At 46.1% G+C, this 142,667-nt stretch overlaps 4 protein-coding genes across 10 annotated transcripts in view; 2 read left to right on the top strand and 2 right to left on the bottom strand.

Moving 5' to 3' along the window:
* Nucleotides 1–27,713, bottom strand: part of LTF (lactotransferrin) — a 28,770-nt gene extending 1,057 nt beyond the window's left edge. The window contains exons 1-16 of the mRNA XM_044754916.2: nucleotides 27,564–27,713; nucleotides 23,642–23,805; nucleotides 21,055–21,163; nucleotides 20,539–20,721; nucleotides 20,031–20,178; nucleotides 19,011–19,066; nucleotides 15,641–15,819; nucleotides 14,983–15,157; nucleotides 13,900–14,054; nucleotides 12,641–12,731; nucleotides 11,766–11,813; nucleotides 10,640–10,795; nucleotides 8,720–8,861; nucleotides 3,890–3,957; nucleotides 1,932–2,116; nucleotides 555–744 (exon numbers count right to left, since the gene is read on the bottom strand). Of these exons, the coding sequence (XP_044610851.2) occupies nucleotides 555–744; nucleotides 1,932–2,116; nucleotides 3,890–3,957; nucleotides 8,720–8,861; nucleotides 10,640–10,795; nucleotides 11,766–11,813; nucleotides 12,641–12,731; nucleotides 13,900–14,054; nucleotides 14,983–15,157; nucleotides 15,641–15,819; nucleotides 19,011–19,066; nucleotides 20,031–20,178; nucleotides 20,539–20,721; nucleotides 21,055–21,163; nucleotides 23,642–23,805; nucleotides 27,564–27,606 (2,092 nt within the window). The 5' untranslated portion in view covers nucleotides 27,607–27,713. The remainder of the gene's footprint in view (nucleotides 1–554; nucleotides 745–1,931; nucleotides 2,117–3,889; nucleotides 3,958–8,719; nucleotides 8,862–10,639; nucleotides 10,796–11,765; nucleotides 11,814–12,640; nucleotides 12,732–13,899; nucleotides 14,055–14,982; nucleotides 15,158–15,640; nucleotides 15,820–19,010; nucleotides 19,067–20,030; nucleotides 20,179–20,538; nucleotides 20,722–21,054; nucleotides 21,164–23,641; nucleotides 23,806–27,563) is intronic.
* Nucleotides 27,714–65,577: 37,864 nt separating this feature from the next.
* On the top strand, nucleotides 65,578–72,057 carry RTP3 (receptor transporter protein 3). 5 transcript variants are annotated; one of them, XM_044754436.2, is made up of 5 exons: nucleotides 65,626–66,009; nucleotides 66,192–66,250; nucleotides 67,461–67,640; nucleotides 67,911–68,118; nucleotides 70,653–72,057. In XM_044754436.2, exons 4-5 carry the CDS (start codon nucleotides 67,964–67,966, stop codon nucleotides 71,380–71,382), a joined length of 885 nt encoding a protein of 294 aa, XP_044610371.1. In that variant the 5' UTR covers nucleotides 65,626–66,009; nucleotides 66,192–66,250; nucleotides 67,461–67,640; nucleotides 67,911–67,963; the 3' UTR covers nucleotides 71,383–72,057. The 5 variants fall into 5 exon arrangements, with proteins under 5 accessions (XP_044610372.1, XP_014707898.1, XP_044610371.1 ...); XM_044754435.2 differs by having other exon boundaries at nucleotides 66,123–66,250; XM_014852412.3 differs by lacking the exon at nucleotides 66,192–66,250 and having other exon boundaries at nucleotides 65,594–66,009.
* A 5,445-nt stretch (nucleotides 72,058–77,502) lies between these two features.
* On the bottom strand, nucleotides 77,503–112,490 carry LRRC2 (leucine rich repeat containing 2). Of its 2 annotated transcripts, none has more exons than XM_014852406.3 (9): nucleotides 112,277–112,490; nucleotides 100,853–100,996; nucleotides 97,942–98,149; nucleotides 93,371–93,527; nucleotides 91,313–91,449; nucleotides 87,714–87,859; nucleotides 86,157–86,309; nucleotides 81,909–82,045; nucleotides 77,503–79,400 (listed from the first exon to the last, which is right to left on the bottom strand). In XM_014852406.3, the coding sequence occupies exons 2-9, from the start codon at nucleotides 100,975–100,977 to the stop codon at nucleotides 79,351–79,353; spliced, it is 1,113 nt and encodes a 370-aa protein (XP_014707892.3). In that variant the 5' UTR covers nucleotides 100,978–100,996; nucleotides 112,277–112,490; the 3' UTR covers nucleotides 77,503–79,350. The 2 variants fall into 2 exon arrangements, with proteins under 2 accessions (XP_014707892.3, XP_070348346.1); XM_070492245.1 differs by lacking the exon at nucleotides 112,277–112,490 and adding an exon at nucleotides 112,063–112,168.
* CRIPTO (cripto, EGF-CFC family member) lies at nucleotides 109,576–133,024 on the top strand. 2 transcript variants are annotated; one of them, XM_044754439.2, is made up of 8 exons: nucleotides 127,530–127,768; nucleotides 128,263–128,437; nucleotides 129,238–129,277; nucleotides 130,427–130,479; nucleotides 130,564–130,701; nucleotides 131,155–131,269; nucleotides 131,362–131,471; nucleotides 132,699–133,024. In XM_044754439.2, exons 1-8 carry the CDS (start codon nucleotides 127,706–127,708, stop codon nucleotides 132,812–132,814), a joined length of 810 nt encoding a protein of 269 aa, XP_044610374.2. In that variant the 5' UTR covers nucleotides 127,530–127,705; the 3' UTR covers nucleotides 132,815–133,024. The 2 variants fall into 2 exon arrangements, with proteins under 2 accessions (XP_014707893.2, XP_044610374.2); XM_014852407.3 differs by lacking the exons at nucleotides 127,530–127,768; nucleotides 128,263–128,437 and adding an exon at nucleotides 109,576–109,714.
* The last annotated feature ends 9,643 nt before the right edge of the window (nucleotides 133,025–142,667 follow it).

Below are 142,667 nucleotides of genomic sequence, written 5' to 3'. Positions count from 1 at the left end.
ACGGGGAAAAAGGAATCTGGATGAACCCAGTGCATGCTGAAATTCGAGAATCATCGCCTGGAGCCTGACAATACTTTGCGATGTCTTCTAAATGTTTTAAAGGATTAAATTATTGTCAATACATTTTCCTGGCTAAAATGTCTTTTGAGAATTTATGTTCTCAAATATAGCTGGTATTTATGGTAACTGTCTAGAAACCAGAATTTATCATTTCTCATTACATATGTATATATATTTATGTACATGTGTGTATACACACACACACTTCATTTTACTGAATAAAGTTAATAAATAAAATAAAATGAATGATCAGTTTCTAAAAACTCCGTGACAGTCACTATCAGCATTATAAAAATCTAGCATATTATCTACTACTTTAGTTTATTCTCTTAATTCTTTCACCTTATCAATGAGACTGCCATTTCCTGAGGCACAGAAACGCTATATTGCCTTAACATTTTATACCCATCTTCATTCCTAGAATGCTGTCTGGCCCTCCAATCTTGACCTTCCCCCATGGTGGTTTCTCAGTGACACTATCTATGTCCACTTACGGGAGCTCGAGCAGCGTCTCAGATTAGTGATGGCCGTGACATACTCTGATCCCAAATATTGCTCATATGTTGTTTTGCCTTGGAGTTCAGCCAGACATTCAGTGTTGTCGCTGAACAGAAGGTTTTTGGTTTCAGACTTGAATAAGCAAAACTTGCCCGGGCAGTCAGGTCCATTTCCTCCAAACTGATCCTGTGTCCAAAAGGCCAACAGTCAGTGAGCAGCCAAGGAAAACAGGAGAGTTTACGGATTGGAGAAGGCCAAGGACATTTCTTCCATCCAGGATCAGCCCTGGGAAAATGGTGGGGCAAAAGGACCTGAGTCCTAGAGCTGTTCCACTGCCTTGGCTGGGTCTTCCACTGCCTGTGTCCTCTTGCTGCCCATGCCCCAGGTGGGAGACGCACCCTGAGCAGCGTCCAGGCCCCTCACACTTTCTGATCTCACCTCCTGCCATCTCTCCTGTCTTCTTAGTTTGTGGCCTCTTCCCTTAGAACTTCTTATAAGTGACTAGATGACGGCTGAAGATTTTTGAGATCTGCCCCCAAAGCTGGTCACCTATAGAATTCTAATAGGCCAGCTCTCCCAGAGAGGCAGTCTGCACGGGAAATCGTCTCTGCCACTGACCAGATCGTTGCCTTGGGCAAGTCACTTAGCCAACTTGGCCACAGTTCCTTCTCCATGCCCAGGGCTCCTGCAGGGGTGAACTATGAGAACCAAGCACCTCAGTGACAGCAGACCAAGGGAGTGTGCCACAGTGAGGGCTCCGTGAATGCCAGTTTGAGACCTATTATTACCATTCCAGGGCCACCGTCTTTAAAGCACACTTAGAGATCTGATGTTTTAACACAAGACTAGAAGCTCTAATAGAGAATCACAGACTTGAAGGAAATTGCAGGATTTCCTTCAAACCACTTCACATAGAGAGCCTTAAATCTATAGGAGCTCTGGGTTTGCTGTTTTTCAGAGATTACACATGCAGGGCCTTGTCTAGAACATTGCTCAGTTGGCCCAGGCTCAGGAAACATCACCAGAGTAAATCACGCTCCACGTTGGCATGAGGGAGGAAGGCTCAATCGCCTGCCTCATTTGCCTGAAGAACAGAAGTAAGGACAAGGAGAGAAAGCATCTCCAAGCCAGGCAGTGAGCACAAGTTCAGGTGCATGAGACTCCGGGCAGAAGTCAGGTTAGTTCCAGAAAGCCCAGCATCGGAAGCCTCTGTTGTCCTCATCGAGGCTCTGTGCAGTGCCACAGCATGAAGCAAATACTGTCATCAGCAGCTTCAAGCAGAGGGACTAGAAAGAATCACCGGGCATTGTGATTGTCCCCCTAACAGGAGCCCACGCAGTTAAGAAAGGGCAGGAGGCCCTGGTGGTCCATACCTGTTGGAGGAACAGCACCTTTTTCAGGTGTTGTGCCCTATCACTCTGAGATACCACAGCATGATTTGGGGCCCTGGCCAGGTGGCAGCTCTCAGCCTCAGCCACAGGTTTCCGGGTGCCATCAAGGCACAGTAGCTCAAAGTCCTCCTGCTTCAAATCCTTAGCCCACGGTTCACTGTTCTTTCCTGGGGAGAGAATGAAGGCAGCATCAGCCACGGTTGCCCAGTATAGTTAAAGGGTCCTTTCTGGGTGTATGTGACCATCCAAAGGCCTCTTAAGATGCACACACTGAGGTTGCAGTGATATAAAGGAGACAGAAGGCAGCCTCATCCTGCACGAGCGAGCCGAACTCCAAACATAGCAAAGTTAGTGCTGCGTCCATGCAATGGAATGGAATTCAGCCATAAAAAGGAGTGAAGGACTGAATCATGCTACAACCTGGATGAACCCTGAAAACATGATGCTAAGTGAAAGAAGCTAGTCACAAAAGGCCAGATATTGTAGGATTCCATTTACGTGAAATGTCTAGAATAGGCAAATCTACAGAGACAGAAAGTGGATTGATGATTGCAGCTCTGGGGAAGTGACCACTAATAGGTGCAGGGTTTCTTTATGGGGTTATGTAAGTGTTCTAGAATCAGATTGTGCTGGTGGTTGCACAACTCTGTGGTTGTGCTGGAGACCACTGAACTGTACACTCTGAATGGGTGGATTTTACAGTATGTGAATTGTATCTCAATAAAGCTGTTAAACATTTTTTTAATTTTTAAAAAGGAAATTCTCCACCTGTGCCATATTTTCCAGTGAGTTCCAGAAAAAGAATAGCTGGTCTAAGTTTAAGAAGAAATTATTTTCTTTCCTTTCATATTCAAACACTCTTAGTGTAACCAGAGAAAGGACAGGAACAACTATGGGTTTATCAAATATATTTAGTCAATTCCAATAAAATACAGTTGTAAAATCCCAGAGAAGCTTAAAATTAAATTTGACATCAATCTGATCCATGGAGGTCACTTAGATTAATGGTTCATAAATTCAAAATGTAATCGTATGCATGTTCGTGTGTGTGTAAATACAGGTTCATCGTTCAGGTCCCTGCTTCTCTCCTTCTGTCCTCTCCCCTCAAGAAAACACTTCATCCATTCTCTTAGCTTTGTCTATTTGATATTGAGATCATTCCACATTTATATGTCCATTATGTGTCCTCAATGCCTCTCCCGAGAGACGTGAGGAGGGAGGAGCGGCCGTGACTGTTGGTGCCTTCAAAGGAGGGAGGCAGACAGTTGAGGCACTTCTTTCTCAGGGGACGAAGTGGCAAGTCATCTGCTGAGGAGGAGGGGTGGGGAGGCTGAGTGGGGACTAAGGAAAGAGGTGCAGGTCAGAAGGCAGCAAATGGCTAGGAGTCTTGAATTTGGTCATTCATATTTTCATCTAGAGATCAGAAGGGAGAGTGCTTATTCAACACTGCCTGGTAGGTTGGCTATCTTTCGTCATCTGCCTCTGCCTGTGTTCTGTCCCTGTTCACTCCTAAGGAGTTTTGAGACGAGGGCTCACGTGGGGCTGAATGAAGGCCACTACTTCCTTTTGTAAACGGGAAATCTTATTCACATATGCTCAAATTTTTTTTAGTATCATCCACATTCAGTGTCCCTTACGTGGGGACAGGCAGATGCTGCGCTTCTGTGGCTGACGAGACAAAGCCGGGGAGACAGTTACTACTGAGTATGGCTGGCGTGTGTGTGTGTGGCAAGTGGGATGGGGGAAGAGTTCGCTTCCAAAATCAAGGCGACCCTTGTAGATGTTACCATGTTGCATGCTGAGGTACAAAACTTCGGCATGAACTCGATCAAAAGTCTGGCAAAGGGCATATAGCTTCCCATCTGCAGATGTGAACACTAGCATGTGTTGTGAGGCCAAAGACTCTGCTCTGAAGGGGAAAGAGAAACATCTTCACTCACCATCTGTGTTCTGCAGGACAGTGACATCTTTCACAAATGCAACGTCTCCAGCCTTCTCAGCCAGGCACCTAAAATATTCCAGAAAACAAACTCAGTGCCAGAGAAGAGAAACTATTAGAGTTTTCATAAATATCTATAATATATATTCCAAAATCTGAAACTTGAAAGTAAACATAGAAAAGATAAAGATGAAGATTTTCAGGAACTTATGGTTTAAAATGGAAGATTGAACATACACGTATACTTTCCTGCCTTCTAAAATCCCAATAAAATGACATTAATGAGATTTTTTAAAAAGCCATAAGCCATGAGGGGTGGAGGGTGGGGAGAGAGAAGATGATAGTGATAATGTTTGAAAGTTAAGAGAGCAAACGGATGAGCAGTAATTGACCCAGCAGACCAAAGAAAGCTGTCACATAGGGTGGAGTGGGGGAAGCCTAGAAGAAAGCTGCTGTGCACAGCAGAGCTCCAGAAAGACTCAGCAGTTACAAGGGCTAGGTCTCACTGAAAGTGGCTGACAACGGGACCCGAAAGAGCCTGCAGAGATGCAGTCTGGGTGCCCTCCCGTTCCACACAGCTGGGAGACGGCTCCCCACTCGCCTGGCGGAAGGCTGAAGGTTTGTTCATGGGGAAGTTGAACCTGAATAACACTATGAACTAGACAACCAAACACAGCTGAGAGCAGAGGCCCAACTCGGAAATCAGAGAGTGGAGCGAAACTATAGCCAGAAGGTTGAACCACAGCCCCTCGCCGCAGCTCAGCCTCCCAAGAAGCAGACAGAGGATTCCTTGTCTGGAGAATCTGATCAACTCAAGGAAAACATCTATAGATTCTGAGATTTGGATGCCCCACAGTGAAGTGACACAAACCAAGTGCCCTACAGTGAGACCTACACTCGCCAAGACGTGGCAACTGATGCAGAACTAACAGTCAGCTCTGGTGCTTCACTCTTAAATATGGGAAACAGCCAGAGGCCATTGGTCTTTGAAGAAAGACAAGAAAAGATGGAAATCAAAGCAATTATACTCAGAGGATACAGTGACAACATAGGAGGGAGAGTAAAACTTTTTAAAAATACTACAATTGATGTCATTAAAGAGATGAAAGAAAGGCAGCACTCATAAAAGAAGAACAGGAGGTCTAAAAAAGCAGCAGTCAGAACACAAAAAGAATTCTCAGGAAGTAAAAACTAATAATCAAAAAAATTCTTAAAAATGATATAATGATTAGAAGCTTAAACTGAGCAAATATCCCAGAAACTAGAAGATACAGAGCAGATAATAAAAAAGAAAGAAAAAGAAAATGAGATGATAATCTAGGAGAGTCTATAATTTAAGAATTAAAGTTTAAAGAAATATTGCAGATCCAGCCCTGACGGCCTAGAGGTTAAAGTTCGGCGCACTCTGCTTTGGCAGCCTGGGTTCTGTTCCCAGGTGTGGAACCACACCACTCGTCTGTCAGTAGCCATGCTGTGGCAGCAGCTCACAGAGAACTGGAAGGACCTACAATTAGAATATACAACTATGTACTGAGGCTTTGGGGAGGGAAACAAAAGAGAGGCAAATTAGAGAAAACAGGAGGGAACTTATCAAGTAAATAATGAAGTAAAATTTCCCAGAACTGAACAACTTGAGTTTCCAGATGAAAAGGGTCCACCAAGTGCCCAATCTAATGAATTGAAAGAAGACTTACATAAATAGCATTATGAAGTTTCAGAACATTGGAGATAAAAAAAAAATAGTTTTTAAAACTAGTATTTATTTTTTTATTTTTAAACCCAAAAAGTTTTCAAGAAACTGGTTTTAAAAGCATTTTACCTTTGATGAAACCCAAAACTCATTTTTCCTAAAGAATAGTTTTCATTCGTTGTTAAATCTCTGTACACTTAGAGAGAAATATAAATCCTATGTGTCTGATTTATTTATTCTTCACAAAATATTCTTTGTGAGACTTGTTTGTCTAAGACATTTCATAAACTTTAAAAGCTTATTCTCTCAGAATCAGGAAGCCAAAAGTAAATTGCTGAAAACTCAAACAAAAATTTTTTTCAAAAAGAAAGAAAGTCATACGCAAAGAATCAGGAATCAAAAATGGCATCAGATTTCTTAACAGAAACTCTAGGTTCAGAAGACAATGGATTAATGCTTTTAAAATTTTGTGTTTGCTATATTTTCTGACTTTCTATGTTACATTCTGGATTAATTTTTTCACATATCTTCCACTGCATTACTTCTCTTTTTAGCTATGTCTAATCTGTTAGACTGGTCAATTGGACAGCTAATTGCAATTGCTTCCCCCGCCCCCCTTCTAGAAGTTCTATTTCTTCCTTTTTAAAAATATTGACTTGTTTTTTCCTGCTGGATTTTGCTTCTGGTGACTTTTTTCGCTGTGTGTCTGGTTAATATTATACTTAATTATAATTATTATTATATTTAAATATAATTTTCACCATGTACTTCTCATTGTTATTGAAAGAGTATTTTTGAGCAGTCTTTGAGGCCTAACCTGAAGGTTCCGGACAGGTTCCTAAGGGGACCACTAGCCTGAGACCACTTAGATAGAAATGTGAGTTGAGAATGTCCAGACCATCCTATGGCACACAAGTTTGAGCTGCAAATCCATGCAAGAGCTGGCTCATGGTTTCAATTTCTCAAGGATGGTGTGTATTTTCCTCTCTGTATTCCTCAGCATCCAGGCAACCTGAAGGCCCTGGGAGAAGGCATGGAAGTCACTTCTCATTCACTCTTACCTTAAAGGCGCATGTAACATCTAGGTTCAAATTTGTCAGAATAGGTAAATGCCCTCAGGACAAAGTGCCTCCACTTAGCTCTCTGAATTCCTATTTTCCCTTAGATTTTAGCCTAACAATCCCTTATTACTTTGTCAGTTATTCAATGTTCTTAAGAACGTGTGTATGTGTGTACTTAATCTGGCATTTTTGCTTACTTTTAGTGTGAGAGTTGGTCAAAATAGCCTAATGCTACCATTTCCCAGATACAAAAATTCTGTCAAAATTCCTTAGGAAAATGCTCTCCAATCTACACTTAGTAACCCAGCCAAACAATACGTCATTTGAAGGGTAGAATAAAGATAAATTTTCAGACATGTAAATGCTGAAAAAACAGCAACTCAAGAAGACGTGTTCTGTTCCAACAAAACCAAGAGAGCTAAAGATCTAAGACCCAAGGCATAGGCAATTTAACATGAAGTAAGTCAAAGGGAAATCCCAGAACGATGGTCAACGGGACTCCTCGGACCACAGATGTGCAGAAGGCCTAGACGGCACCGGTCCAGAGGAGGGCAAGAGGATGGCAGTCTTCAGAAGCCACGCTCCCAAGTAAATGACGAAACTGAGACGGCACCTGCTCTACTTGCGTCTGCATCGTCAGGGGATTTAGACTACTGATAGAGGGTTTTGAGATGAATTAGTCATTTTTTTAGAAAGCACAGAAAACTAAACAAATAAATAGTAAGACGCCTATTAACTCCAGAGTAAACAAACACTTTGTACAGTAAGGGAGATACAATCTTACATCACATATTTAATATGAGAATAATATTTACACACTCAAAATAATGTAAGCCCTGAATATGACATCATCTTCTTGGGTAGTAAAAGGAGGTGAAGTTTGTGGCTGAGGGGTAGAAGAGGCGTAGGGCAGTAGGAGGCTACGTCTGCTTCCATAACAGAGAGTCAGCAGAAGACAGCCGACAGCTAAAAATTTAAAACCAGCAATATAAGGATCTTAGTTAGAAATAGAAAGGTAAATAGGACTTCTGGTTCCAGCTTTCAATTTGAAGAAAAGACAAAGCATTTTCTTCTAGTATAAATAGAAATACAAAAGTGTAGGTGCTTCTAGTGAAATAATGCCTTGCCGTAGGTTTGAAAAAAACCCAAAACATGATTCTTTGGGGTTTTTATCAGACATGCCTACTCTATATTTCTGAGTGGAATCACATCACAAATATTCCATTTGAAAATCCTTAGTCTATTAGAGATATGTTTGTATAGTCACAGAATACTTTTTTTATGAGTCACTTAGAGTACCGTAAAAGCTACCTTTATATCATCCCATCACTGGAGAGGCGGCTACTAAATTTATACTAAAAAGTTCAAAGACCAGCTTGGCCACCATCCTTCTTGGATACATGACGCCATCTGGTGGTGAAATATATTCGTGGAGAAAAGCGACTGGGGAGGACTCAGTGCCCTTCAAGCACTGATAGCACCGCTGAGAAGCAACCTCCAGACGAATGGGATTGTAAAACACAGGTTGGACAGTTACTGTGGATCACCAAGTGGTTATAAGCGGTGAATTCTGAAAATTTATTTTTCAGTTACTTTCCACTTCACTAGAGAAGAATAACACTGCAATACTACCTTCTCTGCCATTTCTAAGGCCAAAATCAAAGAGAAAAGTGAAAAGTAAGACATAATGATGACCTAGATGAGAGGAGAGTGGTGGCTATGGGAAAGAGAATTCTTCCCTATAAAACTGAACTGCAGGAAGGACTTAACATAACACATACTCTACCCATTTGACTTTTAAGCTGAGGACCTTGAGGCCCAACAAGGTTGACTTTGGCTCCAGGCCATAGGAAGGAGCCCAGCAGAGCTGAGGTCAGAGAGCCCTGGTGCCGGCCTCCACTCTCCAGAGTGGTGGATGTGGTGAGAGGAGCCCTCACTGGTGCTGCCCATTAGCCAACCCCCAGGCTGACCCTGGCTCTGCTGTGACAGGCCACTTCTGGCCCCTTGGAAATGCAGTGCCAAGATGCTGGAGGACAAGGGACACAGCCCTATCCTCGTGAAGTCTGGCCGCAGCACTCACCTGAAAGCCCCAGTGTAGCCATAGTATCTCTCCTTGCTGTTGGGCATGCACTTGTTCTCATTCTCGTTGTTGCCAACACATAGTGCACAGAGACTGGATTGTGGGTCAGCTCCAGGGGCACAGCTTTGACTAAAGAATTTATCTGGAGAGAAGAAACATGGGAAGTCAGCTCTTCCTACCTGAGTCAACGTAAACAACCTCTACTTAACAGGTGACACAGCTTGATTTCAGTTCATTGTATTGCCCAGGACAGATAGAACACAGTCACTATCACAAGTAGTGGCTTGTTACCACCAACCCAGGACCCACCAGAAACCAGAAAAGCTTCAGACTATATGCACTGACAAGAAGCCTGACTGGGGATTGGGAAGAGAGTCTGTGACTTCTACCCAGAGGGTCCCGTCATCACAGCCTCAAGCTGGGGACTCAAGTGATGAACTTGATGGCCATCTGCAGCAGACCCTACTGGTTACCTACTCCAGGATCTGATTTCCCCTTTTCCTCAGTAATGGCAACCCTTTTTACCTGGTCATCTGGTCCCTTAGAATAAAGACTAGCCTTATCAGATGCCCTATGGCTAGCACAGCCATGTGGCTACATCCTGGTCAGTGAAATATGAGCAGGAGTGCTGGGGGCCAGTGTCTTGGAAACATCCTTAAAGGACAGCTGGCACATGCCTTTTGCCCCTTCTCCTTCCCTTCCTTCATCCTGCATATGGAATGGATAAGCTGGGACTGGACCTCCAGTTGTGACATGGGCCATGTGAGGACCTTGAGCATGGAAGCCACCTGTGTCAGAGTAGCCAGAAGTCTGAAGCCTGGGTCCCTGACACTATGTTGTCATCATACTAGCTCTGGACAATCCACCTCTGGGCTTCCCCTACATGAAAGAGAAATAAACTTCTGTCTTGTTTAAGCCTCTAATACTACTTGGGGTTTCCTGTCCTTGCAGCTGAACCTAACCTGAACGAACTCATCGTATGATTTAACTCACATGAAGGAGTTAATATGGATTAATATAGGTTAAGAAGAGAGGAAACAAAGGTGACAAGCAAGCCCTGCCCCCATGAGCAAGTAGCACCCATGGCCAGCCTCGTGCAGCCCCTGAACTGGAAGAGCCACACCATGTGCCAATCTCAGGAAAAGGCTGGGGAGCACCTCATTGAAGTCCTGGCAGCTTCCCCACAGCTCAGAGGCAGCCAAGGGGGCTGGAGAGAGCGACAACAGTGTGCACTGCTGGTGAGGAACAGAGCCACTTGCAAGCCTGCCCGAGCCAGGATCACAAATCCATTTAAAGGGTAGCAGGACCCCACCTGAAGAGATGCCTGCACAAGAGGTGAGCCACCACAAGAACATGCCACACGCCATGTCACCGGGCCCATAGCAGGCAGGGCACGGCTTATGAACGCAGTGTGAGCATGGGGTACAGCAGGTAGAGAGGCCCCAGAAGCAGGCTGGGTCAGAATCCCTGAGGTCTTATTTGGTTTCCTTTGCAGTGTGAAGTAAGAAGTCAGTTCTGTCTAGGAACAGAAGTCACCTATCATGAGGTAGGCAGGGGCCTTTGCCCAAATTAGCAAGCCAGCACCCGTGAGGAATTTAGATCTGGAGCTCTAAGAGGCAAAAAATAACATTTGGACATCTCAGAATCTGCATCCATTCTTAGGGTGCAGAGAGACAGACTGATATTCCAGTGTTTGACCTTGGGGTAGGGTGGATGGGGCATGGGGTGTGCTGTGGGGAGAACCGCTCAGTGCATCCATCCATGACTGAAGGAGGCAGCCACAGGGACAGCCTGCTTACACCAAAAGGGGCTGCGGGCCACAGTCAGCCTACAAATCCCCGCACCCCCCCCAAACTTTCTACAGCTCCATGTGTCTACCCCTCAGGATGACCCACCCACCACTACCTCAGGAATCCTTACCAAACTTGCAGGAGCCTGTCTGGTTGAAGAGCAGGCCCATGGGGATGTTCCAGCCTGCGGTCCTGCCCACGCCAGTATGGCAGGACTTCTTGCCACTCAGAGAATTCCAAGTGAGGTCAGCATCTGATTTCCTGACAACCGCCACTGCCAGATACCCTTGGACGACAGAAGAGCAAGTCTTAACCTCCAGAGGGCCTGGCACATGGGCTCTATAGTGCAACTGTCTTTGGCAACCCAGGCCAAAACAGGCCAAGAAGCATCACCAGCAATGATTCCCCCAGACAACTGGCCATTGTCAGGTAGACCAAAAAGGCTTAAGCTGCTGCTCTATGTTAAGGTGAGATTGATCTGAAATAGGAGGAAAAGTTGATCCTTTAGGTGATTGCTGGGGACTGTCATCGACCAGCGACACACTGTCCCTGAGTTACAAACCAGGAGTTCACCTTTAGATAAAGGCCACTAAAGCATCAAATGCTGAACAAGTGCGACCCCAAGAGTACATAAATCACCGACTGCAATATGCATCGGGCCAGAGCAATGACAACCACCAGACCAAGTGCCCCGTGGATGCAGGGGGTGTGTCTCCCTGTGCTGAGTGTGAACCAGCCCCGCACTGTGAGAGGGTCAATGTGGTGGCAATCCTCCTCCTGATTGAGTGCACCTGACACACCCCTGCTGGGGGCAGGTGGGGAGCTCTCGTGAAGCTGAGTAAGCACCAGCTCTGGCAGGCAGGTGGGTGTGGTGCACAGAGCATGGTATTTAGCAACAGAGCCCCTGGTGCAAGGCCAGGATCTGCCACAGTATCATCGATGGCTGTGAGTGAGATCCGGCGCACTTCAGGAGACTACTTGGGCCAGTGTCCCCTCATCCATCTGAGATGGGGATGTAACACCCCTCCTTCCATGTGGCCAGGACACAATGAGAAACTCTGAAAGTTCTCTGTCATGTGTGAACATCGACATAAATGTTAATTATGATTACTTATCTACAAATTATTTGCATCTTCAAAAGAACTTATGGCTTCTATGGCTACTTCTCTTTCCATGAGGTTTTAAAGTTGCTGCCACCTCCTCCTCCAGCAGCAAGAACTTACCCTTCAGCCTGAAAACCACCAATTCCCACTCACCTTCTGGTGGTCTGTGCACACAATCTGGGGCATTGCTGTTCTGGGATTCTAAAAGAATAAAGGCAAGCACAAGATCATTAAACACTCAATTTTATTGAGAAGTCACAAACTTCTCAATCTCAACAATACAGAATCAGATCCGAAGAGACTGTCTGAGCAGTTCCGTGTAGCAGAGATGCATATACGTGCTCACCAAAAGACACGGACACAGATGTTCATAGCAGCGCTATTCACAACAGCCACCAACTAGAAATTGCCTAAATGCCCATGCACGGCAGAACGGATAATAATTGCAGCGGAGTCACATAATAGAACACTAATGAGACTGAAGATTCTACAGCTACACACTTATATGGATGAATAACACCAATGTAATGCTGAGCAAGAGACATTAAAAAAGCACACGCTGTGCCACTCCTTTGACGTAAAGTTCAAGAACAGGCAGAATTGATCTAAACCGTTTGAAGTCAGGAGTCATTAGCCTTACTGGAGTATGAGAGCTGGGGACAGGAGGCACAAGGAGACTTGAGAAACTTGCTGTATCTTGATCTGGGCACTAGTGCCCAGGGCCGTACCAGTTTGAGAAATGTCATTGAGTTGTACGTTTCTGTGCACTTTTCCTCATGTATATTTTACTTTACTAAAATCTTTTTAAAAATTAAGAAGAGGAAACCAATCTGTGCTTTGTCAGTTCTCAATACCATAGGCTCTGTAGGTAATACAGCCCCTTTCATTTATTCTTTCCCAATTCTTCTGTTTGAATGTATCCTTCCATCTTAATATGTCCCCTGGACCCATGAGTAGGGTCGCTTGTCCCTACCCCCACCCCCATAGCCCAGAAGAAATAAACCTGAGAGGACCCTGCCCCCACTTACTTTGGTTCTCTGCCAGGACAGGCACCAAACCACACTTGCCCGCAACGTAGATAAATCCTCCATCCAAGTTCAGCGCATCCGCTTCTCCTTTCTGCAGAAGCAAAGCAGGTTGCCAGCCTCACAGTGACACTGTTTCCTGTCCCACCTGTCTTTACATCTCTCCGAGAGAATGGCTTTATGTCAGAAGTCCCAATGAAGCAGCAAAAACAAGCAGGGGTTGTTTGAACTGAGCACCCAAAGGAAACCCCACGTGCACTACTAATTCTCTACTTAGCCCCACATGCCTTTCATGCGGTCACTTCATTGGAAAGACCAGGAGCAGCTTTCACCAACTCTCTGTCCTCTGAACGAAACCCTTTCTATACTCGGAGCCCTCTTGGGACACACCCTCCTGGACCAGCCTCATTCACCGGAGAAACAGATGGGAACAGCTAGCTTCATCAAGTCTCAGCTCACTGGCATTACATTCAAAGTGCAGCGCAGAATTTGTCCAACAAATGAGCACAAATCATTAAACGGGCTCACCATCAGAATGCATGAGCCCACACTCCATCACTGGAAGATGGATCCATCAAGATGGCAAAACTCCCTCTTTGGCCCATTAATAATTTTTTTACCACTATACTAATTAGAGATGTGGATGAAGATTTCTATTCAAGGATGGGCATCACAGGGCTACTGATAAAAAAATCTAAGGGGACAAGGAGGAATAGGGTCATGGCTAAACTGAGCCACATACACACAAAAGATACTCTGAAATCATTTTTTAAAAAGTGTTTTCAAAGAATATGTATTCACTTGGCAAAATGGCCTTGATACACTGTAAAGAGAAAAGAACTAAACCCCACAAAACTCGTGTGATCTAGTATTGTTGCGAGCCTATGCACAGATGTACCGAGAAATCCTGGAGAGGGTAATTATCAAAACTTGAACCCTGGTGTCTGTCTGTGTGAGGTCACAAGTGGTTGTTACCTATTTATTGCTCTTACATCATACTTTTCTCTATTTTCCAAGTTACCTACCAGCATCGTGAGTTGCTCTTACAATCAGAGGAGTGAAAAGCCCACAATACACAGTTTTTAACAGACAGCTGCGCCTGTTTGCACACCGCGCGCTGCCCGCGCAGACCCCCCGCGGCAGACCCTGCCTCAGCCGCGGGCAGCGCCTCCGAGCCCGAGCCGGGACCTGCGGGCCGCTAAGGAGCGCGCGGCCCCACCTGCAAGTGCCGCATGCTCCCACTGCGTGGAGTCATCACCTACCAGGACCAGGGCGATGCACTCCTCGGTGGTGGACGCCGAGGCGCAGGCCACTTTCCGGTTGCTCACGTCGCTCCACTGCTTGCACTTGCGCTCCTCCTCGGGGCCCACGGCGCACCATACAACCCGCTCGCGCCGCGCCGCCACCTCCGCCGCCGCTGCGCAGAGGGACACAGCCGGTCGGCAGGGGCCCTGAGCCTTGCGGGGGACGCCCAGACGCCGCGGACCTCCCTGGGGCCCGGGATCCACTCGGAGCGCCCTTCCTGCCTGGACCCTCCACGGGAGCTACTCCCTCCATGGAAGAGTTGGCCACCTGCTCCTCTCCCCCTCCACTCTCAGCTCCACAACCCTTTCTTCAGGCAGGCGCAGCGCCCTTGTTTCTCATTTCCGTTCCTTTGGAGACTTCCCCTGGCTTCTAATCCACCCTTCAGTCCTTACTGTAATGATTTGCCTGATAGCTCCGTCCCATGGGATAAAAGCTCCAGGACGCAGTGGCAGCCCCAAGAGATGGCCTAGGGGAAATTGAGCCCATCTCTGACCTCCCCTAAGGCCAGCAGTCACCACCATTAACTACAGTGCAGCCTCCTGGTTCACCTAGACTCTACCCCAAGCCCCCCAGGATTGGAAGACCCAAGGCTGAGCTGGCCCACTGCAGTGTCCCCAGCCAAGTACAGGGCCCAGGCACAGGAGGACGTTCTACCAGGCCTCTGGGTTCATCTCAGGAGGGGCCCTGGCTCTCTTGCTTCATGTTCATATTTCTCACTTCATAGGAGGCAAACTGATTTTTCTGGCAGAGCTGGAGAGCTTGATGCACAAAGGGACATATGGCAGCATTAATCCCGTGGCCGACACATTCGTTTGGAGACACTCCCTCATGTTAAATGCCGTGACTTGGTCGACAGAAGGCACTCACACCTGCATTAAACCTACCACAGTGAAGACTTCCAGTGGCTGGGAGATGCAGAAGTGACCACTACCGAGCAGGGCCGTGCTGCCCACGAGGGCCTGGGAAGTGCTTCCTGGAAGGCCTCACCCATGCCTCACTGGCCACACCCCGCCCTCGGGGCCTGCCTGGTCCTCACTCACTTTCCCGCAGGTTCTGGATGGCAGTGAGGTAGTTGGCACCGAGGTACAGCCCAGAATCTATCTGTGAGGGGATCCTCACAAACCCAAGGGCAGAGTCTTTGAACAGCAGGTCCTTGTTCTCAGGAGTGGACTTAAAGAGCTGGAACGCCGATGACTTGTTTCTTCCAAACTCCTCCTAATTAAGGAAAAATAGAATTATGATGTCAGTGATAAATAAGGAGGAAACAAAAAAATGATGTTGACGAAGAGTATCTGGAATCGGGATGATTCTGAGAGCAGGAACCTTGGCGGACTTCCTCCTGCAGAGGGACCCGTGCCGTCCCTGTGACACAAGGTCAGCTATGGCTTCTTCTTTAGAAGGTTGCTGGGGTCCAAGCACCTAAGAGTCCTGAGAATATTGCGTCATCCTCCCCCTGCTTCTACTCCAGCCCATACTGTCAGTTGAGTTGACAATTTGCTAGAGGGGCTCCGTTGTTTCTGCTGTCCAGGGTACAGCCTAAGCAAGCAGTCCACTGACGTCATAAACATCTGTGCAGTGAGGCTACAGAAGGACTTCTAGAGTGGCAGGAAGTTAGGGAAGGAAGAAATCTCCCCCCTACCTAATCCAAGTGAGTCAAGAGGACTGGGCGGGGGGGGGGGGGGGGGGGGGGGGAGGTACCTGTGCCCGGTGGAGGAGCCTCCAGATCAGGTCTTCCCTGCCATCCACACTTCGGGCCACAACAGCATGAGAAGGAACCCGGGCCAGGTGGCACTCCTTGAATGCATCCACTGGCTTCCGAGTATTGTCTGGGCAGAGCAGCTCATACTTATCCCTGTCAGCCTCATCTGGCAGGTTCTCTAGGGGAAAGGGAAGAGGTGGAAGGAATCCCAGATGAGCCGACTCCAGGAGTAACCATGAGCTGCAGTCCCCCTTCCCCCATAGAAATTGAGCTGGAGGAGACATCTTACACAGTTGACAGAACTTGGGGTCAGAAAGGCAGTGGATTGCTCCAGAGCACTCAGAAAGATAAAGACAGTGTCCAGAAAGCCTTGGGGGCTGGCCCAGTGTTCCTCTAACTGGGATCATATAGGCTACCCTGGTATTGTTGCAACTGTTGCCTGGCAAGACCAAGGCGGCTGAACCAACCTCATCTGTTTCCATGGCAACCCTGCCTAGAAAAGAGCCACATAGTGGAGAGAAGCCCAGGGGCCAGCCTGGGGGTGCTGCCTTACCCACATCTCTAGAAAGAATAAAAATGACAGTTGAGTCATTTCCCAACTCTGGGTATATCACAAGAAGGGAAAAGACTGTTTTTATGAGTGAGTTCAGCCCAATTTGGAACTATCTATATCATATGTAAGTTACTTTAGAATATATTTAGTGACAGAAACCTGCCCAAGTCATTTTATGAGATTAGTACAACCTTGATGTCAAAAACAGAGAAAGAATTACGAGCTTATTTTACTTATGAACATAAATACAAAAATCTCAAATAATGTATTAGCTAACTCAATCTAACGGAGTATTTAAAAAACTAACAGATCAGGATTAAGGTTTATCAGTTCATTCCCTCAACAAAAGAATGGTTGAATGTCAAAAAAGCTAAAGTAATCCATAGCATTAATGGATTAAAGGAGGGAAATCATGAGATTGTCTTAATTTTAATAAGAAAAAGAAAAGTCGAAAAAGCAAAGTCGAAAAAGCATTTATATGTTCAACATCTGTTTGTGATTTTTTTTTTTAGTTTCAGAAAACTGGTAATATAGAGAACTTGGTAAAGTTACTGAACTTGATAAATGCCATTTATCAAAATATCTACAGCAAAAATCATACTATGAGAAGAAAACTATGAGAAGAAAAAGGGAATGTTTATTCCCTTCAAAATCGGGAATGAGGCAAAGATGCCAGCTATCACATTGCCAACAGATACCAGGCAGCCTGTAATACACAGTCTACAAAAGAAATAAGAGAAATAAACGCGGGAAGGAAAAAGACAAACTCTAATTATTTAAACATGATGTGATCATCTACATAGAAAAGCCAACAAAACCAAGAAAGAACTAATAGAACTAACAAGAGAGCTCAGAAGGGCAACACTACAGAAATCCTGTTATTCTCATCAGCAATTACCAAACAGAAACTAATACGAAATATAAGATATTGTAGAAGCAACTAAAACCATTAAATGCTAGTAATTAGCCTCACAAAAATATGCATGAGACCAACAAAGAGAAAATTTTTAAGTTCTGTTAAAGGATATAAAAAGAGCTGTGATCAAATGGGGGAGATATATTATGACAATTTAACATTATAACTATGTGTTTTTCATGGATCAATTTAAATTCAAAACAATTCTAGTTAAAATTAAAGTATGATGCCTTTGGAAATTCAACAAAACAATTCTAAAATTTTAGTTAAAAAAATTTGAAAATGAAGAGCAAAATGTAGGGTGAGAAGGCTCTCTCTGTCTCTCTCTCTCCCCCTCTCCCCCCCCCCCCAGGATATTAAGACCCACTACAAGCTAGGGTAATAAAAGCAGGAAAAAACAAATGCACGAGTGAAACAAAGTAGCCCAGAAACTGATCCATGGATATATACAAACTTGCTGTAGAAGTGGCTCCACATATTGGTAGGAAAAATGTTGAATTTTATATAGTTGCTATTGTGAGGGCGATGGTCTTCCTATAAAAGGAAAATGCTGAGGCCAAAGCCATACCTAATTTCCAAGGTGTGGAGAATACACAACAAACGTGTGCTGGGGAGGGTGGTCTTTAAATCTTATTGTGGGAAATCTTTATGATTTGGGAGTGAAGAGGGGATCTTTAAAAAAAACCCCAAAAGCACAGACCAACAGGGCAAAATTGATGAATTGGACCCTATCAGTGTCAAGGACTTCTGGTCAACAAAGGGTGCTATTGACAGATTTTTTGACTGAGAAAAGATCTTCCTAAAATCTAGAACCAACAATAGCTTGATAACTGTATGAATGTGGTGGGCCTGTCTCCAGTGGTCCTAGGTGAATGTGGTGGGCCTGTCTCCAATGGTCCTGGGTGAATGTGGTGGGCCTGTCTCCAATGGTCCTGGGTGAATGTGGCAGGCCTGTCTCTGGTGGTCCTGGGTGAATATGGTGGGCCTGTCTCCAGTGGTCCTGGGTGAATGTGGAGGACCTGTCTCCAGTGGTCCTGGGTGAATGTGGTGAGCCTGTCTCTGGGGTCCTGGGTGAATGGGGAGGACCTGTCTCCAGTGGTCCTGGATGAATGTGGAGGACCTGTCTCAGTGGTCCTGGGTGAATGTGGAGGACCTGTCTCCAGTGGTCCTGGGTGAATGTGGTGAGCCTGTCTCTGGGGTCCTGGGTGAATGGGGAGGACCTGTCTCCAGTGGTCCTGGGTGAATGTGGCGGGCCTGTCTCCGGTGGTCCTGGGTAGAGTGTGTTCACTTGTGCACACTGAGCAATTGTGCTTCAGTGAGTAGTCCCCCAGGGACATTCTCCTGAAGGACAGTAAGAGGATATGTATAAGGGCATGAGTCACGGAGCCCTGTTTGTGGTAGAGGGAAGGACAGAAGGAGCTAGTCCATCGCTAGGGTGATAGATAAGTAAAATCTGGTGGACGTGTTCCATGGAACATTCCTCAACTGTTAGAACCACTGAACTAGACATATACAACAACATGGATAAATCTCTAAAACAAAATGCTAAGTGGAAAACCTTGGCAGCAGCATGGTTTCTAATGATCAGTGAAACTTCTGTGGGCTGAGGGAAACAAACCAGCACTATACCTGTTGCCAGACCACACATATCTCAGAGGATGCATGTCAAGTACCTTGGCAGGGGTGTCTATGAGGGGAAGAGAAGGGCAGTGGGCCTGGAAGATTAAAGAAAACTGACCACTTAAACTATGAAATAACATCAAATAAGAGCTGTGTGCCCTGTGGGGAACCTTGATAATAGTGTGCCAAGAAGTGAGAAATCTAATTATCACAATACTCAGAATTACGATAAAATAAAATAATAGGAGGCAGTCCCCGTGGCTCTTCCCACTCCTCTTACCAAATACTGTACTATCCTTGACAAAAGCCACGTCTCCAGCCCCATTTTCCAGACACCTGTGAAATAAGAAAGCACCAGAAGCATCAGCAGGGAGCGGCCCCCCAACTCGGTCCTCAGGCTTCCTGTGGAACAGGCCCTGGGGCTTGTCTCCTGTGGGCGGCTGATCCCAGAAGGGCAGGGCTCTGAGGTTTGGGGGCACCTCGCTTGGACAGGTGGCAGGGGCCACCTCCAGGTAGACCCTGAGGAAGGACTCAAGTGCTGACCAGAGACCCCCACCTTCCGTTTTGAGGGCTGAGAGGGCAAAACTTGTCTTTCTATGTAGCAGAGAGTTTTGAAGGCTCTACACCAGAGGGTGAAGGCTTGGCATTCTTGGCCATGTGGTTCTTTCTCCAGGACTGAGTGAAGGAATGTGCCCTGCGGGCGAGAAGCAGGGAGGCCTCCCTCTGCAAAAGTGCCTGAACCCAGGGGGCAGATGGGGGCAGAGCAGTAGCATCAGCCTCAGCATGGAGGCAGATGGGGTACAGGGGTAAATCCGGCAGAGCGCACTGTCTCCCAGGTCGGGCAGAGGCCCAGGTGGGGCAGACCGACGTCAGCCTGGACACTCCAGCTGTCCTACCTGGCCAGGAGACTGGGACTGGTCGTCTCATGACAAGACTCCTTCAGTCCCTCTATGGTTAGGGAGGGGGCAGAAGTCAACCCAGGACAACACAGGGGCAATGCCAGATTCAAGGTTCTCTGGGGAGACAGAAGGGGCCACTGCCAAGGTGACTGCTCATCATCAGGCTGATGCAGAGGTGAGAGGGCACATGTGGGGCTCGGGGTTGGAGGGGACCATGCACTGGGTAAAGTCAGCACCCTCTTTGGACTCGGTTTCTCTATGTGCACAGCAGTAGAAGGACTGAACCTCCTCTATGGTCCCTAGTAGCAGGCTGAGCTCTATTTGGAGCCAGAGAGAAGGCCTTCTGGCCTGAGGACATGTGGCCCTCAGGCCACTGGGGAGAAGAGGACAATCTCACTCACTTGAAGGCACCAGAGTAGCCAAAGTATGGTTCCTGGGAGGAGCAGGCACATTTATCTGCCTCTGTCCCCGCACACAGGCGACACAGGTTGGGGTACTGTTTTCCATCTGCGCAGGGAACACAGCTGGCAGAGAAGAAGTGGGCCACAGCTGTTGAACACAGAGAAATGGACCAGGGAGTGTGAGCCAGCCCCGGCCACAGTCGGTTACACCTCACAGTGTGCACTCCCTGTGGGCAGAGAGGGGCTTCCTCCACCCCTGCCAGACAGCTTCCTTGTGAGCCCGAGACTCAGAGAGGTGCACCTCGGCTGAGAGCAGACTCAGCTGCCACCTCCGGAGGGCTGCTGGTGCAGCCAAGCCTCCCAGTGCATGTTTCCAGCTGCTTCACCTCACCCCCACCTTGGATTCATCACACGTGTTCACCTGTGTGATCCCAAAGTGGTGGCTTGTGTGTGCAACTGGAGTGGAGACCCCTGCCTGAGATTACCCACAATCCCCCAGCCATCTTACCTTTCTGAAGGGGCTCAGGTGGCCCTGTCCAGTTCAAGTATGGACGAAGTGTCCCAATAGGGATGTTCCACCCAGCGGACCTGCCAAGGCCTGTGTGGCAGGACTTCACGCCTTGCAGTTGGTTCAGCTGAAAGCCGCTGCCCTTCTTCACTACGGCCACAGCATAATAGTGGGTTTGTGGCTCTGCAGAGGGTCAGAGAGAATTGAAAGCTCTTAGCCTGAACCAGAGGGAGATGAACAGCCCACCCCAAGCAAGCCGCTGGTGGGTGGCTGGACTGCACGCCACAGTTTCATGTGGGGCAGGGCAGCCCAGAGCCTGCTCTGTTTCCCCAGGGAGCACATCGTGTCCTCCCTTATTGGGTCAGCATCTGCGCAAAGAGCCCAGGGACTCCACTCCCTGTAAGTGGGATATCGTCTGAGACCCCACCTCTGCAACCCATCCACTCTGACTCCACAGAGGCCAAGGCCAGGGCCAGGGCCAAGGCCCCAGCTTCCAGGTCCCCAGGGAGAACTCACTCCCTCTGGTCTGGTAGACCTCCGCTGCCACAGGTCGCAGTTTGTAGGGGTGCAAGCCTGCCTCATACACCAAACCGCCATCGAGGGTCACAGCATCTGCCTTGTTTGCCTGAAAGCAAAGAGGCCAGAACGACCGACGTCAGGAGAAAACCGCCCTAACCCAGGCACAGGGATTTCAGGACATCAGCAGGCTCCATGGCTGGAACAATCTTCAAAAGGGTCAGCTTTCCATCATGTCCATTCACATCCTGTGAGAGGCAGCACAAGCTGAGGCTCCCTCTTTTTGGGCAATGAGCACCAGCCCAACTGCTGTAACTCCTGAGGTTGGCATGTTGCCGCAGAAGTGCCCACCCACCTATGCGGCTCCGTTGATCGTACCCTTCACAGTTGTTTATATTTCATGTTGTTTGTTCTAGACCCTTTCTCCCCTGTTTTTGCTTTGTATTTATTTCTTTTAAGTTCTTTTTTATTGAATAGAGAATATAACTATTATGATATCTTAAAATTATCGTAGTAAACCATGTTCGTCCTCCTTGGCATGTCACTTCTCCTATGCTTACATAATTCTCATATTTGCAATCTGGTAAAGATAATATTTTGCGGACTGCTGTACTTATCGAAAACTGCCTACATTTCCTTACTTCTGTAGAGCTTTTATTGATTTTATTGACTTCATAATATTTTCTTATAATGTGGTTCTTCCATAATGTATTAAGTAATTCCCCAAATGTTCAGCACTTGGGTTCTTTCTAACTTTTTGCTGTTAAAACTCTGCTCTCATGGATACCTTTGTCCTCGTAGCTTTTTTCCTCCTGATGAACTGTTGCCGTGGGATAGGCGTCTGAGTGTGGAGTCACCCAGACAATGAGCATGTTTGGCTTCACAGGCCTGGCTGCTGTTGCTATTCTGCTTTCCAGAAGATTCATAATGCCAATTTGGAATGCCACCAACCGTGAGGATAAGTTACACTATAGAATCCCCAGCAGGACAGGCTTTCATTTCATTAAGTGTTACTACTTTAGAAAATGCAAGTTCTGACAAATTACATAGGTTTGTATTTCTCTGATTATTAAGGGGAACCTTCCTAAGTATTTTAATTAATTATGAATGCTCTCTTACGAATACTCTACTCCTATTATTTTTCTTACTTGATCCTATATTTCCTACCAGTTTGAGTTAGTTCTTTATAGACTGTAAATAGTAATCACTTGCAGAGCCGGTGCATATTCACTCTGGCACTTTCTAAATTTTTTGTTTAAATGTTTATAATGGCTATGAATTAAATTTCTTATATTTTGAAATCTGTCAGTTTACTTCATGATTTGGTTCACGGCTTAAAAGCTAAGAGATTTGGGGGCTGGCCTTGTGGTGTAGTGGTTGGGTTCGTGCGCTCTGCTTTGGCAGCCCAGAGTTCATGAGTTGGGATCCCCAGTATGGACCTACACACCACTCATCAAGCTATGCTGTGGCAGGGTCCCACATACAAAAATAGAGGAAGATTGGCAGAGATGTTAGCTCAGAGACAATCCTCCTCAAGCAAAAAGAGGAAGTTTGGCAACAGATGTTAGCTCAGGGCCAATCTTCCTCACACACACACACAAACAAGCTAAGAGATTTCTCTCCCCTCTACAGTTCTACTAATTAATCTGTCCTCCAGTTTTTCAATAATACACAGTTTATTTTTAACCACTTAATCTATCTCAACTTTATTTTGATGCATGGTATGTAGTACTGATTTAAAATGGGGCTCTTATTAGAAAGGCATGTTTTGTGACCTCATTCACAGATATTTTTGGGTTCACTATGTTAGAACAAGACCTAGAGAGCTGTATTTTTAAACCCGCAGGAAATGCTGGTGCTGCTTGCCCACAGGCCACAGCTGTAAAATAATAGCCTAAAACACTGCTCAAACTAATTTTTTTCCCTAAGTATTTTCCCATAACCCTAGATATTATGGGAAACTTTTGCACAAAGTACCCAGTCTGTGCTGGAGCGGAGGACACACAACCAGGGCACGCGGCGGGCACACAGAACAAATTTGTTGAGTGAATGAGTAAAAATTATTTTGGTAGATCTTACATCTCAAAAGGCAAAAGGAATCTGAAATCATCCACAAGTCACGATTCCCTTTCCTCTTTCCCTGCAAACGTCTTGGACAAATGTCTTTCCGATGCCTGGTGCCCGCCAGGCCCTGCCCCAGCCGTGCCATGTGGTGACCATGACCAACTGCGCTTGTGTCTCTCAGGGTTTAGGGGTGAAGATGTTCTGGAGGTTTCACCTTTCAGAGCAACCTTGACTTTTGCCAGTGGTACATATTCTTCCAATAGGACTGCTTCTCTGTCATTTTTGCACAGTTGTTATTAACAATTTATGCTGAGATCCCAATTTCCCTACACTGTCTCTCCACTTTAGAATGTTAGTTTCTGCTTTCAAAACAGCCTTGTGTCCTAGGAGAGTGGACTGCTCCCAACTTACAGGCGTCCAGGAAGAAAAGCAGAGGGAGAAGGGGAGAGCACATTTTCTATTTTACTCCACTCCTTTCCCTTCCATGCAGTTTGGTCCCACCCGAAATACGATGCTGACTTACCGCGATGGCCTGGATGCACTCAAAGCTGGAGGTTTTCCTTATGCAGGAGACAGAGGGGCCTCTCACTTTTTTCATATTCCTTTGGAATTTGGCGCATTTTGCTGCCTCTGCTGGTGATATGGTGCACCATCGAACGCTTTTCCTAGGGGCAGCCAGACACAGCCCTGGGAGAAAGAGGCCAAGGAGTAAGGGCTCCACCACTGTCCATGGAAGAGACTGCCTCACCCTGGGACGGAGTTTTCCAGACTCCTCCCTCTCTCAGCTCCTCCCCGTCCCTCTCCATCCTGCGGCCAAGTCAGGCGCTCTCCTCAAGTGGAGGTGTCTTGCTGGCCTAATGAGAACTCTGTGCTGACCAGAGGGCAGTGAGGCTCAATAAATTAGAGGAGACAGTCAGACCCTCCTAATTCTTTTCCTTCCTATGACTGACACAGTTCCTACCCCTAAAAAATGATGACAATCCTTGCATCAGTTTATGGAGTTCTTCTCCGTGCTTTGTCCCACTTGAACCCAGGAGGTAGGGAGGAAAGGGATTATTGCTCTTGGCTTTTTGGTGTGAAAACTGGCTCTTGAGGAGACTGAGTGACGGCTGCTCAGCAGGGGCAAAGTCCAGCCTGGAATCCAGATCCCTCTAGACTGTTGTTTCTACAGCATCTCCCTAGAGGATGCCAAGGGAACTAAGGAAAATACGCCTGAGTCTTTGTCAGTAGCCGCAAATGGCAGTCAGCGGTGTCCCACATGGGGCAGGGCGCCTGAGCTACCACCACTCACCTCCGTACCGGAAGAGGAATCTTAGTGGGGGGGGGGGGTGGAAATGTCTAAAACTGATATACGATGGCTGCACCACTTGGTAAAGTTATTAAAAATCATTGAATTGTATGTTTGAAATAGGTAAATTTTATTATATGTAATCTATACCTATATGTAAAGCTGTTACAAATGAAAACCAAACACTTGGTTGCAAAAAGCCCACTTCCCCTTTGGATGTGCTTTGGGGAGAACACTCAGCCCTCTGCCACCTCCTATTCATGAGCCATCCCCTGCACAGGCAGACCTGCCAAGTGTGGGAGGGTGTGGGGAGACCTGTGGCTCTCAGGCTGGTCGGCAGGGCCTCAGGGGCACCTGGCTGTCACAGACCTCCTCCACCAGCCGTCATCCTAGGAAATCCCAGGGGATGTAATCCATCCTTGGAAGCCCTCATGGAATGAAGTGAGAATTAACTCTGTAAGATTCAGCCATTTGTGACCCAATAGCATTTGCTGGATCCCCTCTGTATACACAGGACTGCATGATATGCAGAGAAACACGTAAGCAGACTGGACCAGGTCTCACGTCTCGTCTGGAAAGGCAAAAGCCCAAAAGAGAGGAAGCTAAGTATGGTGAATGCTCTAGAAGAGAACAAATACCAAACCAGGAGTGAGGTCCCCACAACCTGAGCCAGTCATTAGGACGAGGGCCTTCCAGGAGGAGGCAACAAAGGGCCCACATGCACAGCCACCATGACAGGCACGTTCCATGCAGGGGCTTTACTCTCTCACCTCACAACTTCTCTCTCCATCCATTCCCCCAGCCTCTCTTTATTGTGAGTTTGGCCAACATCCCCATTTCCTAGGTGAGGAAATTGTGGCTGTAAGTTATGTGACTTGCCTAAGTCCCACAACTAGTAAGTACTGGATCTAAGATTTGAAGCTAGGCAGTCAGACACCAAGCCCCCAGCCCCCTGCTCTTACGGCTAGGCAGCCGGCCTATTGAGGTTGGCTGGGTTAGAGACAGGCTCTGTGGACATCAGGTTGGTAAAGGGTTTGGGGTTAGATCTTGGAAAGCCTCCAGTGCAGGTCCAAGGGGGTCTTATTCCAGAGGTGGTGGAACTGTGACTCATGGCAGAGAGCAGAGGTCAGAGCTGCTCTGCCTAGGACAGGGGGCAGAGTGGACTGAAACCTGGGAACCAGGCAGAGATGCCCTGGGAAATGGAGAAGGGGGCTGGAATAGGAACTTGGTGTCAGAAATTAGCCTGGTAATGGATGGAACCTGGGGGTGAAGGGAGAGAGCAAAACGAAGACCACGCCTCAAAGCTGGGTTGGGGGGTACAAGCAGTGGCAGGAATAGGGGACCTGGGGCAGAGCTCCCTTCCTCCTCCCCTGGGTGGCGTGACGAGGAGAGTAAAGGACCACTGAGGGGTTTTCCAAGACCCAAACCCCAGGGCCTGGGTGCAGAAGACATCACTCTCTTCATCCCCTCCCACAGCCCTCACCATCCAGCTCCAAAGCTATGCCTCCCCCTCAAGACCAAGTGCTCCCTGAAGCAGTTCTGAGTGTGGTCCTTCCTATATCACCAACCCAGCAACTGAACTGTGTCAGCCACTCAGATGCTGCCCATCTGAGCCTGGATGGAATCTTCCTGAAAGGACACGTCCTCAGATTCCTTCTGTGCAGACACGCAGTGCCCTAGCCTCAAAGGCAAGGGCTGGCATGGAGTCGCTCTTCTCACTCCACCCAACCCTGCAGGCCAGGACACCCACGGGGAGCAGGGCAGGAATCCCCTCGGGCAGCCAACCTTCCTCAGGGTCGGACGAGATTTCAGGACACTTTGGGATGCTGGCCACCATCCTACTGGCTGCAGGATTTAAACTGCAGGCCTCTGTGGGGGCCGACACCCCAAGGTACAAGAGAAAATGGAACCCAGGGGTACAGCTCTGAGTCAGGGTCCTGGACCCCGGCACGTGACCCCCTCCAGGAAAGCAAGGCTTCCTACCTCTCAGGCCACTCCCAGGTGACCCCAACCCTGTGCTGTGGGCCCGGGAGGCCAGATGTCAGGGAGCAGAAGGTCCTGGCCAGGCCTGATCCTGCCTTAGGGAAGAGAGGAGTGGCCAACACCCCTGGGAAGGAATTTGGAGAAGGGGACCAGAAGGCAGGCACAGGTTTGGGGGCACAAGCTCACTGCTGCTCTCTGACCACCCCCTTCCATACAGGAAGCCCTGAGCCCCGAGTAGATGCCCCGAGACAGTGGAGGCTGCACTGGCAGAGGGGGAGGGGACACCGGGGCTTTCATTCTGACCACCCACTGCCCAGGTGCTGGTGCCCATCAGCCCCTTCTGCTGCTGCCCAGCCCCTCACCCTCCACTGCAGGAGGCCCTGCCCTCACACCTTTACACCACCACCGTCCATACTGGCCAGTGCCCTCTGAGCACCGCAGAAATTATTTCAGACACTCGGATACAAAATTAACAATTGTTCCGTCCCTTCTATTTAGTCCCTTCTAGTCTGGGCACACTTAAAACCAGAAGTCAATCATCTCACTCTCACACCCTCTGACAGAGGGGTCCCTTCAGGAGGGTCTGTGCCAGCCCCACTGCCCCTCTGCGGGCGGAGCCTGGTGTACACCTTCGCCTACCACTGAGCATATGGGACCCGCCTCCTCCTCACAGCTCTGTGGGAAGATGTTGGGGCCGTTTTTTGAATGAAGAAACTAAGGTTCAGAAAGGCTCTGTCTTGTCCAAGTTACACAGTCCTTGCAGGAGCTGGGACCTGGTCTCCGGTCTCCTGTGTGTCTCGGGCAGGTCACTCACCCTCTCTGAGACTCATTTTCCTCCCATGTAAATTAACGCATACAGTACTAAGGGTACCAAAGATCCCAATAGGACAAAAGGGGACAGGCCCTTTGAAAAGCTCTGCGGAGCTCCAGGCGCGCCAGGAGCCCTGACCTGGCACCTCCCCCCAGGCGGCAGGCGGCGGGCGGGACTCGGCCCCGGGGCCGCCCCACCCACGGCCGCCTCCTCGGCTGCAGGCGCTGGAGGCCAGCCCGACGTGGCGCTGCGACCCGGACGCCCACCTGGTGGGGCGCAGGGACTGGGACCCTCACCCACCGGCGGGGTGCAGAGAGAAGGACGCCCACAGGACCGGGCGCGTCCCCAGGTACCTGCACTCACCAAGGGCCCCGAGGGACAGCAGAACTGGGAAGAGGAGCTTCATGTCTGGGGTCCTGAGGCGACTCCAGCGAAGGAAGCCTCTGCCACCTGCGCCGGCTCTGCACCCTTTTATCTAGGGCTTGGTGACCTCACCGGGTTTGCCCTGCCCTGTGACCCAATAGGCACCTGCTTCTCAACCCAGTTCCCCTCCCCCTACTATTTCCTTGAGGCCAAAGAACCCTGGGGGGAGGGAATGGAGGGAAGAGGGGAGAAGGAATGGTGCCTGGGCAAGGCTTGGCAACTCGAGAGAGAAAACCCAGCCCCACACCCCACCTCCCAAGTCTGCCCTGGTGCTGCCTAGATGTTGGGATGTTCTTTCTCTCCCACTAGTCTGTAAGCCCCTGCTGAGTCACAAGCGCAGTCCCTGAATTTTGTCCTCCTTCTGGTCTCCGTGTGTCCTAGAGGGTTGGACAGAGTGGGGGTCCTAAGGTGAATGTTTGTGGATCATCTTGACTGTGAGACTGCCCTTTCCTTGAGCAGATGATGTCTAGAGTGCCCAGGAGCCAGTCAGGGCAGGTGCATCCGCCTCCATCCTGAGGCAGCAGGCAGCCTGGAGCTCTAAAGAGGACCCAACTGCCTTGGTCTGAGGTCAGCAGCAGCCTGGGACGGCTGGCAGAGAGAACAGAGGCTGCCCAGAGTCTGGCCCAGGCTGCCCGTGTGGTCCCTCTCAGAAGAACACAGTACAGCTCCCAGAAAACAGAGCCCGAGGTTTCAGAGGGAACGACCACCACCCGGTGCCCAACGGCTGTCTCCCTGTCTGCTCAGTTGCCAATGAGACGGCTGTCCTACCGCTTGTTTTGTTTTTGTTTTGTGGCAGTATGAGGTGGGGGATGGGAGTCTCATTTTGATAAATGTCATATTTTGTCCTCAATATGTAAGCTGACCCTGTTTCAGGAAGCTGTTTTTAAATTCTACAGCTAAAATTCTGCTTCTAAGGAGCCATCTCGTGAGTCACTCCCAGGACTCACATGGGCTCACGTGCAAGAATTCCAGGGCAGCACTGCGTGTCATGAACCCAACGGAAGCAAACTAAACGTCCGTCTCTGGCACATCGAGTGTGGTGCCCTTCTTGCAGTGGGACACACTGGGGACCTAAGAAAGGACAGGTCGCCCTGTATGATCTGATTTGAGCTTGGCTCTGAGGGATACTGAGTGAGGCAGTAAGGTCCTAACAGAGGAAAATCACAGGTCACCTGAAGGCCTCCTCTTGACAGGTCAGTCTGGCCAACATATTATTCTGAAATTTGCTTGACCTGAAAAGCTGGTGTTGACTCTTCGCTTAGACTGCTTGGTACAAAAAGCATCACCTAGAGGAGATGAGCAGGAGGCAGCTCTGCCGGGGGTGGGCTGCAGCAGGCCCCCGGCCATGGAGGAGCAGACCCAGCCCAAATCTTTGAGGCCTGCCAGGAGGCTGTGGGGCCCCTCCGCCCTGGGCATGGATCTTGCCAAGGCACGAGAGTGGGGCCTGATCAGGAATCCTGCTTGCTGGGCACCAGAGTAGTGTCCTGGGTTCAGCACTAGAATTACCAGCTGGGTTTTGGGGTGACAGATCCACGGTCTCTCACTGTTTGGAAATACAGTATCGCAACAGTAAAAGTTGCTTTCATCAATAATTGCAATAAGCTATTTCAAAAATAATGAAGAAATACAAAATTGACTAATTCTCAGGAGCACTGAGCATCTTTGTACCTAAATTAGCTTTGCCTTTTCATGATTATAAACGAATTAGGAAATGTCCCACACCCATGTCTCTGTCTCTGAGTGCAGATTAGCAAAAGGATGAGTTGGAGGTCAGAGGCCTCTAGAGCCTCTCATGTCTATTACAGCATTGGCAAGAACACAGAGACCCTGGGCCCACAACCAAGAGGCTGAGCTTAAGAGGTGCCCTGGAAGCAGGACTAGGGTAGACAACAGGGCAGACTCGTTTTATGCTGTGTCTGCAGGCAATGGCTGAGCCCCAGGCCAGGGATGTGCTCAGCTGGACACGCGGAGCAGCCGTCCAAGACCATCTGCAGATGAAGCTGATGTAAGGGTGGGTCTGCCCAGAAGACAGGAAGTTGAGTTGAGTTTAACTGATCCCTTGTCAACATTCGCCCATTCATGCAGACCTGATGGGTGCCATGAGGGACACAGAGAACAGGGGTCCGTCCTTGTCCTCAGGAGCTCATGGTACAATGCGGGAAGGGGCAGAAAGATTTGGAAGAAGGATTAACAAAGTCACCTCCTCTATCCTGAGCCCCACACCAGGTGTCCATCTGCCTTGGACAGCACCTCCTGCAGGTCCAGTAGACACCTAAATTCAATGCCTCTGAAATGGAACTCATCCGCTCCCTCCAGGCCTGCACCTTCTCTCATATCTCCCACGACTTCCCAGCAAACCCACCCAATGAGGAGCCTCAGAGGCATCCGCAAATCCTCCGGCCGGCCAGCCCTGTATGCGTGATGGGCACCTGATGATCGATATTGGTTGAATGAATGATTGAGTGAGGAGAAGGCACAGGAGGAGGCAAAGGATTCTGCTTATAATATGTCAAGTCTCAGAGACACTCAGGGCCAGGGCTGGCTCTGCTGGGCTGGCCCAGAACCTGTGTGCCTGAGTTGCTAACTTACCCATTAATTCGACATCCATCTATGGGATGTCTCCGATGTGCCAGGAGCTGGGCCAGATCTTGAAGAGCGTGCAGGAAGCAGAATGTAGCTTTCCAAATGCTGCGATGGTGGCATGGCATGACTATGAGGAGCACAAACAAGGTGGCTGTGGGACACACCAGCATGTAACGAACGGCAGGAGCAGGTGTTTCACAGGCAGGTGAGGGAGGCTACCCTCTTCCCCCACAACCTGCTCCCTCTCCCCTGCCGAGAGTCACACAGTGACCCTTTGCCAGCTCACCGACGGGCCCAAGCTAAGCCCTCCCCACAGATGGGCAGTAAACCTCACACCCTGTCCTCCATGGAGTCCTCCAGCTTCAACCCCAAAAGGAGTGTTGGGAAGGAAGTGTGGGATTTGGGGAGAACCAGCTTCAGATGGAATAAAGGAAAAAAGGAGTTCCCTGGACCTCCGCTCACACAGGGGCTTCCGCTGGGCCACCTGGGCCTTGCTTCCTCCTCCTGCCAGCGGCCTAAGATTACTGGCTTGGAAGAGAGCCACTTGCTAAATAGTTAGGGGTTTTGTGGTGGGTCATGAAGCCATTGGTAGCTTGAAACCAGTCATGGTGGGAGTATTTGCATCATGGAAATTAGCAAATGCTACAAATCAGGGCATTTTTCCCTCCTGGAGAGCCAGGTTACAGCACGCCACTGCCTTGTTTGTCATCATTTGGAGGCGTGCATCGCCCACGTTAGTGTGTGGGTGCAAGGGAAGCCATCCTAGGAGAGAGGCAAGATAATAATCCTTAGCATTTGGATGGCACTTTTCACTCCAAACAGAGCTGTCAGTCACCTGGTCTCATGCGACTCTTAACAACAGCTCTGTGAGTGAAGAAAGTCAGTGTTCCCTCTAAAAACAGATAAACTGAGGGTTTCCTGTGCTCACCCAGTGAGTGAGATGCAGAGACGGAACTGCTAGCCCTGGTCTCCCACCAGGCCCACAGCCAGGGGCTGTCTCTTCCCAGGACCTGGAACTTTCCGAGAGCTCAGGTTGCAGAGACTGAGGCCCAGGGATATCTTCCACTCTTGCTCTCAGCAGGAAGGAGAATCAGCAAGTACTGAACCCCTTCTGTGGACCAGGCACTGTCCAGCCCCTTCTGCACATCAGCTGTGGCTTCTGGTCCTCATGGAAGCACCACGAAGTGCCTCATTAAACCTGCTTCCCAGATGAGGGGACTCAGGCCAAGCAGCTCATCCATGGTCACACAGCAGGTCAGTGGCAGACCTAGAAATCTGCCACTGGCCCCTAACCCTTATCCAGTGATCCCTTATTGTTATTGATTGTTCCTTTGCTGACCGCCTTGAAGAGAGAGCAGGAAGTGAGCAAGGATGAGGGGATGGACCGAGAGCTCCCTGCGTCTCGGCCAGCCCTGGTCCTCACAGATCCCATCGTAGAGACCGTGGTTTCCGGAGCAAGGCCTTCACGTTGGCCCCAAGTTGGCCCCTTGCATAAAGCCCAAGGTCCTTGAGAGTCTTTGGGCGTGTCTAGGGGTGGTGGGGGCTGCCACGGGAGGGAGCTCAGCTGAAGGGTGGCAGGCAGGAAAGCAGTGGCTTTATTAACTAATATGCCTTGTGGCTAAAGCTTGCCCAATTACAAAGAACCACAGAGACAAAGAGCCTCTGTCTCCCTGGACAGCCCACTTCCTCCTCCTCCTCCTCACAGTCGGGACCCTCTGCTCCACTGGACCCTCTCCTCACAGGGCCAGACCCTCCTGGGGCCGGCCCCCCATAGCCTTGCTGAGCAACATTGCACCCCTTTCTCCAGTGGTCCAAGGGGCAGTGAAACATCCTAGGTTCCCCAGTTGCAAGACTTCAATTCTCCTCAGCAGGGTAGCACCCCGTGTCCCTGGCAGAAATCTGAACTCCATGAGCGCCTAATCACCACATCCACTGAAATGAGAATGTGCAGCAGGCCAGGCCCAGGGAGAGCCTTCCAGGAAGGCAGCAGCCAAGGGGAACCTGAAGCGTGGCAGTGCCGGGCCCAGGGCCAGCCATGCAAATCTCTTACCAGAAGGAATGAGGCTCCTGCCCAGGGAAACCTGCAGGCGGGAAGCACCCAAGCCTGGGGCCCCTTCTGCTACTCCTCCTGCAGGGCTGCATTCTGGCAGGGAAGGGACCTCCTGCACAGCCTTCAGCATCTGCCACTCAGCTGGCTAGCGGCCCCCATGTCTGCTGCCTGCACCCTACAGGGAAGGTCAGGTGGGCCTTCACTGAGAAGGAGCTCGAGATGGGTGCTCAGAGGAACAAGGAGCCACTGTTTCCCTCCGTTTCCCTGAACGAGGCTGGTGCGCCTCCTCCCCAGCTCCTCTGGGCAGGAGTGTCCAGGCCCCCTGCCCACTGCACCAGGTGGACTTCCCTTCCTCAGCCCTCCACTCATTTCTTCACTGGACAGCCAGGCAGGCTGGAGGACATGAGGGAGAAATGGTTAGAAACACAGGAGATGAAGTTGGATGCCTGGGTTTGAACTTGCTCCACCTGGAAATAGCTACCTGGACCTGGGCCAGCCTCTCACCCTGCCTAAGCCTCAGTTTCCCCATGTGTAAAAAATGGACACAAATATTAACCACCTCATGAAGTGGGTGGAGTTCAAACCTGATGTTGAGGTGCTCAGTACAGGCAAGCTCTTGTCCATGTTTGCAGGCCCTCATGAGCCCCCGCTGGGGCGGCTCGGCTAGGCAGAGGGGCACAAGGAGGAGCAGGAAGTGGCCCCTGGGGGCGCCTGTCCAGCAGGAGGGGCTGTGTGTGCTGAGAGTGGCCATCCAGCGTGCAGGTCCCTGACAGGAGTTGCGGGCAGCTTTGGCAGCAGAGGGAACAACCCACCGTGGGGTGGAGATAATGGCAAAGTTGTTTTTCCCACATGCCCCTCCTTCTAACAGAGCAGTGGCTGCCCCCAGATGCCCACGTTTTCTAGAGCGTTCAGTCTTACCCTGTGCTGCTCTCCGTCTCCTTCTCCATGTCTCTGTCTCTGATCCCTGCCTCCTCCTCTCTCCTTCTCGCTTTCTGTCTCTCTCTCCTGGGCTTCTCTCTCCACCTCCAGCTCTGTCTCTCTCTACCTCTACACACACGTGCACATTTGCTGTGCATGCCCCTCCACTGAGCACCTGCTCTGATCTGGGCTGAGCTTCCCTCGAAGCACAGTAACTGTAGTTAGTGATCCATCTCCCTGCACCCACCCCCTGACACTGAGCTCCAGGAGAGAAGGTCTATGGTTGACCCATCTCTGGATCCTCAAGGCCCAGCTCAAGGGCTGGCCCAGGGGAGAGCCTCACTGAGGCTTGTTGACTGGGCAAGTGTGGAGAGAGGTGGGGTGAGAGGCCAAGACTCCTCCCAAATTCTTTGGTTACAACTCTGATTGATGGCACCTTTCTCATCCTCCCGGAGGTAGGAAGAAGCTGGCCCATGAGAATGACTGGAGCCCTGAGCTCCAGCAGAGGGTGCATGTCTTGCAGGGGGTGGGGGGGTGGGGTGGCTGTGCACATCTTTCCTTTCCTCAGTCTGTGCCCTGCAGAGACCTCCCAGCAGGTGAGGCATTCTCGTCCCGCCCCTGACCTTGGGGAGGAGCGGGAACATCAGCTGAGCGGAAGCGAAGTCCTCATCTAGTGGAAGAGAAGAGGACAAGCCCTGCATAAAAGCACAGGGCGAGCCGAGGAGCGCCCCCTGCCCTGCCCTGTGCAGCGTCACCCGTCTGGTGTCCTGAGGAGGGTTGGTGTGAGTAGGGAAGTTGTTAGGGAGTTGATGGAAAGGGCTGGAGAAGAGGGTCCCCCATCACCCCCAGGACCTGTCACTCTCTTACAGGGAAGCTAGGACCTTCTTCTACTGAAAGGCCTCCTGCCTCCGCTACAGCTCCCTTCAGCTTCCAGAGACAAGGATGGAGGGCACCAGGAGGAAATACCAGTGATGAGCTGGGAGAACGGTGGAGGCAGGGAGCCCGACCCCCAAACCCTAATGCACCCCCTTTCAAGGCCAGATCTTAGTGGATTAGTTTGCAATCAAAGGCTTGTTGGAATCTCCAGGGGGGTCCTTGGCAGCCTAGAACCTCTCTCTCCAGCACCTTCCAGGTGCAGGTCTTCTCCAAGGACACTCCCCCGCCTTCCCAGTCCTTCCCTTCTCTCCCCCTCCCGGGTCTAGATTCTCTCCTCCTCCTTCCTCCTCCTCATCTTGTTTGACTGAAACCAGAAATAAAACTAGCACAAACTCAGGTCCCTTTAGGAGGTGCTTACACGTGAGCTGTGGCATTTAGTCCGACAAGTGTATATTATTGCTGCAGTTACACTCTCCCAAGGTCACACAGCAGGCAAGTTCCAGAGAACACTCGCCCAGTGTTCTCTCCAGGGCATCCTGTCCACTCATCCTAAACCTCCTGTGTGTTCACGTTGAGAATAAGAGGAGGGGCAGAGAGAAAGAGCAAGATGTCCCCTTTTCTTGATCCACTGAGCAGATCTTGACCTTGGGCAAAATCTTCCTCCAGAGGGGAGCGGCCTGGTGGTGCAGCGGTTAAATTCACACATTGCAGCCCAGGGTTTACCGGTTTGGATCCCAGTGCGGGACCTACACACTGCTTGGCAAACCATGCTCTGGCAGGCGTCTTACATGTAAAGTAGAGGAAGGTGGGCACGGATGTTAGCTCAGGGCCAATCTTCCTCGGCAAAAAGAGGAGGATTGGCAGCAGATCTTAGCTCAAGGCTTAACTTTCTCAACAAACAAACAAACAAACAAACTTCCTCCAGAGAGCATTAATTTCCAGAAACCCATTTGGGAAAAGACTCTTAAAGTTCAGCCACTTGGTTGTCCCTCTTGAAAAGAAAGCTGAACTCCCAGGACCAGATGGTGTTTGTGGGGGATTAGCAGGAAGCTGAGGGGGTGGGGGCTGGGAGCTCAGGAGAGCAGTGGCTCTGAACCAATAGTGTTGTTGCCCAATGTTGCCCCATTTGTAAAGGAAACAGCAATCAAGGAGCTTCTCTCAGCTTATCCTTCCTGCCCCTTCTCTGTGTCTTCCTCCCTCTCTGGGGCCCCGTCCCTCCTCATGGTCTTCTCTTCACTCCAGTCCTGCCAGGCAGGGCCCAGGCTCTCACTCTCACTAGGTCCACGCTTGTGTGTCCTTTCCAGCTCCCCCTTCTCCTTCACTTACTACGTGCGATCTGGTGCCCAAATGCACTCAAACTTCCTTCATCCTGCCTCTTGTGCCCACGCGTGTCTTTCCATTCTGTGGTCATGAGACGGCCTTGGGCTTCTGCCTCAGCTCCTGACCGCTCTCTGTGCCTCTCCTCTCCCCTACTACAGTCTGCCTGAGGGACTCTTTCAAAACCATAGAGCTAACAGTGGTTCCAAAGCGTCTTTCCTTGCTCCTTCTCTTCTCTCCCTGTGCTCTGTCCTTGAGGAATCTCATCCTCCTTTGGATTAAACTACCCTCTCTGTGCTGAAAACTCCCAGAACTGTAATGCGCACCCAGATCCTACATCCACTCTGTTGGAGGTGTACTCAACCATGAACCCAGCAGCTCAGTCTGGGAGTCTCACTAGCACTTCAGAACAGCAGGACCAACTTCTGATTCTGGATCAAGATGAAGTAGACATATCTCTCCCTATTCCTCCGCTTAAGTACAGCTTCAAACCCTGGAGATAATAGATACAGTGGCTTGAAACAACGCAAATTTGTCATCTTCAAGTTCTAAAGGTAGAAGCTCAAATCATCCTTAATAGGCTGAAGAATACCTGGCTGCATTCCTTCTGGAAACGTTAGGGGGAATCCATTCCCTTGCCTTTTTCAGGTTCTAGAGGTTGACGATATTTCTTGGATCTTGGCCTCACATCACTGCCACTTCTGTTTCCATCATCACATCTCTGTCTCTCACTCTGACTCTCCTGCCTCCTATTTATAAAAACCCTTGTGATTACATTGGGCCTACCTGGAAAATCCAAGTCAATCTTCCCATCTCAAGAACTTTAATTTAATTATATCTGCTAAGTCCTTTTTGCCATGTAAGGTAACATATTTACAGGTTCTGTGAATTAGGATGTAGAGATCTTTGGGGTCCATTATTCAGTCTAACAGATCAAGTGATTGTGATAAATTATGTGTAAGAAGTAATACCTAGAGCAACCACTAAGTAAGCTATACAAAGAGATGCACTCAGCAACACTACAGATAAACCAAAATGCAATTCTAAAAAATGTTTCAGTAACCCACAGGGCAGTAGGAAAAAGAAAACAGTGAAAATGTAAAAACCAGAGGGAACAAACAAAAATAAAATAGCAGACTTAACCTTAATATATCAATAATTTTACCAAGTATGAACAGTCTAAACATTCCAATTAAAAGACTGAGATTGGCAAGGTGGTTTAAAAAAACATAACCCAGCTATTGGTTGTCTGCAAGAAACTCGCTGAAAAATATAACAACATAGCTAGGTTGAAAGTAAAAGGATGAAAAAATATATACCATGTAAACATGAATAAAAAGAAAGTAGAAGTGGCTGTATTAACATCAGATAAAGTCGAATTCAGAGCAAAGAAAATTATTAGGAGCAGAGAAGGACATTACATAATGATAAAAGAGTCAATACACCAAGAGATTATAACAATCTTAAATGTGTATGCACCAAAAAGCAGAGCTACAAAATGCATGAAGAAAAAACTGGTAGAACTGAAAGGAGAAATAGACAAATCCACAATTATGGCTGAGGACTTTAAACCTCTCTCTCAAAAACTGACAGAAGAAAGAGACAGCAAATCAGCAAGGTGTGGGAGGATCCAACGATACCATCAACCAACAAGATCTAATCAACATTTATGGAGCCCTCTGCCCAACCCAGCAGAATACACATTCTTCTCAAGTTCCCACAGAACATTTACCAAGATAGGTCACGTCCTGGGACATAAAACAGACCTCAAGCAAATTTTAAAAGAATTGAAATCATACAAAATGTATTCTCTGATCACAATTAAATGAAACTAGAAATCAACAACAAAAGGATAGGAAAACCTCCAAACACTTAGAAACTAAGCATCACACTTTTAAATAATCAATGGTTCAAAGAGCCAGAAATAGGGAGCTTGAGGTTCTTCCAAGACTCTGAAGCCGTGACTTTGAATAAGCACCCAGGTCGTTCTGAAACAAGTGGCTAAGCCAACATCTTTGAGAAACACAGGTATGAGAGTTCAGATATGTGAGAGAGAGAGAGAGAGCACCTCACTACTCTTCAGGGAAACCCCCTATGAGACGAGATCACTTTCTTCTGGGTCTCCCCTCCCCACCTCGTTCCTCTCCTTCCCATCCCTACTGCCCTGCAAGGGGTTACCCTTGAACCACGTGGCTCATTTGACCTGGCTATAGCCAAGTGATCACTATGGATCACGTAATTCAAGCTGGCCAAGAAATCTTTTTTAAACTTTTTTTAAATGGCTCTCACTCAGAAAAGTGTAAAAACATAAATGTACAATTCAACAAATTATCCCAAAGAGAGCACTCATGTAACCACCAGCCAAGTCAAAAAAGAAAACAATGCCAATGTCCAGAAGCCCCATTATATATCCACTCAAACCAACACCCTCTCTCCATCCCCAAAGTTAACTGCTATCCTAATTTCTACCACCATAGTTTAGTTTTGCCTATATTTGAACTTTACATAAATGAAATCACACGATATGTATTCTTTTGGTTTTTTTTTCATTCCACATTACGTTTGTGAGATCATCCATTTCTTTCACTTTCTGATATTTATCTCATTTTCTAATAATTGCTAGTACTAGAAACACAATCTATTTTTGTATATCATCCTTATATCTGGCAACCATGTTAAATTCACTTATATATTCTAATTATTTGGTAATTTCCACAAACACAATAATGGGAGCTTTATTACTTTCCCATCATTTCGCACTGGAAGAGACTTTAAGTACAATATTGAATAGACATAGAGATGACAACATCCAAGTTTTGTCCCTGCCCTCAGAAGGAAAGTGTCAACATTTCCCCCATGAAATATGACATCTACTTGCTGTAGGTTTTTTGTAGATTTGTAGATTTTTGTAGATTAAGGAAATTCCCTTTGATACCAGTTTTTAACACAAATGGATGTTGATTTCAGCATCTATTGAGATAATAATTTGATTTTTCTCTAATAATGAATTGTACTGACTTATTTTTGAATGCCAAACCAACTTTACATTTCTTTTTTTAAAAATATTATATATATAATATTCAGGTTTTAAAAGTAACTTTTTACTGAAACGTCAAATACATAATGTAACAAATGCACAAATCATAAGTGTACAGTTGGATAGATTTTAAAAATCTGAACACCTCTCTACAGGACGCTTCCCAATTCCAGGAATAAAATATCACCAGCCCCCAGAAGCCCTGCTCATGCCTCTTTCTAGTCACTCCCCCCAAAGATGATGACTATTCTGACATCTAACATAATGCATTAGTTTTGACTGTGTTTAAAATTTTTATAGACAGAACAATATAGAATGTGCCTGAGTCCTTTTGTCTGAAATTTTGTTTAGGAGATTCTCCTATGTTGTTCCATAAAGAAATAGTTCTTATATTTGCATTACTATATAGCCCTTGTTTATGTGAATATACCAAAAACCATGTGTCTTTTTCTATTGGTAATAAACATTTTGGAAACCTCTAATTGGGGGTTATTACAATAGTGCTATAGTGAACATGTGGACTCATTTCTGTGGGGCACAGGCATAGCACTTATGTCCTGCTGTAGAAAATTCTGCCAGTTTTCCAAAGTTAATTGTCACAAGCCGTATTCCCACCAGCATATATGAGAGTTCCAGTTGCTTCACATCCTTGCCCACACTTGGAATGCTCTCTCTTTTTCATTTTAGCCATTCTTCTGAGAATATAGTCATATCGCACTATGGTTCTAATTTGAGCTTTCCCTGATGACTAATGAAGTTAAGCACCTTTTTAATTAGGGGAGCATTTGGAGATCCTCTTTTTTCATGTAGCTGCTCATGTCATTTGTCCATTCTTTAATTGGTTGGTCCATCTTTTTCTGATCATTTTAAAGGAGTTCCTCATATATTCTTTACAGTCACCATTTCCCTCCAATTTCCTCCACCAGCTCTGTGCCCTCTCCCTTGGTTCTTCTAAGCTCAAATGTAGCCCAGTTCTTCTGAGCACATCCCAAGGCCACACTTCCATTCCAGATGACTCCCTTGTCCTTTCTTTCATTACTAGATAGTCTGGTGCCCGCAAAGGCAGTGGCAGTGATGGGAGTGGTTAAAAATCACAAGTATGGCATTTGCGACAACATGGATGGACCTTGAGGATATTCTGTTAAGCAAAACAAGCCAGACAGAGAAAGACAAACACCATATGATTTCACTCATATGTGGCAGATAAACTAACACATGGACAAAGAGAACAGATTAGTCATTACCAGATGAGAAGGGGGTGGGAGGAGGGTGAGAGGGGTAAAGAGGCATGTATATAGGGTGACTAATAAAAACTAGGCTACTTGTGGTGAACACAATGCAGTCTATACAGAAACTGAAATATAATAATGTACACCTGAAATTTACAGTGTTATAAGCCAATATGACCTCAATGCAATAAGTTTTTAAAAAATCACAGGCATCGGGGGGGGCTGGCCCCATGGCCGAGTGGTTAAGTTCGCGCACTCCGCTGCAGGTGGCCCAGTGTTTCATTGGTTCGAATCCTGGGCGTGGACATGGCACTGCTCATCAAACCACGCTGAGGCAGTGTCCCACATGCCACAACTAGAAGGACCCACAAGGAAGAATATACAACTATGTACCAGGGGGCTTTGGGGAGAAAAAGGAAAAAAATAAAATCTTAAAAAAAAAAAAAATGACAGGCATGGGAGTTTGAAGCCAGCTGCACCTTTAACCCACTTCCCAGACCTGGGAAAATCATTGGATCTGTCTGAGCTTCAGTTTCCCCATGTGAAAATAGGAATATTGAAAGTACTTTCCTCATAAAATTGTTAGGATTTAATAAAGTAACTTATAAATGTGCTTAGAACAGTGCCCAGCACATGGGGGCTGCTCAGTTGATATTTTTGAAGGAATGAATGAGTGAATGTAAGGTGTTGAGTACAAGGCCAAGCCATATTTTGAAAACTCAGGAAACAACTATTATTGTTATTGTTTCCAGATATTTCTGAGCCATGCTGTGAGACAGACCCTGTGTGGAGCCCTGAGGATCCCAACCTGCCAGGAGATCCCTTCCCACAGGAAGGACGTAGAGGCTCCGATGAGCCACGATCCAGCGTGTGGGTGTTGTTGACAGAGGCATCCACAGGGAGCTGTGAGAGCAGAGGAGGAGCAGGCAGGACGGGGACGGTGTGGGAGCCACTTTCTCCACAGTCTCCCTCTTGAAGTTGAACCAACAAGCAGTGTCCCCCATCCTTGACCCAGGACATCTGTCTTTCTGGTCCCTGAGTGTCCTCACCCCAGTTCCCTGTACCTTCTTTCTGTCCTGTTATCTGCCTGTAGCTCTTGGTTGGTCTCTTGTTCTCTCTCTGTTATGATTTCCACTCTTTCTCAATCTCCAGGTCTCTCTCTGCCTCATCCTCTCCTACTTCTCTCTGTCTCTCTCATCACTCCTGCCCTCTTCCTTCAACCCCACAGTCCCCCAAACTTCCCTTAAGGGCCCCTCCCAGCAGCCTCAGCGGCTCTTCTTGGCACTTTCTCATCTGTCTCCCAGCCTCCTGCCTCCCGACTAGCTCCTACCTCTGCTCTGCATCTTCTCTCTCTCACTCACAAGAGAAGATTTCCCAGAGCCCATGTGACCACTTGGTCACTTCCCTAGGAGCTGAAGGTCACCACGTTGGTGACTAAGGACAGGTGATGTGCTTTGCCTATTAGCAGGCAATGACAGGGGCCATGGAGCGTACCAGGGACTGAGGGGCGAGTCCAGGCCCAGCTGATTCTTAACCATCATTCCATGATCATCGGGGGAGGTGCAGCTTAATGAGGAAACAGCAGCAGGATGCAACACAGGTGCCAGAGGGCCAAGATGAGGATGTAAAGGCTGAAGAGGACTCGTAGAATGAGGAACTGGTGGGCGAAGCCTGGGGACCTGGTCGATGAAGCAGAACCTGATGGCTATTTGGAAATGGAGGAAAGAGTCAGAGAACTGAGCAATTTCCAGGATGTTTGGAAATATTCTGGCTTGAGGTTGCTACTATGAAATAATGCAACCAAAAAAAATCAGACACTCTTGGAGCTGAATGTTTCCTTCGATGCCATTCTACAAATGGGGTCTCGGAGCCCAGAGAGAGCTTGTGGCCTGCCCAGAGCTGCCCTGCTAGGGCTAGATGGAATCTGCCTTCCTGACTCCTTGCACTGGTAGGGGGGACAGGGGGGTCCCTTAAGTTGAAAACATCCTCAGGGAGCATTCACTCTGGGCCAGGCTGTTGCCACGTGCTGAGGTTACCAACATGAATCAGACTTGGTCCCTGCCCCTAAAGACAATAGACAAGGGGGCAAGTAGTTACACCACAGGGGAGATGAGAATGTCCAGAGATGGGAATGTCCGGGAAAAGGTGTGGAAGACTGTACCTGTGCCCAGTGCCCTGTAAATGGGGGAGGAGGTCTGTCTCCCACCTGTGGCAGCTCTAAGCAGGCAGGAAAAGCCCCCACACTCCCCTACTCTGGCGTCTTCCAGCAACTTCAACAAGGTGGGCTTGACGGGAACCAAGTGACTGAGGGAGAGATTATAGAAACCAGGAGTTGTGGTCCTTATGAGTAACTGGAAGAACTTCCACGTTGACTCTGGGGAGGCAGGAGCCATTGGAGGGGGCTAAGAGTAGACTGAGAAGGAGGGGCAAGCCGGGAGCAGAGAGACAACTGTGGAGGCTCAGCAATGACCGGGGAGAGAAATAAGACAGCTTAGTGTAGGGTGCAGCTGTGGGCAAGTGGCAAGATGGGCTGGATTCTAGACATCTTTCAAAGGTGAACGGTATGGGATTTGCTTACATTACCAGGAAATGTGGGGTGTGAAGGTCAGGAGTGGAGGAAGATGCCAAGGCGCTTGGCCTGAGAAGCTAGAAGGATGGACTTGCACTAACTGCGATGGGGAAGATTGGATGGAACAGATCGGGAAGGAGTAGACCAGAAGTCCCATTCCGGACACCATCAGATTGACAGACCCTCGGACCTCCAGGTAGACTGTGAAAACGGAAGCCCCCTGACTCGCTGACGCCCAGAGTGGCGCTGCCACCACAGGACTCAAAGGCAGATGTCTGGAACTGGACTTAAAACTATCTTTTGGACCGTGGGTCCATTTTCTGCCCAGGATAATGCTGATGCCTAGTTACACAAAACACTGTGTCCAACGCCAGGGGCTCATGAAACGCTCTGTATCCTGTCCATGGATCGTCCTCACGTTTTGGGAATCTGGGACTCCAGAACTTTCCTGACTGCCCCTTCCACCCACTCTGAACTTTCTGCCCCACTCCCCACCCGACCCGTGCCTGTGGCAGTGGAGTGCAGACGATCTTCCCTTCAAGTCTTCAGTTCATCTCCACTGTTTCGTGCGTGTGGGCTCCTTCCTCGCACGTGAACTCAGAAGAAGGCTGAAGCTTTTCTTTGATGGTCTACATCTAGTGCAGAGCCTGCCTCTGCAAGTTTCACAACTAAAACTTACTTGTGGTCGATTGTTGACTGCATCACGGCCTCTCTGTGAGAGAAAGAGCAGGAAATGTCTAGTCTGGCTGCACGGAGAACGTGGGTACAGTCACAAGCCTCGGAAGGGTTGGTGCGCATTTTTGGACAATATTGATTTATTATTTGACAGGCCGCTCCATGCTGCCCACAGGTGTCAGTGCACCAAAGAATTTACTGAAGCACAAGCAGAAGGACCTACAACTAGAATATGCCACTATGTACTGGGGGGTGCTTTGGGGAGGAGAAGAAGGAAAAAAAAGAAGAGTGGCAACACATGTTAGCTCAGGTGCCAATCTTTAAGAAAAAAAAGAAGTTATTGAGGTTAGATCTGAGCAGTGATATATAAGGTGTGAGAATTCAACCTATGAGAGAAGCCCTGAGAAGGGAGCAGAGCTTCCTCAAACTAGATTTCTGTCCCAGGAACGGCCTAGTTCAGGTTCCCTTCCAGGTGGGCCATGGGGCTGATGCATAAGGGACAGGAGACCTGGACAGTAGGGACACATCTGCCCGTGGAAGTGCCCCCAGCTCTCTGTCCTCTGCCACTGCTTATGGGAGTGTGCCTCAGCTATACTGCCTGCCCCACAGAGCTCACAGGCTGTCCCCACCCTGGTGACTGGTGCCTCCCTTCCCCGCTCAAACTCTCAGAGCCATAACATGCAGCCTCCTCCAGGAAGCCAAGTAGCTGCACCTGCATGCCCTCTTCCTTCTTGCAGCCCACTGCCCTGCCCGGATCACGCTTCAGCAAGCGGCCCTGTGGAAGAAGCATTTGCTTGTGGAATCTTATGCCCACAATTATCAATCAACCTGCGCCAGCTTGTTTGCTCAGTGATAGCCTTAGTTTCTAGGAAACCAGCAGTCCTGAGACAGGACTACAAAGTAGAACCGAATTTTGTTGAAAAGCCCACCAACAGGCATATAAATTGGTACAACCATTTTGGAGAAGTATTTGGCAGTATCAGCGAAAGCAGAACACGCCCTGTGACCAGTGCCAGGCTCATAAGTGCTTCATAACTGGTTCTGGAAGTGCAGTTCCAACATGAATATTGGTTGATATTTTTGTTTATATTAAAGAGTAAGATGAAAGAGACATACGTGGGACTTCACTCACTTGTCAATGACGTGAGCAACTTCCTTCCTGAATCAGGTAATAATTTTCCAATACCAGAGGAATATTTACTCATTTTTTGTGCTATTTACCATGTTATAGCTACAGAGACGATACACGTCTAAGTGTAATCTGCATTATTAACATTTTCTCTATGACTTTCTTGAGTCTAACTCTAGACAATCAACAAAACAGTAAATCTATTAAGCCCTGATTTGTAGCATTTGCCAATTCCCATGGTGTGAAAACGCCCCCATGGCCGATTTCATGCTGCCAACGTGGATGGACGTCACTGAATCTGGAGTTGGGAAGAGATGAGTCATCCCATTATATAGTGTTCCTGCCATGCAGATACAATAGACACAGATCACCTCAGGAGCCACCGGAATGCAAGGGAAGGTAGGTCAGAGTGGGGCAAAATTTTGCAAACTCCTGGCAATCTAACAGCTGGCGCTCATGAGCCGGAATGAGCCAGCTCCAGCATGGCACTGCCTAGGACCGGGCCGCTCCTCTCCCAGGTATACGCGCAACAGAAATATGTACATGTGTGCACCGAAAACATAAACAGGAATGTTCATAGGAGCATTACCCACAAGCACCAAAACATTTCTTAGTGGTCAATGTGATAAGTAAATTATAACACTGTAAACTGAGCAATGAGAATAAGCCAAGTGCCGCTAACTGCTATATCATGGCTGACTCTCACAAATATGACGCTGAGCAAAAGAGGTCAGACACAAAGGAGCACCTGTCACCGGAGTGCATTTATACAAAGCTCGAAAGCAGGTCAAATGAGCCTATGACATCACAAAATAGGAGAGTGGTAACTTTGGGGACCAGGGACAGGAAAGTGATTGACAGGGGCAGGAGTGGGCTTTGGGGTGCTGGCAATATGAGTTTTTTCCTGGCTTGGGTGGTGATTACATAAGGTTGTTGATTTTGTGATAACTCATCTGGCTGTGAAAACATTAACCATGCACTTTTCTGTATGTATGTTAGACGTCAATAAAAAGTTTATTTTTAAAAGCCACCAGCGTGAACGCATGCGAACAGCTGCAGCCCTGTGAGTAGTCTCCTTGGCAGCCCCCAAAGGGGCTGTCCTTGCTTGGGATGTGTCAGAAATGCTCCTCTGGGAGGCCCTCAGGAACCTGCTTTCCTTGAAAAATGACCTTCTCCCGAAAACGTCAACCCTTGTCATTGGCTAAAGAGAGACAGGAGAAGAGGGAGAGAGAGGGGACGGATCTCTAAATGGACAAAAGTCGTGGCTACTCAAGTCGCAGTGGGACAGGTGGTTGAGCTGGGGCGTGGGCTCTGGAGAAGGAAGGAAGGGAAGGAGGGAGGCAGGAACAGAAGAAGGAAAACAGATGTTGGGCAGATACTGGCGAACTCCTGAGCACAGTGTCCAGCGCTGCTCTGGACGCCGTGTGTATGCCACTCATCGGATCCTCAACCACGCCTGTGAGGGAGGGCCTGCGGTCTCTGCCCATCTCACAGATGAGGAGCCTGAGACTCAGGAGCCCCCAGGGTCTGCACTCTCCTCGTCACACCTCACTACTAGTTACCTAGAAAACTGCATGGCCCTGCTGGGAAGGCAGGGCCAAGAAGGGCCCAAGGGCCTGGAATGTTCTGCCACAGGATGTTCTGCCAATGTCCACTCCCCTCCCACGCTGGCCCTGAGCCCTTATAATCTGGGGGCCCCAGCATATTGCTGACAATCAAAATTAGCTGTGGTTGATGAAGCAGGAACATCAAAGGAGCCCATGGGAGGAATAAGGAAACGAAGGAAAAATCGAGTCAATCGTTTCCCTCGGGTCGGGTGGTGAGACCCGAAGCTGTGCAGTCTGACTCACCTCACGCCCGCAGGGCAAGAACCCACCACCTTGGAGCAGAAAGGCTGACTGTTCCACACCCTTAGGGGCTGCTGAGTGAGCTCAAGACTGGAAAGGGTCACTGTGACCTATGCATCTGGCCCCTGCAGCCCTGCTTCCTCCCTGGCCAGCCTCCCGCTCTCCCAAGGCCCTGCCAACTCCAGGAGGAGCGAGCCTTCTTCCTTTTCTTTTGTTGATTAAATTCTGCGTCAGGTCAGACCTCGGTGGAGGCCCCAGCTGGAGTTTTGGGAATCAGAGAAGCTGGCCGCAGGAAGCTCAGGGGTGCAGCCGGGCTGAGGCAGAGGCAGGCAGCCTGGAAGGTGATGGTCAGTTCTGCTGGCCGGGCTCCAGGTTTCGTTCTCCTGGGTTCTGCCTGTGCTCTGGCCGCAGACCAGCCCTGAGGGCTGTAAGACACTGTTGCCCAGGGAAGAAAGCAGAGCTCCCTGCTGGGGAGCAAGCGTGAGCAGGAATGGGGGTGCCAGGGCCAGGAAGGAGAATGGTGGGAGGGAGGGAGTTCTGCAGTGCAGGGTGCCCACCCACAGTTCCCATGACATCTGCTGGTGACAATGGAGGACCATCTGCTGGCTTAATGTCAGTTACAGGGATGCTGAGGCCACAGGCCGAGGCTGCTGGGGGGTCGGGGTTCTGAGGACCCTCGGGGCTCCTAGGGAGAGTATGGGGTCTTCTCAGAGGAAAGAGGTTGCCTAGAAGGCCCTCCAGGTGCCTGGCCCCTCCCTGTTTACAGAAGCCACTCAGGCTGACCAGTTCCTTTGCTCCCCATGGGTGTCAGAATCCACATCTGCAGAGTGGTCAAGCTTCGGGTCAGGGTTCATTGCTGTAATGCCAGCAATTTGTGGTGCGTTAATTATCCCTACCATTTGCTAGGTGTGGAAACCATGGCCCAGTCAGGTTGGCTGTCTGCCCATCATTTCTGAGGCCAAGGCCTCCCAATGGGATCAGGTGTGTGCTGTGCCCACTGGCTGAGGACTTCCACTTTGTGAATATGCATGACGTGGGCTCCAGTGGGAGCGGGGTGGGGGGGGGGAGAAGGGGGTGCTCAGGAAGGAACGTAGAAGAGAAAATGTCCTGGAGATCCCTCCTCAGAATCTTTTAAGGCCTGCCACAGCCCTGGAAGAGCAAGGACAGAAAGGCGAGGGGAGAAGACGTCTAGCCTGTCCTCTCGAAGTGACAGGAGGGAGCAGAGGTGTTGGGCTCTGTGCGAGGAGGCTGACGCTTCGGGGAGGAGGAGCGTGCCTGTGCCAGGAAAGCCCACTGTCCTGCAGGCTGCACTGACGGACCCCCGTCCCACCCAGGCAGGAACAAGGAAGCAGCCCTAAGCCTTCCCACCTCCTTACCGGCAGCAGGGCCCATGTGGGGTGGGGGGAGGGGGGCCCGAGCGAGAAATGATGCCAAGGTCGGGGAGTGATCTCAGACGGGGCAGTCTCCTGAGCTTGGGGATGACACAAAGCAGTCACAAGACGAAAGGCAGCCTTCAGCTTCCAACAGAGAACCCGGGCTGTAGGAGCGCCATTTCTAATTGAGCTCTTTGAACCTCAGTCTTCTTATCTCTAAAATGGGAGTAATAATCTCGCAGGACTGAAGTGAGGATTAAATAATTTACGTGAAAAAAAAATAATAACTCGGCACAGTGTCTGGCCCCCTAACGAATTGTTGGTTCTGCTCTTCCTTCCTGCCCTGCCAGCCAACCCCCAAACCTACGTACTGCTGGCGTGTTACAACCACTCGATACATGGTAAATGATTGAATGAGGGATGGGAGAGAGGAGGCAGGGCGGGAGGAGGGTAGGAAATAGGAATGCTAGTCATACAGGTTCCACTGCCAAATTCCCAGAGCCTCCCTTGGAGGCTCCAGGGTGAGCTGGGACTCAGGTCCAGGGCTCTTCCCCACCCCCAACCTCGCTCCACCCCAGCCCACCCCACGGGCCTCTGCCGAAGGCCTGTAGACTTCGCTGAAATTGCCAAAGGGACATGGAGATTCCCAGTGAGAGCCAGGGCTGGGGCACCCATGGGGCAGGGAAGAACTTGAAGTTCCCAGAGGCCTCTGCGACTGTGGGGACACCCACTGCCTCTCCTCTGTAGTGACCCTACTCCAACCCGGAAGCATGAGGGCTGCAGGGCACTGATGTGGGGATGGTTTCAGTCTGTTCCGTGGAAGCGGTTCAGTGACTGTGTTGGCCCTCACCCCCTTCTCCCCCTCCCCCGCCCCCCCAAATGGATCAGACACCCTTCCTGAGAGGCAGAGAGGAAGCCAGGTGCCCCCTAGGGAGAGCAGCTGAACGTGTCTCTGGGCAGGCCCGCAGAGTCCTGTTGCCCACGCTCTCAGGAGGGAGCTGGACGCTCTGGTAGCCAGAGCTCAGGGCTGAGCCACGTGTTCAGGAAGGCCTGTAACTCCTACAAACAAAAATTTGAGAGGCCTCTCCAGCTCAGCTAGTGCCCTGAAGGCAGAGCGAGGGAGCATAGCAGCAGGCCACTGCGTGCTCCTCCCCTGGGGCTCAGACACAGTCGAGGGACTCCTGCCATCCATTCACTCAGCCAACCTTGACTGAGCCCTGGGCCCAGCCCGAGGACATGCCAGTGAACATGACAGAAGTCCTTCCTTCCTGGAACTGACAGTCGGGGAGCCGTGCGGCACAGAGAGAGACTGTATAAACATCCTGGGCCACTCAGAAACATGACCGGAACTGTTTAAAGATCAACTGAGGCATATGAAAATTTTTAAGACTTTACTTGAGCAAAATCGATGGGAATCAGGCAAGGCCAAGCGGAAGTGGTTAGGAGTGCTCCGCCAAGGGGAGCCCGGGGAAAACTCACCTAGAGAAGGTGAGGAAGCAAAGAAGGGATATGATTATCGGCTTTAGCTCGAAGCCTACTCGGCTGTCTGTCATTGGCTGTCCTTAGCATTGGGACTTTGCAACCTTGAGGCATTTCCAGGCTTAGATTTTGGTTTGCCTTCGTAGGCCTCCTCGTTTGATTAATTTTACAGCTGCCAGCAGAGCTTCCCGCAGCCAGGTCCAGCGCATTTTCACTCGCAGCTTCTCCTTCCACACCCACCACGCCCCCGAGGGGTGGGCTGAATGCCAGCTCACAGCCGAGGGTGTAGCCACAGAGTGGGACCCACGTCTTCTCACTCACAACTCTGTGCTTGTGCCGCCAGAGCCCAGCCGGCCCCCAGTTCAGAATCAGGGTGTGTTGGACCAGGAATGCCGAGGGGACTCGGGGCGGGGGTGTTTTCTGATCTGGCAGCCACAGTTTCTGCGAGGCCCATCTAGGGGAGCAAAGAAGGCTGTGGGGCTGAGGCAAGTCCAGCTCAGCCCCGTGGGTGAGACCAAGTACCCTCTGGAGGTGCACACCTTGGACTCAGCCCCACACTGTCCAAACCCTGCACCCCAGAATGCACAGGTCAGCCCCTGTTGACCACAAAGACAGTGTCTTCATCGTGGCCCGGCAGGAGCTTGAAGAGTCTATTCCCTTCATTTTACAGGGCAAACTGAAGCTCGGGAAGGAGAACTTACCTGCCCCAAAACACCCATTTTTTAAAAAAAAATAAACTTTTAACTTTGACATAGTTTTAGATTTATAGTACAGTTGCAAAGATAGTTCAGAGATCTCCCATACACCCCTCATCCAGCTTCCCCCGTTGTTGCCATCTTATGTGACCATGGTACACTTGTCAAAACTGAAAAGCTGACAGTGCTGCATTTCTTTTAGCTAAGCTGCAGACGCTATCTGGATTCCACCAATGTGTCCACTAATGTCCTATTTCTCATCCATGACCCCATCTGGGATCCCACACTGCATTTAGTTGTCATGCCTCCCCTGTCTCCTCTGGTCTGTGACTCTTTTTGAGTCTCTCCTTATTTCTCATGGCTGTAAGAGTCTTGAGGCGTGCTGAGGTACTGAGGAGTCTCAAGGATGCTTGAGGGATCCTGTAGAATGTGCCCCAGTCTAGGTTTGTCTGATGTCTGTCTCATGACTAGACTGGGGATGTGGGTTTTGGAAAGAACACCACAGAGGTGGAGCCCCCTTCTCATTGCCTCCTGTCAGGGGTGGGAGGGTGACAACCACACGCCATCACTGGGGGTGTTCACCTCCATCACTTGGTTAAGTGTGCCTCTAGGCTTCTCCACCATAAAGGTACTATTTTCCCCTCTCTCTGCTCTGCTCTGAAATGAGTTCAGCCTACCCAGAAGGAAGGTGGTAGCGACTAAACTAAGTTTCACCTCCTGGAGGGGAGAGTATCTACATGTTATTTGGAATTCTTCTGTGAAGAAGATTTGTCTTTCTCCCATATTTATTTGTTCAGTCATTTATTTACATCAGTATGGATTCATGCATGTTTAGTTTATACTTTGGGTTATATTGCAATACTGTGTTATTTACTTTTTTGTTCCAATTGTTCCAGCTTTGGCCATTGGGAGCTCTTTCAGGTTGGTTCCAGCATCACTTTGACGTGCCTTCATCCTTTTGTTTGAGGGAACCTCCTTACTTTCTGGCATTATAAGATGCTCCAGGGTGGCCCCAAATAGCCAAAGGAATCCTGAGGAAAAAGAACAAAGCTGGAGGTATCACACTCCCTGATTTCAAAATATACTACAAAGCTATAGTAACCAAAACAGCATGGTACTGACACAGAAATAGACACGTAGATCAATGGAACAGAATCGACAACCCAGAAATAAACCCACACATATATGGACAGCTAATTTTCAACAAGGGAGCCAAGAGCATACAATGGAGAAAGGAGAGTCTCTTCCATAAGTAGCGCTGGGAAAACTGGACAGCCATATGGAAAAGAATGAAAGCAGACCTTCATCTTACACTATACACACGAATTAACTCAAAGTGGATTAAAGATTTGAATGTAAGACCTGAAACCATGAAACTTCTCGAAGAAAATATAGGTAGCATGCTCTTTGACATCGGTCTTAGCAGCATGTTTTCAACTACCATGTCTGACTGGGCAAGGGAAACAAAAGAAAAAATAAACAAATGGGACTACATCAAACTAAAATCTTCTGCACAGCAAAGGAAACCATCAAGAAAACGAAAAGACAACCTAACATGGGGAGAAGATATTTGCCAACCATATATCGGATAAGGGGTTAATATCCAAAATATACAAAAAACTCATGTGTCTCAACAACAAAAAAACCAACAACCCAATTAAAAAATGGGCAAAAGATCTGAAGGAGAGTTCTCCAAAGAAGATATGCAGATGGCCAACAGGCACAGGAAAAGATGTTCAACATTATTAACTATCAGGGAAATGCAAATCAAAACTACAATGAGGCATCACCTCACTCTGGTCAGAATGGCTATAGTTAACAAGACAGGAAACAACAAATGTTGGAGAGGATGTGGAGAGAAGGGAACCCTCATACACTGCTGGTGGGAGTGCAAACTGGTGCAGCCACTATGGAAAACAGTATGGAGTTTTCTCAGAAAATTAAGAATAGATCTACCATATGATCCAGCTATTATACTGCTGGATATTTATCCAAAGAACTTGAAAACACAAATGCATAAAGATACATGCACCTCTATGTTCATCACAGCCTTATTAACAATAGTTAAGACTTGGAAGCAACCTAGGTACCCATGAAGGGATGAATGGATAAGGAAGATGTGGTATATATACACAATGGAATACTACTTGGCCATAAGAAATGATGAAATCCGACCATTTGTGACAACATGGATGGACCTTGAGGGTATTATGCTAAGTGAAATAAGTCAGAGGGAGAAAGTCAAATACCATATGATCTTATTCATAAGTAAAAGATAAAAACAACAACAAACAAACACATAGCAACAGCGATTGGATTAGTGGTTACCAGAGGGGAAGGGGAGAGGAGAAGGGCGAAAGGGGTGATTAGGCACAAATGCGTAATGGATTATAATTAGTCTTTGGGTGGTGAACATGATGTAATCTACACAGAATTTGAAATATATTATGATGTACATCTGAAAGTTACATAATGTTACAATCCAATGTTACTGCTATACAAACAAAAATTAAAATTAAAAAAAAAGAAAGAAAGAAGGAAGGAAGGGAGGGAGGGAGGGAAAGGAAGGAAGGAAGGAAGACTGCAAATTAACAAGTTAAGCATCCAGATAATTAAGTTGGGAAAAGAAATCCTTATTAAAGCAGCAATGTTTTGTGAATAAAATTTATAAACAATTTGGCAAATAAACACAATAAAATTCTTAAAAAATAAGATTCTCCGGCTCATCTTGCATTTTTCCTGCCCCTTGCCTGCCCCAGCCATTTCACCAAGGAGTCTTCATTCCTTTTTTGGAGACTGATATTTAGAAACCAAGACCTGAGCACTGGGTGTGCTTGTTGCTACTAGGCCTTCTCAGCAGACAGAGATAGATAATATATGCGATCATGTATCCAGACGTATTTGCATTGTTTCAGTGTATATGTTGAGCTTCATGCTGATGTCTCCAATTCTAATCCAGTCCTCAGGCTTCCTTCTAGCCTTCCTTTCTTGTCTATCTGTAACTTCCTTCTCTTATGGTGGCAACAACCTGGGCCACCTTCCATCATCCATTTACTTATTGCTTCAATGCCAGCACACTTGTGAAGCAATTTCAGGATTGGTAACCTGTACCCCTCTGGGAAACAAATTTACCAGAGTATGATATTTACAGTTCCTTTCATCTTTTGCCTTACAATGTCCAGGCAAAACACTGTCTTCCAGAGTTATTTAGATCGGCCCCCTTTCCCCCAGCCCCTTCAGTGTGGTTAGGTCCTGCATTTGTAATGAAGTTTGTGTCAACGTATTGCCCCCAACTCTGAACGCACCCTTCAATATATGCTCTGAGCGGGAGCTATTTCTCCTTTCGAGTGGGTGCGATGATAAGCTTGTTCAGTAGAGGGCGCTGGAGCAACACTGAAAGAGGAAAGGGCCCTCCCCGCCATTTCCAGCATGGTCTGAGGGAGGACGGGTGGTGTGGGGACAGGCTGTCCTGGGGCAACCTTGCAGCCTGGATCTGGTGATAACCTTTTCCGCAGCCCTCTCAACACAGAGCCCTGAGCCCCGTGCAGCCGGTGTGCTCCTCAGGCCTGCTGTGCGCTGCCACCCAGACCAGCGCGGCCACGCACAGTGGCCTATGGCCCCAGAGGTTGCATATTGAGGTGCCTCCCTTGTGAAAACTTCCACGTGGCTCAGACAGTCAGAAGGCCTCCTGTCCCCACTGGCGTCCACTGAATGTCTCTGCTCTCCAATGTGAGGATCACACCTTCTCGAACAGACCTGAACCCCTTCTAGGTTTGTCCTTCCTTCAACACGCTCCCTGGCCCTGCAGTACCAGATGGAGCTTCCTTGTACCTTCTAGTTACTCTTTTTTTTTTTTTTTTTTGGTTAGGAAGATTGTCCCTGAGCTAACATATGTTGCCAGCTAACATGTGTTGCCAGTCTTCCTCTTTTTGCTTGAAGAAGATTGTCCCTGAGCTAACATCTGTGCCAATCTTCCTCTATTTTGTATACAGGACACAACCACAGCATGGCTTGATGAGTGGTGTGTGGGTCTGCACCCAGGGTCCAAACCCACGAACCCCATGCTGCTGAAGCAGAGCACAAGAACTTAACCACTACACCACTCGCCAGCCCCTCTCCACTTACTTTTTATCACAGTTAACAGTTCTTTATTGACTCTTCTGCTGCCCTGGGAGCACTCCTCCTGGGAGAGAAGGTCAGCCTTGGCCCCAGAGGAGTGTGTCCTAATTTAATACACCGACCTGATTATACCACTTTGGGGCTAAGCCGGTGGGATGAGAAATGCAAACTTGATCCTGGCCCTGATATCAGTTCCCCTACATTAAGCCCAGCATATATGGGGTTAAAACCCCAAGCACTCCTCCCTTCCCACGCTTCTCTAAGTTACCATGCAGATGTTAATTATCGGTTTTTTAAACCTCTGTATCCTTGAACTTCACAAGGCAAATAGAAGTTACAAATTGTTAGAGCCGGGTGGCCTCATGCTAACATTGTGCTTTGAAGTTTTATTACAGGGAAACTGACATCCAGAGAATATCAAGAAGCTGAAACTTCCCCCACCCCAACTCCTCAGCTTCCTGGCGCCAGAATCCACCATCCACCACGGAAGTAGACAACCAAGAATATCCACCTGCGGATTCCCTTATCTCGCCGTTCTCCTCCCTGCAAACAACCTCACAAGGCCAAACCCAGGCCAGGCTGGGGGGCAGTGGGGGAGCACCAACCAGCAAGGCCACATGCTCCCCCTCCCCTGCCTAAAACCTCAAATAAAAACCCCTACCTTGTTTCCTTCCAGGAGATGGATCTGAGTTCTAGCTCTCATCTCCTTGTCTGGCTGCCCTTTGATAAACCCTTTCCTTGCCATAAGCCTGGTGTTCTAGTTTTTATTATGCTCTCTCTCTCCCTCTCTCTCGCATATGGCGGGCAAAAGAACCTGTGTTTGTGGCCGGTAACTGGCTCAGGCTGGTGGTCTGCACCCCGTGCTGGTGGTAGGAAGAGCAAGGCTGGTTAGCTTCCCACTCGCAAATGCCAGCCTTGAGTGCTCACTTGGAGCTTGGCCCTGGGAGGTACTGACCAGGGATCCCTCCTGGTTGGCTCTCCCTGGCTTTCATGTGTGGCAATGAGGTGTGACTGGTGTCCCTGGTCTAGGTGAGCATCTCTTTGGCAGGCTGGTCTCAGGGACAGGCCAGCCACAGCCTCAGCCGGAAGGGAGCAGGGCCCATAATGAAACCACACTCAAAGGGAACCCAAAGTTACAAACCCAAAGATCCATCTCCTAGAAGGAAGCAAGGTAGGGGTTTTTCTTTGAGGTTTAGGCAGGGGAGGGAGAGCATGTGGCCTTGCTGGTTGGCGCAAAGTGTGTAAAGTTACACTGTTTTCTTTCATGAGAGTGCAGTGTGTTCTCTGCTCTCTGTGCCCACCATGGCATCTTCTGCTCAGAGATGCTCATCGCAGCTCGTAGAAGGGTAGGGAGCATGCGCCCTCCCAAGCCCCAGATGGAAACACTTTCTAGCGTAGCCAGGGCACCTCACAGCCACAACACAGCCACGGGCTCTCTCAGGACCCTGAGGAAAGGGCCCCGTCAGGCACAGGGACCAGCCAGTGGCACAGAGTCTGGCATCTTTGAAGAGACTCTAATTCTTCCCTCATCTCATGTCTGCGTGCTTTTAATTTATTATAAAATACTCAAAACATATATGGATAAAGAAAGATTGAACAATCAGACTGTACTTCCAGCTTAAGAAATGAAATACTGTCAATATAGACAATGTGCTTGTGTACCCCTCCTTGGTCACATCCGCGCTCCTTTATGTGAATGAATTTTCTTACGTTTTAGTGCAAGTGGGTGTTTCCCTAAGCAACATAGGTTCTCTTCTTCATGTAAGTGGCATCATATTGTGCATATTCTCCAGCACCTTGAATTCTTTGCCCAACGATATGATTGGGAGATGTGTCCATGGCTCTAATTCAGAGGTCAGCAAGCCTCCCTCTGTAAAGGGCCAGATAATACATATTTTAGGCTGTACGAACCAAGAGGCAAAATTGAGGATATTGTGTAAGTACTTGTATAATAAGAGGGAAGACAAATTTCCACAAAACCTTTATTGGTGAAATTCAAAATATGATAATAATAATTAAATACAGTTTTTTTCTGGTAATACAGGTCTAGTAAGAAGAAGACTGGGGGCCGGCTCCGTGGCCGAGTGGTTAAGTTCTCGCGCTCCGCTGCGGCGGCCCAGGGTTCGGATCAGCACCGCTTGTCAGGCTACGTTGAGGCGGCGTCCCACATCCCACAACTAGAAGGACCTGCAACTAAGATATACAACTGTGTACAGGGGAGGTTTGGGGAGATAAAGCAGAAAAAAAAAAAAAAAGATTGGCATCAGTTGTTAGCCCAGGTGCCAATCCTTAAATAAAAAAATTAAAAAAGATTGGCAACAGTTGTTAGCCCAGGTGCCAATCTTTAAAAAAAAAAAGAAGAAGACTGGAATTCTTTTTGAGGGAATAACATCAAAGTTAATGTTCCCCATCTATTGCAAATGTTCATCTTTATAAACCATTCTTAGTTCTTGGGCTGTACAAAAACAGGTGATGCTCCACATTTGGCTGCAGGTCGTAGCTTGCTGACTCCTATTCTAGTTCAGTCATTTTCACTGCTGTATAGAATTCCTTTAGATAACTCTAACAAAATTCATTTATTTATTCACAGGGAATGGAGAGGTTTCTGGTTGATTTGGTATTAAAATGATATTTCTATAAATGTTCTAGTTCATATCTGTGCGATACCTGTGTAGGCATTTTTCTGGATAATATGCATAGAAGTAGAATTGCTAAATAGCTGAATAGGGCATGTGGCTCTTTAACGCCAAACTGCTTTCCAAGGTGGTTGTACTAATTTCCACTGATATCCGCAGTGTTTACGTATCCTTCTTGAGCCACGTGCTTATAAACACTTGGTATTTCAAATGTTTCAGGTTTTGCAAATCTGACTGCTGTATAACGTGACCTCATTTTGACTTTAACTTTCATTTCTGGATCACAGGTCAGGTTGAATATCTTTTCAAATGTTCATTGATCTTTCATACTTTCTCTTCTGTAAATTAACTATTCATACCTTTCGCCCATTTTTTATTGGGTTGTTTATATTTTTCTCATTGCTTTATAAAGTTTTTCATATATTAACCCCTTTTTTGTTCAAATACGTTGAAAATAACTTCTCCCATTTTGTGGCATCTTTTTTCCATTTTTAAGAGTGTCACATGAGAAAAAAGTTTAGTCAAATGTTTAGTTCTTCTTTTTTCTGTCTTGTTTAAGTACGTACTTGAAAAGATTTTGAAATTTTACTTTTCATATTTAAATTCTTAATCCACAAGAACTTAAGGTAGGGATCTAATTGGATTTATTGGATAGCCCATTGTCCTGGAAAAATTTATTGATAGCTACAGCTTTTCCTAATCATCTTCAGTGCTATATCCGTCAGACGTCATACTTCTAGGTGTGGGTGGGTCCATTTCTGGGCTTTCTATTCTATTTAATTAGGCAGTTTGTGCACACTGCCTTGATTACCATAATGTTTTTGTTTTAAATAAGTGTTACTATCTAGTAGGGAGTACTCCTGCCCCAACTTGATCTTCTTTAAAATTATCTTGGTTATTTTGGCCCTTTCTTCTGTATAAATTTTAGAATCAAACTCGTCAAGTTCCGTAAAAAGTCCCATCAGAATTTTGATTGAAATTGCATTGAGCTTTTAGATTAATTTGGGAAAAACTGACATTTTTATACTGAATCATTTGGCCCGTGCACATGGTATAGTATTCCTTTCAGAACTCCTTCCAGAACTTGGAAGAAATTTGAGTCTTCTTAAAATGTCTTTTATAAAGTTATGTAATTTTTCCATGAAATTCTTCAACACCTTTCATTAGATTTATTCTGAGGTCCCTTAATATTTTGTTATTGTTATTGCTATTGTAAATGTCACTTTAACATTTTTTTCGTTTTCTATTTTTTGTTGTTGGTGTAAACAAAGGCACATAATTTTGCTCTGTGCATCCTATATCCAGAAAACTTGTTGAACTCTTAATAATTCTCATTGTTTATCTCTAGATTCTCTTGGGATTTTTTTTCCTATGTAAACAATCATCTTGTCTGTGAATAACAGCAGTTTTTCTTTCTCCTTTCCAATCCCTATAACCGTTTCTTTCAACAACTCATTCAGCTGCCTAGGACCTCTGTTACAACATTGAATAAAGGTTCACGAGTTAAATGCTGGCGGGTCCCCTCGTCTCATTTCTGGTTTTTAAGATAAGCTGCTATTGTTTCACCTCATGGAGTGATTTTCCTGCAGGGTTTATTACTCAATCAGGCAGAGTAATTCCCATGTAGTCCTGATTCGCTAAGATTTCTTTCTTTGCGTCTTACGTGGATGTTGGATTTTACTGAATACCATTTTTTTTCACATCTGTTTTAAAGATTATATGTTAATGTGGTGAATTACAATAATATATTTTCTGTTAAAACATTCTTGCATTCCTAGCATAAAATCAACTTGGTTAAGATACATTTTAAAATACATTGCTGGGGGCCAGCACCATGGTATAGTGGTTAAGTTCAGCACACTCTGCTTCAGTGGCCCGGGTTTGTGGGTTGGGATCTTGGGCATGGACTTATGCCACTCATCAAGCCATGCTGTGGCTGTGACCCACATACAAAATAGAGGAAGATTGGCACAGATGTTAGCTCAGGGTGAATCTTCCTCAAGCAAAAAAGAGGAAGATTTGCAACAGAGGTTAACTCAGGGTGAATCTTCCTCACCAAAAAATAAATAAATACATTACTAGATTAACTTTGTTGGGGGTTTTTGTTGTTATCTGTGTGGGTTTGGGAGTTTTTTAGTTAAGTTCTTAGATGACATTGGCCTATAATTTTTCTTGGTTATCTTTTGAATCAAGGTTGTACTATACTAATAAAATGAGTTATCAAATGTGACTTCCTTTCCTATGACATGTAGAAAAAAATTGTGTAGGATTGGAATTATCTTTTCCTTGAATGCTTTGTAGAACTTACCTAGAACACAAACCTAGATCACAGAACCTAGAAATCAGTTTCTGTGGTTTTCTTTAATAATTATAGGAATATTCAGATGTTGTCTATTTTAATGTTCTATAATTTTAGGAAGCTAACTATTTCCTCTGGGTTTTACTTTATTTATTTTAGGTAATAAGTATTTATTTTATTTAAATTTATTATCATAAAGCTCTCCAAAGCAGAAAGATGAGACATATATTTGTCACACATGTAACTGAAAAAGAACCAATATGGAAAATACATTTTAAAAATTCCAACAAACCAATCAGGAAAAGATAAACAGCTTGGTTTTTAAAATGAGGAAAAGACTCAACCAAGTACTTCACAAAAAAGACTATCCAAATGATCTATCAACATTATGAAAAGATACTCAACTTCAGTAATCAGGGAAATGTAAATTTAAATCGTGCTGAGATATCGCTACGTGTCCTCTAGAAAGGCTAAATTTTAAAAGAATGACGACACCAAGTGTGGGTGAGGACTGGAGCAGCTGAGACACTCACAGACTTTCAAAAACTGGCACATCTACTGAAGGCTAACATATGCATACCCTATGAGCACGCATTTCCCCAGTTAGGCACCCAACAAAAAGACATGTCTAAGCAAATGCATAGTAATAATCAAACACTGGAAACGACCCACACAAGCAACAACAGTAGTGTTGATACCAGCCCTGATATCAGTTCACCTACATTAAACCCAGCATATATGGAGTTAAAACCAAAGCACTCATCCCCTTTCCCTTCTTACTCCTTGACTTCCTGGCACCAGAATCCATCATCTACCACAGAGGCAGACAACCAAGGACACCCACCTACAATGGATTCCCTTATCTAGCTATCCTCCTCTCTGCAGACAGCCTTGTTACCAGCTCTTAGTTAATATCAGCCCTGGTAGTGGTTCCCCTGCGATGAACCTAGCATGTATGGGGTTAAAACTAAAAGCCTTCATTCCCAGTTCCCTGGGTCTTTGGTTACACTCATGTGCAAATATTTGTTTCTTTAACCTCTGACTCCCTGAGCTTTACAACCAAACAGAAGTTACAAATTTTTAAAGCCCAGATGGCCTCAAACTGGGCTTGTAGCTAATCCCAGGACCTTGAAGTTCTTTCACAGAGAAACTAATGTCCAGAGAATATCAAGAAACCGAAGCTTCGCAGGCCCAACTTCTTGGCTTACTGACATCCGAGTCTACCTTCCACCATGGAGATAAACAGCCAAGGACACTTATCTGAGAAATCCTTGGTCTCCTCTGCTGGAAGCAGCCCCAGACACAGGCCAATGGGAAAATGCTGACCAAGAAGTCCATGGCCCCCCTTCCCTACCTAAAACCCCAAATAAAAACCCCTACCCATTTCTTAACGGGGAGCAAGCAACTTTTAGGGCCCTGGCCCTTTGCTTTGCTCCCTCTGCCTGGCAAAGCAAAGCCTTTCCTTTTCCTCCCAAGACTCTGTTCTCGTTATTTGGATTTGCATTAGGATCAGAGACCGAACTTTGGGTAACAGCCTCACAAGGTCAGATGCAGGCTTGTGGGAAAGCACCAACTAGCAAGGCCATAGGCTCCCCCTCCCTACAAGCAGCCATGTTCCTTGCAACCTTTAAAACCCCCTTGCCTCCCATCTTTTGGGGAGACAAGACAAATTTGAGGGCTCTCTCTCATCTCCCAGCTGATACCACCCAAAATAAAAACCCTTTCCTTGCCATAAGCCTGGGGTTCCAGTTTTTATTTGGCCCCTCTTGAGTGGCAGGTAAAGAAACTATGTTTGTAGCTGGTAACAGTGTGGATAAATACATTGCAGTTTTCATTAAATGGAATATCCAAGATTGGGAATCAATAACTTATTGCTGCGTGGAACAACATGGATGCATCTCACATACATACTATTGAGTAAAAGAAACGCTAAAAGACAAACCAAGGCATATTAAAATTTTCAAGAGTTTATTGGAGCATACATCAGTTTGAATCAGGCAATACCAAATGGAAAGTGGCTAGGTGTGCTCCACTGCCAGGAACCAGGGGAGAGATTTTTATAGAGAAGACGAGAAGCTCAGCAAGGAAATTATTTGGTTGGCTATAGCTTAAGCAGTTGCCTAAGTCGGCAAAGCCTAGTTGGCTTGTTGTGATTGATTGTTCCTAAGTTTCGTTTTCCCAGATTCCAGGGCTTTGACTCTGGCTTAGGTTTTGTTTGCTTACCTAGGTGACCAAGGTGACTATCAGAGCCACTTCAGTCCAATGGACTCCTTGTTTAACTACTTTAACAGAAGGAGGGGCTGTGTTAGACATTTTAATAATAATGTTTACTTTAAAATAATAGTCATATACATTTTCACTTTTTTTGCATCATTAACAACAGAATTATGAAAAAAATAAACTCAAAACACAAATAAAGATGCTCCAAGAGAAGGCAAAGGGACTGAACAGTGAGGGCCACTGCCCACTCTGGGGGTTCCCCATTTTCATGGCAGGAGCAGGTGGGGGCTCTGCGGAGTCAGCACCTCGGGGCCTCAGAGCAGCCCTGTGCACAGCTGTAGCCTGTACATCTCATCTAGACGTTAGTAGGTGCCACTGAGGTCCCTCAACGGCTGTGCCGGGGAAGGGATTCATGTAGCCAGTCACTTGGTCTCACGTCGGTTCTGGACTGCTCATTACATAAGCCCTGGTCCAGGCTGCGAATTTTAACTCAGAAGGATGATGAATTTCAGTCAATAAACAGATAATCAGTGTCAACCTTAAAAATAAAACAGCCAGTTCTTTTACCAATTAAACGTGTTTATTCATGAATAGCCAAAGGATTGCAATTTGGGATACGCACGCTATGGCAGACCATAGGCAAACCCAATAAACAAGGAAAAAGAACATTATTTTATAGAGAAAAAGAAGGAAATTGGGAGGGATTGTTTTGAATGAAAGTCCATTGGAGGAAAGCAAGAGTTCAAGGTGATGATGTGTTCTCATTGGGGTAGTCGATTTCTGCTTGGGATGCAATGTAGATTTCTTCCCGTAATTGACTATTCTTTCCTTCTGACAACTTCTGTTGGGGTCTGTAATTGACTGTCTTCCTGTTGACAAATTCTTTCTGTTGGGGTCTGTAATTGGCTGTCTTTCCCATAACTGACCTTGAGAGGTACTGCATGAGAGCTCCCCCTTCTGGCCTCCTGACTTCATTTTTAAATGAGGTTTCCCTTTATTAATTTTCACATCAGTAAATGGAAACTTTTATAATATAAAGAGCAAGTCATTTTACTGGGTTGAAGTAAAAAAAACCCTCAGCTGAATGAAAATAAAACTAGTGGTTCAAATAGAACTTTGAAAAGTCCCAAGGATGGGAAAGTCTGTCCCTAGGAATTACTGATTAGGAGACTGGTTAGGATTTTATCAGTCTCAAGGAAGAACTAAATTGGTTTATAAAGGTTTTTTTTTTTTTTTTGCTCTTGCATTTATCACAAGAGCAGTGCAAAATGAAAGAAAAATAGTGGAAGGCATTTTTTTATTAAACTTGACTTACGGAATAATATCTTTGGGGAATAAGGTCATAGAGGCCAAGATGGCCAGGTTTGAAAGAGAAAAGAGGCCTTCCTTGACCAAACAGAGGGAACTGTTTAAGGATGACCACATCGGGAATGGGACACATCCCAGAAAGACCCAAAAGAAAGAGGCAAGTTATCAGAGAGGAAACACAAATGATCCCCCAGAGCAAGCACAGGTCCAGAAACCGTGGACAGCTGCCCTCTAAAAACTGTGCTAAGAACGATCGCAGGACCATCCTCAACCCCCCTCCTCCCGCACTGACCCCAGATTGGGATAGTTCTACAGAGGGTAACAGAAGGTGGACGGAATTCATGCAACATTTATTCAAGTAATTATCGAGCACCCAGGCACCGTTCCAGTGAACGGACTTTGCCTGCTCTCCTATTTAGACTGGCGGTGCCCTAGAAACTAAGTCTATGCTGGGATGAAATTTTAAAACAAACAAAAGGACAAACATAGAATGTGAGAGGGAAAGAGTGTGGGAGAGGAGGTCGCATCTCGGGAAATTAAGGAAGACCTCCCTACTAAGGTGACATTTGAGGGCGACACGGAGGAAGTAACTGAGTGGCCCATGCTCCAGTTCATCATGTTCGAGGAAGAGTGAGGCAGCCAGCGTGGCCTGGGCATGGCATTTGGATGTTAAAGAGAGTTCTTTGGCAACTCTGTAAAGGATGATTTTTGAGAGGGAATGCTAGGGAAAGAATGTGAGTTAAGGGACTATTAAAATTGTCCAGTCAACAAATAATGAAGGTCCCCGCTCACCATTCCAACAAATAATGAGGACGTGGTGGGAGGTAGGAAAAGGAAGGAACACGCTACATGCTGAAGTTGCTTCCTCGTCCTTGTACCTGCTGGAAAAGCAAGCAGGTGGCCCCAACCCTCAGACAGTGGGGAAAGGCCAGCAGGGCTTAAACCCCTCTGTATTAGTTTCCTGGGGCTGCCTTACAAATCGCCACAGGCTGGGCGGCTGGAGACAATGAAAATGTATTCTCTTACAGTCCTGGAGGCTAGAAGTCGGAAATCAGGTTGGAAAGCACTGAGCTGAGGATGGAGTGGAGCTGCTTTCCTGGAATACATCCACCGTTCTCCAAACTCCAGGGAATTTGGTACACTGGCATAAAAAGAAATTGCAGTCAGAAATGGCTAGATCTGGGGCCAGCCCTGTGGCTACTCAGCCACAGGTTGGGTTTGTGCGTTCTGCTTCAGCGGCCCAGGGCTTTGCCAGTTCGGATCCTGGGCACAGACTTAGCACTGCTCATCCAGCCACATAGCAGAACCAGAAAGACCTACAACTAGAATACACAACTATGTACTGGGGGGCTTTTGGGAAAAGAAGAAGAAAAGAAAATGGCTAGATTTCCAGTGGATTCTATCATCTATAGCCAGAGTGAGGGAGTGCATGAAGGCCTTCCTGTTGTTCCTAACCACCTGTTTAGAAGCCAGGCTGGTAAAAAGCTGCCACTGTGGACTCTGATCTCTGTGACATAGATGTAAGATGCAGGCTGGCAGAGGACTGGAGATCCTGCAGGGTCTAATGCTACTAGCCAACTATACTAGTAATTAGCAATGTTCTGGACAAAAACTGGGTCATAGTGTTCCGCCACAAGTCCAGCTGGGCTAGGGCGGCTGAGTATTGTGCCAACAGACTGAAGAAACAAACTGGAGACTGCGAAGGAGACATACAGGTTTATTGGGCCTTACTTACAGGAAGAGTGTCCAATGGCTGCCGGCTGGACGGAAGTAATGTGAAGGCCCGCAACCGCCCCCCAAGAGAAGCTTGCTCAAGTAGGCAGAGAAACCAAGGCTGCATGCTTGCCAAAGGGCTGTCCTTGGTAACAACAGCGTTCCCAGAACAGTAGCTCACATGGAGGGGCTCTCTGTCCCTGTAAGATGCAATGTTCTTCTCGTGGGATAAGGGAGGATCTGGGCTGGCCAGGCCCAGATCGTTACAAATCCCTGTAGCTAGGCTGCCTGCCCAGAAGGGAGCCAGAAGGACACATGGTTGCAATGGATCTGGGGGTTTCTGCTGATCAAGCAAGACCCAGGCCCTACACACAGGGTGGGAGCAGGCTCAGAAGTGATTTAACCTTGCCAACCCAGCCCCCGCCATAGAAAGGCCTGAGGGAAGGCAAACCACTGGGTGGACAAAGGGGAATACAGTCCATTCTTGTTATTTACAGTGGTTCTGCTCTATAATGTTGCCACACACACTGAATTAGCAAATACTAAAACATTGCTCCCAGGGGAAATGCAGAGTTAGGTCCCAGGGAGCCTCTGGTAACAACACTTTGGTGAACTGATCAATATATAACCTTATGTTGTTTCTATTTAAAGATATTTTATTTTGTATATATTGTTGATTCATTGACATTGACCTCACAGCCAACAGCACTGTGACTCATGCCTGAATGGACATTATCTAGCGCACCCATTTTCTCCGTAAGGCACATCACAGCCTTCCGTGCTTAAGAACACTAGACAGCACTTCAACAGGGCGCTTCTGGACCACTTAGAACACAAACTCACCAACAAAAATTCTAAAACTATAGTACAAATAGACCGCGAAAATGACACGTTTACAATATGAGATAAAACAAGAAGGCAGTTTGATTTCCGCTGGGAATGTGGGTGTTGAGTGACTCAAATTTTTCCTGCTCTGTGCATGTCCCAAGCTTTCAGAGATGGCCTCCCCGCAGCAGCAGGCCCAGGACCCAGCCCAGTGTTCAGAAAGAGCGACAGCGACTGTCCAGGCTGAGCCCTGACCCTGCCTGAAGGCGAATGGCCTCTGGGTTAGAAGCTGAGATGATGTGCAGGGATGTGCCACAGCCATTCCCCGCGAGGAAGGGAGTGACAGAGCCCAGCCAACCCTGGCCAGATAAGAGGCAGTGAGACAAACTTGTATTTATGCGTAGAAACATCCGTTTCCAGGGGGGATGGGTCTCTGTGAGAGTTCAGCGTGTTCCAAATGAAGTCCTGGAAATTGTTTTTGTCAAGCTCAACCAGATGAGAGACCAGCACTGGCTTACGGGCTCTTCTCCGCACCAGGCATGCCTAGCTTCCTTCCACATAAAAGGTGGCATTTCATCCTCAAAAAGCCTGAAGTGACTTGTCCTCTGTCACACCGCTGATCAGGGCCCCAGACCAAAGACCCTCTGCCTCCCATCCAGATTCTTTCCCCTGCACCTCACCCCCTTTGTATATCTTCTCTTAATCTGCCCTGAAGTTGGGAGTAGGTGGGAGGAGCACAGAGAAAGAAGTTGAAAGAGAGAAATTGACTAAGAGGGCTCCCCGAATCTGGTTAATTTCTGATCTGAGCAAAGTTATACTGAGAAACAAAACCGGAGGGTGAGTAGGCTGCCACGGTCAGGCCACTCAGGAAGCAGCTGAACTCTGGGGCAGCAGCAGCAGCCAGGGTGGGAAGGAGGTAGATTGGGAGGCTGCCAAATGCTGCCACAGCAAACCGCTCCCTTTCCTTTCCCACCCTCCTTTCTTTCCTCCCTCCCTCCCTCCCACCCTCTTCTGTCTCCTCCTCTTCCTTCTAGAGCTCGCTGCCCCTCCCTGTGGCCTGCTGCCAAGTATCTGACCCAGCCAGTGGATGCGGCCAGGCAGCCCTAGATTGACTCTATTAAAAACTCCCGTAAGCCTTGCTGCGTCTGCCTCAGCATGGCGGGAGGGAGGGACACCTTGGCTGTGGGTCTGTTCCCTCTCCTGTGATTGCTGACCAGGATCTCCCCGGGCTTGCCTTCCCTTCAGCCGCCCAGCGTGGTCTCACCATCACCATGCAGTAGACTCACTTGGGAGGCCTTTAGAAGTGCTGATGCCAGGACCAATTCAGTGGGAGCTTCTGGGGCTGGGAGGAGCAGCGTCCCAGTGAGAAGAGAGAAGGCTGCTCTGACAAATCTGAACATCTAGCTATCTTCAGCCCTGCTGAGCTTGCGTGCGTTCTCCTAAACCTTGACATCCCCCCACCCCCACCCAGGATTCTCTGGAAAATCAGGTAAATGACGTCACTCATGATAGAGAGAAAGCCATTTAGCCTATTTTAATTTAAATGTGACAAACTTTCTCGCATTCTTAAATACTTATGTTCAAAAATTTCTATCATTTAAGAATGCAGAGTTTTCAATTAGAAAAGTCTTACTAGAGCAAGAGGCTAAAGGGAACTTTTATGTGACACAGAAACACTCGGCTATCTGGGCGTCTTTCAAGAGCTCCTTGCACAATTACTTTCAAGGATGGTAGGTTTTTTGCTTTGTTTTGTTTTTTGCTTTTTTTTTCTTAAAGATTGGCCCTGAGCTAACATCTGTTGCTAATGTTTCTTTCTTCGTCTTCTCCCCAAAGTCCCCCAATACATAGTTGTTTATTCTAGTTGTAGGACCTTCTGGCAGTGCTGTATGGGACGCTGCCTCAGCATGGCCTGATGAGCGGAGCTAGGTCCACACCCAGGATCTGAACCAGCAAAACCCTGGGCTGCAGAAGTGAAGCGCGTGAGCTTAACCACTCCGCCATGGGCCAGGCCCCTCAAGGACCTGTTTTAATGAAACAGGACTAGATATGACGATTTCACACACGATTTCAGACCAGAAAGGAAGACCAATTCTTTGTTTTGGTTATCGCTCTGTCTGAACTACTCTGTGATGCGGAAGAGTGTTTGCATTTGTTCTGCTGTGGGGAGAGGGAGGGAGCCCTGTCACCTCGCTGAGCTTGCTCCCTGCAGCGGCAGTCAGGAGGCTGGCCCAGGCCAGGGACAGGAGCTGTGTGACGGAGGGAAGGCAGGTGCTGTGGGTGGGGTGGACATGAGTGCGAGGCACAGGGCTGGGATGGCAGGAGTGTTCAGAGGAGGGCACCGAGCGAGGGGCTGGGATTTAGGGTGTAGGGTGGATATGGGCTTAGGGGAGGATGAGCCTGGCTGGAGTAGCCTGTGAAGTGTCCAGATGCCACGCTAAGCAGCACTGTGTAGGTGGGGGTTTCTGCCTCTGGAAAGACCCTCAGGCTGCAGTGTAGAGAGTGGCCAGCACAGCTCCGGAGCCAGCGGGGAGGCCAGGGCAGAGGCTGTTATGTGGGCCTGAGCTGAGACGGGGGCTGCCAGGCTGGAGGACTTGCCAAGGGTGGGGCTTTCCTCTTGGGAGGTAGTCAGCGACACAGGTCAATGTCCGTGGACCGGGCCATGTGATGCAGACACCCCGAATCTTGTCCACCCTCCCTGGGCTGTTGCCTGCTTCAGTGCCCACCCGGTAGTCTGCCCCTGCTTCTCTCTCCTTCTCCAGCCTCTCCTCAAGGAAGTGGGGATAGTGAAGCATGCTGGGGTATGGCCGCTGGCCTGTCACCCATGTGGGGACCTTGTAGCCTCATCTCAGGGACTGCATCAGCTTTGGTTTCTAGTGCATGGAAGACTGGCCTTGGGGGTTGACTTGGCCAGCTTAGTGTCTGCAAAATACTGTCCTACAGAGACCGGGCACGAGTGAGGAAGTCAAGAACACAGAGCAGGGACGCAGGAACTCGGGGGAGGTCCCATCGCGGCCGTGTCCCTCTTCGTTCTCTCCTCCCCGATCATGAGCACAGCAGCCCAATGGACAAGGATTTTCAAATGTTAGAAAGGATGGGAAAAGACTGTGTTCCCGGTCAGAGGTAGGTAAACAGCAGAGCCCACCTGAGACCCACTCCTCCTGACATGCGTCCTGCGCTCTCCTCTGGGGATAGTTTGATGGATGAAACCATGCATTCTGTGTCTTTCGAAATTCCCTGTGGAGCCTAGTGCTCTTTGAACTTGGAGCTAGACTCAACTGACCTTTGTCCTCGAGGCAAAGACCTGGTACCCAGGCCCAGGCCAGGTACACAAAGGGAGAGCAGATCTGAGCCCTTGCTGTCTGAAGTGGGAAACCTCATGTCCTGCTACAGATCCGTCAGAGCCCGGGAGACCCGGACCCACCCGGCTCAGCATAGCAGCAGCGATGGGGCAGAACGAGGAGGTGTGGAAGCAGGTGTTTCAGGAATTAATTCAGGAGGTGAAACCGTGGCACAAATGGACCCTGAGACTAGACGAGAGCCTTCTTCCCGGCATTCAGAAGCGGGGGTGGACACAGTATCAGCAGTGGGGCTTTGCCAGGTGAGTGGGGAACACAGGGATACCTATTCCAGAACATTCTTGCTTATTTCTTACTGTGTATACCTGTTACCTTTCTTGTTCCATTCCAGGAAGATTACAGGAAGTAAGGTGCCTATCATCAGAAGTTTTAGCTTCATTAGAGTTTTTTTCCTTATTACAATGAACCGACAAACAATAGCAGGAGTGGGCCGTGGTGTGGGCTAAGGCCTAGATTCAGAGAAATGAGGCTGCGAGGAGTGAGGGCGAGGGGCAGCGAGGCAAAAAGAAGGGCAGGAATGGTGGCTGTTTCACTCGATGGCAGGAGAGCTGGCTGAGCAAAGCTCACTGCATATGCTCCCAGCCTTAGGAGACCCCGGGTCCATCGTGGAGCCCATGAGGGAGAGGCCCTGGGCGCTGAGGAGACCGCCTCAGGGAGGGGGCAGAGGACAGGCGGAGCTGAGCAACACAGCAATCTTACTGCTTTCTACTCTGAGCTAATGGGCTCTTCTTAAAATAGGACACTTAGAAGTCACCCAAAGAATCACCTTCTCTTTTCCAGGTGGGAAAGCAGAGCCCCACGGATGGGAGGTTGTCCACCTGCACAGGGGGTGGGGGCCGGGGACTCTATCTCGGAACTGAGGCAGGGACTGGTTGCCTGCCCGCTGTCCCCTCTCTGGGGGAAGGTCTGGGCTGAGTAAGCAGAGCTCTCCTCTTCTTGCGACCTGTGGTTTTCCCAGGCCAGGAGCAGGCGCCGGCAGCATCATAGCAAACTCTGAACTCGTTTTTCTCTGAGCACTTTGAACTCTGAGCTGGCACACGAGCAGAGCAGCATGACCCGGGGGAGGGCAGGGGACTTCAGCTCAGGAGAACAGAGCCCGGGGCCCTTTGTATCACTGTCTTTCTGAAGGGCTCCCAGCAAGATCATCTCACTCACAGTGTCAGAGCTTCTTGGCATCTTCCCTTCGTTTCATTCTTACGTTCACCCTGTGAGGTGAGGCTAGAATCAATACAGGAGGGAAACCAGACTGACTCATTCTTGCCAGCCCCCTCAGTTCACCGTCGCAGACTTCATGGGCTCCTGTGCTTCAAGCCAGGCAAGGCTAGGCTTGGCTGCTGTAACAAACCCCGAAATATCAGTGATTTAACCTCACGCATGGCTCCCAGGGGCACCAACACAGAGAAAGAGAGAGCTAGAGGATGTTCCAAGGGCTTCTGCGCCAGAGCTGCAAGTAGCATGTATCACTTCTGCCCACATCCCATTAGCCAACCGGTCACGTTGTCCCAACCTAACGGCAAAGGGGCTGGGAAATGGGAGGCAGTGCATGGATAATTTGGCGAACACCAAAGGTCCCTGCCATACTGCAGCCCTCTGCTGTCCCATAATTCCAATCCTGAGGGCAGCCATGTGATTCCCTTCTCTCCATCTGTCCTGTCGTGTCCTGACATCCAACTATTATTGCTCAGAAAGTTGCCCTCCTCTCTGCTGAGATGAGGCGTCATTCTCTCGTACCCTGTCTGAGGCCAGGGGCATGAGGTGTATAAAGGTTTTCAGGCTACCTTGAGCAATGACTCGGGTTGGAGAGGGGCAAAAGAAGAGAGAGCTGGACACTGAGATCTCCCTGTAATACTGGCAGATCAGGGGCCCTGGGCAACCGAGGCACAAAGCAATGCTTTTCCTGAGGACAGCGGACTGTTTAGGGTCCCTCTCTGATCTGTGGGTCTGTGACTTACTGTCTTAGTCATAAGACAGTATTTTAAAAAGTACCACAGCCTGGGCAGCTTATAAGCAACAGAAATGTATTGCTCACAGTTCTGGAGGCTGGAAGTCTAAGATCAGGGTGCCAGCTGGTCAGGTGAGGGCCCTCTTCTGGGTCGCAGACTTCCCATTATATCCTCACATGGCAGAAGGAGCTAGGGCGCTCTGTGGATCTCTTTTATAAAGGCACTAATCCCATTCACGAGGGCTCCACACTCATGACCTAAGCACCTCCCAAAGACCCTGCCTTCCAACACCATCACCTTGGGCTTGTGAATTTGGGGGGGGGACACAAGCATTCAGGCTGTAGCACTTACCAACACGCACTTGTATCCATTTGTAGATTTCAGTTCCGGGTTCTTGGGGCTGATTTAATGGCTACTGTTGCACTTGGAGCCTTGGACCCGCTTAAATCTGCATTTGAAGAAGCCTTGGTTTGGGATCAGAAGACTGGAGTTCTAGTCCTGCCTCTTACACCCACTGGGTCTCTGGGCATGACGAGTTCCCAGCGTGTGCTTCATCTCTAAAATGATCATGTTGGACTTAGAAGTCACCCAAGATCCCTTCCAGCTCTGGTGGATTGCTATTTGCTATTCTCACGGTAGACACCTGTTGGTCAAAGAGCATGTTGGTGGCACAATAGAGATAGGAATGAGTCTCTCTGTACTTCCTTCCCCTGCTGATCCAGGACCCCAGTCAAGTCCCTCTCTGTGTTGTCAGCAGCTCCTTCTTTCCTCTGGCACAGCCCACCTTTCGGCCATATTGAACCAAGCTGAGGTCTTGTATTCTGTGTCCACAGATTCCAGTGCTCCTCGTGCTCCCGCACTTGGGCCTCTGCCCGAGTTCAGGTCGTTTTCCACATGCACTGGAGTGAGGTGAAGTCCAGGGGCCGGGTGAAGATGAGGGTCTTTGCTCAGAGATGTCAGAAGTGCTCCCAGCCTCCGTTTGAGGTTCCCGAGTTCACGAATGAGAACATCTCAAGGATCCTGAACAACCTGGTGGTCCGAATTCTGAAGAAGTGCTATGGAGAAGAATTTAAGTTGACTGAAGAGATTCCTATGATCCGAGAAATCTCTCTTGAAGGGCCACATGACAGTGACAACTGCGAGGCATGTCTGCAGGGCTTCTGTGTTCAGCGGGGGTCAGGCATGGCCGTGCAGTCGCCAGTGTATCCACCACTTCTCACGATAGGCTCACCTATCTCCCTCAGCATCACCACACACAAGCCTTCTCCCACAAGGAGTGGCCCCTCCGCGGATGCAGCGAAGAAAGGAAAGGTATTACCCAGCCCCTGGTTTTCTGCGCCCACCCCCTGGGTTTCTGCGCCCACACAGGCTGCGAGCTTCCCCACCTCCTGGAGCCCAGGAGCAAACCCCAACCGCCAGGAGAAGAGAGTCCAGGACTCCCTCTCAAGCGAGATGTTCTATCCCGACACAGCCCAGAGGCCTGCACACAGGGCCTTCGGCCTGTGCTGCTGTGTTCTCATTCTAATCATCATCATCGTGACTGCTGTGACACTCAGGATCTGAGCCTCGAATGCATGATGCCAAGCTAAAAAGTCAGATATACTAAGTCATATATTGTGTGATCCCATTGATATGAAACATTCAGAATAGGTAAATCCAGAGTTGGGAAGTAAACTGATGGCTACCCAGGGGCTGGAGGGAGAGGGGAATTAGGGAGCAACTATGTAATCTGTACAGGTTTTGCAGGGGGTGTGATGAAAATGTTTTGGCATAAGATAGAGGTGGTGGTTGCACAATACTGTGAATGCCCTAAATGCCATTGAATTGTTCGCTTTAAAATGGTTAACCATGTGAATTACACCTCGATTTAAAAAAACAGCGCTGTAATTTCGTTCGTTCTCTAGAAAACTGAGAGTGAAGCGTTTATGACTTACAGAACGATTTGGAAATCCTATGAAACCTGTGGGCCCTCTCACCGGAAAATGTTGCACAGACCCTCGGAGGGCAGTCTGTGGAGGCATTTGCAGTTGAAAGTATTAGGCTGAAAACCCGGGTTCTAAAGCAGGGGTCTCCACAGCCACTGAGGGACAAGGCAGACCGTCCACTGAGGTGAGAGAGGCATCCTTAGAGCTCCGTTTAATTTTTCTTCATACTTTACTATTTCTTGTTGCGTGTTTTGTAATGTATGCTAATATATTAGTAGAATGATATAAATAAATAAATATATACCCACTTGGAGTGTGTGCTTAATTTTCATTGACAAGGTTGCACCATCACAAACATTGAGGGGACCCCTGTTCTGAAGGCCCAAATGTGGAAGTCTGTGCACGGATCCTCACCAGGTTTCTGAAACCAAGTGGCTTTTAAAAAGTTTTCTGGGGACCAGCCCGGGGGTATAGTGGTTAAGTTCGCACGCATGGCTTCAGCAGCCCGCGGTTTGAGGGTTGGGATCCTGGGTGCAGACCTACACACCACTCATCAAGCCATGCTGTGGTGGCGTCCCACATACAAAATAGAGGAAGATGGGCACAGATGTTAGCTCAGCAACAATCTTCCCAAGCAAAAAGAGGAAGATTGGCAACAGATGTTAGCTCAGGGCCAAGCTTCCTCACTAAAAAAAAAAAAAAGTTTTCTGTTCTGATTAATGAGAATCATTTTAAGACTCACTCTCACATCTTTTTTGTCTAGAAATATGAATCCTCCAGTTTACGTGGCTAAAATGAAAGCAATAGTCGTTTGAGTCACATGCTCCTTTTCTCTTGCCACCCCCCTCCATCCACGTGGCCCTCCCCACCCATTCCAGTCGTTCCCACGGGCACAGGGTTGGCCAGGCCGAGCCCTACCCGCGTCCTTGCTGCTCCCTCTGGGGCAAACTCTACAACTTCTTCATTTTGCAGAACTGGAACTCTCTGCCGTTGAACAGCAACTCCCTTTTTCTCCCTCCCCTTAGGCCCTGCTAACTGCCATTCTTCTATAAATTTGACTATTTTAGATACTTCATACAGCATTTGTCTTCTTGTAACTGGCTTATTTCACTTAGCATAATGTTCTGGAGGTTCATCCATGTCGTAACATGTGACAGGATTTCCTTCCTTTTTAAGGCTGAATGACATTCCATTGTCTGTATATATCACGTTTCGTTTACCCATTCATCCATCTATAGACACTTGGATTGCTTCCACCTCTTGGCTCTTGTGAGTAGTGCTGCTATGAACAGGGGTGTACAAATATCTCTTTAAGACCCTACTTTCTACTCTGTTGGATGTATACTGAGAAGTGGAATTGCTGAATCATATGGTATTTGTATTTTTAAAGAACCACCAAACTGTCTTCCACAGCAAAAAAACTGTTTTACACTCCCACCAACAGTGCACAAGGGTTACAATTTCTCCACCTCCTAGCCAACACCTATTTTCTGTTTTGTTTTTTTTTTTATAATAGCCATACCAATGGATGTGAGGTGCTATCTCATGGTGTCTTTGATTTGCATTTCTAGAAAATGCAATTTTTAATGATGCAAGTTTACACTTTCAAGGCAGTATTAGAAATCATATTTGTACATCTCAGCACAGAGATAAGTATTTGGAACACAACAGAAATGTGTGGGTAAAGTTTTCACAGACTTGCTATTCATTTTCAAACATTTGAACACAGTCCCTATATCTGCATTAGGCAAATTCCAGGAACTTAGAATGTAATAGTGGGACAAGACAGATAACAAGCACATGCCAAGGAGCAAGCATGTGAGAGAAACTAGTGTGCCCCAGCGGCCGGCCCGGTGGCACAGCAGTTAAGTTCGCATGTTCCGCTTCTCAGTGGCCCAGGATTCACCGGTTCGGATCCTGGGTGTGGACATGGCACTGCTTGGCAAAAGCCATGCTGTGGTAGGCATCCCACATATAAAGTAGAGGAAGATGGGCACGGATGTTAGTTCAGGGCCAGTCTTCCTCAGCAAAAAGAGGAGGATTGGCAGTATTTAGCCCAGGGCTAATCTTCCTCAAGAAAAAAAGAGAAACTAGTGTGTCCCGGCGGCCATAAATACCTGGAAGCTGAGCGACCAATGAGGTGGGGAAGATGTGCAGGGTCGTTAATGTAAAAAGGGGTTCTTGGTGGAAGGCAAATCATAAAATATTAAAGATGGATCAGCCTTAGAAATTGTGTTCTCCAACCCTATTTTTTACAGGTGGGGAAAATGAGGCTCATTCAAGATGAAGTGATTTTCCCAAGATTATGCAGTGCATTAGCAAAGAGCTGGCCTTGCAATCCCGCTCCCTGAGTCCCACTGCTGACCAGCTTTCTTCTGAAGAGACTAGAATGCACGTGAGTGCATGTGTGCATATTTGCACAGTAAAGAGATGGCAGATACAGGGACATGTGAAACATTTGCTGATCTCTCTCCAGAAAGAGACACTACTGAATTCAAAGACGGGCAGGGATGGACTGAATGAATGATTTGGAGCATGTCAATAAGGGAAACAAACCAGAAAATGGTAGAGAACTTAATTAGGACATTGAGGGAAGTGGAAGTTAAACTATTGGTGAGCTCACTGAAAACTACAGTCAAGACCGTTAATGTCAAGAAAGAATTGGAAAGCCCTTCAAAATTCTAAGAAATGCTACTGCGTGATAAAAACTTACTTTGATGACAAATGTTGCTATTGACAAGTAGGGTGGGAGAAGCTGGGAAAGAACAAACTAGGAAAAGCCTTGTCCCTGTGAATCAGGCAGGAATGGACCAGAATTAAGACAGGGAAAACTGGAATCAAAGAAGTATTTTAAAGAAATGAGAAAGATCTGTGGATTTTTTTAACAGGTAATTTTTTAAAAGAAAATTATATAGAATTACACATTTGGAAGACCAAGAAAATACTGTTAATGGAGCTTTGGAAAGGGGAGGAAGAGCAGAAACACATCTGTAATAGGCCTGTTTTAATGTTAGCGGCATTCCCGAGTGGAGCTGCCCTGTAGAGGAAGAGAACAAAAAAATGGGTGACAACATTCAAGGTCAGAGCTGGCAGAAAAAAACTGAGAGTCATCTAGGAATCAAAATGAAATCCTCGTTTAAAAAAGAGAATAATTACCCTCAGTAAAATTATAAAATATGAAATCTTGGCTCAGACAGAAAACAAAGTCTTCAGGTAAAAACATACTTCATTCTAAGCCAGTAGAATATATACCTTAGTAAGTAACACAGGCATTTCCCACACTAATCTGATAACTAAGGAATCCCAGGAAGAGACATCCTCGAGAATCAGAACGCTCTTCCAGCTCACTCCATGAAGCTAGTATTACCCGTTCCAGAACAAGCATCGTCATCAGCATTGTGCCTCTTGCAGAAGGCGCTTGAGAGAGATTTGCCCTGCACAATTATGTAAAATTTATATAAACAGCAAGTACTTCTCACTTGGCAGTATTGAAATAACATCTCTGGAAAATAATTCGCTTTATGGCGAACTTGAATCGCGTTGCCTCTCCAAAATATCAAGCCTATTCTTGCCGAGAATACTGTTTGCCAAGGCCATGGCAAGTTCTGTAAAGAAGTTAGCGGAACAAAGCTTTCTGTGTGATGCCTTCACCTCTAATGTTTTTATTTGTTCCTTTGCTTTTTGCTTCTGTTGCACATGAAGCTAGAGAAAGGCGATTCATAAAGGACTCTCCATCCACAAGGCATAGTTTTTAGGAAAACCAAGACCTTGGCAAGAGGGTGGAATCAATTAAATTGAAATGAATAAATAGCCTTTTGAAATCTCCACCTTGAATGCCTACACTGTGTCTCTCTTGCTTGGGTCTGTTTCTTCCACAGACATGAGGTAGCAGCGGAATTTAAGGAAACTACATTAAACTTCATTTGGAACCCAAGATAACTGGAAGAAAACCAGAAATGTTTATCACAGTCCCAGTCCAGGGTGGTGTCAGAGAGGAACGTACGTGAGACCAGAGAGCATAGAGAATCTAGAGGGAAAGCAGCAGTCGAGAAAGTCACAGAGCAAGGTAAGCCCCACCACCTCCCTCCTTCTGATCACCCAAGAGGAGTCCTGCAGGACCCAGCTGAGGGCTATGAATGTCCGTTCTCCACAGCCCCCCTACTCAGTGCGGTGGGTAACCGAAGCGGGCATGTGTGTCTCTGGCAGATAACCAGGAGCAGGCAAGTATTACAAGTTACATTTAACAGCTGATGTTGTCTTTGAGGACAGGAGTATAAACATCTTACCATTTCTCTATTAACTATAGATATCTCACAACGCTGTCATCTCTTTCTTAAACCTTTCCTTATTTTCCAGATTTCATGGAAGGCTTAAAATCTGAAAACTTTTATCAGGGCCCATTTAAACCAAATGTTTCAAGTCAACAGGCAGACAGGCAAATGCAATGGGGTCTGCCCTGATAACAGTGCAGAGGAGTGTCAAAGACCATCGGCCCTGGCAGAAGTTTACAAAATATGTTCAGAAAGTCACAAAAATAAGCACTAAGTGGGAATCCCAGGTCTTATTTTGGACTGATTCACTGCTTTGCACCTGGGTTGTAGGAGCTACCTGGGGTCGACCAGTCACAAAGAAATTAGACAGTAGTGTAGCAGCTGATTACCAAAGACTGGAGTCCTAACCCTAGATTATGTCCATTTTTCCCTCAAAGCCACAACTCTGCCAATCTGAGCTCAGCCTTGGGTCCTCTGTCCCCCTGGTGAATTTCACAGTCAAGGCAAATTCATCTATTCAATGTCATATCTTCTTTGATTCAATAACCACTGTTTGGCTGATTTCTTTCCTAAGAATTATGGATGGTGCTAAGGCCCAACACTCAACTATAATTTGCTTCACCTGTAATTTATATTACACTGCAATAAAACAACTTAAGCATCTCAATTTTTCATTCTGATGATATAGCTAGATACTCTAAGAGAAGATTTCTGAGCTGCCTGTTAGTATTGCAGTTTGATACCATTTCAAGTTTTAAAGTTTGAATTTAATTTCCTAAGTTTCAGAAATAAATCCAATATACACACTGTAAAATTAGCATTTAAACTTACATACACCACAAAACAATACCTCGAAGTCTCTAAGTTTCCTTTCCACTCAGAAGGAAAGAGATGCATTGAGACAGGAAAGAAGAGAAGCAGACAGAAGGGGAAAGACGATGACCCATTTCCAAAGCTTACTGTTTGCAACCATCCTAACTTGGTCACCCTAAACTGGTGTTGGCAAGCATGCCCAATGGTCATTCTAGAAAGCCGGAGTCAAGAAATCTGGTGTGGATCTTACTATTAACTAAAATGCACTACTCTATGATTCCACCTAAGTGTCTCTGCCCCTTAACTTCCAACGTATGAAAAATGGGTATAACAATAAGCTTTTGCAACCAGAACATTTTTCTGCTAAGAATTATATTTTATTATTTATCTCATGTTGCTTTAGCGTTCATACATATATTCTGCTATATAAATTACTTTTTCAAATTAGGTATCAGTCCATATGCATCATCTAAAATTTTCAAATCTCTACATTTCCACTGAGATGCATATTCTACTTTAGAATCTTTCTGCATTTTTACATTTATATGAATAAATTAAATAGTAGCTCTACAAGCATCATATTCAAACAATTCATTTGTTTTATTATGAAACATGAAATAATTATTTATCAATGCAGTATTTTTCCATTATTTAAATGTAACACTGAGATAAGGTTTTTGCACAAAAGACTGATTTTATTGAAATAAAATTTACAGAAGTTATGGATGGTCAGTTTGAGTGAAAGCCCCCATTTCTCCCCTTTTCAGATATATTTCCCATTTGACTATATATAACATATTACTCGGCATGAAATAAAATTCCAAAATCATTCAAGAAGTACAATTAATAAATTTGAATTCTATTTTTAAAGAGTTAAAAAAGAATACAATTGTTTGAGGTTCAATTAATTTCTCATTTTCCTACTCTTTTCATCTCTTAACCTACTTCTCAGTTTGTTTCTAAGTTGAAGCAATCCTCTACTGAAGCATTATTACCATGTGGTCTTAGAACGCTCTGCCTGTTTTACATCTGTTGAGGATAAAATATTTGGAATTACAATTAAGCCTATCAAGACAAAATATTGAGATTTCAATAGTAACCCCTCTGGGGATAGACTGGGTCTTCAGATAAGAGGAAATAAAAATCACCCTTCATTTCTAGTCCAGTTTAACTTCCACAAAACCCAAATGGCTAGACATGTGCTGTCCAATAGGTAACCATCTGTGGCTATTTAAATTTAAATTTAATTAAAAATTTAGTTCTTTGGTCACACCAGTCATTGTCCAAGTGCTCAAGGAGCACACGGGTCTGGTGGCCACTATATTGGACAGCACAGATACAGAACATTTCCACCACTGCAGAATGTTCTGTTAGACAGGACTGGGCTAGCCCTGATAGGAGTCAATCCATATATAAGTATACATGAATATATGCATTTTTCCTTCTTAGTCACAAAAGCCACTTGTTTAAGCTTATCTTCAACACACAATCCTGTTTATTTTAGCCCAAGACAATGGTATAAAAATAGATATTTGTACAATTTCTCCAAATCATACAATGTGACGTAAGAGTCCAAAGCTGTGTAATGAATCCCACCTTTGCCGGTGTAAAGCACTGTCTCATGAGCTGCCTCTGGACCGCAGAGTCTCGGTCACGGGCAGAGTCCTCCCGTGGGAGCTTCGAAGAAGGGTAGCTAGGGACTCCTCATCAATGTGGACTGGTCATCTCCACTACCCTATATGGCCACCTTAGAGGAGGGGTCCCTAAGGGCATTGCCTCTGCTCCCTGCTCTGAGATGGGTCCCAGAGACCCCGAGGTGCCCACTCAGGACAAGACGACCATCCATGCAGGCCATGCAAGGCTTCCCATGGCCAGCCAGGCCCACGCTTCCTGCACTGGGGCTACCAGCGCACCATCCGAGCGCCTCATGCCCAGTGCATGGGCAGACATGCTAGCTCTTCTTCCTACCTTCAAGGACCAGATTATACTCGAGAATCTCCTGAGAGCATACACTTGCAAAATATAATTTAAAACATATGGAAATAGCAGTTTGTATAAGCCCAAGGAAAATTATTCTTGGTAAAAGAAATAATGCATTAAAACTCTTCCAAAATAACAAAATAAACTCTCATCTGACTGGTCCAATATAAATGCTCTTTTCACAACCCGTTTGTCCCCTGATTCCTGAAAACAATGCAATCAACTTCAGAATTTGGTCTTTAAGTTATAATTTAAAAAAATAATACATTTTCTAAAATATTAAATCTGTATTATTTGGAAATAAGTATATGCAAATGAACCTTTAAATATCAATATATAAACCCATTTATCAATTCTCCAGTCTAAAGAGAGAGGTATTCATATATTTGAAATCTGAAAATCATTTTTCCTAACAACTAGGACCATGGTTTCTAGACTTTGTCCTTAAGCACAAGCCATTATTCCTATAGGACGTGACCCACAACATGAAGATTTACAGCTCCGCAGGACAGGGAGAGTCTGCCGTCTTCTGATGGATGGTATCAAAGCTGAAGACTAAAAGATACTTTGGTGGTGTAGCTGGGAACAGAATCTGTAACAAAAGGGAAAAATACACTCAACCATTCTCCACTTCATTATGAAGTGTGACCATATGCCATGGCCTAAGTCAATACACAGATTATTGCCACTTCATATTTTAAGTATAGAGAGAAATGTGTTTATCACCATTAAGTCAGCAATCACAAATATGTAGTCATACTTGAGAAATATTTAGATCTAAGATAGAATAAGATAAATTTATTAATTCTCGTTCTCTTGGAGTCTTTCCAACCAACCCACACAGCTACATCAGGATCCTGGAAACTGTATGACCCCGAAATAACAAAAGTTGACAAAACAGAAACAGATGGCCAAGAACTCAGGACTGTGGACACCAGGTGGAAGGGATATGGTTTATAAGAGAAGTCTGGGCTATTCCTAAGCCAAGCGTGATCTTAGCCTTTTCTCAGTCTTGCTCTTCCCGCTGGTTACTGCCCATCCTCTCTCTTCTCACAAGCAAATTTTGTCAAAGGATGGTCTATACCAGTTGTTCTCAAGCTGTGCTTCTCAGACCCAAGCAGCAACATCACCTGGGAACTTGTTAGAAATGCACATTCTCGGGCCCCACCCCAGACTTAATGAGTCAAAAACTCCGAGAGTGGGGCCTGCAGGTGATTCTTAGGTTCACTAACTGAGGACCAGTGAGGGGCTTCACTTCCTCGTCATTCTTGAATCATACAAGGTTGGAGGTCAATGTAGACTCATTAAATCTACCTTTTCCTTATAGCCACGGACTTTGTGACTAACTCAGACATTAGTCTGATGGGAAAGGAGAGAAAAGAGGGAAGACACCATGATGAAGGAAACAAACAAACTTAGAAAAATTCAAAGTACATGCCAGACCAACTATAGATCTAACTATTAAGAAATGACCTTTTTTTTTTTTTTTGGTGAAGAAGATTGGCCCTGAGCTAAATTCTGTTGCCAATCTTCCTTTTTTTGCTTGAGGAGGACTGTTGCTGAACTAACATCCATGCCAATCTTCCTCTATTTTGTATGTGGGACACCATCTCAGCATGGATTGATGAGCGGTGCATAGGTCTGTGCCCAGGATCCAAACCTGCGAACCCTGGGCCGCTGAAGCAGAATGTGTGAACTTAACCAGTACACCACCAGGCTAGCCCGAAGAAATTACCATTTTTGTAGGTCAAAACCAGCTGAATATTGGCAATATCATTTGGTTCAACCTAATATGAATATATGAAGGATAGAATTATTATAACTATTTAGAATTAAGTAAATGAATTCAAAATTTATCATCACTAAAGTTAATTTATTAAAAGCAAATTATTTTATTGCTGGCCACATAGATCCAATGCTTAATGCTTATTTTCTCTAATTCTTCCTTGCGTTTTTGCATAATAGCACTAAAATATAATTATGAATAAACTAATAAAATACAACAATAAAGTTTTTCCCAAGAGGAAAATTATACAGCCCAAAGATAATTTTGGACAAATAAATGGTTCTGTTATTTCAGTTTCATATTTAACATAAATTTCTAATTTATTTCATAATATTTCAGCATTCAAGATTAGGGATGGCCAAATAGATTAGAGATACATAGAAATTTTCTTAATTTAGTTGGGAAGTTTTTTAACTTGTCAAATAAATGGTATTTTACTGTCATGAAGTCTCTGACTGTCTGGATGGGACTAACCCTCTTCAGACATCTCCTCAGGGGGAGGAGTAAGCTCACATGCGTGTTATGTCATGGCTGACGAGTGGCATAGGTCCACGCCCGGGATCCAAACCTGCAAACCCAGGCCACCAAAGCAGAGCACACCAAACTTAACCACGATGCCACAGGGTCAGGCCCCTTTTGTAATTTTTTACATAAGTGTACCTCAATTTATCTAAGAGATGACTTTTTCTAAAGTTGAGTTTAAATGAATTTTGAAATGGAACCTTATTTTCCACTAACTAGGATAGTCTTCTGTCAAGTCATTTAGTTAAAACCTCATGTACAGGGGCCGGACCGGTGGTGCAGCAGTTAAGTTCACACATTCCGCTTTGGTGGCCCGGAGTTCACTGGTTTGGATCCTGGGTGCAGACATGGCACCGCTTGGCAAGGCATGCTGTGGCAGGTGTCCCATATATAGCGTAGAGGAAAATGGGCACGGATGTTAGCTCAGGGCCAGTCTTCCTCAGCAAAAAGAAGAGGATTGGCAGCAGATATTAGCTCAGGGCTAATCTTCCTCAAAAAGAAACCAAAAACCTCATGTACAGTTCGTAATGCAATCCTCACATTTTAAGTGTGTTTCTCAGCCTCTTTGCCAAATAGTTGATTACATGTCAAGAATTCAAGTGCACTAGGAAAATTTGGTATTTTAAGGAAACTTATCCCTTTTTTTTTGGTAAATGAAAAAATAATTTACAAAGTAACCTGTCCCTTACCAATTAACTTTTTGTCAATTTGACTTATATGAATAAATCTGATCCATGAATGAATGGAATTCTGTATATTCATTTTAAATAATTTTAACTATGAGTAACCTACCTCTTTCTTTAAGATCTTCAATATAGGCTCTCATAAATTCTTTATCAAAGTGCTGACGGTCTCGTTCACTTTCTATTATTTCGTCACCATCTTGACACTGGGTATTATCAATAGGATTGTCCATAAGGCTTACAAATCTATTCAAGAAAATATGGACAATATCACATTTTCACCTGTACGTTTTTAACCGCAAAATTCCTCTCATAGGAAGTCAACCTTTATGATTCTATATCCCAAGTTCTTACCTATCCTCCAAAGTCACAGTTGACTATTTAATGTGAGCATGACCAGTGGAATTCCACTGTGGAGTGATCCAGCGGGATTATGGAATCAGTCTTAAGGCAGAGACTGTTCAGACGCCTGATGGGGAAATGAGCGCTACAGACAGAGGACGGGGCCATGGGACCGTGAAGTGGACAATAACACTTTCTCTCAGTCCGATCCTTAAAACGGTATGATGTCTTCCTGTGTTTGATATTACTCCCAATTAGTGACAGCAAACTCTAAAATGAGGTGGCTAAATTAAAAAAGACTCAGACAAAATTCCTACAAAAGAGGTATTTAAAAGATGGACTACTGCTACGAAAAAAAAAGGAATCTAGAGGAGAGAAGCTAAAAGGGCATTTGATCTTCCGTCTTCACAATTTTGAAAGATGCTTTGATGTGAAAGCTGATATAATTATTTCAGTTCAAAATAGGGAACCCTTCGCATAGTCTTTGGTTACAACCACAGGCCCTGCTGTGTTGGGTGTGAGCATCTTTCTCACTGGTTTGTAGAAGAGCTATATACATATAAGGGAGATATGAGCCACATAGCTGTCATATTTTAGTATATATATTCCCAGTTCATTTTCCTTTTAATTTTATTTAATGTCTAAATATGGAGAAGGCGAAAAAACGTTTTACTTCTTATGTAGACAGATTCATTCAAATTTTCCTTTGCAATCTCTTTCACTGAGTTAATTTTTATTGTCCTTCCCAATCCAAAAAAAGAAATATGCCTATATTTTATCATTCTTTAATTTTTTATCAAAGTAATGACTGAACATATTTTTAAATTTGAGTAGTGCAATGATACTCTTTATTTAAGGCAGCAGTCTCTCTCCCTACCCCTTTGTTACTCTCAGATCCCAGAGGTGATCTCTTCCATTGGTCAGTCCTTATTTCTGCTTAATCTATTCGAACTATCTTCTACTGTAGGACAAACGCTTTCATGTTGTTCAATCAAGTGGCGGTATTTCTTCCCTTCTCTCCACTTCCTCGACCCTCCTACCTCTCAATTTTTGTGATCTATACTTATACTTTTTCATTTTATTATGAAACTTTTCAAACATTCAGAAAAGTCGAAAAAATCTTACAGTGAACACCCCTGTCCCCACCATCTTGGTTCCACATTCAACCTTTGCCCACACTTACTTTATCACATACCATCCATCTACCCACCCCTCAGGCCATCTTAATTTTTGCTGCATTTCAAAGCACAGCACAGACATCATGCACTTTCACTTTCACACTGTTAATATCAACACCCTCTGCATTCTGATCTGTAACCATATTTACCTTTTCTATCTTGCCTGCAATTTGATTCTAAAATTGAAAATCAATCCATGGTACGTATATTTCTGTGACAATTATCTGGCAAGGCTTGGTGATGACTTCATACGTGAGAATGAGGCAACAACATGTTCGCTGGGCACCTGCACGTGCCGGCAGTGTTTGCCCAGGGCCACCTCTCTGTGGGTGACCACTCAGACAGCGAGCTAGCCAGTCCCCTGGCACTCTCCAAGCACAGGACTCCAGGGGCTTTTTCCCCAGGGCCACCCTAAGGAAACCTCAGCTTTTGGTCAGGGCGCTGGACTGCTGGTGCTGAGTGGTCTGCCCCATGGAATCAAGGAGGAGACTGGGCAGGAGATGGCCTGTTGAGGCGAAGTTTTCCTTTTTTTCCTTTTGTTTTTAGCACCATGCCTATCTGCATCTCCCTGTACCTGGAATTTCTGACCACCAAGCTTCTGCAGAGTTCTCCAGGGCACATGGGCTCGTTTCTTGGTTTGTTTTCTAAGCTTCAGCCTATTTCATCCTATTTTCACCCATCATCACTGTTCTATCTGCTCTACGTCTCCCATAAACGTGCTGAGGTCTCTCATTCTGTGAAGGTCTTCCTGTGCTTTTTCCATTATTGGGGTTTTTATGTGTGGTTTTTCCCCTCATTTTAATGAGATCTCAAGAAGGATAGGTGTTAAATATGTAGTCCAAATGGTAATGCTATCATTAACATGGCATTTCTTATTCTATAGTTTCCCTTTTATATTTAAACTATGGCTTAATCTAGATGTCTTTCTGTATGCTAAATATAGGCTATAGCATATGTATGGCTATATGCTATAAAGCTTCCTTATTTCATCTTTCTCTAACTCGCCAGTTTCCTCAATGGTGTATTAAGTCATTCATACTCGCCACTGGTTTATGAAAATCCCTGTATCATGTATTAGGGTTGATTTCAGGACTACCTGTTGTTTTCTAATAATTTACCTACAAATCATTGCCCAGAACCACATTGTTTTGATCATTACACTTTTTAAACACATTGTAATTACCACTAAGGCAAATTCTGCCACATTACTCTTGCTTTCCAAAATCATCCTTGCTGCTCTGGGCTTTTTACCTTCAGATATACTTCCAAATCAGTTTTTCAATTTCCAAAGAAGAAATCCTACTGGAGTTTTGATTGGAACAACATGACACTTAGTATAATTTTTGGAAGAAATCACGTCTTTACAGTCTTTTCATCCAGAAGACACAGTATGTCTTTCCAAACATTCAAGACATCTTTGATATCCTTTAGGAACACTTCTTAGTTCCCTTCATATAAAAGAGCTATTTTTTCTAGTGTTTTTCCTAGATACTTTGTATCTTTGGTTATTACTATTACTGCCATCATTACTTGTATTATTTTTCTATAGGTTATTTCTAAGAAATCAGTAAGCTATTGAATTTTTAATGCAAATGTATTTCTAGTCTTTTTATTGAGCTATTATTAATTCAAAGGGCTTCTATCTGATTCTCTTAGATTTCCAAGTCCTACAATTATTTTAATGACTTTAGTTACCTGCACAGAGGTGACAGTTCCCCTGCCCAGAGGTTCCCCTCCTGCCCTCGGATGTGAGTCTGCTGCACCTGCTCTCGGTTGCCCGAATGGGGAAGGGGCTGTTAGGTTGGGCCTTGCTACCCCTCTCACCAGTGGGTCTTCTTACCCAGACAGCATTCCTAAGACAGCCAGGGCCAGTGGAAGGCCCATTCCAGTGGGAGGAGGGGAGCGGGGAGTGGGAGAAGATGTCTTACACCCTTGTTAATCTTGTGCTTATATAGGAATAAACTTAGTCTCTCTCGTTGCAATAGTTCACCTCTTTGTTTCTGTTTGCTATGCATCCTACTGCAGGGACCAGAAGATAAGGAAGATTTCTGCGGATAGTGAGCACTGGCCACTGAGATCTGGGAGTCCCAGGGAAATAGTCCCTCAAGTGGTGGTTTTAACAAGCAGCCGGTGTTCGAGGCAGACGGGTCACTGGACACAGTGAGGAAGTGGCTCTCACCGCAGCGGCCTCGGGGGAGCTTCCTGGGAAGGCCTCAAGCAGGTGGGGATGGGCCAGAATGGTCTCAGGGTGGAGGTGATAGGGGAACCCCAAAGGCCCAAATTCTGGCAGGACTCACTAACAGGGAGCCAAGGGAATGTGCCCTGGAGTCAGCTTCTGGGAAGGGTGGAGGTGGGCTTTTCAAGGTCACTTCCAAGGTCAGAAAGACTGTTCAATTCTCACCCCAAATTGGAGTCTACTTGTATCACATTTGCGTGAATGGTTTTTCTTAGCATGGGGTGGTTTGCAGGCTCTTTTAAGGAAATCCAAAGAAGGGTGGGGCAACCAGGGAGGATTCAAGAGCCACTGACCCATCCAGGTCAATGGCGACATGAGTGCTGAGTGACGGACCAGGGAGCCCTGGGCATATGCCCTGCTGTGCCTTCAACCAGCAGGGAGCATTTGTCCAGAAATCCTCTGAGTTCTCTCTATCGATGCCATTGCCCAAAAACTTCAAATTCCTGTAGAAAGGCATCAGAATTTCTGTGAACTGGGACCAAGTTCTCAGAGTATGAGAACCATCTACTCCGTTCCTGAGACAGGTGCCCAGGCTCCGGATGCTCCTCGTTCCTTACCTTGCGTCTGAATGTGTCTCTACTAGGAACTCTGGGCTACTCACTTTAAAGTGGGTGACTCACAAAGGGCAGTTGGGAGCTCCACCAAATGGTCCCCGCTGACGACCATCAAGGTGAGCTTCTTTAGGTTAAGCAAGGCATAGGGAAGATAGGTCAGCTTGTTCCTATACAAGAGAAAGGTCTGCAGTTCTTCTAGCCTAAGAAGACATAGAAGGAATTAGAACACAAGGACTTAGCTTCACAGTTAAGGAAACCAAAGTGAATTACAAATAAATTCTAGCAGGAAAGCCCTACTTAGTTTAATTGTTTTATATGTGACCCTTAGGAGAATAAACTGACTTTAAAGTTTAAATAAATAAAGTCATGCCAGGTGACATAATTTGGATTTTGAGTGTTTTTTTTTAGTTTTTACTGACTTAATAGCCAATTGAAGACATAGATACAGCAGCAGGATAAGCAAATTGCACGACATACCGCAGGCCATGATGGGGCCTAAAGAATCAATGTACCCCTCACGCTGAGGGTCTCCCGCGTTCCCAGTGGTTAAGGGGGCGTGGGCAAGAAACTATACCAGAGTCAGAGTGAGAATAAAGAAATTTTGGCAACATATTCCCTTTTGTATATCTTGAAAGCACAGTTATTCTTCTCTCATTGTATTTTCTAACTTTAAAAGAGGAAGAAACTTGCAGAGTGAAAAGGAAATGAGCAAAATATTCTCCAAATGTTTTACTTTGTTTTCTATTTTGTTCTAATTCAGTATTCCCCCCTCTAGTTTTTTCTTTCATTCATCTGCAAAATCTTGACTGATCCCACAAATATGGCACAAAGTTCCCCTCGTGTTTCAAAGTCAAATAATTCCCACGTAGTCTCATAAACCTAGAAAGCGTAGTACACATCATATGTACCAGAAGTAAAGAAAGGTCACATGAGACAGCATTCAAGGCGGAGCCATTCTTGGCTTCTGTGTCATGACAGCTCACTTACAGTATTTTATAAAGAAGATTGTGGACTCCAGGAGGCCAGAGATTTTGTTTCATTCACCACTTTAAACCCTGCCTACTCCCTGGGCTTGCCATACAGAAGCCTAATAATATTGCCGGAATGAATGAATGAATCTTACATGATTCAGTGTAACAGTTATTTTTTAAACATGAAATAGCTACAAGGATATAATTTGAAAATCTTACTAAGCATATCAATTTTGTTTGAAAGATTACGTATAATAAATCAATAAATGAAACTAGTAACAATTATCCTCACTGACATCCTAAACATAGAGTGATACGTTTCTATTCTATACGTAATAAATTTACTTTTCTACTGCTGTGGAGTAAAGGGAAGTTAATGGTGCCATTCTATTGAGGACTGAAGTTAATTAAAGTTCACCGAGACAAGGAAGATGTGTTCAAATGCAGATATACACACATACCTAGGTGTGATGCACACTGGGAATTGTCTTATTCTATAAGACCAAACTAATTCTCCAGAAAATTAGTTGATTTCAGAGAACGTACACGTGTTATGTATGTTTAAAACGTTAACAGTGTTTAAGATGTTAGTAACTGATTCATATACCTCACCTTCAGAATGCAAGTAGCTACCTGTCTATATCTTGTGGCAGGTCATTCAGGTTATTGTTGCTGATGTCCAGCCACTGCAAATTAGACATCCGCAGGACACAGATCGGGACGCTGGAAAACTTGTTTGCTGAGATATCTACGAATGTAACTTGCTTCAAATTACTTAACTAGAAAGGAATAACAAAATATGCTAATTACTTTTTAAGAGTGGGAATTAAGTTTGACTAATAATTTTTAGATTGTTGTCTCTTCCCAAAGGCATTTCTATGAATATGTGTAAAACAGATCAATATAGTATTATGTTGGAGCACCTATGATGTGTCATTCACTGTGCTACATACTGGGAGTGCTAAGATAAATAGCACACTGGCTGCCCTTGAGGAGTTCATACGTTCATAAACAAGCAGTGCAATTATAGGTGGTAAGAACTAATGTGAAGAAGTTTTCAACTTGCAATGTTGGGTGACACAGAGAAACAAAGGACTAACCTGTCCAACATCATGGTAGGGTGAGGGTCGGGGTCAGGAAAGATTTCACAGAGAATAGGGATTTGAACTGGGTCCTGAGGTTCCTCGACAGGTGGAAAGATAGGGAAGGAAACTCCAGGTGAGGAACAGCGTGTGCAAAGTCACAGACGAGAGAAAGCGCAAGCCTTAGAGAGCAGAAGGACTTGGGGAAGACCGCCTTCATGACTTTTGGCAAATCTAAAGGAGACTCACATTTGAATTGGTAAAGTGACGTTGCAAATGGTCAGAAACCTCTACTGTTTATGTCTTATACCCAGAATTTTTGTTTTTAACATGGTAACTGAAATACGTAGGGTAATACTTTTTTATTTCAAATGCAAATCTGTGAAAATTGAAGAAAGTAGGAAATGTGCCTCATGTATAGATTTGGTAATCTAAGTTTGGTAGTGACTATGAAATATAGAAGGAGCTACTTTTTAGTGACTTATTTTGAGATTCTATAAGTAAAATTTGGGTTGCTTCTCAAAACATTTTCAAAACTGTCATGCAGTAAGAAGTCCATTGGACCAACGGGAGGTATTACTGAAACAGAGAGAAAAAAGAAATAGTAGTCTAATGGCTCTATTTACCTTAATATAATACCCAATTCCATATTGCCAAATGTGCTTTAGTGAAACACAAGTCAAATTCATCCGATTGAATGGGCATTTTCTGATTCTGCTCTTGTTTTGAATTTACATAAACGAATGTGAAGACAGAAATGTGATGGTGAATAAGCAGTCAAGAGAGATGTTTTGGGTGCCCCCAATTCAGTCTAAAGCCCAAACCCTGTGTTGCCAGGGTTACCAGATCAGCAGAAAAATCAAGACTGATTATCATCAGTCTCTCTTCTTTCTTCTTTTTACAATAAATGTAGAAAGGGCATTTTTTAGACTGTAAAATAATTTTAGGATATTTAAAGGAAATAAGACTTTTATGAAAATTAGAATAAGGAAAATGAGAGTGGCATTAAACTAGCAAAGAGAGGAATTACTTGGATATAAAAGTGACTTCCCACCAGCTACTTTCATCAAAGGCAAAGAAAACATTCATAAACTCTTCTGAAAAGTAACTATATTTGTCTGAAAATTCCAATGGTGTCCAGATAAAGATCTGACATTGAGTTGGAGTAAACAGAACATCCATTTCCATGGAAGTTTCATGGTCTTTACCTTTGTCTCAGAATTCCTGGTGTTCCCTCCCTTAATTTCTATAGATCATTCATTTTACCGGCTCTTTATTTGAATTTTAAATCAGGATTTTATCAATTATTTGTGTAAGAAATACTCTCATGACAACAGGTACAACAATGTTAATATACTTAATCCTACTGAACTATACACTTAAAAACTGTTAAGATGGTAAATTTGATGTTATGGGGTTTCTTAATCAAAATTTTTTAAAAGTTGCCAGCACTTAGGTATGGCATTCAGGCAAAGCAGGGCTTTCCTGGGTCTGTAGGGACTGGAACCAGGGGTACTGTGTGCTTCCTTTACATAAATACAAGTTGGGCACATAAGGCTAAGACACCCTCACAGATGATACTCCCTTTAAGATGACCACGCAATGTGTCCTCAGCCACATAGTTTTTATTTATCTTGAATAAGCCATAGTCTGAACAGGTGGTTGAAATTTATGACCATGGAGAACCATTTGGGATTGAATTAGTGAAGTTATAAATGGGAAGAGTCAGTGAACGACTGTAACAAACAGAGCCACCTGCGGGGTTCTAACAAACACTGTGCATTTACTGAATCCCCTTCAAAGCAAAGAGCCTACAGTCTATGTCCAGAGCACATGTCATCCCACAGATGTCAACGTAGGTCAGGGGAATCAGCAGTAAATTGCTGTTTGCCGGGAAAAAACACCAGATTCATGGTTGTCTATGCTGCCTAGCATGGCCACTCGTGGGGATTAACTGCAAACAGGCAAGACAGAATTTAGGAGAGTGATGGAAATGTCCTACAAGTGAATTACGGTGAATTGTACATTTATAATGGGTGAACTTTATGGTATGTAAATTGTCTCAATAAAGGGGGAAAAAGTAGCAGGGACAGAGAGACTAGCCTAAGAAGCTATTGTCCCAGTCCAGAGGACAGACAACACGGGCTTAGGCTAGGGTGGTGGTGGAAAGGGGTTGGGCAGTGGTCAGATACAGGACGTGTTCTGAAGGGCATGCCCAACAGGGCTGACTCACCCAGTGGAGATGGGGCGTGGGAGCAAGAGAGGTCAGAGATGAGCTGGCTTGCTTCCAGCCTGGACATCTAAGAGAAGACTGAGTCATTTTCTAACCTGGGGAAGTCTGGGGAGAGAGCAGACTTGTGCAGGGAATCATGACCCCTGGCTGTGCACCCTCATCAGGACCACTGCCGGGCATTTCCTGGGGTGAGCTGGGTGCTAATAGGAGAAGCAGCCACTTCCTCACCCAGAAGTTTTCAGGAAAGGAGAATAACACCCTTCTAGGACTATAATCAGTGGCCCCGGCCTTGTCTGGACCTCACCAGCAACACAATTTTCAGCCTATTCACTATCGGCAGGACTGTGAGATCCTTCTCTCTCTTCAGCACAAGAAGCTATTGAGTTTTATTTGGCAATAAAAACTATTTAAAATCATGTCTCCAATGAATACAGACCAAAAGAAACTAACGAATGTTTTTAAATTAATGGACATCTTAAACCCTATCTATAGAACTACTTTAGTTATCCACAAATTTTGTCACGAGTACATAAAAATTTTTAAAAATTTTATCCACGTTATTTCCTACAGTTTCCAATTTATTTCATCACTGTGGATAAATAAATCAGGATTTGCATTATAGACAACAGGAATCACTTTAAAGAGGCATTAAATTAAATATCTTTTGTGAAAATAGGATTTTTTTTTTGCCTAATTTTCCTTTGATAGCATTTCTGAATTTAAATCAGGTCCTGGCCCAGTGTAAAGACATTTTTAAAGACCTTGTAATATCTGGTATAGGGTGATTGAAATGTCAGGAAAATGTGATATAATAAAGATGGATTTCATCTTTTAAAACTTCTTCCCCGTATTAGAGGCCAGTCCACGTGATAAACCAAATAAAAATAAATCATAGTGCAAAATGTTTACTCTCTTACTTCAAAGGGGAGCTCTGTTAATTCTAGATTTCCAGAACAATCCAGTTTCTCTAGCTTTTCACAGTCTCCCAGTTCTAGAGGAATGCTCTTCAGACGGTTGAAACTCACATTGAGTTCTTTTAGGTTCTTCAAACGACCTGTCAGCAGAAAAAAATTAATATCCATGGTGTAGATCCTTTGAGGTCTTTTAAGAACAAAAAACAAAAAAAGATGAAAAACCTTTGTATAAATGATGACAAGGAAGGCATTAAACATCATTTTGCATTTGTTTTTGGGGGTTTTTTTTGAGGAAGATTAGCCCTGAGCTAACATCTGCCGCCAATCTTCCTCTTTTTGCTGAGGAAGACTGGCCCTGAGCTAACATCCATGCCCATCTTCCTCTACTTTATATGTGGGACCCCTACCACAGCATGGCATGGCTTGCCAAGCAGTGCCATGTCCACACCCGGGATCTGAACTGGCAAACCACGGGCCACTGAAGTAGAACATGTGAACTTAACCGCTGCGCCACCGGGGCTGGCCCCCGCATTTGTTTTTAAAGCACTCTTTATTAAATGTCTGCTCATGGTTTATCCTGAGCATTTTGGTCCTTGATCAGAGCATTTTTTGCTCACTCTTTAACTCTTTAACCCTTCACCAAACTACAGACGAGGTGGGTGCGGGGGATTTGTCCTCCATGTACTTTGGGTCAGGCCCCAGCACCCACAAAGTGCAAACCCTTTGAAATTCACATGATGAATGAAATAACACACAATGGCTTTGAAGACTAGAATAGTTCCTAGAAAGCACAGTGACCAGCTGTGGTCTACTGGCGGGCTCTAATGAGAAGTGAACTAGGGACGAAAATATGCACAAAGCTTTATGTATGCGGTAAATGATTCAAACAAGAAGACTGTTTCTAGACCACACTTAATTCATTTATCTTTGGCTTCATGTTGGCATTGATTTAATTATGACATATCATGCTTCCTAAAGAATATGCTTTAAAAACAAAAGTCCATTTCACAGGCAGGAAGTAAAGACACTAAGAATCACAGGCCATAATTGGATTGATGGAGAAACACTGCATCCCAATTCTGTCTTGACTGAATTAATACATAATCAGTTCCAACTGGAAACTGGCAGAAGGGAGAATATATTTAATATTCCAGAAATCGTGTCACGCATGTTCTAAGACACTGAATAATTTAACATTCTTAACCTAATTTTTAAATTAGAAAACCAAAATCATTGTTTACTTTTGCAGAACAGGCACTCAAAATACAAATTTCTTGCCACTTTACAAACGAGAAAGGGAAATATACAAAGACAGTATATTGGAGGTAGCGTTATTTCTGAGTCAATTTTGTTGGTCTGACTGCTTGTTGGAAGATGATGGTAACGCTGTTGAAATCAGTGGCCCCTCTAACTCACCCACCTGGTATACACTGCAAGCCTATAGTCAATATTGTAGTCAAAGTAGCAGGATGGATAGGGGGTCAATATAAATTAAGGAAAGACTGTTTCTCTCCTGGGGAGGACGGGGGAGAATGTATTGTAAGAATGGAGCTCCACGCAGCCCCCAGACCTCTGCCCCTCACACCTCGAGTGAAAGAGAAGCAGTGATGATCACGGTGGTCTTCATTTTAAGATGATGCAACTGAACAACAAGATGGCTGAAAAGTATAAAATTTTGATCAAAATGACATAATAAGCTAAACTAATCAATGGACTAATATGTGGGAACAATATATTGCATTTTATGTTTGCAATGAACATATCATTGCATGTTTGTACCTCTAAAACTAAAAGAAATAAAACAAAAGGTTCTTAAACACAGCACTGCCCGCTCATGAGACTTGCAGTTTCTGAGCAATTGGCAAACGTCTGTATGCACTGAGTTATGCAGATGAGGCCGTGGCATCACCGCCCACAGTGGACACTGTGAACAAGCAGCTCTGGGGACAGACAAAACAGCCCTGCCCATCTACTTCCGGGGCCAGACGGAGCAGCGCCACCTGCCCACCAGCTGGCTGCCCACCAGACGAGAGGCCTGAAGACTCCTGCTAAGTAACGTACCAATTTCAACTGGAAGACGGGAGATTTGGTTTTGGGGCAGATCCAGAATTCTCATTGCTTGGAACAGCTCAATATATGTAGGAATGATTTGAATCAGGGTATTGTTTATGTGCCATTCTTTGAGGTGCGTCTGCTCCTTCAACTCATCTGGGAACTCCTAGAACAGAACGAATTATGTCCATCAGAACTAGTCCTCAAAATGTCAGAGCTAAGCAGCAGTGTGCACAAAGTTAGATTAAACAACGCATTTATTTAAAAAGCAAGAAGTGAGAGAGCGTGCGTGAGTGTGTTAAGGCTTAACGCCAGCTCTACAGCCACTTCAAAAAGAAAGCAAAGACGCTGCCGCTGTCAATAATTTCACAAAAGCAGATTAGCTCAATTTCAACACTGCCATGAATTCACCAGGTTATTAAAATCAAATGCCTAGTGAACAGACAACCAGGCTCATACTCATACCAGGACACATATTTATTTACAACATACCAATTTCACATCTTCTAAAAATAAAATCTGTCCAGGCATTGATTTTAAAATCTGTGCTGCATTTCCCTTCCTCTGTAGTTACTTTTTAAAATACTTGATAAACATCTAATACTTGCTTTGCCAAGTTTCTCAATGTTTTTATGAGTTTATAACAGGGAAAGAGCACCAGAAATAGCGAGGAGACTGAATTCCAGCCCAGGCACCGCTGTTTTCCAGGCGCACCATATCCCTGTGTGACGGACAGCAACGCGGGATATCGGAAGCCGCCCCTGGCTCAAGTGCCTTGGGATAAAACTGTAAAGGTGTTGAGAAATGCTCAAAGGCTTCAGGGGGACCTTAGGGAGGCTATTGAGGAAATCCAGTTCCCCAAGTGTTTACCGAACCCCGACTACAAACGAGGTGTCCTCAGTCCTGAAGGGATGGAACAAAGATGAGGACGGCGCACATGTCCCTGACCTCACTGAAGCCAAGCACAGGGCACAGTCAGCCAGGTGCGGCAGGAGCGCAGAGGGGAGGGGGGGCACTCCACCAGGGAGGTAGGCGGGTAGGGCAGCCATCAGAAAGTGCACCGTGACCCTCTTGCTTGGTACTTGGTACGTGTAATGTGCTTTATGATCATTGCTATCGGATATGTGGGTTAAGCTTTTAACTCACAAAACACACTTTCACTCTATATATGATTTCACGTCACAGTACCATAAGACAGGCAGAGTGGGCAGTATTAAGACCCATTTGAAAGAGGAAAACTGAAACCCAAAGACATTTCAATGAGTCACTTAGGGTAAGGGCCCAATACCCTGTTTCAGGAACTAGTGCAAAATGAAAATGCAGTCCCCTTGCTAAAAATTATTAAGAATTTCAAAGGGCCAGCCCTGTGGCCAAGTGGTTAAGTTAGCACGCTCCACGTCAGTGGCCAGGGGTTTGCCGCTTCAGATCCTGAGCGCAGACCTACACACTGCTCATCAAGCCACGCTGTGGTAGCGTCTGACATAGAGGAACTAGAATGACTTGCACTAGGATATACAACTATGTACCAGGGCTTCGGGGAGAAAAAAAAAAGAAGTTCAAGATGGCGACAGCAGAACATTAAACCAAGCCTGGGGCGTTCTAAGCACAGGGTCTGATGCTTAGATCAGACCTGATCTGAATGCAGCCCGTGCCAGAGCAGCCAGTTCCTCCTGCAGCGGATGCAAAATGAAGAGCTGCATCACCAGGGAGCCGACGCCAGGCTTACACCAACACCCTCCTTATTGAGGCATCCATTTACTGAGTGCCTCATGAATAACTCCTCTCATTTTGCTCATTCAATAATGGCACCCGTGAAAGATTATTATACCTTCTAGAATTACATTCCTAATCATTTTTCATAACATGAGAAAACTCTTAAGATATTGTGTTAAATAAAAATAAAAGGAGTAGGGTGAAAACGGCAGATTAAACATACACAAATACTTCTGCTCCTCTCCAGAATTCCATTAAAGATGACAGTAAAGGGATCTTAGAGCAGCAACAGCGGGAACAACTGAGACACAGGCTGAGCTTCTCACCGGATGTCCCGCCTCCCCCTCCAGGCTCCGGTAACGGTAACGAAAGAGCCAGGCATGTCTGGAGGTGGGAGCTGAGCACAGGGCTAAAAGAAGGAGGGCAGGGTCAAAGTCTAAGAACCAGATCCCTGACCCCCATCCGCGTCACAGAGCAACTGCCCCTGTATGAGACCGAGGCTTACCCAGCGGAGAGGTTAAACATTGTCCCTGGATGGGGAGCCTCAGGCACATCTAGGGCAGGGCAGGCAGCCACCAGAGGATGAATGATGAATGCTGAGACTCCCCACCCCTCGCCCTCCTCTCTTCCTGAAGCACTGGCTGCCAGGCCAGTGGTCCCTGCCTGCAGGAAGGAGAGGACCCTCCCCCGAGGGCTCTCACCAGCTCCAGATAAGTCAGAAAAGTGCCCTCCCTGGGGTATGTGTGCCAGTGAAATGGTGGCTCTATAGCAAGACCCTCAAAAACTGAAGCCCACCAGTGCTCAGGAAGCCCAGCATCTGCAGACCTCCCAGAGAGCCCCAACGTGCCAGATAAAGACAAACACCCTACAAGGAAAAGAGACTCTGAAAGAAGAAAACTTCCCCGAAAATGCTATGGATCCCAAGACAGGCAACAAAAGCCATTACCCCATGAAATAAAAACCAGACAAAATGTTTAAAGGTAAAATTAAGAGATATCTATAAAAGTAGAAAAATAAAGCCACATCACAGGAATCCTTCACTCACAAAACAGTTAACTCTTGGACATTAAAAACTTGATAGTAGATATGAAAAATTCTATTGAAGAGTTGGCAAATAAAATTGAGGAAATCTCTCTGAAAGAGCAGAGTCCAGCGCCCAAGGGCTTTCGGCTGACAGCAGGAACGATCAGCCCCCCACCCCAATCAGGCACACCCAGTCGCAGAGCATGGCCCCGCAGCCAGCCCTAAAGGGTCCCATCGGAGCTCTCCCACCCTGTCCCTAAGGCCCCAGAAGCTCCACAGCCCCATCCACCGCGTAGTGACCCCTTGCAGAGCCGGGCACACTGCCTGGTGTGATGTTAGAGGCCAGAGCTCCATGGCGGCCAAGGAGAAGTCTAAGATGGTGAAAATCCCTTAATGCAGCTTCTCACTCCTTCATCAGAGGTAAGGCTGAAATATAGATCTCTCTGGGGGAAGAAATCAGCAACTGAAATTCACACTAACGAAGGCCTGGGTCCCAGAGTCCTCCCTTGAGGGGTTCCAATCAGGGAAGGGTACCGTTTAAGGCAACCGAAGGAGTAGGACAAAAAGGCTGCGAGTAATGCAGACGGTGTCACACAGTCCACTACGGGGTCTCCCAGAGCCTGCTGAGTCATAACCCACACCAGGCACTCACTAAATGCTCTTTAAGAAGATTTTCAAAAGGTATCCGGTGCCGAGAGAACTCCATTCAGGTTCTCCAGGTGGGCTGGGTGACCTTATAGGGTACGTGCTCAGCCAGGATCATGTTTGATGATGCCACGTGAGAATGATCTACCAGCTGTCTTTAACTAGAAATCCAGGCAAGCCCTCCTTCCTGCCCCAGAAGAGGCAGTGTCCCGTGTACCCACAGATCTCAATGATAGGGATGCAGGAGAAAGAACACCAAAGAGCTTTTACAGCAACCATCTCTCCCAGTATAGAGGGCAGTGTAGCTAACAAGTTGGCTCACAGAATATCCGTTCATTTAATCCTCATAACGCCCTCAGAGGGGGTCAGGGCAAGCATTAGCACCACTGTACTGACAAGAAGATAAAACATTTAAAAGTCAGTAAACTGCCTCAGGACACATGGCCAATCAAGCACAGCCCCAGGATGACCCCAAATATTTAGTCTCCCAGTCCAGAGTCCTTTCAGCCACAAAATAGCGGGATAAAAAGAGACGGAAGCAGGTCACAGAGAACCTCGTCCCACTGACACGGACTGTAGCCCAGGTTCATTTGCCCATGGCATCCCAGGTCCCGCTTCAGCCAGAAAACGTCAGATGGTAGCCCAGCCCTGGAGATGCCTCGCCAAGAAAGCAGCAGGTTGCGGGGAGGGGGAGCAGAAAGCGCCGGTCCACACCAGAGGAAAAAATGAGGGCACATCCTTGTCCTGACCTTAGAATCTCAGAGGAAATATGGCAAAAGGGTCTGCTGAAATTCCTTTGCTGCTCTACACACTGTGACAAGTCAGAAGTCACCACCCACAGAGGAAATGTTGGATAAGTGAAAGGCTCAGTTCATTAAAAAACAAAAGGCAGAGTTATTTTAAATGTCTGGGAAGGTAGCAGAATTAAGCATTTAAAGGCTGTGCCATCCGGGGGAGAGCCGCGGGAGTCCCAGCCCATCCCAGCCTCGAAGGGATCCAAGCGGATCTCACCGCTCTTTCCAGGACTACACTCTCACTGAGGAAGGGACGCGAGCGCCCGGTTCAGAGCAGGCGATCGGCTCCTCCGCATCCACGGAAAAGCTCTCTAAAGGCAAGAGCGCTCATTGGCCAAGGCGGACGTGAGCTGCGCGCTGCACTGAGCATCCATCTGCTTTAGATGCCAAAACACATCGACTCACCTTCCAGTGCTCCCCGGAAAGTTCAAACACAAACGGGCTGCTCCGTTTGTCTCTCTCCTTGGAAAGTGAACTCCGCCTCGTGAGGGAGTTCCTTTCGATCTTTTCCAGGAGCCTCACGCTGGTGTCCACGAAGCCATTCTTGCAGTATGCGGCCTGGGGGATGCCTTTCCTCCTGCACTCGGCCACGAAGTTCCACTCCTCCTTTATCCTAAACCGGGCACCAGAGGCCGAAGTTACTCTCCTGGGGAATCGCCGTCAACTGCCTACAGAAGGGGCCTGGCCACCCGGGGCGCAGGCGCAGTCGTCATTACCGGCGATTTCCCTGCTGCAGGAGACAGGAGCCCTGCTCTCCACTTTCCGGCCAACCCCTCCTTTCTTGTTTCCTCTGCCTGGGGAATGTAGGGGGCATCTGAAACCCTCAGAGTTGTGAATTATTAGCAGCTTTGACTAAACAATTAGAGGAAGTGAGTTAGATGGAATTCCTGGCTAAAATTTCTACCAAAATTACCTATGCATGCGATTAATTACAATTTCCTTTGATATTATGTGGTGCCAACTCAGGTTTTTAAAAAATACAAGGCTACAGGAATTTGCTGATCTTTCAAGAGCATTTGGATAGAAATATATAGACAGCCCCAGTTTATAAAATATCTGACTTTAGAATGTCATCCATCAGCCACCTTGGGAAATTTCACTCCTGTAGGTGAACCTGTTATTAATAAGTATGCAAATAAAATACCCTTTCCTTAGGAAATGAACCCACAATCCTAGCCTAGACGGCAAATAGCCTCCCCTAATGAGAAACTCCCCGCGTACAGCCTAATGATGGCTCTTCTAGTTCTTCTCCTAAATGACGGGGTTTCATTCAGGGAGGGTGGGAGTCTGTATTTTATCTCCATTTACAGTTTTTAGGCTGTGGTATGTACTTCATGGGACAAATGCAAAATTACAAAATGAAATGCCATGCGGTGAGATAACAGAGCGAGCTAGAGGGTTTTGCCTGTTTTAGTCATTTAAGTTAACCAGATAAATTGCTTTTTTATGGTAAGGCATTCATCAGTTTTTCAACATATTAATTTCCCCACAGGAAACATCTTGAGAAACTAAAGGTTAACCTTCAAATAGTGCTAATAATCACAGTATTAATCAGATTGTGCAACCTCAAAAATACCTGCAAAAAAGATAAATTTACTACATTCATTTTTGCAGGTCCTGGAATAGGCTTCTTGCTTGAACACGCACGTTCCTCCTCCCACACCCCCGACTTTCTCCTTACCTGCCCGGCCAATCTGATGGCTGTTTCTCTTATCTTGAACTAGAAAAGCCTAACGAAGCCCCAAGAAGTTTCTGTCCTAGGATAAGATCAGATCTAGCGAAAGTCCCCTGGCACCAAGCCTAATCTCATGTACACACGTACGTGAGATGTGTGAACCTGGACACAAAGCAGTTTCCCACTGCAATGAAAGGCCGAGTTCAAGAGGCAAATACCACCCCAAACCAGCTGAGGGAACAATCTGTGGACCCCAGCTCTCTGCGGGTAGCTCCCCATCCAAGAAGCCTCAGGGAATCACCTCAGCCACAGCTTGGCTCCCCATTCAGCAAGTTGTCCTACCTTAGAGTAACCCCAGATCCTAGGAGCGGGGAGGAAGCTGGAGCAGGGCTGAGAGGCACGTTGGGTTTATGGAGCCCTGGGACCTTGTGTAATTCGTGCTAGCGCAGATCACTCAGACCCACCACTGCGGGTGTAGCCCAGCCTGAGGGTTCCAGTTATTAAATTCAAGATCCACATCATATTGGACAGTCTCAGATTAGTGGCAAGTGAAAAGACATTCTGACTCTCTATGATTACAGCATTACATAGGGGAAAGGGCTTGGTCAAATCCTCCACTTACCAGCTGTGTCAACTTGGGCTAGTTACTTAGATCCCAACTTCCTTGTCTTCAAATTGAGGATCATGATAACCAACTGGAACTCTGTGATGCTGACAGTAGCAGCTTAATTATCAAGCATGATCAGAATAGGTATTTGTTCGGTCCAAATAGTTCATAAAAGTGGAGAACCAAGAATAAAGAGACATTCGCACCTTACACATTTTGTTTCTAATTTAAAAGGCAGAAATATATCACCATTTGCCAACTTGGTGTAGGGTCATGGACTTTGTTCAAAAATAGATCTACCAATCAGAATCCCATTCCACCTTTCTCATATAATCCACACCCATAATGCATCGTCCCAGAGTTCCACTTTAGGTTTCTTCCCAGGGAATACAAATTACAGACATTCAAGCCCACCTGAACGTGCGACCTTTCTAGCTTGTCATACTTTTATCAGTCGTCTACGGTGCTGATTCAGTTGTGTGGTTCATGTTTATCATAAATGCAGTTTTTCCAAAGCACTCAACTTAGCTTTCACATACATGATAACTCTCTTTTACTCATACATCATGAGTTTACGTGACCATAGTCAAATTACATCATTTTAATCCAAGTAAAAATGGCATCAACACAATGAATCCTATCTAGCATTCGCTCAAGAAGTGAGGGCTGAAGTGCACGACAGAGAGCAGCTGTCACAGGGCTCACACGGGTGTGGAGGGCATCACACAGCCTAGTGAGGCCAGCTAAGCAGTCTTCTACAGAATTTACTGTAGAGGAATTTAATGTGTCTTCGCTGTCTTCCCCATGCCTAGCACAGTGCCTGCTATATATGTGGGTTCTTATAGTTACGGGTGTTACTGTTATTGGAATCAAATGTTCATTCTGGGCAACAGTGTGAAGGTTCTGAAGTCCTATGAGTAAGCGTCACCGACAATGAGAAATCCCAGAAGAAACGAGTCCCTTCACAATACAGCGGGCCCTGCCGAGTCCCTGTCCTCTAAAGAAGCTACAAGGCAAGTACAGAAACCACATACTTTTCCAGTGCACTTTTCTCGAGCCTTTCTGCCTCCTTCTTCTGCCAAGCTTTGTGCTTCTTGACACGAGTTTCCCATAAGGCTCTGACGACAGAAATGTCGAATACGACCACTTTATGTCCCATTTTGGGAGCATGAAATTACCTATTTAAAAAAATATATATATGTCAGCTTCACACACACACAGAAGAAAATAGTTTTACCGTGAACTTTAAAATGAAGTATGAATGAATCCATTGTCTTAAGTAATGACGAAATGCCTTGTTACCTCTGGGATGGCAGTTTGCTCATGTTGTTAAGGTCTGATAGTACTCTGTGTAAGCGAAAGTTCAACACTCAACCTGGGGTCATCTCCTCCAGAACATCACATTTGTCTCCCTACCTGGTGGCTGAACCGTGGGTTCCCAAGGCCCCCCGGGCATTCCTCAAGCCTCTTGGTTCCACATTCTATTGAATTTACTAGCATCTCATCTTCCCAGCAGGTTGCAACAGAATCAAGGGTAAGCTTGATGAACTACTCAGAACTCACACACACACACTCACACACACACACACACACACCAGCTTATCTGAGGAAACACACTAGCCACAATTTAGTATCAAAACCAAACATTGCACCAAGCCCTGCTGAGCACTTTCCCCCCAGGACAGACCACAGACTGGGCACAAGTCCTGTGAGGTTTCCATGTAACATGAACCCTCACAAGCTGCTGATCTCTCTTAAGTGCAAGGAAAGCCAGACTCGGGTACATCTTGGCCATCGCATTCCAGTGAGACCTAGCTCAGTGCCCGGCACATAATAAGCCCTCCATAAATATTTGTTGAATGAATAAATGAGTGAATGAATGAATGAAAAGTGAATAAAAGATTTGCATCCAGATTGCATCACTCTCAGGCCGCTCAATGAGCTTTCTCTCTTTTTATTTTCCCACCTCATCTTTACTGCATGTTTTAAGTGATTTGCTCACCGACAAAAAAAAATTATCAGGGCATAAAAGTGTGTTTCAGTGTTCATTCCACCAAGCCAGACTTCCCTCTCTTATCTAACTAAAATAACTTTCTAGATATTGTTTTAAATTCCCCTACCTACAGCATCGAAATCTGGCTAAATCCATTTCCTGATTTGCACAAACACACAGAGTGTCGACAAACAGTAGGGCTCTTGAATATCCTCTGCTCCAATTCCAGACACTTCTAAATAGCAGTCCGCGGGGATACGAAACCAAATATTTAATCTTGCGACTCAAGTGCGTGCTCTCCAAAACCAAATATTTAATCTTCTGACTCAGTGCGTGCTCTCCATAATGGTTTGCCGATATGAGTGGGAGAACTGGCTCATGTTTGTGTAGCTGAACATTTGAGGGCCATAATTTTAGTGTGAAGAGCTGAAGATGCTGACCCCAATTTATTCCCCTCTTTTCTTTAATTTCTGATGTCTGGAACTGTCTTTTGTCTCCCTTAAAACTCTTTTACCTAAAGGAGATTTTTGACAAAGGTGCAAATGGTGCAAATTTCTGGGTGGAACACATGTTTTCAATTCTCTTGGGTAAATACATAGGAGTGAAATTGGAGGGTCACGTGATAACTCTGTTAAACGTTTTCAGGAACCGCCAGACTGTTTTCCAAGGCAGCTGCATCATTTTACATTCCCACCAGCAGTATATGAAGGTTCCAGTTTCTCCACATCCTCTCAACCTTGTTATTAGCTGCCTTTTTTATTATAGCTCTCCCAGTGGGTGTGAAGTGGTATCTCCTTGTGTTTTTGATTTGCATTTTCCTGATGACTAAAGATGTTGAGCATCTTTTCATGTGCTTATTGGTCATTTGTATACCTTCTCAGGAGAAACACCTATTCAGATCCTTTGCCCATTCTTTAATTGGGCTATTTGTCTTTTTATTGTTGAGTTGTAGTAGTTCTTTACATATTCTACGTACAGGTCCTTTACCAGATATACGATTTGCAAAAATCTTCTCCCATTTTGTCCGTTGTATTTTCACTTTCTTGATTCCATCCTCTTACTTTTAACCTAAATATTCGATTATATTTGATGTGAGATTTTATAGACAGAATCTTGTTGGATCATTTATTTAATCCATTCTGACAATCCTTGTCTTTTAATTGGTGTGTTTAAGTAATTTACATTTAGTTTAATTACTGATATGCTTAGATTTAGGCCTACCATTTTATTATCCGTTTTTTGGTTTATTCCCTCTTTTGTTTTCCTCTTTTACACTTTGCTGCCTTCTTTTGTGTTATCTAAACATTTTTTAGCATTCCATTTTACTTTCTCTATTGTGTTTTGACACTGTTTCTTTGTGTAGTCTTTGCTTTTTCATGGTTGCCCTAGGGAGTATAAGATGCAAGATTAACTTCTCATGGTGTACTTAGAAACAATATTTGACTGCTTCAAATGACATGTAGAAACCTTACTACCATAATGGTCACCTTTATGATGTCACTTTTATGTTGTAGTTGTCCTATGTATTGTATCAGTCAATGTTAAATTTTTGGCTTCCAATCATCAAACTTATGTAAAGAATGCAAGAGGAGGGCCAGCCCCAGCGGCCTACTGGTTAAATTAGGTGTGTTTCACTTCGGCGGCCCAGTTTGTTTCCCAGGCGTGGACCCACACTACTCATCTGTCAGTGGCCAGGCTGTGGTGGTGGCTCATATACAAAAGAAGGAAGATTCGCAGTGGATGTTAGCTCAGGGTGAATCTTCCTCACCAAAAAAAAAACAACACAAAAAGAATGCAAGAGGAGAAGCCTAGCTCATTATATCTACCCTGATATGTACCATTTCTGTTGTTTTTCTTCATTCCTGTTGTCCCCACTTTTCCTCTGGTATCATTTCCCTTCTGTCTAAAAAACTTCCTTTAACACCTGTTTTAGAGGAGGTCTGCTGACAAATTCGGTTTTCCGTCATCTGAAGCTGTCTTTTTCTCACCTTCATTCCTGAAGATTATTTTTGCTGGACGTAGAATTCTGAGTTGACAATTCTTTGCTTTCAGCACTTTAAAAATACTGTGTCGGTTTCTTCTGGCCTCTGGGGTTTCTGATGAGCAATCGACAGTCATTTGAGTGATAATTCTCCTGTAGGTGATACATCATTTTTCTCTTGCTAGTTTCCAGATTTTGTCTTTGTCTTTGGTTTCCCTAGTTCAATTATGATGTGTCTGGGCATAGATTTCTTTGGGTTTATCCTGCTTCAGTTTTGCTTAGCTTCTCTAATCAGTAGGTTTATATCTCTCACCTAATCTAGGAGTTTTCAACCATCATTTCTTCAACTATTTTTTTCTGCACTGTACTCTTTCTCCTGTCCTTCTGGGGCTCTGATATCACAATATTAGGTCTTCCGGGATTGTTCCATAGATTCTTGAGGCTCTGTTCATTTTTGGTAAATATTTTTCCCTCTCTTTTTTTCAGGTCGATGATATCCAGTAATCTATCTTCAAGTTTCCTAACTCTTCCCTATGTCACCTCCATTAAGTTTGTGAGCTTATCCAATGAGTATTTTATGTCAATTATTGTCTATTTTATTTCTAAAATCTCCATTTAGTTCTTTGTATCTTCTATTTCTTTGCTGATGCTTTCTTTCCATTCATACCCCAGGGCAGAGGGAGAACACCCAAGAAAGGACAAACTTGGAAGGGATTTGGACTGCATTTTAGAAGTTCAGCCCGGCCCACCAGATAGCAGAGACGTCCTCTGGTTTGGTCAGGCTGGTCCAGCTTGCTGGACAACTAACAGGCCGCCTGCTAGAGTGCAGGTGGAAGACCAGCTGATCAACAGCTGATGGCACGGGCATGCAGTGGGAGTCCAGGTGCCAGCACAGGCAGGAGGCCTTCAGAGTGTGGACCACACAGGGACTTGCAGACAGCAGCTTGCTGTGTACATGGGCGGCCATGTGCAGGCCCCGTGGAGGCTCTCAGAGAGAGTCCAAGTACTAGCATGGGCAGGAGGCCTTCAGAGCACACGGGCTACACGAGGCTCTGTTTTCTAGGTCAAGAGAGCTGCAGAAAGGTTATTGCCAGCCAAAGCTGTCAGGTTGCAAGAGGACTCCATTCTAGGTCTGTGGCTGGGGCAGGCTCCAAGAGATGTCCCACACTGCTGATCCCCTACCCACACTGGAAAAGGCAGGAAACCTCTTCCTACTACACTGTCCTCCCAGTACCCTCTGGTGAGAAAGTTTAATGTGGTGTTCACTTTAAAGGATGAATACTTTAGAGGAGTTCCATCGTCCATCATAGAGTTTATACACTGAAGGGTGCATACAGAGCTGAGAGGCAGGAAGTTGATAACTGACACAGTAGGTGATCAATTGGTTTAGACCTCACATTCCAACCTGTCTTCTGTGGGTTGTGGTTCCCCTGTCAGATCAGTCTTCTATCTTAGCAGTGCTGCTCAGCTGTCCCATAGGTACCACTCAGCGGCCATCTGGGACGGGGATGATGGTCTATCTTGGTGTTCAGTTCTAACAGACATTGGCATGCTGGTTTGGGTTGGATCCATGCGTATGCAGCTCAGGCATGAGCCCAGAAGTTCATAAACAACCTTATGGGCTCTTCTCCCAAGCCCCTCCCTCTCCGTGATTGCCCTGGTTCTCTCCTGATTCCTGGGGCTCCCTTTTTCACTCCTCTGGCCAGAGAGCTGGGGCTTTAGTTACCCTGCTGAGCCGTGCACTTCCTCCAACTGCACCAGCGTCAGGGCCAAGCAGCAGCAAGACTATGAGAGGAAAAAAGCAATGAGAGTTTTCCCCACCCCCTGGGGACCACAGCTCCTCTGATCAGAAGGAAGGATCCCCGTCTCGAAGGTCTGGGTGACTGAGGAGCTCCGCCACCAGCCTTCTCCCACCCCCGCCTCCGCTACTACTGCAGAATCTGCTGGGGGCTGAGGCCCAAGACGATGGAGAAAAGAAAAAGAAAAACAGGATGTACCCCCAGTCTCTGAGCATTAGGAGTCCCTATTTCACTCCTGGAGCAAAACTAGGTGCCCTGGTGCCCAGTTCTGGGTTTCGGGCTGCCTTGAGTCCAGGCTGGGAAATACTGGAGGGAAAAAATGCGCAACACAGCACAGGTTCTGTGGTGCTTTGAATTCAGGTGTCCTTCCCTTCTTCTCTCACAATTGCTTACTTTTCAGAGGCTTCATATTGCTGCTCCGTGTGTCCTGTGCAAGTTTGCCAGCCCATCTAGTGTAAGAGGCGGGGTGGAGTGGGCCTACCCCATCTTACCCAGAACCGGAAATCTCTATGTTCAGTTTTTCTTTTACCATTTTCCTTACTCTGTTATCTGCAGCTCGGGAGCACCTAAGCTGCAAAGGTCTCAAGGCTGTGGCTTTTGACATAAAGCCTCCAGAAAGGAATGGCAAGATTCTTGAGCTTTTGCTTTCATCCTGAAAACAAGAGATTTAGGTCCATAGCCAGTGATGGAGAAAAATATTTTAAAAAGGAAAAATCAGGCAGCCTAGTTTCTTTGAGGAAATCTCTGCACATAATCCAAGTCTACACGCAAAGGCAAGCCAAAAAGCCAAAGTAAAGTGAAGTATGTTTGAGCAGTGTAGACCGCCCAGTCAGCCGAGAATAATTACAGCGAGAACCGCTCACTGTGCAGGGTGTGCGCTCTGGATCAACCAGTCAGGGCTCAGATTCTGTTCTTGAGTTTCTTACATCTTCCTAGGCCAGTAAATCCTTGAGAAGTAACCAGATCTGTTCACTGACTGCCCCTGCGTTAAAAAATCCTTGCTCGTTAATTTCTACGCATCGATGTGGAGAAACGTAATTCAAGTTCCCGTCTTAGAGGAATAGTCTCTTCTGAGGCCTTTGTGTTCTATTTTTAAATAGTGGGAAATCAATCTTAGTCTCAGTATTTTGGTGGGAAAGAGTATATCCTGTCTGTCATCTAATCACGTTCACCATTTCCCCTGTGTTTTGCAAAGCAGAGAAAGAGTTTCTATTCTTCAGTTAAGGGGGTTTTGAATGTGCCAGGATTTAAATCAGGGTCTTGCCCATAAGATTTTCTGTTTGCAAATGTGTGTAATAAAAACCGGTGACTCTAAGAACCCTAAGTGATGACTACGTTTGCTGGAGGTCTACACGTAACATCCAGAGATTCTGGGAAGCTAAGAAATACCAGCTCCTAAATGCCAGGTCCAGCCCAGCTGCTGGCATCCTGTGCAGGACAGGGCTGAGGGCCGGCTTCCCTAGACAACTGGACAGATTCGACCTTAACTCAGAAGATAGCAGCCCCCACTGGAGGGCACTGAGATCGGAAAGTGGTTCTACAACAAGAGCCCACAAGTCATTCCAGACAGGTAGGAGACCCTCCATCCAGGAACAAAGTCACATTGAGGAGCAGAGAGGAGGCAGATGTCAGGGACAGACACAGGCGCCAGTCACTTAGCAGCTTGGGGGAGAGAAGGTCCCTTGGCAAATTTACAAAGCTAATCTCTACTTTGTATGACAAACTCCGGTCAACACGGTCTTTCAGGCAAATATATAAAATGTAATTTCCTAAGCATTAACTTTCTGCAGAACTATAGAAATATCACGTGTATACTACACCGAAGAAGAAAAGAGAAAATTTCACCTCTACAAGATCCAGTCTAGAGACCCTCAGTACAAATAAAGCAATAGCCTCTTAGAGAAAACTCTACACTGAGTAGCCTCTCCTGAGGCCCCCTGAGAATGCAGAGCTTCAGTCTGGGTCCTCCCTGAATTTGACAGCAAAGGTCCCTGGTTCCAAGGTGACAGCTGATTCCAGCTCCCTGCTGGAGATCTGGCTTTGCATGGTAATGGCAGAATCATGAGAACAGCCTCTAGATGTGGCTGTGCTACCCACAGCCACAGAGCATCTCCCAGAGGAGAAAACAGGGGGACTAGGAGAGGGGAGAACGATGACGTCGCTCACTGCGACAGAAAGGACGCTGGCCAGAGTGTCCTCAGGCTCCTTCCTCTCCAGTGCTTCGTGTTCCAGGTCCTAAGGGAAAATGTCAACAATCAGAGACCCTCAAGGGTTGGATTCACAGTGGAAACGAAAATTCCTCCTGGAAAAACCTTTTGCTTTCCCGCAGGGGTCAGCAAACTTTTTCAGTAAAGGGTAAGATGGTAAATATTTTAGGCCTCAGGTGGAAGGTATTCTGTGTGTACTTATATAACAAAAGAGAAAACTCCCCTGTATATATACATATATACACACCCCACATCCGTGCTTGCCTGCGATGGGCCTGCAAGCAGCGAGCACACTTCAGCTTCATGCCCAGCTGCCCCCTGCTGGAGACATTCTCAAGAGCGACTAGCCCAGGAGGGAACGGCCTGGCGGGCCAGAGCGCAGAGGGGCAGGTAGGTCAGGGGGACCTGCTGCAGTCACTTTGGCTCTCTGCCCCTGTCTGACGCCCAGATGCCTGTGTGTCCCCTTCTCCCAGTCATCTCAGGCTGGGCAGCCAGCTGGAGGCTAGGTGATTTACGAAGTCACCAACTCCTGGGCAGAGATTCTATTGCTTGGCGCCTGGCAGTTGCTGACAGCAGAGTCTCCAACATGCGGATGGCAACCAGCGTGGCCCTTGGGCCAGGTAGACAGGTAGAGGGGGAATAGGGACAGAGCGCATACTCCAGCTTGTTCTCACGGCTCGCAATGCCAGCCTGCTCCAGCAGTGCCCACGTGCCATACAAAAACACTGCCAGTCCCGTGGGTTATAGTTTGCTGATCTCAGCCTTATTGAACAATAATGTATAAAATATTTTGCTTTGATGGATGTGATGGCTTTAAATTACAGCCACAAATTCCTTGAGAGTCTTCCCTTTAAACAGGTAGAGCTTAATTCCTCTCGGCTTGAGCATGGCTGGACTTAGTGACTCACTCCTAATGAGGGAATGTGGTGAGTGATCGTATGTGACTTCTGAGACTAAGTCCTACCAGGCATTGCTCTCTCTCGGGTCACTCATTCTGGGGGAAGTCAGCCACCATATCATGAGGATGCTCCAGGCCCAGCCCAGCCTTCAGATGCCTGTGGCCCTGGCCAACGTCTTGACCGCAGCTTTATGAGAGAAACTGAGCCAGAACCACTCGGCTAAGCCACTCCAGATTTCTGACCCTCAGCAACCGTGAGATAATAAATGTTTGTTGTTTTAAGCTGTTATGTGTTGGGGCGACTTGTTATGCAGCAATAAATAACATTCAGTGGACAGTAAAACAAGAGGCACTTATAAAAATCAGCCTTATTTTATAGGGACATCTGGTGTCTATATCCAGCTGCTTTCTTCACATACCCACTTGGATGTCTCACACACATCTCAAAGAAGCACGATTCCCTCCAAACCTACTCACTGAGAATCCATCCGTCTGGGCTGCGTTAATGCTTTCTGTTTCCTCACTCTGCCACCCGCTAGGCAGATATGCAGACACACACACGCTCATTCACACATCTAATTGATCACCTAAGTCTCAAAGGGCACGTGTTCCTCACCACCAATCAGTGTCACCTCTGGCCTCAGTTGTACAAAAGCCTCAGAGCTGGGCTCCTGACTTGCCACTCAGCACAACCAATCCATGTGCCACACAACCGTGAGTCACTTTCCAACAAGAACTAGATCACGCTGCCACCTAGCTCAAGTCCTCCAGAGACTTCCCTTTGGAACGAGACGGGGAAGCCAGCTCCTCACAGGGCCCAATAAGACCCTGGCAGGGTCTGCCCCTGGCCGGCCTCTCCCACTCACCCTGCCGCTCTCCTCCTCAGTGCTTCTCCGCCGGCTCTTCCTCCCACCTCAGACTCTGCACATGCTGCTCCCTCTGCCTACACGCTCTTCCAGCGTCCATGTGGCTTCCTCCCACACCCCGTCAGTGTGGCCTCCCGGCCCCCTCATCTAAGGTAGGTCCCCCTGTTATTTTCCCTCTCTGACTCTTGCTTATTTACTTCACAGCACATAACACAAGTTGAATTATTTGATCATTTGTTTAGTCATATGTTATCTGACTGTGGGCTGAGCTGAAGGAGAGCCAAGCTTACTGACAGGAGGAGCAGCCACCTGAGAGCCCCCAGACTTGGGCTCAGAGCCTGGCCTCCTCAAGTCAGCCATGCATCTCTGAGCAGTCACCCAGTAACAGACGTTAGGGACTGGAGGGGACACAAGCGCTACAGATGTCAGGCTTCTGCTTCTGAACGTCAACACACAAACCCTGTGTATTAAGCCAGTTTATTTGGTGTGTGTTTGTTCTTTGAGCTTGGGAACCCTAAATAACTGACATTTACGGGACTCATCAAATGCAGAAAGGTGACCGGCCTTGCCTCCGAGGTCTCACTCTAGAGGAGAACAGATGCTTAAAGGGATACATTTCAATGCCGCGTGTGGATTTGACAACAGAGGCTGAGCGAGCTGCCGTGGGAGCCAGAAGAGGAGAGGGGCCCTCCAGTGTGTGTGGGGTGGGGGTGCGGGAGGGGATGGTCCCGCCAGGAGGGTGGGGAAAGGGAAAGGACCATCGATTTGGCTGAATAATTTTCCGTGCTCCCTCCCCAGCCCAGGTATATCAAAACCACCTTACAGAACCCTCTGCGATCCTGAGCCAGAGGGCATGACTGGAAAAACATGTTCCCTGGCACCAGGGCACTAGTCTCCAGTCCGAAGTCATGTGCCAGGGTTCCAGGTGGGAGGGGGGACTATCTGGTCACCTAGTCCGCTGCCTTCTTGTCAAATGACAGACTGGGCTGGGGTTTGGGGGTTGGATACAGAGCCAATCTCTCAGAGAATCTGAGGGGAAAGGATCTGGGGGAGACTGGGAGGAGACCCCACAGAGTCCACAGTACAGGTGCCCAGCTGTCCTCGGTGCTCCCTCTGCGAGGCTGGGAGAGGGACAGCAGCAAGGGGGAGGTGGGGAGAGTGAATGGAGCTGGTGTCAGGTCACCTGAACCAGCCGTGGGGAGAGGCCTGCCTCCCCTCCTTCCCACCTGCCCCTCAGAGCCCCCAGGACCCCTATGCCCTGGGACAGACCAGCTCCATGCCTCCCTTCCTCAGCATCCTTCCTGGTGTATCCACCTCGTGAAGAAGATACTTATTATCAGCCTTGTGGATCCAAGGGAATGACTAATCAACAGGAGTTTCTGGTGACACTAAGGTACAGTGGGGGCAATAACATGGCAGACAGGGGCCTTTAGTGATGCACAAACTCCACTCTGTCCTCACATAAGGCCACCTGGCCCCCAGAGCTGGAATACAGAGTGAGTTTTCTGATAGAAACAGTGGGGTAAATAGGGACTAAATATTCAAGTGAGGTCAGTATAGTCACCATATTTCAGCCAAATTCTGAATTAAATTACATTTTATGTCACATGGTCAGCATTTCCCTGGGGACGCCCATTATTTTCATGGTAATTTGTGAAACTAGAAAATCCAGCCAGAGGAGGCAGAGGTGACAGATAGGGTTAAGAGGACAGTCTCAGAGTCAGCCTGCCTGGGCTGGAGTCCTGCCTCCCCCGATACTGCTGCACGTCCCTGAGGCCATTACCAAACCTCTCTGATCCTCCTCCGTGTTCTCATCTGGACACGGGTGTAACAAGCCAATGGGCTCACAGGACTGGAGAGAGGATCACGTGTGATAATTTGTATCAAGTGCTTAAGAGAGTACTTGGCACCTAGTAAAGCTCAAAAAACTGTCAGTTATTTAAAGAAAAAAGGAAAAGAAACTAAGACAGACTCATTGTCACCAATTAAATGTAAGATAAAAACAAAAGGTACAGGAGCATCTGAGGATTTTTCCCCACCAGGCGCAGTTTGCAGAGGTTCTTTGGGAGAACACCCCAGCCCCGGGGTTATGGGAGAGGATCTGGTCCAGCAGAGGAGCTGCCAGCAAGGTAGCGCTGCTTACAGAGCCGGACAATTCTCCCCGGGGTCTCCAATCACCTCTCCACCCTCACCCCCACGCCAGGGGGCGGGGGACAGTCTCTGAGGAAAGACATGCCCGGCCAGATGTCAATCATCCCTCTCAGGGCACTGAAGAGGACACAAACAAAATTGATTTATCTCCCCTGGACAGCACTTTGGACCAGAAAGTTTGAGCTCAGCCTTGGGCACCAGGGCAGGACGCGGGGAGTAATTCGCTAACCAGGAGCGGAGTCGTGCGGACCCTGCCACCCCAGCAGCCCCCCTGCGACGATCTACTGGCCCCCACTCTCCCCCTTCAATCCCAGTTCTTGCCCTAAAATGCAGATAAATGCGTGTTTACCCTCAGGCCCGTGTTCCGTTGGGGATGTTCACCCCTTTCACGCCATGGCACAGCGGGAACCACATCAATAAGGAGCGCACTGGTCCCCATCCTCCCGGCAGGTGCCACACGCCCCACCCTCGCGCTCCCCGTAGTCTCCCCGCCCCCGCCCCCTCCCAGTTTCAGGAGCAGCTGCTCACTCGGCGCCCACACCCTGTCCCCGACGGCCACCTACCACGACTGCGCTCAGCCCCAAGCCCCTGCCCGCTGCCTGCCGAGCGGAGCGGAATCCCGGCGGCCGAGCCTGTTTACACCCGCAGCGGCCACACACTGGAGCCGGAAGCGCTCCAGCTGCCGGAGCGTCCCGGCCTGTGCGCTAACAGGCTATATTTGTAAACTGATAACATGATCTGCAGGCCATGTGCTGATAAACTATCTATCTATTCTATGTGACTCAGCCCGGCATGAGACAAAACGGATTTCGTGGAGGAGGGCTTGGCACAGAGCGAGCAAACGACGAGTGGGCTAATTTGAGCCCTATAACCCAGGACTGTCTGCACCTCCCGTACAGATGGCCTGGCTTTTTTTACGTTGCAAATCCTGAAGTGTGTTAAATAAACAGGCTAGAGAAGGGAAAGGGTTCCGTTTTCTTAACCCTTTAAGCTGGGAAGCAAACAAAAAGCAAGATAAGAAAACCCTAAGACCAAGGAATGTGAAATATTTTTCAGTGTTTGAAGCAACAGATGTCAAAAGTCTTGATTTCATCCTTATATTTTTTTCTTTTTCATTTCCTGAAACCTATGTGAGTTTAGGTTCTCTTTAGAGATTTCCCTAATTGGAAAAATATGTTTTGCTGATACTCAACACTGTGACAATTTGACAATCAGTTAATAGTGTGGAGTCCACACAACCCCTCTGTGCCTTTTCACAGCAGTGGCTCCTCACACACCTTCGCCCTGAAACAGAAAAACGTGGTGTCTAATAGATACATAATAACTCTAATTACAAAATCGCCTGATTTTGAAAGGACTGACTATTTTCTATTTGTTGACGTTTATAATTGAATTGTCATTCTAAATTGTATACTAAGTTGGTTGGGGCCCAGATAAATGTTTGTGACTATATTAAATCAGAACTCTAACGTGTTGGATGTGCTTTTTATTGCTTAGCATTGAATTTTTATATTATTTTTCTCTTTTGATAAATAATGTAAGTTACGTATTTAGTACTTCATGTTTGCTTTGGTTCTTGTTTGTTGTGGCATTCTGAACCAAAGAATATAAATTGAAAAAGCACTTTCAGTGCAGATCCTACTTAAATGCTATTTCAATTTCTAAGAGAGCTAAATATTCAAAAGCTTAATCATATGTAAGTGGAAAAAATATTTTTTTTCCCCACGAATGCATTCAAAACACAGTGGGACACCTTTATGATGCTCATGTCAGAGGAGCAGGGCTGGGAGTATAGCCCAGGCTTCTCAGACTATAACGTGGACCCAAATAGGATTGAGAAATCTAGCAAATAAAATACCTTCAGTTACTTTCGAATTTCGGATAAACAACAAACAATTTTTTAATATAAGTATGTCAAATATTGCATGAGTCATATTTATACTAAAAAATTATTTGTAGTTTATCTTAAATTTACATATAACTGCGTGCCTTGTGTTTTATCTGGCAATCCTTCACCCAAACCACCAGGATCTTACTAAAATGCAGAGGCCACACAGGAGGCCACAGAGGCGCTGAGAGTCTGTATTTCTAACAAGCTCAAGGTGATGCCAAAGCTGCTGGTCCAGGGAAACACCACGAGTGGCAAGAATCTGGAATAAGCGCAGTCTGGTGCAGTGGTACCCAGGACTGGTTCCTCACTGGCATGGCCTGGGTGGACCCCTCTTCCCTAGGAAGTTCTGACTCAGTAAGTCTGGGGTGGGGTCCAGTGGTTCATATTTTCAGCATACTCTACAGTTGCTTCTGATTCACAGGCAGGAATATGAACCAAGAAGTATTTTAAAATACAAAATGTACTTTTTTTGGTGAGGAAGATTGGCCCTGAGCTAACATCTGTGCCAATCTTCCTCTATTATGTACGTGGGATGCCGCCACAGCATGGCTTGATGAGTGGTGTGTAGGTCTGTGCCTGGGATCTGAACCCAAGAACCCCAGGCCACCAAAGTGGAGCATGTGAACTTGACCACTATGTCACCAGGCCAGTCCCTACAAAATGCACTTTTGCTCACACAAGGAATTGTTATTATCGTATTAAACTCACTGTGTGTGCAGATTGCTGCATCTCTGGGCTAAGAGTATCCAGAAAGACCTTTCAGTTTCTGAGCTCTCAAGGGGCAGCAGGTAGAACTGTGCTCTGTAGTCTTCACTTCCTGGTGTCCCCTTGCAGCTGGAAGCAGCCCAATTCATACACAGCCTTATTATTACCAACGCCAGCTGTGTTCTCAGAGCTGAATACTTTTTATGCAGTTCAGCTCCAGTTGGGTTTGTAGCCTCTCATGAAATGCAGTCCACAGACCACAGCTTCAGCTTCTCCATGGGGAGGCGTACATATTTGCCTCATATCCAAGAGGGTTCCACACACAAGCTCACCCAGACATCCCTGGGGGACCGAATGCTTTCCTCACAGCCATTCTAAATCTAGGACTCCTGTTGGAACACTGAGTCACACGTACCATGAAGCTTTCTTCCAAGTAAATCCTTGGTCTCACCAGCCCATCACCCCCATTTCATCACATAATTGTAGAAGAATGAAAAACCCAAAATCTTATAAACTGTTTCATTCTACTTCAGTGACTGTTACCAATGCTTCCCACTGAAGTGGGGGCAAGTGGCAAGGGCTCCTGACTCACCACTTCATGTGTGCTGGCTGAAAAACTGGAGCACAGCCCCCTGGGATGAGGAAGGCTGCACCGGCCCTCGTATTATATTGACATATTACATTAACTACATGATCAAATGAGACTATTTTGGATATATGGGGTTAAATTAAAATATATTATGAAAGTTAATTTCACCTGACTCTGTACTTTGTTAATGTGGCTGCCAGAAAATGCAAACTCACACACAAGGCTGGCATGATATTCTATTGGGCTGCACTCCCGTAAGTCAGAATCTAGATTTGGACCACTCTTCAGCGGGCAATCCTGACAGCTGCTCCCCTCACCACCAAGATGGGCCATAGGGGGCGCTAAGAACCCAGGATCAGAGCAGAATGCTGCATCCTTCTCTCTAAGACTCATATTTATTTTTTTCCCTGGGAGGAGGCCAAACCTCTTCACAATATAATCTTATTCCACTGGAAGTGGCCAGAACTCAGATCTGTGCCAGTTCCATCGCTGTGAGCAATGTCATCTGTACCCTGGAAGCTGACCACACGTCGGTCTAGTCCACAGGCAGTCTTGACATGACTCTGACCAGCGCCCCCTGGAGGATGACTTTGCAGATGGATTGGATCTATTAATTCCTTCTCAGCCAAACAGTACTTATGAACGCCAAGCCTAAAACTCCCCCACTGGAAACTCTTTGTGTGTGGTGGTACAATTGTAGATGGAAAACTATTTTTGTTTAGTTTTTTTCTTTTTTTTTCAAATTTTGGTACAACCACTGTAAGATTAAAATAAAACAGGTACACACAAAGTCAAAACAAACAAAAAATCACACACACACGAGTAATAGCTACTATGTACCAGGCAGTTTTAGGTGCTTTATAACATAACATTTATAACCTTGGCAGATATCAGAAACAAAGCAGGAGATAAAATGTACTGCTGTCCTTACATAGCAGAAAATATATTCAGCACTTCCTGTTGTCTCATCTCGGGCTGGCCACAACACTGAAAGGGAGGCGTTGCTCCGTTCATCTTACTGACCAGGCTTTGAGGCCAAAGCGTTCCCTGTTCTCAGGTGGACATGAGCACTGGACCCAGGACTGTGAAGCACAAAGCCAGTGACCTCTCTGAGATACTATGCTGCGTCCAGAAGACTGTTTACCCTTATTTTATTCATGAATCTCTTTTTTCTAAGCCCTTAGAAACCACACGTTCTCCTCAAAACAAGCCACTACCACCTCCCCCACTCTGTTGAATCTTCTGAGACCCTGCAGAGTCTGCCTTCTCACCCTTGACCTCATCTGCCCACCTCTTCATCCCTGCAGCTTGAGAATCATTCAAGGCCTCTGCATTTCCTGCCTGCTCCATTGTAGTAGTCTCCCGCAGCTTCCGGCACCAGTATAATGTCCCTCTGATGCCAAAGAGATCTTTCCAAACACACAGACCTGCTCAGGTCACTCTCCTGCTTGATTCTTCATATTTCTACACTTAAACGGCAATCTCCCTGGCTGGCCCGGTGGCGCAGCGGTTAAGTGCACATGTTCTGCTTTGGCGGCCTGGGGTTGTATGGTTCAGATCCCGGGTGTGGACATGGCACTGCTTGGCAAGCCATGCTGTGGTATGCGTCCCACATATAAAGTGAGGAAGATGGGCACGGATGTTAGCTCAGGGCCAGTCTTCCTCAGCAAAAAAAAGGAGGATTGGTGGCAGATGTTAGCTCAGGGCTAATCTTCCTCAAAAAAAAAAAAAAGCCAATCTCCTTCGTTTGCAAGGTCTCCATGATCTGCCTCCTGCTGGCCTCCAGGCTTCCTCTGTCACCAGCATCACTACTCCTTGCCCCATCACACTCAGTTCATCCACACCCCTTCCTGTTTCCTCCTTCATCCAGGCCCACTCACACTTTTGTGCCTTCACTCTGCAAATACTACGTCATTACATGTCCATTTCCCCTTGACTGTGAGGTCTTGAGGATAGGAACATTGTTTGTTTAAATCTTGCTCGTCATAGCAACTAGCCCATTACCTGACACTTGGTAGGAATAATGAATGAATAAATGAATGAGTGAAGTTGTTTGACCCTGCCTCAGGAGAGAGAGGTATCTAGAAAGGCAGTAACATTTGTCCAATACCTAAATGTAACGGACATAGTAGCTCATCTTAGAGCGTCTCCCTGGGGCATGTGTTTATATTCCCATTTTATGAGGATAATGAAGGATGAGAAGCTGAGGTTAAGTAATCTGTTTAAAGCAGGTTAAAAGTGCTCAGGGGTATGCACTCACCTCCCTCGCTGACATTAGAGGTATTTGTTGAGAATCTCGAAGAAGCCTGGCCTGAGGTGTTGGCATCAGACTGGCACAGCAATGACCCTGGCACACTGACACAAAGAACACCCACAATAAAGCTTCATAAACAGCCCACATCTGCTCTCAATCCAATACACCTGGGCTTGCATAGCGCTCTAGGGAAAACCCTTTCAGGAAAACCTAAGTCACTTATCTAGAGACACAGTGATAAAATGGATTTCAGATCTGTTGATTTTCATGAGTGGATAAGCAGAAAGGAAAATGCAAAATATATATTCAGAAATCGAGATGGAAAAAAACGCCATTTCCCCCCCGCTATTAAAAGCTTGAATTCACTGTGGCCTTGTTCTAGCCAGTTCTAGACCAGCTAGTCTGTTTGGTGTCACATGCTGTCCTTCTGATTAATTCCCCTCATGGCCTTATGGCCAGTACAGATGCTGTCAGATGTACCATCAATGTGGTTCACTTCACATGCTGTCTTAGTCAGTTCGGGCCGCTGTAACAAAGTACCATGGATTAGGTAGCTTATAAATAACAGAAACTTATTTCTCACAGCTCTGGAGGCTGGAAGTCCAAGATGAGGCTGCCCGCATGGTCGAGTGAGGCCCTCTTCCAGGATGCGGACTTCTCCTTGACTTTGTATCTAATACCCTTATAAAATTTACTTACTATATTAGTTTGCTTGGGCCGCCATAACAAACACCGCAGACTGGCTGGCTTAAACAACAGAAATTTATTTTCTCCCAGTTCTGGAGGCTGGAAGCCCAAGGTCAAGGTGTCAGTGGGTTTGGTTTCTTCTAAGGCCCCTCTCCCTGGCCTGCAGATGGCTGCCTTCTCCCTGGTCCTCCTTTTCTGTGTGTGTGTGTCCCAATCTCCTCTTCTACTAAGGACACCAGTCTGATTGGATTTGGGCGGACCCACATGACCTCATTCACCCTTAATTACATCTTTAAAGGCCCTACCCCCAAATCTGTCACATTCTGAGACACTGAAGGTTAGGGCTTCAACACAATTCAGCCCATAACACCAACCTTCTCAGAAATTTTATAAGCTAAGAACTCTGACCAATACAAGAGATCAGATCATCACTGACTATCCTGGTATTCTCTCTTTATAAGCCCCAGGCGTTTGGAGTCATGGCACTGACCACAAAGCACAACTGGATATTTGATTGTTTAGCTGTTTGGAGCGCGCTCTTCCAACAAACTGTGAAGTTGAAAAGGGCAAGATCCTCGCCTGTCTAATTCACTACCAGATACCTAAGACCAAACATGTTTCCAGGGACACAGCAGGCACTTAACAAATACTTGGGAAATTAATGAATGAATCCCCATTTAATAGGTAAGGACAATAAATATGTATGAGAGATTTCCTAAGATTATTTTTATGATTGTAGTTTCCACTTCCAGCAATGATAGAGTAAGTAATTCAGACCAACCTGCTAAAACAACTAGAAACTTGGACAAAATAATTTTGAAACGCCAGTTTAAATCATCAATAGATCACCTAAATTGAGTGAGAAATTGAGATGATTCAAGGCTGTTAGAGTGCCTCAGAGGGTAGTTTATTTCTGGTTTATCCTTATTCTTGAAGCAACTCATGGTTCCAGGTTTACCAGGAGCTCCCTCCTGAGCTGATTCTCAACTCTGTTTGTCCCTTCAGCCTCCATGAGTCTGCAGGGACCAGTTTAGACCCTTAATTTCTCAGCTACCTGGTCCAGGATCAGCAGGTGTCTCCGGGGCAGGGAGTTGGTAAACTACAGCCTGTAGGCTAAATCAGGCTCAATGTCCGTTTTGGTAAATAAAGTTTTATTAGACCATAGCTATGCTCATTCCTTTAGGTATTATTTATTACTTCTTTCATGCTACAACAACAGAGTTGAGTTGTTGCTACAGAGATTACATGGCCCAAAAAGACTGAAATATTTATTATCTGGCCTTTTACAGAAAAAGCTTGCTATCCTAGGGAGATGTGGCCCCAAATACATTGATTTCATTTCTAAGATTCCTTCTTCTCTTGCTTCTTGGCCTTATTGATGATTTAAACGAAGATCAGGAAGTGGCAAAGGCATCAAGTTGTACAAGACTTTGATAAGTCAAGGAAGCAGAGTGAATTGTACTAAATGTAATGGACTAAACACTACCATTACAAGAAGCTATTGTTAGTTACAAAAAACACACCTTAAGTATAAAGCTACAAAAAAGGGAGGGGGTGCATTACAAAAAAAGAAAGTTGGCAAAACTATGTTGAGATCACACAAAGTATACTTAAGACTTGCTAGAAATAAAGAATATTTCACAATGCTAAAAAAGACAATCTAGAAGACATCAGAAAGATATAATAGCTCTAAATTTGTAAGCAGATAACAACATGGTCTACATACATATAAAATAAAACAAAAAATTTAAAAGGAAAAACAGACAAATCCATAGTGGAATATTTTAACCTCTTCTTTCAGTAATTGAAAGGAGAGCAGACAAAAAATTAGTAAAGATATAGAGTAAGCTAATATGAAATTGACACAATTAACCAAATATACATAACAGAACACTGAATTCAGGAATAGCATAGCACAATTAATTTAAAGGACCAATTATTTTTTAACTGAGTATCTGCTGGGTCATAAAGCAAATCTCAACAAACTTTAAAGGGCTGAAATCTATGAGTTTGGTTTCTGATCATGATACAATTAAGCTAAAAGTCAATAAAAATTAAGTACAAAATGTCCATTTATTATAAATTGATAATGCATGAATCAAAGAAGAAATCACAATAGAAATGCAAAAATACTTTACAAATAATCGAAATGAAAATATAATTTACTCTATGCTGCTAAAAACCTTAATTGCAAATAGTAGAAAAGAAGAAATCTAGAGCCATAGAAGAGTCTGAAAATCAGTGATCTGAGCTTTCATTTCAAGTAATTAAAACAAAAGACCAGTTATATAGTTTCATGTGATTAAAACAAAAGAACTAGGCAGAAGAAAACAATAAGGAGCAGTGAAAAATGAAGTTAAAAAATAAGCATACAGTAGAGAGGATTCACAAAGGCAAAAGTTAGTTCTTTAAAAATAAAGAGAGATGGCAAAATTACAAATACTAGAAATAAAAAAGGAGCCATCACTATAGATCCTACAGACATTAAAAAGTCCTAAAATAATGTTATAAACATCTTTAAGCCTATAAACTTGAAATGTGATTGAAGTGGGCAAATTCCTAGAAAAAAATAACATATTCAAACTGACAGAAAGATAAATCGAAAATCTGAACATTGCTACAATTTATGGGAAAAAAATGAATTCATAATTAAAATTTATCCCCCTGCTCCCCCAAAAAGCCATTTCCAGATCGTTTCACTGATGAATTCTACCAAACATTTAACAAAGAAATGACCCCAACTCTATACCAATTCTTTCATATAATAGAAAAAGGGAACAACTACAAACTCACTTTGTAAGGAAGACATAATCTTGAAACCAAAACATGACAAAGACTTTCAGAGATATGCAAGTTATAAGCCAGTCTCAATCACAAACGTCCATGCAAAACTCCTAAGCAAAATAGTAGAAAACTGAATCCAGAAAAACATAAAATTGATTTGTATCATGACTATGCTTGGGTTTAATCAAGAAATGCAAATTTGTTTTAACATTTGAAAATCAATCTATGTAAATCACATTAACATAATAAAAATAATCATCACAACAGCTACAGAGAAAAACACAGCAAAATTCAACATTCATTTATCATTTAAAAAAATTCTTAGAAAAGCAGAAATGAATACAATTCCAAAATGGCCACTCCATAAAAGCAATGAGAACGCTGGCAAAAGCTTCAAAATCAACTTTTCAGAATCCTGGAGCCAGAATTAACCAAAGGCTTGCAACAATGTGAGGAGAGTTTGATCAAGAAAAATTAATGAATCTCAATAAGAACACTAACTTGCCCCATTGCTATCCTTCATTCCCTAGCTCTGCAGTGGCCTTGAAAAACAATAACCTTGCAACTATAGTAGTGGTAAAAAAACAGCAGCCTATCAACCATTAGAGGGGAATGAAGGTCTAGAGCTCCCTAAAAGCCCCATGCTCAAAGAACTGTCACCATTTGACATATCCAAAAACTCACTGAAAAATTCCATTCTTAGGGCTTGCTTTATGTGATCCGACTTAGAGCTCACCCTATGCTAACAATCCTTTGCCCAGGGTATTTGTTGAGAACAATCACTGGCAATTGTTTAACACTGCAGCTGCCTGAGGCAGCATTACCAGTTAGAGCTAACAAAAGCCTAACCAAAAAAAAAAAAAAGGAAAAGGAAAAATCAGGATGAATAGGGAGCTTTGAAAAGCTCTGACATATTTCTGGGACTCTAGAAGGCCACATGCATGTGCAAGGCTGTGCACACGCCCAGGAAAGACCTGAGAAGGCCCTAATCTCTCATCTCTGGTTAACCTGAGGCACTGCACAAGCAGGAAGCGAAGGCAAAGACACAGTTTTAAACTCTCAGCTGGAGCATTGGAGTCATGCCCCTAAATATACACAGAGCGCCTCAGCAAAGGTTGGGAGACATGAGTTCAAGGAATTTAAGGAAAGCTCTCTGTCTAATCATTAGCCAACAATTGAGCTAATCAAGCAGAGACTTCAGTGGCCACACATGACAAAGGATACCGATTTTAAAGAATTAGTCCAGGAAAGTCACTAAATGAACAAATAGTAAGAACAACAAACTCTGGGGAGGTGAGGAGTCTGATTTTCAGAGTTGCCACATTGTATGATTTTAAATGTCCAGTTTTTTAAAAAAAAACTATGAGACACACAAAGAAACAGGAAAGTATGGCCCATACACGGGGTTGGGGGTGAGGGGGGCACAGTCAACAGAAACTGTCCCTGAGGAAGCCCAGATATTGGACTTACCAGACAAAGAGTTTAAATCAGCTATTACAAATAAGTATATTTAAAGATCTAAAGGAAATTATGTCTAAAGAACTAAAAGAAAGTATGAGAATGGTATCTCACCAAATTGAGAATATCAATAATGAGAGAGAACTATGAGAAAGAGCCATATAGGAATTCTGGGGTTGAAAAGTACAATAATTGAAATGAAAAATTCACTAGACAGACTCACAGTAGAGGTGGACTGGCAGAAGAAAGAATAAAGTCAATTGAGATTGAGGTCAATTGAAATTATATAATCTGAGGAACATAAATTAAAAAGTATGAAGAAAAATGGACAGAATTGAAGGGAGAAATAGATAATCCAACAATAATAGCTGGAAAATTCAATATACCACTTTTAAAAATGGTAGAACAACCAGGAAGAATATGAACAAGGAAAGAGAAGACTTGTATAACTCTATAAGCCAGCTAGAGCTAACAGATGTCTTTAGAATACTCCACCCACCAGCAGCAGAATACACATTCTTCTCAAGAGCACAGGGAACATTCTTCACAAATTGTGGTATATACATATAATCATCCATAAAAGGAATAAAGTACGAATATGTGTTATAATGTGGATGAACCTTCAGAACATTACACTAAGTGAAAGAAGCCAGACACCAAAGGTCACATAATGTGTGATTCTACTTATATGAAATATTCGGAATAGGTAAATCCATAGTGACAGAATGTAACTCAGAGGTTACCAGGGGCTACGGGGGAGAAAAGAGGGAGCAACTGCTTCATGGGTGTGGGTTTTCTGGGGGGTCATTAAAACGTCTTGGAATTAGAGGTAGTAGTTGCACAACATTGTGAATGCACTAAACACCAGTGAATTATTCACTTTAAAATGGTTAACGTTATGGTATGTGAATTTTATTCCAATTAATAGATAGAATATAGACATATAATATTATATATAACAAACATAATTATTCACCAATAACTGATTTATATGTAGACAATCCAAAAGAATCTAGAGATATACCATAGGACTTGATAAGTGCTATAGACTGAATTGGGTTGCCCCAAAATTTACACGTTGAAGTCCTAACCCCTAGTAGCTCAGAAATGACTGTTGGCGATCGGGTAATTAAGGTAAGATGAGCTCATACAGGTGGGCCCTAATCCAGTATGACCCGTGTCCTTATGAGAAGAGATTAGGACAGAGACATGTGCACACACAGAGGAAAGATCGTGTGAGGACACAGCAAGAAGCCAAGGAGAGAGACCTCAGAAGAAGCCAAATCTGACAATATCCTGATCTTGGACTTCCAGCCTCCAGAACTGTGAGAAAATGAATGTGTGAGGTTTAAGCCACTCAGTCTGTGGTATTTGTCATGGCAGCCCTAGTAAACTTACATAATAAGTAAATTTTATACAGGTATTGGATATACGGTCCATATAAAAATCAGCAACCACAAAAATGAAAGCAAAAGATACCATTTACTTTAACATTAAAAAAATTAGGAATAATTTAACAAAACTATACAATATCTCTATATAGAAAACTATAAAAAATTATTAAAAGAAATTAAACACCTAAACAGGTCTTCATGGACTGAAAGATTCAATATGATATAGATATTAATTCTAAAGAATCAATGTACTCTAATCAAAATCCCAGCAGAATTTTTTGGAAATTTAGAAAATGGTTTAAAAATTATATGGAAGTGTAAAAGGTCAAGAATAGTCAAGATAATCTTGAATATGAAGAACAAAAGGAGAGGACTTCACTATACCAAATATCAAGGCCTATTATAAAGCTACAGTCATGAAGACAGAATGATATTGGTACAAGAAGAGACAGATAGACCAAGTGAACAGAATAAAGCATTAAAAAAAAATCTCACAAGCATGTGAACAATTGATTCCTGATGAAAATAGCATTATACAGCAGTAATATAAGAATGAAGGTTTCAATAAATGATGCTGAAACTTTGTATAGCTTCAGTGCAGTGAAATACTATACAGCAATGAATATGAGCGAACTTCTATAAACAACATGGATGACTCTCCTCAACATAATGTTGAGCAAAAAGCAGACATACACACATACTTTCGATTATATAAAGTTCAAAACCATGGAAAAACCAATCTATGGGATTAGAAATCAGAAAAATAGTTAGCTTTGGGGAAGAGGGAGGGAGCGAGAATTGTGAAGAAGCATGAATTCTGAGTTTCTTGTAATATGCTTTTTCTTGGCCTTGGTAGTGGTTATGATGTGGATTGAGGCTGCCCCAGCTAGAGAAGCCCAAGTTGACCTGGCCTACATGCCAAACTATATGAGCCAGTGGACTTTTTTTATGGTATGAATTAGGACCGCGCCAGGGAGAGAAGCCCAGGGCATCCTCACCTACATGCCGATCTATATGGCCAGATTCGTATCTAAAGTTATATGACCGCACAATAACCAGACCCCATCTGCACTGAAATCATTTAATGACTTTTTACATCATCTTTTCTTTTTTTTTCCAGTAAAAATAAGTCACGTACCCATGCCTTATAAAATTAGCCCTAACCCTCAACTCAGGGCAGCAGCAGGAGCTCTGACCGCCTGTGGGTCCTGTCCCCACGCACCAGCTCTGCCTGCCCATGGGTCCTGTCCCCATGCTATTCCACACTATTCTCTAAATAGAAGAGCACTACTGCCAGATCTTGAGAGTCTAAGAAATCTTTCGACTCCTCGGCTCACCGACCCTGCATCAGTTACTTGGTGCTCACTTTGGAATAATTCATTAACCTGTAACCCTTATTATTTGTACACTTTTATGAATGCATGATACACTTCAAAACAAGTTTAAAAGTGTTTGTATTCATTTTATATTACTGTGTAACAAATTCTCACAAACTCAGTGTCTCAATACAACGCCTTTCATTATTTCACAGTTCCCATAGGTCAGAAGTTCAGCCTGGCTCAACTGAGTTTCCAGAGTGGGGCCCACTTCAAAGTGCCCGAGGTCATTTGCATACAGGAAATCTCACCAAAGCACTTTAATCCGTTTCTGATACAGCCTGGGTTTCCGCACTCAGCCCTCCCTCCCTCCGCTTGCATTTAATCCATTTCAAAACCATTAAGAGCTGTGAAGAATGCCCGCATGTAATCAAATACAAAATCCACTTAAGAAGCACTTTTCAATGAGATTCTCCAGGTCTTTGAAGCCAAGTGGGACCTCAGCTTGCCTGCCCAACTCTGACTCCTTGGAGTCTGTCTGCCCATCTGTCTGTCTCCTGGGGCCAGTGGCCTTGACCTGGTCAACAAGACATCCTTCCCCATTAGCAGGTTTTTGATAACACTAAAATGACATAGATTACAGGACTTACCCTATCTGAGGGAAGGGGAAAGAGCAGGAGCCCGATCTTGGAGATCTCTGTCTCCCTCAGCGTGCTCAGCACAGAGTACCTGGTCAGTAATGCCTGTTGAATTTGATTGGAAGAAGAAAAATTTTGGTGAGAAAGAATTCTAAATCATAGTCATGTCTAAAAGTCTAAATCAGACTTTCTTTACCCTGACACGGTTTCCAGTAAGTGCATCAAGATTATCTTGTTTTATATATGGTGAACTCTTTGACTAAGTTGCCCAGAATTCAGCATTGGTTTTCATTCCTTCACTGTTGTGGGGAGGAGGTATTCTTTATTGTATTTCCTGGCTCAAGATAGGAGAAGCAAGTTGTTTTCCTGCCGTGCTTCTCAAAGACCTTGCCTTGCCCCACCCCCTTTTAGAAACTAAGGCTAAGTCACGTTTCTATCAGCCACCGATGCAGCAGATGGAGTAAGATTTGGCAAAAGGAAACCAGCACAGGCAGACACTTTGCTAGAGGCTGGGGAAGCCGAGATTTCTGGAAGACCAGGTTTCTGGACCTGAGGGATAAGGGAGAGGGGGTAAGGCTGGCGAAAGACAACAAAAGAAATATGTTTTCGTGTTGACAAGATAAAGTAAACTCTGGCCATGAGTGCCAGGACAGGGGTCTCTCAACTGGAAGCCGGGGAAGGGAGGACAGAGTCAGGAAGAGCTTCCCAGAGCAAATGGCACCTGGCTTGAGTCTCAAGAAGCTAGTTCAAGTTCCCTCTATGAACTACCTTCCAGGTCATAGAAAAAGAAATACAAGCACCCCATAAACACAGGAAGCAATGCAAATCCAAACAACAAGATATGAGATATCTTTCCCATACAGAATTAGCAAAAACAAGATTTTTTGCTCAATTCGCTTAACGGGGGAGGAAGGAGAAAGAGAGGAGAGGAGACTGCTGCAGGCTGCTTGGAAAACAACTTGGAAATGTCCACCCTTTAACCAAGCAATGCCATTGCTAGAAATTTACCGGCTGGATATATTCTCAAGCACTCATCAGGGTATATGTACAAGGGAGTTCCCTGAAAACACAGAAACACTGCGTCCATCCATTGATAAAATGTTATGAAATGTCTGTATAGGAATTCATATGATATAGCCCCCACCCACCCCCAACACACACATACAAAATGGAGTCCTCTCCTAGGCCCTTCTCCGTCCCTCTTACCCAGTTTATGTAACAATATAGCTCTAAAGTGACTCATTTGAGCTCATCTTCCCCCCTGCGATTGCAGGTTTTTGAGAGCAGAAATCTATTCTTCTAAACCCCACACAGAGATCTGGGGCAAATACAGAAGAGGTTTCCAGTCTCTGTTTGCTAATTTCACCAGTGAAAACCGAAAGCCATTAACTTGTTAAGGACCGGGCCCTGACAGTCAACGCAGTAGACTCATTAAATACCTGTTGACTGAACAGCCCAATAGCAAATATCTAGCCACGCCAGCACCACAGCTCTTCCCTCCCTTAATCCTCTTCCTGTCCCAAAACCTTGCCCAGATTCTGTCCCCGCTACATACACTTGACTTTCTCTGCCCTCTCTCTTGACCTGTGGGGAATGCAGATCTTTTCAGTGAGTTCCCGTCCTTGGATAAGAAGGAACTTTGTATGGCAGAAAGGCTGACAGGCTGGGGTTGCCAGCCATGCTAACATCGCCAGTCTCGGGGCTTCAGTTCCTTCCTCTGAAAATAGGGAGGTGATTTCCAGGGGTCGTGGTTCAAGTTCTGAAAGTTCCACACCAGCCCCTTTAGATAAGGAAGTCAATTCAGGGGTGATGTTCTGCTGGCAGTTCTGCCACAGACCTGCCCAGCCTCTGTGGAAAAGACATTTTGAAAATCTACAAATGGGATTAGTTGTCTCATCCATAATGTGAGACGAATAATGCCAACCACTTATCTGTGGAGTGTTGAGGACCCTGAAGCACAAAGTGCTCTACAAATGTACCTGGTTTCTTTAAGCCTCCTTGCAGCTCCTGGGGTTGGCGGCAGCCTTCTCCCATGCTGCCCTCCCCCACATCCGGCTTCCAGAGCTTCAGGCCAAGTTCCCCAGACCTCTCTGAATCTCTGCATGCCACTGGAGCATTTCACAAGTTGAAAGGCCACACAAGGTGAAGCCCAGCAGGAACTAAATAGCCAGCTGTTGTGGAGTTGCAAATGCTGCCAGCTATAAGTAAATGGGCTGCATTCCACCATCGCTCGGATGGGCCCCCATACAAATAATTTTTAGTTTACTTCTCCCAAGATGCAGATGGAGAAGGAAATAATGGATCTTCTCTGCCCCTGTGGACGCAGCGCATTCGGACAGGTAGACACTGATGCTGAAATGGCCTCGGGTCCTGCCGATTCGTTCTGCCACGGTGTAAATCTGATGAAGAGATGGGTGAAATGAACTACGTAAACGACTCGCACTTGTGTGTCTGGCAATACTAGGCAGACGCCAGGCATTTACTTTAGAAATTAGAATGAAATTATATTTAGAAGAAACTACTCGTGGCTTTGGGCGTATTTAGTAACAAATTCAATAATCTGGAGCATTGGGGTGTCAAGTGGGGCACTCCGGTTCACGGCAGCGCCTCTCTCCAGCAGCGGCGTCTGGGGCTTAGCGCGAACCACCAAATAAACGCTTTTAGGGTACCACGGGACACGTCTGAATCCGGGGTTAATTCCGGGGGTGTGGGAGGAGGGGCGGCGAGGGGATGGAAGAGGCCACACTGTGGGCACCGGGACACTGATAAAACCCAAGTGAAACCAAGTGGCAAGGCTGAAATGGCCTCCCATGCCGGACCGCCGTGTTTCTAGGACTTTTTCACAGAGTACACTTGGCACCGCGACTGCAGATCCTCAGCAGCTGCGCCCCAGCCCCCTATCCGCCAGGCAGGCGCAGCCCCCGGCCGCACGCTCCCGCCTCCCAGCCGGCACGCACGGGCGCCTGGCGCCGGCTCCCGCTTCCTTCCAGCCTCCACTTGCAATTCAGGTTCGTCTGGAATTTACACTCACAGGAGATCAGACACCCCTCAGGGACCCCTCCTGACCCTGAACTTCCATCTCGTTTGCAAGATTCCGAGGCTTTCTCCCCACACACCCAACTCCCCCCGGCACACACTTCTTGGCCACCCGAGTATGCCCAGGGCAGAGCCCGGGGCCACACAAAGGGGAAAGCAAATTTCAAGAAGTAAAACTTGGCCCTAAAGTATCAAACGCCTTGAGAGACCCATGCATGGTGTTTAGGTTTTCCTAATTAAAACAATTACTTTCCACTACTCCTCCAACCTGAAAACCCCAGCTGGAGAGAGTATTTGATGATTTTTTTTTTCCTCAAGAGTAAATCAGTATTTTTAACCCATGACTAATGATAGAGACATTAGGGCTAGTTAACCACAGTTTTACAAGACTTCGCCTTTTCCCTTCTTTGTTTTTACCTCCTCTCACCTCCACCCCTGGAGTGACAAAGCCTTGTAAGGGGGGTGGGTCTCCCGTCTCCCCACCCCACTGAGGACCCTCCCCGCACCCCAGGGGTTTGTTGTTGAGGAAGGAGAATCCCCGGGAAGGCTGAGTCCCTGGCCAGGGTCAGAACATTCTTTAGGACCCAGCCGGGTGATGAGTCGCCCAGTTTCCCGGGACATCCTGGCTCCTGCTTCTCCTAAGACCGTCTGGGGAATGATTTTTTTTTTAAATCCCCGTTTTCTTTTCGGAAATTAATGTTTTTATTTCCGTGTTTTGGCAATGACTGTGAATTAAAGCCATGCTAAAATTTCTTCCCCCCTAAACTGTTAGGAGCCGTGGACCGCAGGAAGATGGAGCGCTTCTCTTGCAGGTATGAACAATCTTGAATGTGAACTTCTGATTACTAGAGCTTGCCGGCTTAGGAAATAGTGTCCTACACCTCTCTGTTGTTTGATTTCATCTTGCTCAAACCTTGAAAGAGCTGCAAACAGTGCTGTTTTTCCTGAAAGACGTGGAACCTCACACTTATGTCCAACTTTGCCATTGGCTTATAACGTTTGCAGTGGGGTTAATGGCTCTGCCTATGAAATTGATGCCGGCTCGGCGAGCCGAGGAGTCGAAAAAGATTTCTTGGACTCTCAAGGTCTGGTAGTAGTGTGCTTTTATTCACAGAATAGCATGGGGACAGGGCCCATAGGCAGTGAAGGGCTGCAATGTGTTGAGGGTTAGGGCTAAATTTATAATTCATGGGTACGTGACTTATTTTTAGTAGACAAAGGAAAGATGATGTAATAAGTCATTAAAATGGTATCAGTGCAGGTGGGGTCTGGTTGCTGTGTGGTCGTATAACTTTAGATATGAATCGGGTCAGATAGATCAGCATGGAGGCCAGGACGCCTTGGGCTTCTCTCCCTGGGGCAGCCTTGATCCACGTCAAAATGACTAACATTTTCTTAATCTTGTGTAAGAAAAGGTCAAAATTACAACCAAATTAAACATCTGCTTCTGAAAAGGTTAAAGGTATAGACAGATTCCACATTTGCAAAACTATTAAGAGTAATAGGGGGACTTTTTAAACCTCAAAATCGTTTAATTGACTGATTTAAATGAAGTAGTTTGTAAAATTTGATTTGTCATCTATGTAGAATGTCATGCAGCCATTTAAAAAATTTTATATGAAAACTGTGCAGGAGAAAAATACATGTTATGTGAAACAGAAGATAAAAGATTTACATCTATTAAAAAGTATGTGCGTATGAGGACAGAGCCTAAGAAGTAATGACACATATTGAGAAGAGCTGGATATTAGGTGGCTTGTATTCTCATCGTTTTTCTTTATGTTGTACATGAATTAGTCAGCCATTTACAAAGCCAGGAAAAAGAAGAAAAGAAAGGTGGTCCTCGCAATTTCTCCTTGGTGGTCTGTGGTCTTGTCCTTGTGACGAAAAGGCCTGGGTGTTATCTCTAAGGCTTTTATTTGATTTGTTTTGCTAACGAATGTCTGATCTCCTCTTTCTAGTGTGATTATGGTCATGGCCATTTCCACAGCGTTTGAACTGGGATTGGTTGCTGGTGAGAGACTTTTCATTCTTTTGATCATTAGCAATTTTCATGTGACCTGAAATACAGGCTCCATGAGTTGATTTTGTTGTTAAGGGTTGGGCCACCATGAACTTGCACGTCCGTCCCAGGGAGACCTGGCCTTCAGAGCTGACACCATTCGGTCCCAGGAGGAGCCTGCAGTTCGTCAGCGGCGGCCTTTCCAGTTTGTGCCATCCACAGGAATCCAGGACAGTAAGACTACCAGCTTAGCTGGATCTGCAGTGTGGTGTCTCTGACCTGGCCCTTCACGTGTCTCCTGAGTATCTTCTTGACCCTCTTGCACCTGAGAGAGTGGGCCCCGATTCTGGAGCTGGGTGGAAGGTTGGACTGGTTTTGGTTATGGAGGTGAGACAGGCATTGTGTCTGTCACCTCCCTGGAACACAGATTCCCTCACCTGATTTCCTCTTCACGCTGGGGACCCGGAAATCACCACTGGCCTGGAAGTGAAAAAGATTTCTCTGCCAAAAGGCACAGGTAGCAAAAGGAACACTAAAAAGCAGAGTCTTGTTCTGTGAGGTTTATAGTGTTTAGACATCTGCAAACACTGCGGGGAGACTAAGTCCTTAGCGCTGCGTTATCCTTTGCTACAGGAACTCAGCTTTTCGCTCCCTCCACCCTCTCAGCCACCTCTTCTTACATTTCAGGTAAAGAACTAAACAAAACGTGCTGTCTGAATGGGGGAACCTGCATGCTGGGCTCCTTTTGTGCCTGCCCGCCCTCCTTCTATGGACGGAACTGTGAGCACGATTTGCGCAAAGAGTAAGCCGTTAAAACAGGTGGGGTGGAGGCGACCGGGAAAGAGAAGAGAGGATTCAGAATACTGAAGCATCGTCTTACCTGTTCATCCTCAGAAACTGTGGGTCTGTGCCGCACGGCACCTGGCTGCCCAGGAGGTGCTCCATGTGTAAATGCTGGCACGGCCGGCTTCGCTGCTTCCCTCAGGCCTTTCTGCCGGGTTGTGGTAAGCGATGTTCCCCTCTTTTGCCCTTTCAGGCTGGTTAGTTGCCTGTGGGTGCTGAGCTAATGGCGTCTCTCCTCTTTCTCACCTCATGGCTTGCTAGGGCTGGCAGTTGTTCTGCTTGTAAAAGCATCAAGGACTCCAGATGGGATAGTCACCATGGCATCTTTGATACTTAACTCCCTCAAAATGTGGTTAGTCGTGCTGCCTGTCACATGGAGAGTTACTACAGTCTGTTTGAGGGTTTATAGTAGGTGAACTTCTATTGAGGAAAATAAACAAGGAAATGCTTGGCCTCTTAAACACCGAGAGATGCTCTCTGGTGTTCCTTTCCTTTGGGCAGGAAGACCTAGACAATCTCCAGGGGATCAGCTCAGTGAGTGCCCACTCTAACAGCAGGGTCGGGGGCACCCAACTCCAATTAATGCCCTTGTTTCCTACCAGAGGCTTGACTCCACTCTCATTCCTTAGGAACTTCTTGGATCCTAAAAGGCCCCTACACGGACACCCCCGCCCCCCCACCCGGCCATGCTTGGTCTCAGATCCCTTTCACCTTATTGATTTCTATTGATTTGAGGAGAACAACGACAAGAAGGGCAGAGGCCAAGAGGAGAGGGATCTCCTCGACCCCAACCAGAGCCCAATTTCCAGGTCCACCCAAGTTCACTGGCCTCTCGTGGTTCTTACCCTATAGATGTTAGAAATTGAAAATGTTCGAGTCTAGAAAGTAAATGAAAGCAAATACTTCACTTGAGTACAAGATGGGGCCCCCAATCCAGACAGGCTTTTCTCTTTTCCATTTGCAACCTGAGTGTCAGGCCCAGGATAGGTGTTTGGTAAGTGTGGGTTGAAGGATCGGATGGGTGGGGACCATACTTTTTTCCTGGAACTTGGGGCCTAAAACATGCTGTCTCCTTATCATCAGAGCCTAACCAAGTTCTGCTGCACCCCTGCAGTTGAAGGTGTCGTCAGCTGGGGTAGGTTATCAGGTGTGAGAGCACATGCCCGAGGAAGAGCAAGTTAACAATAGGCCCATGGCAACTTTTGTTGAAAGATATTTTTCAGGAGCATCTGAATTCCATGTTGTCAGTACTGTTGATCCCATAAGCACACTACTCAAATGTTGGGCCCCAACTAATTTTTGGCTCATGGAGATATGTCACGTATGTGGGCAGCAGGATAAACTGCCAGAGGGATTTCCTTTAATGACCAAGTGTCTCCACCTTCCAGATGGCCATGTGATGGATGAGCACCTCGAAGCTTCCAGGACTCCAGAATTAACACTGTCTGCGTGCACCACTCTTACGCTAGCTGGCATCTGCCTTGCCATACAAAGTTACTGTTAATCAACATTTGCATGCAACATTTGTCCTTAGATTTCATGACCAGTATAGGCTATCTCTCCATTGTCCTGAGAGATGATCATTTATTTGTTGCCGTGAAATAGGGAATAGATTTCCATAGTGGTGCCTAACATTTCCTTAAAGTACCAACTACTTTCCTCTGCCCTACTCTCTCCAAAAAACTACTTTAAAAAAAAGTCAGCTGTATCTGCACTGTGCCTAAGTTCTGTGTAACTCTACCAAGCGCGTTTTATTAATATTTTCCTTTAAACAATTGAATTCTATATTCACATTATTAAAGGCTAATCCTGCTGTGGAACAGGATAAAGTTTTGACTAGAGTGATCAAAATCAGTTAAGACATTATCTTTCAAAGAAAAGGAAAGGAAGCATCTCTAAGGGACCAAATAAGAGGGCAGGGGGCAGATAGTAGAGATGAGGACAGGATGCTGGAGACATGGAAGTGCGTGTGTACCAGGGAGACCAGGCAGAGAAGAGGAAGCAAATGGGAGAGACGGATTGGAAAAAATAAAAAGGGTTGCTTGCCTGATGATTAGATGGGCACAGAGAAGCAAGTAAAAAGCCAAGCTGAAGGGCAAGTTTCTATCACCTATAGAAAACTACATAAGCCAAGAACACCCCTTTTTTCTCAAGGCATTATAAAGAGAATGAAGTCTCCTTGGAAAAAAATTCTGTCTAAATTTCCCCAAGAAGAGTGTTTAATGAATTGTTTCCTCCACACTATGCAATTATTTTAACTTTTGTAAAAGAGAAAATGTTCACAATATATTTAGTTGTAAACCAAGTGATAAAACTACATTGTACAGCCCATTTTTAAAATACATTATGTATATGAATATGCCCTGTATTAGCAGGAAATATATTGACCAAAATGTGAATTGTGGTTGTTTTTAGGCAGTGCTTTGTGGTGGTGGGTTCTTTCCTTCTGCACTTTTGTGTTTCCCACAGTGAGGGTGTTTTACATCCATTGGCATACGGGATGGGATGACGGCATCAGGCTTGAAACTGACAAAACTGGAAGAGCCAGGAGCTCAGGGCAGTGCCGTCCGGTTCCTGGTGTATGTGCTGATGTGATGGATATGATTTGCTTCCATTATTTGGGTACTGCTTGATCCACAATTTGTGTTTTTCCAAATTAATGCTTTGTAGATGCAAAATTCCAAATGAGTGGAATTTTTTGCAGCACCCCATGGACAGAGGTGAAATGGGAGAAGCAGGAAGCAGTGAGGTACACCACAAGGAGCTCAGCTCACGGGGGTGGGCGGCCCAGGGGGAGGGCTGGGCTGGCCACTTCCTGGCAGTGGGGCCCAGTTTCCCAGGGACTAACACGGGTTAGTCCCTACAGCAGTGTTCTTAGAATTAAATGAAAAAAAAATAGAGCACTAGTACAAAAAGTGTTCTCAACAAACGTCACATTCCTTCTTTTTCTACCTGCCTGTGTACCGCAGAGTGTTTTAAAACTTCTTTTTGCTCAGAAATGGAAAATTTTTAAAAAAACAACTTCAGAGTATGGGAAGAAGGCTCCCCATTTGCATGCAAGTAATCCTGTAACCACACTGGGGTGAGACTGGGACAGTGCTTCCCAAACTTGGGCATCCACATACCACCTTGATTTGGGCCACATCATCTGCACTTAATTTTTTTCTTTACATCAACTCATTTTTTTGTTATGGTAAAATATACATAACGTAAAACTTACCTTTTCAACCATTTTTAAGTATAAAGTTCAGTGCCATTAAGTCCATTCATGTGGTTGGGCAGCCATCACCGTGGTTCATCTCCAGAACTTTTTCATCTCTAACTGAAACTCTGTGCCCGTTAGTGACTCCCCATTCCCCCTCTGCCAGGCCCTGGCAACCACTCTTCTACTTTCTATGTTCATTAATTTGACTGCTCTAGATATCTCACATAAGTGGAGTCGTACAAAAATATGTCTTTTTGTGACTGGTATGTTTCACTTAGCATAATGTCTTTGAGGTTCAGCCATGTTGGAGCATGTGTCAGAACTTCATTCCTTTTGAAGGCTGAATATTTCATTGTATGTATATATATACACACCACATTTTGTTATCCATTCATCCATCGATGGACATTTGGGTCGTTTCTACCTTTTGGCTATTGTGAACAATGTGTTATGACCGTTGGTGTACATTGAGTTCCTGCTTTCAATTCTTACATGTATATACTCACAAGGGGAATTGTTGGATCATATGGGTGATTCTATGTTTTAATTTTGTGGAGAACCACCATACTGTTTCACAATGGCTTCACCATTTTACCTTCCCACCAGCAATGCGCAAGGGTTCCAATTTCTCTACTACCTCGCCTACACTTGTGGCTGTCTGGGTGTTTTTTTTTTTATTAGCTATCCTAGTGAGTGTGGAGGTGTGTATCTTATGTGTTTTGATTTGCATTTCCCTAATGATCAGTGATGTTGAGCATCTTTTCATGTTCCAACTACCTATCAACTCTTAAATGCTTTTTACTTTACCAAAGCAGTAGTATTTGTGAAGTCCTGGATAATTTACATAAGTTTTTTTTTTTTAAAGATTGGCACCTGAGCTAACAACTGTTGCCAATCTTCTTCTTCTTTTTTTTTTTTTGCCTGCTTTTCCTCCCCAAATCCCTCCAGTACATAGTTGTATATTTTAGTTGTGGGTCTTTCTAGTTGTGGCATGTGGGACGCTGCCTCAGCATGGTCTGATGAGCAGCACCATGTCCGCGCCCAGCGTCCGAACTGGCAAAACCCTGAGCCGCAGAAGGGGAGTGCACGAACTTAACCACTCCGGCACGGGGCCAGCCCCCAATAAGTTTTGAAATTTAAAAATAATAACATTCACCTGTATGCCATCTAAAAGCATGAACCAGACGTATATTTTGGGAAATGGTGCTCAAGGGGATGCAAAGAATTCTAGATTCTACCCACAAAAGGTTTACAGGGCCAGCCCTATAAGGGTGCATAGTGGTTAAGTTCGTGCACTCCCCTTTGGCAGCCCAGGGTTTGCTGGTTCAGGTCCTGGGTGCAGACCTATGCACTGCTAATTGAGCCATCCTGTGGCAGGTGTCCCACATATAAAAAATAGAAGAAGTTGGGCACGGATGTTAGCTCAGGGCCAGTTTTCCTCAGCAAGAAGAGGAGGATTGGCAGCGGATGTTAGCTCAGGGCTAATCTTCCCCCCTCCAAAAAAAAGGCTTCCAGACTTCACAGAGCAAAGTGCCCATGTGGAAACCAATAAAGACACACCTGAGTCCACACTCTGGAGGTGGAAAAGCATTTTGCCCTTTGGCTTTGTCACTCCATGTGAGTAGACTTGTTCCAGTTCACTCAAAATGCTGTTGATGGGCCAGCCCTGGTGGCCTAGTGGTTAAGTTCGGCGTGCTCCACTTCAGTGGCCCAGGTTCTGTTCCCAGGCACAGGCATACACCACTTGTCTGTCAGTGGTCATTCTGTGGCAGTGGCTCACATAAAAAAAGAGGAAGATTGGCAGTGGATATTAGCTCAGGGCAAATCTTCCTTAGCAAAAAAAACAAGAAAACAAAAAGCCACTGATGCTGACCTGGAGGCCTGACATCAGAGAAAGTTTACTGCGTGAGGACTCAACCTTCACCTTGGACTATTATACCGCCTTTCAAACATCATCTTTAGAAAGGATTTTTAATGACATGGAGAAATGCATAGGATACAATGTCAGGTGTGAAAGGCAGCGTACAGTATAGCCTCAACCAGAATTCTTAGAAGGTTGGAAACACGAAATTATTAAAGTGGTCATTTCTAAGTAGGGGGATTATGTGTAACTTTTAATCTTATTTTCTAAGCTATCTACAATTGCATGTAATTAATTTTACAATTGGGAAATTAAGACTTTTTGTGAAGAGTAAAGGCAGGACTGACTTATTTACGTATTTGTGAGGTTAGAAATAGTGCTGGTGAGGTCCCTGGACGCTTTCACAGGAGAGTGAGGCAGAGGGTCCAGGACAACTATGAAATTACAAAATAAAATCAGCTTCAAGATGAGTGGCCAGATGTAGAATAGATGTCTCTTTTTCAGTGAAAATCATGACAGGGTCATTCATACTGGATGACATCGATAAGAGGAAACACAACACTGATCAAAACTGTTGCTCTGGGCTGTGTCTTAGATCAGGTGCCAGGAAGCTGACCGGAGACTGGCGTACAGGAGGGGTTTCTGGAGATGTGCTCCTGGGAGCAACACTCGCAGGGAGCAGCCTGCAGCAGAGGGGGAAACGAACTGTGGTGTCGCAGTGCAGCAGCCATGCTGGGGTGCGACAGAGGCCTCAGCTGATGCCACTGGGAGCTCTGGAGTTAGCTTGGCCCTTCAGAGTTGTCCCCAGCTGAGGGAAAGGGGCCAGACCTTTGGACTCCCGAATCAACCAGTCACTGAGCAGAGGATGCCCCTGCGAGGGGGTGTGACCTTGGGTGAGTAGGCTCCCTTGAGATGAGGGCAGCTCCAGTCAATGCACCCAGCACCCCGGGGGAGTAAGTGCCAGTGGTCCTGAAGAGGGGATCCAGGTGTCCATCACAGTCAGTCCTTGTGCTGTTGATTCCACTTCCTCTAGGATTCTACTGGGCCTGGGGAACTTTGAGAAGAGGATTAATGGACAGACTGCAACCCCCAGCCCTGCAGCTGATCTCAGGGCACAACTTAAACTGGTATTCCTCTCCTTCCTCCTCCACCCACTCTACATTCCCTTACCCTGGGCCGGCACCCCTGCTGCTTTATGTGGCTCACCTGGTGGAGCGACAAGACCCTCAACCCAAGGGTCTGTGCCCCTGATCACCATGCCCTTCTCAGGCTGTGGCTGCAGTATTTGCACATTGACCATCCAGTTGGGCAGGGAGGACCAAGATATGCCCCACAGAATCACCTGGCCTTTGGACCCCCCCAGCAACCACTCAGTGGATGTTCTGTCCTGGGGAGAAAGCATCTCCTTGGCCTAGATGGCTCCCTTTGGCTCCTAACAGCTATTCCCAGAGAGACACAGCCATGAGCCCTCAACAGCCAACACTCCCTTCTGACTCATCTCCCAGGGAGTCAGGCCTCCTGATGGGTCCCCATCCCCCACTGCCTTCTCCCACATGCACTGCCTGGCTCATGCTGCTTCCACGACAAGGAATAATTGGCTTCCCTCCTCGTAACTCCTGAGGTCCATAATTACTTTCCCTTCTGCCTTATGTTATTTTATGAAACCATATGTACCATTTCACACATTCCTGCAGGACTTAGTTAGCAATGTTCAGCAAATAACATGCAACAACTGATGGCTACTTGCTTCCTTCTTTTCACAGCTTAGACATTAATCAGGGACTGTGAGCTAGTCCCATTTATTAGCCAGTATTCTCCTTTAGGGAACCCTCTCTCCCTGCAACAAGGTCCTAAAGCAACCAAAAGCAAAACAAGAAAAAAACAGGGGAGTCTAACTAACCGACCCTTTCCCCTATAAGAAGTCTCCTCACCCCCAAGTGCCCCCAACGCCTGCGGGGTGCTCTCTCAAGGCCCTTGGATGAGCCAGCAGGAAGAACGAGCTCACTCTTTGGACTCGGAGCTACTTTTTTGTTTTAAAACCTCACTTTAAAAAGTTTCCAAAACTAACAAAATCAGTGGCTCTACGTTGTCTGTACCAACACTGGAAGAGTATTCAGTTGTACGGATTCTGTAAACTAGATACATGTACTCCTTTGATTAGAAAAAAAAGAATTAAAAAAGAAGACTAGCACTGCTTATTAAAGAAGCTGATAGGAGAGAGGAAGGGGAGGCCCTGGGGAGGGCAGCCCTGGAGCCAGCAGAGGGCAGGGCCGGGCAGGGCAGGGACGAGTTCAGGCCCCCCACCAACTCTTTGCTAAGGAAAGGAAAGGGCCTAGGGCCAGCCCTGATGAGTACCCAAAGACCAGGTGGAGGAAGAATGAACAACCTGTGAGAAGACTAAAGGGGGAGGAAGCTTCCAGAAGGGTGCCAGCCATACTAAATGTGACAGAGAAGTCAAGAGAGAACTGAATGGAACCCTGATTTAATCAGTAGAGATGGCCCACGACATACATCCTGGGCCCCACTACCGTGAACTGGCCACCCCGGACTGACTAACTCGCAGGCTGGTCAAGGAGCACAGCAACAACAAACCCCACATTTTAAAAGCTGGCATGGATTTTCATAGGCCTTAAGAAGTGGCCGTGAACCTTGAAAATGCACTGCCCACCTTGGCAGAGGTACGGCTGGCCCTGTATAATACAAGCGTCTTGCATCTGGGAGGGTGAAACACAATCTGCAGCGCCCCACCTGCCCCCACCCCCATTTCCTATCTCCCCCACTCCCCACCACCATCTCTGGGGAAGGACCACTCTGCGAGCTGTATCCCTCACAAGCCTCTCACAGATTCCATAACACTCCATCACACTGATTGGTCTGTTTCTCCCACTGGTCTGTAAGCATCCTCAGCACCGGTGTGCCAACTGCTGGGGACCCTAGAGCTAGGCCCCATGATGCTTGGGAGATGTGGGAAGGACAAAAGAGAGGGAGGGAGGGGCAAAAGGGGGAGGAAAGCAGGCAGGGAGCTTTCCTTATCTTCTCCCTTCTCATTAACAGCTATAGTTATAAGACAATTAGCACTCCTTGAGACCATCTCCTACATCCCCACAGAGGGAAGACGACAGAGAAGGAAGAACAGGGCAGAATGCCATTTGACCAAAGGCGTCCTCAGCATAGTCTGGGGCTCCTTCAGGAAGAGGGCCCTTTCCAGTTCTGGTGGCCTCCAGGAGTCTCTACACTTCCCTACAGACTTGGCCAGCTTCACTCACTAGGTCAACCCTGAGCTGAAAACAAAAAAAAAGAGAAATGAAAGCAGAAGAGGGAGCTCACATTCTTTTCCTGGGTGATACAGCACTTTTTTTTTTTTTTTTTTGAGGAAGATTAGCCCTGAGCTAACATCTGCTGCCAATCCTCCTCTTTTATGCTGAGGAAGACTGGCCCTGAGCTAACATCCGTGCCCATCTTCCTCTACCTTATATGTGGGATGCCTGCCACAGCATGGCTTGTCAAGCCATGCGTAGGTCCGCACCTGGGATCCGAACCAGTGAACCCTGGGCCACCGAAGAAGAACATGCGAAATTAACCGCTGTGCCAGCAGGCCAGCCCAGCACTTCTAAGCTACACAATTACTCTTATGCTGAATGTATGCTGTAAATTAACCCTTCACAGATCAGCCCCAGTTCTGACGGGAGCCCTCCACAGCAGATGCCAACACTAGGAGTCAAAAGACAGGTAAGCAGTTATCTAATTTCAAATCATTCAGGTTTCTTTTTAATTGGAAAAAAAGGAAAAAGGAAGATAAGAACTACAAACTAGGTAAGTCAGCATGTACTCAATGTCAATGAGAAAAATTCACATTGTTTATTATAAGATTTCATCCTCAAAAAACTCAAAAGTGACTTTTTGGATTTACCAGACTAGTCCATTAAAATAAAACCCATGTGCCATGAAAAGAACACCAAATCTCATTTCATATTGTAAAAAGTAAGACTTGGGTTTTTCTGTAGTACTTGGAGACATCTGGGTTAAGGGTAAACACTGGGACCACTGGCTGTACAAAAGCATCAGTTACATATGGAAATGTTGACAGCCCACCGGACAAAAGCCGGCCGCAGGTCCTTTGCATAGGATTCTTCCCTCAAGCTTAGGGCTCTCTCTCCACGCAGAGTCGCTGACAGTGAACACCAGATACCACTGGACTTGCTGCATCTCGGTCAGCCCAGGCACAGCCCAGCCGAGGGCCTCTGTCGCCCTGAGTCCAAGACTCCTCCGTCTCTGGGCAGGGAAAGGAGGAGGGAAGTCCACAAAGGGACGTAGACCAATTGCTTTGCAACTCCATGAGCCCCTAAAAGCCCTGAGTGGGAAGCATCAGGTGATAGCAACTGGCCACGTGCCCTCCTCCCGGACCTTCCTGCCTGATCCCTGTCTTTCCCCCCAGCTTGAGGAACACATGCAAGTTCATCCTCTTCTCAGCCAGAGGCACTCAGAGCACCTCTCGGAGCTAGTTCTGAAGTCACCTGTGCCTCGTCTCACTTCTTAGGAGAAAGAATAACAGCTGCCTGGTGAGCCCTGGTCTCCAGGGCCAGTAACCACACCTAGTGTGCAGATTTGGAAAGATTTGACCCTCCCCGGAGATGGCCATGTTCCAAATCCCCGGCCTCCTTCCAACTTGAAACTGCTGGGTGGGCAGAGCTGACTGATGCTCTTTGAAATGGATGTGGCTCTTCCCCTGGCTTCTGTCAATCGCTGAGGCAGATGTTCTCACTGGGAAATGAGTTGTCCTACCCGCCCGCTCGAAAATGGCCAAAAGGAGGCTCAGAGCCATAAATAGACAGATATACTCACACACGCATACACACATACATACACCCATTTATACATGCTCCTGGAGATCATGGATCAGCTCAGACCATTCCTGCCTCTTATAGAGGGGCCAGTTTCCCCTTTGGACCTGGAGGAAGCCAAGCAAGCCGTTTCCTGGCACGCAGGGCCTCGGGTCGGGCCTTTGCCGGGAAGACGGGGAGTGGTGAGCAAGAAGGCCCTTTAAAGAGGATGGAGGAGGGCAGGAAACCGCAGACGCACCTTCTCAGGCTGCCAGGAGCTGGCCCAGTCCAAACCGGGGTCTTTTTCCCAAAACACTGGGTTTAGACTCCAAAGGCCTAAAAGCAAATCTCAGCCCCGCCCATTACTAGCAAGTCTCTTAACAGCCTGTGACTCCATTGTTTGTTCACTGGCAGAACGAGGGCACGGACAGGCTGTTCATCGTCCTCTCCCAGCCAGTGTAGGGCATGTAAGTCGTGCTCAATAAACGTTTTGGAGGGAGCGGGGGAAGGTCCTACCGCAGTGCTTCTTGGTAATCCTTGGCCCTCTTCCTGGAAGCCTCTTCCAGCCACCTCCCACAGGGCTCTTTCTGAGCATCCGTGCTACACACCCCTCGCCAAATCACGGGGCAGTGGTGAGCATATGCCCTGTCCAGTGGCTTTAGAAAGTAGGCTGTTCTTATTTTAATTGGATTGTTAAAAGGGATGTATTCTTTTCTTTTTTCCTTCCCTTTATTTATTCTTCTGCAGTTGTTTTGGTAAAACATTTCAGAGTCCAGCACACACACAGTTGTGTTCAGTTACTTGAGTTCAGCCCCTCAGGGCAGCTCATTCGGTTCCCAGCGCCCTTCAGCCCCACTCGTGAGCAAGACATCTGGCGTGGGCAGCAGTGGCCAGTCTGACCCTGGCCGCAGCCGGCCTGTGGGCTTTCTGTGCCTGGCCTCTATCGGTAGATATTTGGACTAAAACCCAGTGGATGATTTCCCTGAATATTGCAGGAGTTTCTCACTCTGTTGCTGTAGCCTGAAAACAAGATTTGCACCTGCCCATGCCGGCGGCCCCAGCAGGGAGAGGGGTTTTTCTTCTCCAAGGTGAAGATCATCTCCTGGCTCCTGTCAACCAGGCTGGTCCCTGGGATGGCGCAGTGGGCCTCCCCTTGCAGCTGGAGGCAGGAGGAGCAGCCAGCTTTCTGGGACTCCACTCTGTGACTCCAGCCGGCCTCTTCCGACCTGCCAGGAGAGCAGCCCTGTGTCCAGGGGTCTGAAGGCCCAGCTGTTCCTTCCCAAACTCAGCACCCCGACTGTGGGCTCCCCCACTTTGACGTGTGTGGCAGTCCTCTCGATGAGGGCTCTTCCTCACCATTTGGGGCCCCACTGAGACGGCATCCTCTCAGAGACCCCTACCACTCTAAGGTCACCCCTCCCAGACACCTTCCATCACAAGGTCTTGCTTTTATTCCAGTGTTGGTCACTAT

The sequence above is a fragment of the Equus asinus genome, chromosome 21 (assembly GCF_041296235.1).
Source record: "Equus asinus isolate D_3611 breed Donkey chromosome 21, EquAss-T2T_v2, whole genome shotgun sequence".
Lineage (NCBI taxonomy): Eukaryota > Metazoa > Chordata > Mammalia > Perissodactyla > Equidae > Equus > Equus asinus.
Note: the sequence above shows the minus strand (reverse complement) of the source record. Positions and strands in the feature narration are given on the sequence as shown.

Bases quoted from the DNA above. Each gene is read 5' to 3' on its own strand.
- RTP3 (XM_044754437.2), top strand. From the start codon at position 67,964: ATGGGGCAGAACGAGGAGGTGTGGAAGCAGGTGTTTCAGGAATTAATT. The intron at 68,119-70,652 runs GTGAGTGGGGAA...CTGTGTCCACAG, and splicing joins CAGCAGTGGGGCTTTGCCAG to ATTCCAGTGCTCCTCGTGCT.
- LRRC2 (XM_014852406.3), bottom strand. From the start codon at position 100,977: ATGGGACATAAAGTGGTCGTATTCGACATTTCTGTCGTCAGAGCCTTA. The intron at 98,150-100,852 runs GTATGTGGTTTC...TGCCCGGTTTAG, and splicing joins GAGAAAAGTGCACTGGAAAA to GATAAAGGAGGAGTGGAACT. The intron at 79,401-81,908 runs GTAGGTTACTCA...CTTTTGTTACAG, and splicing joins TGAAGATCTTAAAGAAAGAG to ATTCTGTTCCCAGCTACACC.
- CRIPTO (XM_044754439.2), top strand. From the start codon at position 127,706: ATGCAGATGGAGAAGGAAATAATGGATCTTCTCTGCCCCTGTGGACGC. The intron at 130,702-131,154 runs GTAAGACTACCA...CTTACATTTCAG, and splicing joins ATCCACAGGAATCCAGGACA to GTAAAGAACTAAACAAAACG. The intron at 131,472-132,698 runs GTAAGCGATGTT...TCCACCTTCCAG, and splicing joins GGCCTTTCTGCCGGGTTGTG to ATGGCCATGTGATGGATGAG.